Source organism: Brachyhypopomus gauderio, chromosome 2 (assembly GCF_052324685.1).
Source record: "Brachyhypopomus gauderio isolate BG-103 chromosome 2, BGAUD_0.2, whole genome shotgun sequence".
In the NCBI taxonomy this organism is placed as follows: Eukaryota; Metazoa; Chordata; class Actinopteri; order Gymnotiformes; family Hypopomidae; genus Brachyhypopomus; species Brachyhypopomus gauderio.
This window is the reverse complement of record NC_135212.1, coordinates 8,360,936-8,489,777: the sequence shown is the minus strand read 5'-3', so window position 1 is coordinate 8,489,777 and position 128,842 is coordinate 8,360,936. Positions and strand designations below refer to the sequence as shown.

The 128,842-nt window shown below is 39.9% G+C and overlaps 4 protein-coding genes across 9 annotated transcripts in view; all 4 read left to right on the top strand.

Annotated features, from left to right (window-relative positions):
* The window catches only part of reln (reelin), a 93,592-nt gene extending 64,596 nt beyond the window's left edge, over positions 1 to 28,996 (top strand). Inside the window, exons 20-65 of the mRNA XM_076985944.1 lie at positions 35 to 196; positions 375 to 611; positions 1,380 to 1,572; positions 3,878 to 3,990; positions 5,672 to 5,809; positions 5,926 to 6,112; positions 6,202 to 6,407; positions 6,507 to 6,678; positions 7,246 to 7,452; positions 7,688 to 7,923; positions 8,419 to 8,576; positions 8,676 to 8,883; positions 9,006 to 9,082; positions 9,511 to 9,669; positions 9,890 to 10,084; positions 11,332 to 11,605; positions 11,798 to 11,938; positions 12,061 to 12,238; positions 12,736 to 12,820; positions 12,917 to 13,099; positions 13,209 to 13,377; positions 13,471 to 13,573; positions 13,691 to 13,917; positions 14,000 to 14,223; positions 14,687 to 14,837; positions 15,516 to 15,774; positions 16,170 to 16,419; positions 16,603 to 16,771; positions 16,948 to 17,088; positions 17,462 to 17,639; positions 17,941 to 18,134; positions 18,220 to 18,473; positions 19,155 to 19,309; positions 19,569 to 19,783; positions 20,576 to 20,753; positions 21,008 to 21,183; positions 21,362 to 21,468; positions 21,580 to 21,822; positions 21,955 to 22,130; positions 22,227 to 22,300; positions 22,553 to 22,714; positions 22,840 to 22,997; positions 23,221 to 23,440; positions 23,601 to 23,798; positions 23,900 to 23,998; positions 27,696 to 28,996. Of these exons, the coding sequence (XP_076842059.1) occupies positions 35 to 196; positions 375 to 611; positions 1,380 to 1,572; positions 3,878 to 3,990; positions 5,672 to 5,809; positions 5,926 to 6,112; positions 6,202 to 6,407; positions 6,507 to 6,678; positions 7,246 to 7,452; positions 7,688 to 7,923; positions 8,419 to 8,576; positions 8,676 to 8,883; positions 9,006 to 9,082; positions 9,511 to 9,669; positions 9,890 to 10,084; positions 11,332 to 11,605; positions 11,798 to 11,938; positions 12,061 to 12,238; positions 12,736 to 12,820; positions 12,917 to 13,099; positions 13,209 to 13,377; positions 13,471 to 13,573; positions 13,691 to 13,917; positions 14,000 to 14,223; positions 14,687 to 14,837; positions 15,516 to 15,774; positions 16,170 to 16,419; positions 16,603 to 16,771; positions 16,948 to 17,088; positions 17,462 to 17,639; positions 17,941 to 18,134; positions 18,220 to 18,473; positions 19,155 to 19,309; positions 19,569 to 19,783; positions 20,576 to 20,753; positions 21,008 to 21,183; positions 21,362 to 21,468; positions 21,580 to 21,822; positions 21,955 to 22,130; positions 22,227 to 22,300; positions 22,553 to 22,714; positions 22,840 to 22,997; positions 23,221 to 23,440; positions 23,601 to 23,798; positions 23,900 to 23,998; positions 27,696 to 27,792 (8,086 nt within the window). The 3' untranslated portion in view covers positions 27,793 to 28,996. The remainder of the gene's footprint in view (positions 1 to 34; positions 197 to 374; positions 612 to 1,379; positions 1,573 to 3,877; positions 3,991 to 5,671; positions 5,810 to 5,925; positions 6,113 to 6,201; positions 6,408 to 6,506; positions 6,679 to 7,245; positions 7,453 to 7,687; positions 7,924 to 8,418; positions 8,577 to 8,675; positions 8,884 to 9,005; positions 9,083 to 9,510; positions 9,670 to 9,889; positions 10,085 to 11,331; positions 11,606 to 11,797; positions 11,939 to 12,060; positions 12,239 to 12,735; positions 12,821 to 12,916; positions 13,100 to 13,208; positions 13,378 to 13,470; positions 13,574 to 13,690; positions 13,918 to 13,999; positions 14,224 to 14,686; positions 14,838 to 15,515; positions 15,775 to 16,169; positions 16,420 to 16,602; positions 16,772 to 16,947; positions 17,089 to 17,461; positions 17,640 to 17,940; positions 18,135 to 18,219; positions 18,474 to 19,154; positions 19,310 to 19,568; positions 19,784 to 20,575; positions 20,754 to 21,007; positions 21,184 to 21,361; positions 21,469 to 21,579; positions 21,823 to 21,954; positions 22,131 to 22,226; positions 22,301 to 22,552; positions 22,715 to 22,839; positions 22,998 to 23,220; positions 23,441 to 23,600; positions 23,799 to 23,899; positions 23,999 to 27,695) is intronic.
* Positions 28,997 to 32,776: 3,780 nt separating this feature from the next.
* pik3c2g (phosphatidylinositol-4-phosphate 3-kinase catalytic subunit type 2 gamma) lies at positions 32,777 to 50,277 on the top strand. The gene is made up of 34 exons (XM_076985933.1): positions 32,777 to 33,008; positions 33,110 to 33,160; positions 33,513 to 33,749; positions 34,364 to 34,443; positions 34,854 to 35,011; positions 35,142 to 35,256; positions 35,563 to 35,674; positions 36,402 to 36,472; positions 36,579 to 36,642; positions 37,301 to 37,426; positions 37,505 to 37,535; positions 37,714 to 37,897; positions 38,112 to 38,234; positions 38,339 to 38,467; positions 38,760 to 38,874; positions 41,506 to 41,639; positions 41,742 to 41,930; positions 42,026 to 42,119; positions 42,573 to 42,667; positions 43,009 to 43,189; positions 43,613 to 43,720; positions 43,829 to 43,921; positions 44,011 to 44,140; positions 44,241 to 44,377; positions 44,500 to 44,669; positions 44,935 to 45,091; positions 45,504 to 45,613; positions 45,803 to 45,980; positions 46,449 to 46,567; positions 46,689 to 46,785; positions 47,209 to 47,263; positions 47,490 to 47,581; positions 48,125 to 48,250; positions 48,358 to 50,277. Exons 3-34 carry the CDS (start codon positions 33,705 to 33,707, stop codon positions 48,679 to 48,681), a joined length of 3,942 nt encoding a protein of 1,313 aa, XP_076842048.1. The 5' UTR covers positions 32,777 to 33,008; positions 33,110 to 33,160; positions 33,513 to 33,704; the 3' UTR covers positions 48,682 to 50,277.
* Positions 50,278 to 53,380: 3,103 nt separating this feature from the next.
* Positions 53,381 to 89,095, top strand: st7 (suppression of tumorigenicity 7). Of its 6 annotated transcripts, none has more exons than XM_076985904.1 (16): positions 53,381 to 53,478; positions 66,560 to 66,595; positions 71,878 to 71,960; positions 72,429 to 72,588; positions 74,550 to 74,604; positions 75,825 to 75,940; positions 76,902 to 76,977; positions 79,239 to 79,393; positions 79,579 to 79,676; positions 80,101 to 80,215; positions 80,403 to 80,475; positions 80,884 to 80,986; positions 81,075 to 81,225; positions 81,470 to 81,562; positions 85,244 to 85,386; positions 88,805 to 89,095. In XM_076985904.1, exons 2-16 carry the CDS (start codon positions 66,574 to 66,576, stop codon positions 88,898 to 88,900), a joined length of 1,539 nt encoding a protein of 512 aa, XP_076842019.1. In that variant the 5' UTR covers positions 53,381 to 53,478; positions 66,560 to 66,573; the 3' UTR covers positions 88,901 to 89,095. The 6 variants fall into 6 exon arrangements, 5 of the variants coding, with proteins under 5 accessions (XP_076842019.1, XP_076842013.1, XP_076842029.1 ...); XR_013123130.1 differs by lacking the exons at positions 53,381 to 53,478; positions 88,805 to 89,095 and adding exons at positions 54,850 to 55,155; positions 81,843 to 81,949 and having other exon boundaries at positions 85,247 to 85,372; XM_076985914.1 differs by lacking the exon at positions 53,381 to 53,478 and adding an exon at positions 54,851 to 55,080.
* Positions 89,096 to 94,201: 5,106 nt separating this feature from the next.
* On the top strand, positions 94,202 to 128,585 carry LOC143486065 (structural maintenance of chromosomes protein 6). Its single transcript, XM_076985864.1, has 27 exons — positions 94,202 to 94,541; positions 95,745 to 95,882; positions 96,150 to 96,267; positions 96,361 to 96,466; positions 96,550 to 96,686; positions 97,783 to 97,844; positions 97,959 to 98,039; positions 98,455 to 98,556; positions 99,597 to 99,716; positions 100,072 to 100,170; positions 100,319 to 100,465; positions 102,231 to 102,319; positions 102,398 to 102,562; positions 103,005 to 103,183; positions 104,075 to 104,276; positions 105,198 to 105,312; positions 105,458 to 105,618; positions 120,674 to 120,809; positions 120,918 to 120,998; positions 121,134 to 121,304; positions 121,758 to 121,895; positions 122,231 to 122,376; positions 124,992 to 125,117; positions 125,861 to 125,966; positions 126,627 to 126,779; positions 127,546 to 127,643; positions 128,024 to 128,585. The coding sequence occupies exons 2-27, from the start codon at positions 95,745 to 95,747 to the stop codon at positions 128,127 to 128,129; spliced, it is 3,282 nt and encodes a 1,093-aa protein (XP_076841979.1). The 5' UTR covers positions 94,202 to 94,541; the 3' UTR covers positions 128,130 to 128,585.
* The last annotated feature ends 257 nt before the right edge of the window (positions 128,586 to 128,842 follow it).

The window sequence follows — 128,842 nt, the reverse complement described above, 5'->3', positions numbered from 1 at the left end:
ATTATGAACATCAGGTATCCGTGTGTGTGTTCAGGTACCTGCAGTTCACTCTGAGACTGGGCAGCCGGAGCACTCTCAGTTCCTGTCCTGCCCCAGACCAGCCAGGAGAGGGCGTGCTACTGCATTACTCATCAGACAATGGCATTACCTGGACACTACTTCAGCATTACTCTTACCAGGGCTTCCACGAGCCTCGGTACGACAACCCACGCAATGCCACAACCTCCTTTTCCTACTGGATTAGTTGAAGTTTAGATGTGCAGTTCCTAAATGGAGATTGTATGCATGCCTGTTTTCCGAATTTTCTGTGTTTGGGCTCGTTTCATTAATGAGTGATGAGGCACACAGTCTAGCATGGAGTCTGGTTCTTCCAGGATCGTGTCCGTTGAGCTCCCCCCTGGGGCACGGAAGTTTGGGGTGCAGTTCCGCTGGTGGCAGCCGTACCACTCGGGCCGTGGCCAGGACGTGTGGGCCTTGGACGAGATCAGCATGACGTCTGTGCTCTTTAACACCATCAGCCTGGATTTCAGCAACGTGCTGGATGTCACTCAGAGTCTGGGCTTCTACCTGGGCCATGTGCAGCCTTACTGCCAGCATGACTGGACACTGAGGTACCTTCATGTGCTCTGATCTTCAGTTCAACGTCACATGAACGAACTGTGCTGGAACATGTACACCAGGGTCTCCAGATGTGCTCAATGCCAAAACTGTTGACATACATAGAAAAATAATGGCAACTGAAAAAATATATTACAGCTTGAATTAAAATAAATATATATTAAATATAAAAAATGAATTTCACATAAAGGCAAGATGTAGGTAAAATAGAAAAAAGACTGCAGTACTTTGCATAGTACATGCAGCTGTATTGAAAATGTAGGTTTTCTGTCTTAATTCAAAAATGTCTACTTACAGTCTTTCACAGACCTAGGTCACTGAGTAATGTGAATGCTATGTAATTGTGGTTTTCATATGATCATATTTAATATTTGTAATGTTCAGGAATTGAATTTAACTGAATCTAATAGAATTAAGTTCAAGTGTCTCATAAAAGCTTCATATTGCTTAAACAAGTGATTGTTTAAGAAGCCAGTGTTCATCGTAGCCCTTTCTATGTAAGGTAATGCGTAATTTCATTCATAGAGTAATGACTAACATTATTCACAATTTGCTGTTTATTTGGATTTGTCTGCTAACTGAAGTGCTAATTCAGCTAATTCCTGAAATTAGAATTACAAAATTTCAGTGATTCAGTTGGCAGTAGATTTTCAATAGATTTCAATAGACTGTTCATTATTGGATCGTTTTGATAACATAACTCTTCTCCTGAACTGAATTGAATAATAAATCCAAGCCTGCTGCTGTGATCATGCCTGCAGTTTCTCTGGAGAACCCAACCCTGGCTCCAGCATCCGCTATGTGGAGACTCAGTCCATGCAGATCGGGGCGTCCTACACGCTCCAGTTCTCCTTGGTAATGGGCTGTGGTCGTGATCCATCCCCTCACATCGACACACAAGTTCGGCTCGAGTTCTCCACCAATCATGGCCTCACCTGGCACCTGGTCAAAGAGGTGAGAGATGATTTTCGTTTTCCCCCAAAACAATAAGTATGAAAATATTTATGAAACTGTTGTAGCAATCACGCTAATCATTCAGATGTCTTGCCAAAGACAATTTACTGATCTTCTTCATCTTCTTCTTCTTTTTCTTCTTCATCTTCTTCTTCTTCTTTTTCTTCTTCTTTGTCATCTTCTTCTTCTGTTTCTTCTTCATCTTCTTCTTCTTCTTTTTCTTCATCTTCTTTTTATTCTTCTTCATCATCTTCTTCTTTTTCTTTTTCATCATCATCTTCTTTTTCTTCTTCACCTTCTTCTTCATCTTCTTCTTCTTCTTTTTCTTCTTCTTTTTCTTCTTCTTCATCATCTTCTTTTTCTTCTTCTTCATCTTCTTCTTCTTCTTCTTCTTCATCTTCTTCTTTTTCTTCTTCTTCATGTTCTTTTTCTTCTTCATCATCATCTTCTTTTTCTTCTTCTTCATCTTATTCTTCTTCATCTTCTTCATCATCTTCTTCTTTTTCTTCTTCTTTTTCTTCTTCATTATCTTCTTCTTCATCTTCTTTTTCATCTTCTTTTGCTTCTTCTTCATCTTCTTTTTTTCTTCTTTTGCTTCTTCTTCATCTTGTTCTTCTTCATCTTCTTCTATTTCTTCTTCTTCATCAACATCTTCTTCTTCTTCTTCTTCTTCTTCTTCTTCTTCTTCTTCTTCCAATAAACATGGTGGCCCAGAATTTTTTCCCCAGCTTCTTCACCTAGAAATACCAAATTTTCTAAGAACGTGTGTTATACCTTCATGGTATTCTTGTACCATGAGACACCACTTGCTTTATTCATAATCATTCCTCCATGTGCCCACTTTTTCTCATAGATTTTAATTCAACAACCTTTCTAAATACTCACATGTTCTGAAAAACGTCTTTTGCTGCAGAAAATATGACAAGGCATAGAAAATAGTCATCAATCTGTGACGCTGGGGTCGTGGCGAAGGATGAGACACGGAATCCTTGTAGTTTGACTGACGTCACTTTTATTTTACGAATACTTGCGCAATAGCGCACATGGAACTCACAACACAACGTGTAGATTTAGACAACGACGAGCACAGGACACTGCGCGAGCGCAAATTAAATAGACAAACCACATTAGCCCCACGTGATTACGAGACGAGTCACAGGTGAGACAGATTATCACACGACATAACCATAACCACGGAGATCCACAGACGCAGACAAAGCACGTGGACTACGTATACACACGCCCAAAAGGGAGGGGCCGGGGTCCTCAACGTGACACAATCTATCACCTTTATCCTCCTTTGCCTATCCCTTGCTTCTCATGTTATTGACATAAATTCATTTTCCCATATGCCTTACTAGCTATAAATTAGTATTCTTAGTGTTAGTATACAGTAGTTGGTACACAACAGTATTATACAGGCATAATTTAACAATATATATTTTTCTTAACTCATCGTTTATTCTCACTTCTTCTCTATTTTCACTCCTTTTCCCAATAGGATTCCACTGACTTTCAAACTCCTTCAGTTTTCAGGCTATATTGAGCAAATTTGCTAACCCATCTGTCTTTTGCTCACCCTTGTGTCCTTTGATTCATGGCTCCATCCTCCCATAAGAATCCACATATTCACTGACATCATACTACAATCTTCAGACTTGCTATAAACATTCATTTAGTAAAACATTAAGCTAAAATTATTAGACATGATATATATGAACGTGTGTGTGTGTGTGTGTCTATATATATATATATATATATATATATATATATATATATATATATATATATATATATATAATCATATAGAAACTTTGAAACATCCTCTTTTGTATAGCTCTTATTATTTATTAATTTAACTAATATATTAATATACTAATATATATATATACCGAAATGTTGTTGATTTCTTTGAATCTTTTCAAAATGTTTTTCTCTACTTTAGCCAACAATGAAAGTGCTTCATAATAATAATATGAATATAAATATTGATTGTTCTCTTGGTCTCTGGCAGAGGCAAATAATGAGTCTTCTTAGAACACAAAGATTAATCAAACAAAAGATGATTATTTGGCCATTGAAACAAGGTTATGTGGTATGACGCATGTAAACATACTTTAAAATATTTCAAGGTAATATAAACCATTAATATTTTTCCAGGAAGAATTAGCACAGCTTTCTTTAGCACTTTTATGATTTCTCAGTGTCCTTGATATATTAAATGTTTAATTGGTTTAAACAAAGACAGATTGAACAGCACTATGGTAATGGGCATACGTAGAGATTCAGTGTGTGTTGTCCACAGGCCTGTCTTCCTGGCATGCCGAGCTGCTCTGAGTTCACTGCTCCTAGTGTTTATCATCCGTCTGAGTTTCCTATCTGGAGACGGATCACCCTTCCTCTGCCCCAAAAAACATGGTGAGTGTAGGTACACAACACACACACACACACACACACACACACACACACACACACACACACACACACACACACACACACACACACCAATACAGTGAAGGTAAAAGTGATCTTGCCATTTTAAGATGTAGACTGTCCAGATTTAACTCATGCAATGGTTTCCTTTTGGAACCCTGTTGGTAGAAAACACCTTTTGGGGCAGCAACCATTGATTACAATGTAGGCATTTGTGATTTGCAAGGTTTACATGCTGTTTTAATTTGAAAGTTGTAGCTGATGGGGTAAAAATCTATTTCATGAGACATTCCATCGATTTCACATTTTTCTGCTGGTATAGTTGGCTAGTGCCTGTCATGTACGTTGTTCAAAGCCAGCAGATGTTGGTTTGAAAACGTGCACAATTTCACCCAAAACACACAAGCACACTCACTCATATTTCTCCATGCATGTGAATGTTTACTCAATACACTTGCATGTACAGTGTGTAAACATTCATATGCCCACTCCTAGACAGAACTGTGTGATCACAAATGTATGAGCACACACAGATGGCAAATACCAACCGTTTGCTCTCTGAACATCCTACACCATGGCAGCAGAGATCTGATATCTGTTTGCCTGTTTCTGCCCTTGTGAGGTTCAGTAAAGATATCCAGGTCTTATTCACTCTGCAGTAAGAGGTTGTAAGGTCAGGGCTAAATCAAGATTAAAGATTCCTCCTCACACATCTCTGATTAAGGTCATCATGCCATCATGTCTTGGGTCAGTGGATTAGGAAATTGACCTCCCTTGACACCCCCATAAACAGTTTGGCCTGTTCTGTGCCTCTGCCGTTTATCACCTTTACACATGCAGTGGCATGTACCAAAGCATCTGTGGAGAGGGATGGTTATTGCAATTCATCATCCCCCATGCTGTCTACCTTAGAACATACATTCATAAATCATTATGCCTAAATCACAAGTCACAATTGATGCTGATTGGATTTCTATATAGCCAAATAATGGGTTTTTTCTATCCATGCTAGAAATGCTTTCTTTTTGTCCTTACGAATCAGTAACAGTGAAATAAAGATCTCAAAATTGTATTAAAAAGTATATGACTTTCAATTTTCACCATGTGGCCAGGAGACTATTTCATAACATTTATTATGTGCAAGGTGGGATATGATTGATATGGTGATCTTTGAAGTTCAAACTGTCTGCAATAAATATGGAGTGCAGTGTGCTTAAAACTCAACTTTGATCTTTTTGAACTGAATTAAAGTCTGCGCACAAGAATGTGTTGGCTCAGACCTGTTTTTTGTAATAAAACCGATGTTATCCACTGACACAATAATTCCTGTGTATAGCATTACATACTATTTACAAGTGATGTCATCTTAGTACGCCACTTTGGCCCAACTGATTCTCAACAGCTGTGACACCAACTGACTCTGTTGTACCTCCTCATTAAAATGAGACGGAAGTACAGCTAACATATTATTTTTCAGAGTGTGTTCATCCATAGTCCAAATTCCTGAAGCTTTAACATTACTGTTATGAAAAGTGCTGTTTAGTATTGCTGTCTTTCCCCTTTTATTGCCTAGAGGTTTAGTGCAGTTTGTTACTCTGGTGATATTAGCTGGCCTCTGGAACCATGAGGCTGAACACTGTGGCTGATTGATCTTGCCTGTCTTCAGGTCCAGTGCCACGCGGTTCCGCTGGATCCAGAACTACTACAGTGAGCAGGATGAGTGGGCACTAGATGACATCTATATTGGGCAGCAGTGTCCTCAGATGTGTCATGGACATGGTTCGTGTGACCATGGTCACTGCAGGTGAGTCTTTGCAGCGTACCTGTATTGGTATTTTTTTAATTGGCATATAACTGTCTGCTATTTTTTTATTTTTTTTGTACATAACTGACCAATTCTCCCTGTGCCTCTCTCTCCAGGTGTGATGAAGGCTTTTCTGGGACAGAATGCCAACCTTCTTCACCACTGTCCTCTAGTGTGCTCTCAGACTTCGAGTCCCAGGAAGCCATAATTACCACATGGCGTGAGGTTATTGGTGGAGAGGTCGTAGCCCCTGACCAGGGATGTGGCGTGGTCTCATCTGGAGCTTCTCTGTATTTTAGCAAGGTGTGACGCGAATGCTTCCACTCACACTGTTTTAATGCAAGATGCAATCTCTGTCATTCGAAGTATTTTTATACAACTTTTCTGCTCAGGCTGGACTGAGACAGCTGGTGAGCTGGGACTTAGACACAGAATGGGCGGAGTTTGTGCAGTTCTATCTACGTGTGGGCGGAGACTGGGCGGAGTGTAACAAGGCGGACAGCCGTGAAGAGGGAGTTCTTCTGCAGTATAGTAATGATGGTGGTATCAGCTGGGGCCTAATCGCAGAGATGTACTTCACTGACTTTACCAAGCCTCGGTGAGCAAAGAGTTCCTATCAGTTATCAGTCGTCATGCCAGTTTCCAGTGACATTAGAATGTTTTTGTATTAAATGTTGTATCATCTCTATGGCCACAGGTTTGTTCATTATGAGCTGCCTATGGCTGCTAAGACCCCGTGTACCCGGTTCCGCTGGTGGCAACCACTTCATTCGGGTGACGGTTATGACCAATGGGCTATTGATGATGTAATCATTCTTTCTGAGAGGGAGAAGCATGTCATTCCAATGGCCAATCCAACTCTTCCTCAGGTAAGTGATACGCATAAAGTAGATTTTATAGTGTTTATTTGTACAGAATGTGTGGAAGTGTGATTTAGAGGTGTATATTGAACATTGTTCAATAACATTCAAGTTGGTTTTACTGATTTTAGTACATAGATCATGTCATCATGACTCACACAGTGTATGTATGCTGTAAAGTAAGAAATTTATATTTACCTACTGATATTGTCTTCAAGTAATTCTGTAATTTTTTAACTTCAACATTATAAAATAACATTTTAAATAATACTTAATTTTTTTGCAAATACTTGACAGAAAAGTCAAATTAACCTGTTTATTTTGTTTATATTGTGTAACAGGCAGTTAAAGATTTTATTTGTTTGTTTGTTTTCCAGGTTTTATTACCTCTAGTCTTTTTTGTTAGTACTGTGTCCAGTGTTATAAAATCTTAGAAGTGAGCATGATAAAAACAGAAATAAATAAATTTTTTAGTAATAATAAAAGTTCCCAATATGTTGAGATAACACCCGGACACAGTATGATTCAAAATCCCTAACTGGCTGATCTATTCCTCTTTCTGCATCATTTCCGTAGAACTTCTATGAGAAACCAGCATTTGATTATCCACTGAACCAAATGAGTGTGTGGTTGATGTTGGGAAATGAAGGAATGGATAAGGATGGGAATGGGAGTTTCTGTGCCCCCACACCCTCAGCCATGGTGTTTGGGAGGTCGGATGGGGACAGGTGGGCTGTGACCAGAGACCTCGCCCTCCGACCTGGCTACACGTTGCAGTTCAAGGTACTGAACATATAAGTTAAACTAACCCAAATAATATGCCATCTCTGTCATCTTTGTGCAGGTTGTACAAGTAATGTTGAGCCCTTGTGAAATTCTTTTTACACCAATGATCGGTTTTATTATTCTTGCAAATGTTATGTATGGCAGAATGTAAATGACTACAAGTATAAATATTTATTTTCTCAATCACAGTCTCTGACACAAGCAAACACACCATCTCTCTGCGTTTGTGTAGTTGAACATTGGGTGTGAGGCGGAATTCAGTGCCTCTGCGCCTGTACTGCTCCAGTATTCCCATGATGCCGGGCGCACCTGGTCTCTCGTGCGAGAGGGATGTTTCCCAAGCTCCTCTGGGGCAGCAGGCTGTGAAGGCAGTGGTCGTGAGCTTAGAGAGCCTACCGTCTACAACACAGGAGACTATGAACGCTGGAACAGGGTTACTGTTGTAATTCCACGCAAAGTAGCTGCAAGGTACCTTACAATGACAATGATTCAGACACTTTCGCCACCATGCATTCAAATATGGAACATGTGCTTTTTATGCATGTATTTTGCATGTCAGAGTATATATTCTCATTCACATGTAGATAAGTAATGATTAGAGATGAAAAAATATTGATTTCAGAAACTTTTTTATTTAATAATAGAAGGCTGTAATAATTAACAGTTTGGAGCCAAAGTAATAGAAATGTGTGGGCTTCTGTATCACTGGAAAACACTAGAATGGTTTTTAAAAATTGGTTTATACTGAAGTGCACGGTGGAGTATAACATCACAGGGTCACAGGGTCTGGAAAGAGCTGAGGCTCAACCCAAGTTGACAAAAATGTACAGAAAATGAAATACGTAAATGCTGTGATGCATGATCTAACTGTACATTCTTAGACACACAATTGATTAAATGACCAAATATCCTTGGACGAAAAGAGAGTTTATTTGTAACAGTATCACTTTCTTTTCCTTTCAGTAAGACACGGTTTCGATGGTTCCAAGAAAGCAGTGTTCATCGGGACGCCCCTGCGTTTGCCCTAGATGGGGTCTACATCTCGGAGCCCTGCCCCAACCACTGTGGGGGTCATGGGGACTGCATCTCTGGGGTTTGCTTCTGTGACATGGGCTACACAGGTAACAGCTCACAGCAGTGCACCATTATGGTTCTCGCTTCAGTGTGACTTGGAAGGGTGTCGATCAAATCTTCTCGGGGTGTTGTGTTTTGTTGGTCAGTGGAGCGGGACAGCTGCGTGCCCTCTACCCCCAGTCCCACCGAACTGGCTGAGAGCTTCGAGGGGAAGTTGAGTCCTCTGTGGCAGGGCATTAGTGGAGGGCAGATAGGGGGCGGCTGTGGCACCATCAGCGAGGGGAAGGCGCTCTATTTCAGCAGCCACGGCCGCCGAGAGGCTCGCACTGTGCCCCTGGACACCACCAACACCCGGTTAGTACAACAATAACCTTCCCCCAGAGTCTTACGTAAACGGCTTGTCAGCTCCGAGGTGAAATTAATCTGGTGATTGGACCCGTGTCCGTTATAATCACTTGTTCTTGGACTCTTTTTAGACTGGTTCAGTTCTACATTCGAATTGGTGGGAAGAACATGGGACCAACTTGCAGCAGACCTCGCTCTCGCAATGAAGGTATCTCTCCCTTCTCCTCCAGGCATTTACAACATACGTTTATTCATTATACTTGTTGCTGATTGGTTGGCGAGAGTTCCATTATTTTACTACATATGAATCTTCAGATGTGACTCCTTCAATATGTAACCATACCAGTAGCCAACATCTTTGCAGCTGTGATGGACATAAATAAAAAGTTTGCTAAATAAAACCTTTGCTCTACTGATATCGTTCGGTTCTGAGTAAGCAAAAACTAAACTTTTAGTTTTTAAAACATTAGTCATGCTTTGGGTGAGATAAGGTCTGCCTCCACCTCATAATTGATTTTCTGATATAAAAATGCTTTATTGGCCATCGTCTCGTAAATGACATCTGACCTTCACTGACCTGAAGTGAAGATTATTCTTCTGGCCTCTCGTTTAATGGTCCTCTGTACTGTATTTCAGGGGTAGTTGTCCAGTGCTCCGTGAATAACGGTGTCGAATGGCTCTTCCTGCGAGAGCTGGACTTCGGTTCATTTCTGGAACCACAGGTGGTGACAATCGAACTTCCTCCTCATGCCAAGACACCCTACACTGTGTTCCGCTGGTGGCAACCCCAGCAGGGTGAGGAAGTCAGCTGTTGCTCACGCTGATGCCATACTTCAGTGGCTCACTGTGCTCTAATGCTGGCACAGAAGATGAGAGTGTGCTCCTCTACTGCTTCTCAAAATTCTAGCTGTTAAAAATACACAGAGTAATAGAATACAGTCAGAACCACGTAGGTGCCTCTCGAGTCCACATTGACTTTGGTCCTGTTTGGTTTGGTTGCTGTCTCCCGTCACAGGTAAACACTCAGCTCAGTGGGGCCTTGACGATGTTCTGATCGGGATGAATGATAGTTCCAGAATGGGCTTTCTTGACAAGTTTGATGGGACATCACCCTTGAGACACAACTGGTTCAGAGTAGTGGGCGGAGAGGTGACAGTAGATTGTCTGTCGCTTGACACAGCGCTGACCTTCCAATCTGACTCAGGAGATAGTGAGTCTAATCACACCGCACTTGCTTACACCACACCACAGCACTGTTTCACACAGTGTTTCATTTTAAGGCTATTAGCAGAATTTTATGATTTTATATTTTATAATTTTTGTGATATTTATACATTTGTGGTATTGTGGCATCCCTGCATCACAGTGGCTCATACCACACCACAGTCTCACACCACTACATCCAGCCTTTTGATTTTTGTAAAAATTGGTCACATCAGTTCAATATTTAATGTGTGCATGCTGCAAAAAAGATCATTTCCAGTACAGTCTGTCAAATTGTTCCTAGTGCAAACGGAAATGTTTGAAACCTGAGCCTAATATGCTGTAATATTTGGATTTAGGTTGTGTAGTTGTGTGTGTGGTGTCATTTAAAACAAATGTATCAGTGTAACAATGTCAAACAATGAATGACAGAAATATGATTGATATTACTATATGCTGCACTTTGCTTCATATTACCATATGCTGCATCCATTGTTTATCTGAAAATACCCATTTTCAAGTCTGCTTGAACCAATAAGTAGGTTTGGGCAGGCTCATAAATGGGTGTTTTCTGGTAAACACCATTCTGTAGTTATGCGTTTCTCTAGGGTGCATGGCAGAATTGCTCTGGAACAAAATTAGCATACACCAGGTTATCTGGGCCAAAAGGAGAGGATGACTTTTATTAAATAAAGTGTTATTTTAATTAATAGGTTCATATATTGAGAATTTAATGATGTCTTTGCTTCCCTGGATGCAGGTTTTGAATTATTGATGCTTGCAAATTTAATTCAAACTCCTAGTTGTTACTTGTTTGTATATCAAGCTGTGTGGTGGTTTATTTTGAACAAATCTTATATTATTCACAGCTTCATCAGTCATAAATATACATTCTGTCTTTCCAGAGCATGTGGCAAGAATATTGTAATACTGAGAAAAAAAATCAAATCAACCCTTTTTTCTATACTTTTCATTGCTTGTAAACAAATCATAAAATACTCGCTATTCAACATGTAATGTGTCAGTGTACGAGCCTATATTTTCTCCTGAATTACCACTATCCAGGTATATTACCCACAATGCATTAGAATGCAATTGAGCATTTCATATGTCTAAAAGTACAGCAAAGGAAGATAAGGAGCATGTGTGTGTGTGTGTGTGTGTGTGTGTGTGTGCGTGCGCATGTGTGTGTGTGTGTGTGTGTGTGTGTGTGTGTGTGTGTGTGTGTGTGTGTGTGTATGTGTGTGCTGACAGAGCGGCCTCGCTATGCTGAGAGCTGGGACTTCGAGGTGTCGGGCTCCTCCTTTCTGCAGTTTGATCTGAGCATGGGTTGCAGCAAGACAGTGTCTCCAGCCCACGGAGTCCACCTGGAGTTCTCCACCGACTGCGGCCGGCATTGGACACTGCTGACGCCCGAGTGTGTGCCGCCTGCCATCGGCTGTGCCGGTTACACTCAGAGCTCTGTCTATAGCACCCCACAGTATTCCCACTGGAGGAGGGTCACGGTGTATCTGCCCAGCACCGCTAAGTACGCAGGCACACTTATATTGATGTGTTGAAAATGTGTAGCTCTGAATCTGTTTTCTAACCTCGTGGTAGCGGGAACCTTGAATCCCGCCATTAACTGTTCCATCTGTGTTGTTGGCAGTGAAGAATATTCCAATCTAATATGTAAATTGTAAGACTGCAGCTGTGTGCTTATAATGGATCTGTTGTATAGTTCTCCTAGAACAAGGTTCCGCTGGATCCAGCCTCACTTCACTCCTGGATCCGACTACTGGGCTCTGGATAATGTCCTGCTGGCACCTGGATGTCCCTGGATGTGTTCTGGACATGGCCTTTGTGACAATGGACATTGTGTGTGAGTGACTCTGACTGATGCTCTAATCACATCACTCATATCTCCTGGGAACACGCTCATTTTCTTAAATGTGAAATGTCTCTGCCTCTCTCCATCGCCCTTGTCCTCTATCTGATGTCCAGGTGTGACAGAGGATATGGTGGGGCCCACTGTGTCCCTTTGGTCCCTCTGTCCTCTGTTCTGAGGGAGGACTTCAACGAGAACCTAGAGCCGGAAATCTGGCCCGAGGTGTACGGGGCAGAAAGGGGCACACTGAGTGGGGAACCTCTGAAGTCAGGCACCGCCCTCATCTTTAAGGGGGTGAGCAGTTTAAATATCTCATATGGCTTGGTAGTGGCTAAATAATGGTAAGCCAAAATCCAGAAATTCATCACCCAAAGAGAAGGCATTATCGGCTGATTAAGACATCATCAGCCAAAACTCAAAAATGTTCCATTTCTCCAGCAGTTAATGCAGTAAGCACTGCAGAAGATAAAAGATGAAAGTTTTATGTATTCATTTTATTTTATTATCTGATCTCATCTTCAAATTGTGCATAATATTAGATTTTTGTAAATATAATTTACATCAAAGTTGTCAAATATTTGGATGTAATCACATTAGAAGTATATAGTCACATTCTGTAAAAAAAGATGTATATAAAACAAACTTATGGTACTTCAGTTTAGGTTTTTTTCACAATACAGCTGACATACATGTGCATGTATTTTACAAAATGCCATATCAGTGAAATTATAAATATGCCCTGGTAGGCGTCCTTGGATGTTGCTCAGTTAACTTCTTTGCTCTGTCTTCAGGAGGGACTACGAATGCTCGTTTCACAGGACCTGGACTGCACCAGCACTCTGTACATCCAGTTCTCGTTTAAGTTCATCACCAAAGGTAAACGCGTACAGGCATATTTGTCAGTCAGGCTCTCATCGGAGTCTGCTGCCTGGTCCTGGATATAATGGCACATGCATGCTGTTGTGTGTGCAGGAGTCCCGGAGCGTTCCCACTCCGTCCTGCTGCAGTATTCGGTGAACGGAGGGATCAGCTGGCTGCTACTGGACGAGTTCTACTTCCCCACCTCAACGGACACTCTGTTCCTACATCTCCCGCTGCCTCCTAGTGCTCAGACTAACGCCACGCGCTTCAGACTGTGGCAGCCCTACAACAACGGTGAGAGGGCAGCAGACGTAGGAAGGCGCCGACGTAAATGTATTCGTTTTTTGCCTGTGCGAATCCTCTTCCTCTGAGCTAAAATTCCATGGTTTATTTCCTTTCACAGGCAAGAAGGAGGAGGTATGGGTCATTGATGATCTTATCATTGATGGCAGCTCTTTGAACAACCCCCCTGTTCTATCAGAGACTTTTGAGGGTGGGCCTCAGGAGTTCAACTGGCTGTTCTACCCAGGGGGCAATATTGGCCTCTACTGCCCCTATCAGAAGGCAGGACTGTGAGTATCACCACAGTGTTGAGCATTTACAGGTCTGTGCATCAGCTGTTTCCCCTCTGGACAGCTGGGAGTTACCATATTTACTGTGTACAGGGAGGATGACTCAGCTATGGTGTTTGTGTCCAATGAGCTAGGAGAACACTCGATCACCACGAGAGATATCGATGTAAATGAAAACACCATTATCCAGTTTGAGGTATGATTTTGACAGGTTTATAACCTCGATACGTTTCATACTTTGTTTGTCTTGATGAACACTTTTACCAAGTTAGGCAGCGCGTTTAGGAGGGCGTCACGTTTCGCTCTGCTGCAGATAAATGTGGGCTGTACAGGCGAGAGCTCCTCCTCGAGCCCTGTGCGTCTGGAGTTCTCCCGGGACTTCGGAGCGACGTGGCACCTCCTGGTCCCTCTGTGTGCGGGCGGCCCGACGCCCAGCTCCCTCTGCTCCACCGAGCTCCACCCTGCCAGTGTCTACTACCCTGGCACCACTCAGGGATGGAGGAGGGAGGTCATCCATTTTGGCAAGCTGCGTTTATGTGGGTGAGTAAGCACAACTAGGGGCGAGACCAGTGCTTTTCTTTCTGGCAGCGACGGAGTCCGACAGCATATCGTTACTTTGCAGGTCGGTGCGGTTCCGCTGGTACCAAGGCTTCTTTTCAGCTGGCATGGCACCACCCACCTGGGCCCTGGATAATGTTTACATTGGCCCCCAGTGCCAAGACATGTGTAGCGGGCATGGCGCGTGTGTGAGGGGCACCCACTGCGAGTGTGACCCTGGCTACTCCGGCCTGGACTGCTCTGTCCCTAATGCACCAAACCCAGACTTCTTGAAAGAAGACTTTGAAGGTACAAAAGAGTGCAAATGTTTCCACAAATACAGGATTCTTTGGCTTCTTTGGTTTGGCAGAGTGGTATCGACCCAGAATGGCATGCATTAGTGTTCCTTCTTTAAAATAAGCCTGTGAGCTTCACAAAAGAACATGTCCATATTCCTATCTTACGTTTATTGGTTTTTTGCCTGAAGTGGTTTTATCATGTTCATAAGAATGGTCATGACCAGGATAAATGCAGCATGTTTACACATGGACACATGTTCATGAAAACTATGAATTGTCATATGCCAATATGAAATGCACTACAAAGTTTAAGACTTGAGCAACAACTATGTATGTTGTTAAGACCTGCTCAAATCAAGGCATGGAAAAATGTTCTACTGAAAAGTTGAAATGTTCTACAGAAATTGTGAAATTAAGTTCATGTGATAATCAGGAAAAAAAATGTATGCATGAATATATTTTGTTTATCAAAGGAGGCGCTATGGACTCAGAGCATTTCAAGGTGCTGAGTGGTGGAAAGCCCTCCCGTAAGTGTGGCATCATGACCAGTGGAAACCACTTGTTCTTTAGTGAGGACGGATTACGAATGTTGGAGACCACAGACATGGATCTGTCTAATGCCAGGTAACCCATACTGCCACTACAACACACAAGTGTCATTACACCAGTCACTGTCACTACACATATGTGATTACGCCAGTCACTACTACACACGTGTATGTTGGATGAGTTCGAGTTGAGAGTCATTAGGGACAAGTTTCAAGTCAAGTCAAGTTCAACTCGAGTCTCTCACTCAAGTGCCCAACTCTGCTTTGTCACTGCTTTACATCTATGTATTTACATCTATGTCATCTATGTAGAAACATGAAGCCAGTCACACACATGTGATTAAGCCAGTCACACACAATGTGTGAACAATATACAGCAAGCATGATGAACACACAGAAAATAAGAAGCAAGAATGGAGCATAGTCTGTTATTCTTCAGTAGCAGTCTAGGACAACCTCTGTTCCTCAGTGCTGCCCTTGACGATAAGGGCTGAATTAATGTGCCTATATGTCTATTAATATTTACTGTCTTCATAAATCATTAGGCCACTGTAAACCAATTAAGCAAAGAGAATGAATGGGCATTCTTAGAGTCAATGTAAGTGAAGAGTAATTAAAGTCAGCTTATCAGTCAAATACGTACGCACCGTCTCATTAACCTTAATGCCGCCGTAATTCCCAGCACCATAAGAACTCTCTAATTAAGCCCTCCATTGTTGGCAATATTAGGTCACGGCACCTCTGTCTCCTGCAGGTTCGTCCAGTTCTTCCTGCGGCTGGGCTGTGGGAAGGCTGCCCCAGACCCGCGTTCCCAGCCCGTGCTGCTGCAGTTCTCCGTGGATGGAGGTCTGTCCTGGAACCTGCTCCAGGAGTTCCTCTACAGTAACAGCAGTAACCAGGCTCACCTGGTCGCCCTGGAGATCCCGCTGCGCGCCCGCACTGTGCAAACACGCCTTCGCTGGTGGCAGCCGTCTGAAAATGGACACTTCCATAGCCCGTGGGTCATTGATAAGGTACGGCTGTTCTTGTGTCAGACAAAGTTAGAGCACCCTGTGTTTGTGTGTGTGTGTGTGTGTGTGTGTGTGTGTGTGTGTGTGTGTGTGTGTGTGTGTGTGTGTGTGTGTGTGTGTGTGTGTGTGTGTGTGTGTGTGTGTTCAGGGCTGATTTTGGTCATTCAGCTCTGAATCACTTCTTTCTTTGTCTCATAATATTCTTCAACAAACAATGTTTACCAGAAAAAAGAGCATATCATTGTGCTGGCAGGACAGATGTTTTACTGTTTGTGTGTGTGTGTGTGTGTGTGTGTGTGCGCGTGTGTGTGTGTGTGTGTGTGTGTGTGTGTGTGTGTGTGTGTGTGTGTGTGTGTGTGTGTGTGTGTGTGTGTGTGCGTGTGTGTGTGTGTGTGTAGGTGGTGGTGGGGGGCAGTGCCAGTGGCTGGGGCCCTCTGGAGGACGACTTCTCCTCCGCTGACACACGCTCCTGGCTGCTCCACCCCGGGGGCACACGCATGCCCGTGTGCGGCTCCGACGGCGAGGCCTTCGCCTTCATCGAGAAGTCCAACACTCGCTACGGTGTCACCACTGACATCAGCGTGGGCCAAGACGCCTTCATCCAGTTCGACTTCTCCGCCTCTTGCTCCGTCACCGCCTCTTGTTACGGTAAGAAAATGCACCTGTAGACAATACGGGCGGGTTGAATGTCCACATCCTGATATTCTCTTCCTCTCGTGCCCACAAGCATTTGCTAATTCTCAAAGCCAGCTGGAAGGTAAATATATATGTGTGTGTGTGTGTGTGTGTGTGTGTGTGTGTGTGTGTGTGTGTGTGTGTGTGTGTGTACAGCTGTGGAGTTGGAGTATTCTCTCAACCTCGGAATGACTTGGCAGTCACTTGTGAGGGACTGTTTGCCCACCAGTCCGGACTGCTCCGCCTACACTCTTCAAAGGTTGTTAGTGTCAGACACCTACAACAAATGGGGCAGGGTTACGTTACCCATTCCGCCCTACGCCAGGTAAACATCTTCAATGCCACACCTCTGATATTAGCATTAACATGATCAGAAACCCTTAAGGGCCCAGCCATACACACGTCTCGCGGTTCAATGCCTCACAATGCAGACAGCTGCACACAATGCACACACCAATTAGCAGCGTAATGGCTAAAACGGTTACTGGCCTGGCTGTACAGGTCTCCAGCAACACGATTCCGCTGGTTCCAGCAGGCCCCCTTCGATAAGCAGCAGACCTGGGCCCTGGATAACCTTTACATCGGAGACGGCTGTCCTGAAATGTGCTCCGGCCATGGCCGCTGCAAGCAGAACTCTTGTGTGTGAGTGAATTTCCCAGTCAATAATGTTTTTACATTATTTACATTACAGGTCCTTACATTAAAATTCCAGGTCATCCTGATCATAGATGGGATTTTTTTGAAGTGGTTAATGACTTATTTCTTATTATTCTATTTTCTATTACCAGTATTATTGTTTTTCCATTTTTATAATACTTTTAATTACTGTACATAGTGTCCGCTGACACTTCTCTGTCTTCACTATGGCAAGACATTGTTTTTTTATGTTGCTGTCAGCTGTATATTTCATCTTCGCTTTGTTAATGTCAAAATGACTGGATTAAAATAACCATACCGGTTAAGATGTCATCCAGCTATGGTGCTTTTCTTTGATGTTTCTCTCCCTGGTGCTCAGGTGTGACCCAGACTGGGGTGGGGAGTACTGTGAGGAGGCCGTGGTGTCCCTCCCGTCTCAGCTGAAGGACAGTTTCAGTAGAGCTCCCTCCCTCAACCACTGGCACCTGCTCACCGGTGGGAAACTCAGTAGCGTGTGTGGGGCTGTGGCGTCAGGTTCAGCTCTGCACTTCAGTGGGGTGAGTCCAAACCCGCCTTCATACTCCACCTTGGACTGTTGTTAGTTTTCTGGTTTGATGGTCACTGGGCTGTTGGTTGTTGGTTTTACAGGTTTGTGTAATATTATTCAACTGCAGTCTCACTTCTCTGGGGTAGTTCTGTTAATTGGGTAAAGATGACTCCCCTGTCAAGTCCATTTTTATCCCTTTTGTTTTGGACCTGTAGAACAATAACAAGCACTGTGAAGCACCTATTATAGACATAGACATAGTGAATTAGGGAAATGTATTCAGAGAATGTAAGTGTTTTCTATGTGGACAGAGCTGCACCCGTCAGCTGGTTACGGTGGATCTGAACTTGACCAACGCAGAGTTTATCCAGTTCTACTTCATGTATGGGTGCATGGTGGCCCCTACAAACCGGAACCAGGGTGTCCTGCTGGAGTTCAGCTTGAACGGTGGCATCAGCTGGAGTTTGCTGACGGAGATATTCTATGACCAGTACAGCAAGCCAGGGTAGGCGTGTTCAGTCCAGCCCAATTGATGACATAAAACAACTTTCCCGTCAGTGTGGTGAAAACCTCCTCGCTCTCGCATGCAGGTTTGTGAATGTTCTGCTGCCCCCTGCTGCTCAAGCGACGGGAGTGCGGGTGCGCTGGTGGCAGCCGCAGCACAGTGGAGCAGATCACGGCGACTGGGCGCTGGACAACGTTCTCATCTCCGGCTCGGACACGCGCGCTCAGATCTCGGACACGTTTGGTGGCGTGGCGCTGCCCAATCACGAGAGAGCACCGGCAGACGGAGCACCGAGTGGCCGCGTTAGCGCGGTTAGCCCAGACGAGGAGAGTGGTGCAGGTACCAACACTGCAGGCACATGCACTCCCACATCAGTCACTATTAAAATGATCAGATTCACCTGCAGGAGCCTGAGCTCAGCATCACTAGGCAGTGATTAGACTATTAATCAAGGTGACTAAATTATAGCAACACAAATGGTATCTTAAGTGTGGCCATCTCAATCATAGATGACTGTAAATGCAGAATGTGTGAAAGAAAAGGTCAGGATGGCATATTCTGCAAAAATCCAACTTATGATTTGATTTATCAGTTAATAACATTTTAAAACTAAAAACTGTGATCTCTTTTATGATTTAACAGTGGATTTACAGCCTTTGTTTATGTAAGTAAAGGTTTCATTAAACAGTGCAAGTTGTTAAAAAGATTCAAAAAAACTTTTTACTTTTTGGTAGTAGCTGTAAATTTAGCTAGTTATGCAGTTAGGTTGTTTTTAAAGCTAAAAAAAAAAATCAGAATTGGTATAAGCACATTTAGGTAAAGCACTTCCAACAGTTAACTATGGTATGAAAATGTGCCAAAGTGTACATGTAGAGTTTTGACTGGACTCTATGATATATTGTATATCTTCTGTAAAATCTCAGGTGACTATTAATGACCTTGTTTCTTCCCCACAGTGAGTGATCTTTGGCTGTTTTCTGCCCCACAGTGAGTGTTCATTGGCTGTTTTCTGCCCCACAGTGAGTGATCATTGGCTGTTTTCTGAGGACTGTGCTGTGCAGAGGTTTTGCCACTCCCCAGATGGGGTCATGGTGTGTGGCAATGTGGATGGCCGAGAGGTGTACGCTGTTACACATGACATCGTCCCTGATAAAGGCTGGGTCATGCAGTTTAAGGTCAGTGAACCTCTTTTTCACCTTCTTCATCATCAATTTCATCGTCAAAACATGAACAGCAGTTCAACATTGTTACTATTACATCACACTCCACTAATGCAAAAGTTAAAGGCTTAGAATAGAGTTTCTATATAATCTTATACAGTAATGTTCAAAAATCTTGAAGGAATATTTGAGAAAGTTCATGAGTGTCTTTCAGAATTCTGTGGAAGGTCTACGTTTGTTTAGATCATACAGTGCAATTTGTTTATGCTTGCAGATTGCTGTTGGCTGCAGTCTGCCAGATAGACCTGCTGACAGGCAGGTCCATGTCCAGTACTCGGTGGACTTCGGTGTGTCCTGGAAGTACCTGGTGCCTCAGTGCCTGCCTGCTAACCCTGGATGTGGGGGACAGGTGTCCCAACCCTCTGTCTTCTTCCCTGCGGAAGGCTGGAAGAGGGCCGTGTATCCTCTGCCCGACAGCCTAGCAGACACGTAAGTGCATTCAGTCACACCGCCAGTCTTTACGCAGCAGCACACAGCATAACTAGGGCGTTTGTCTGTCGTTTGCAAACGGGTATCCGCAGGATGAATGACTAAATAATGTAGCATGGATGAGGTTCCTGCTATTATCTATTTTTGGCTTAGTTGAAGCATTTATGTTGCAGTGATATTGCCATTATTGTGTTATTATAAGGTATGATACGCCCACTAGAAACGCCTGCCTTGTATCTATGGTAATAGATGCAATTACTAAAGGAAATCAGTTTACAGTTACAGACATTACCAATGTACACTTACAGCATTTCACAGACACATTATTCAGAGCAACTTACATATTTATCAATATGACAGTCTGTGTGCTTCCTGTGGATTGAACCCATGACCTTTGACCTTGATCATACCTTGCTCTGTCTGCTCAACTGTTATTAATTAAAAAGTTTGTGTGGCAACACTAGACATAGTGAACACACTTCAGTGTCACTGCTGGGTTGTGGGTGGTCTGCCATCCAAAAATATCCAGCTGACAGCAGTCCAGTGGACATCAGTTTAACACATGATGATGTGCTAGAAGAACCCAATTATATCTGATCTGAAAACCTACAGTTTAGGTGTTTTTAATCAAGCAGAGTGTATGTCACATTTTCGTAGAGGTTTAGATAACACTGAAACACTGCCTGTAATAGGGGGTATTCCTATGTACTCCTTGGTCTATAGGAAGCAGGTTAAGATGTATAGAGAACGTTTACAGTGAATGATTGAGTGTGTTTGCGAATGTCTCCACAGAGCAGTTCGATTCCGGTTCTATCAGCAACATTCGGACATGCAGTGGGCGGTGGAGAATTTCTACATCGGGCCCGCATGCAAAAACCACTGTGGAGGCCATGGCGACTGTCTTGACCAGCGGTGCCTCTGTGACCCAGGGTTTTCTGGACCCAACTGTTACGCCAGCTCACCTCTGAAGGTAAAATCACACAAGCTACAACCTACACACACCATGTAACACACATGCACACAGTGTATTCAACCCAGAGACTGCACAACACACAATACAGCATACAGACATCACATATGCACACTCTGCAGCAGAGACACACATGCCTTCCATTAAACACAAGCAACACAACACCCCATACAAGTTACACACCACACAACACACATGAACCCATTCCCACTATACATGAACAAACCCTTTGTTCTGGTCTGATTGTCCCTCAGGCATCCTTGAAGGAGCGTTTCGACTGGCAGGGGGTCCACGGGCCACAGTGGCAGGTGTTGGAGGGGGGTCGCCCCTGTACGGACTGTGGGGTGCTGGTGGAGGGAACCGCCCTGTACTTCAGTGGCGCTGATGCCAGGCAGGCCGTAACATCAGACCTGGACCTGCGTGGTGCCAAGTCAGTGCCTCAGAAAGACCAGACTGCACTCTTTCACTATTTCACGTTTTTCTTTTCCTTTTTTTTCTTTTTTTGGTCATTGTCAGCCAAATTCAGAAATGTAAGTGTGATGTAAATGACCCAAATACATATATGTCACTCCATGTCATTTCTTTGTCTTTGGAATTGTTTATCCCAGGTTTGTGGAGTACTGGGCCAGGATTGGAAGTGAAGACAATATGACTCTGTGCCATCGTCCAACTTGCAGAAAAGAAGGCGTCTTGCTGGATTATTCCACTGACGGAGGTTTGTTTCATTTCCCAGCATGACGCTAGGACCCTTGAAGGTGTGTTGCGTTCATTTTCCACAAAGACAAAGTGCATCCTCTCTCTCTCCCCCTTTCTTTCTCTCTCTCAGGGGTGTCATGGACATTGCTTCATGAGATGGACTATCTGAAGTACGTGTCGGTGAGGCGGGACTACATCGTGCTGCCGGACGGAGCACTGACCAACGCTACGCGCCTACGCTGGTGGCAACCATTCACCGTGTCTTCAGGCCTGGCGAGCCCCAGGCTGGAGCGTGCTCAATGGGCCTTAGATAACATCCTGGTGGGGGGGTCTGACATCAACCCCAGCACCCTTCTGGACACTTTTGATGATGGTATTGGGCTTTAGAATATATACTGTGCTGTGTCAAAGGATATTCTGTTATTGTGTCTTTTAGAAATATTCAGTTTAATAGCAATGTTTCTTTACTTTATCAAACACTCGTGATCTTTCTGTGTTACTACAGAGGGTATATCTCACGAAGAGAGCTGGAGTTTCTATCCAAACGCAGTGCGAACAGCCGGTTTCTGTGGAAATCCCTCTTTCCACCTTTACTGGCCCAACAAAAACCAGGATGGAACCCATAACATCCTGGCTACCAGAGAGCTTATTGTCCAACCAGGATACATCTTACAGTTCAAGGTAACTGTTGGCCAATGTATTCAGCTGCGAATACGTTAATTATGAATATGTATTTATCTATTTGTGCATTTGTTGTATTACTTCTATTTACTGTAGATTGTGGTTGGCTGTGAAGCTGACATCTGTGAAGATCATCACTCAGTGCTTCTGCAATACAGGAAGGATGCCAGGTGAGAGAGAGAGAGAGAGAGAGAGAGAGAGGGAGAGAAAGAGACAGAGAGCAAGAGAGAGAGAGAGAGAGAGAGAAGGAAAGTCGGGGAGAAAGAGAGAGAGAGAGAGAGATTACGGACCACAAACTTTCCAGAGATTTTGTACAGAAGGTGATGAAGCCAGTTTATTTTAGAAAAAGTAAAGCAAAGAAAAGCAAGACGCTCATCTCTAAGCATTTAATACAGTTCATCTTTGCTCTCTTTTCCCTGTAGGTCAGACTCATGGCAGTTGGTTCAGTCCGCATGCCTCCCCTCCTCTGTGAGTAATGTGGGCTGTTCCCCATTCCAGTTCCATGAGTCCAGCATCTACAGCCCAGTGAACAGCTCAGTATGGACCAGAGTTACTGTACAGTTGCCTGACCATGTCTCCTCAGGGTATGCAGTAACAGCATGTTTGAAATGTTTAGCTGTATTGAAGGCTCTGTTGTTATTCACTTGTGCCGAAGGTTTACCCTATATTTCTCTATTGGGGTTTAAAGTACGCTCCTCTTGTTCTGCAGTGCCACACAGTTCCGCTGGATTCAGAAAGAGGGCGCTGGTGAGCGACATGGCTGGGGAATCGATCATGTCTACATTGGTGAAGCATGTCCAGGACTGTGCAGTGGGCACGGCTACTGCACCAATGGGGCAGTCTGCATATGCGACGAAGGGCACCATGGTTCGTCCCTGTGATATTGCGCCATTATTTGATCATGCATGCACTGCTAAACAAGAAGAAGCAGATCTATAATCTTTATATTTACTGATACATCATCTATATCTGTAGCCTTGATTTTAGGTAATTATAGTTCAATTTTTTAATACTACCTAAATGTACTTTAACACAACATCTCTCTTTTTCTCTCTATCCCCCCATCCCCCCGTCTCCTTCTCGCTATCAGGTGATGACTGCTCCCTGTCCAACAGCGACCTCCCCAGCTCTATTAAGGACAACTTTGAGTCCGGCTCTGTGTCGGAGGAGAGCTGGAGCGTGATACAGGGTGGAGGAGTGGGCAGTGGGTGTGGCCAGCTCTCCCCACATGCCCATGGGGACTCTCTTTATTTCAATGGCTGCAAGATGAGACAGGCCATCACCAAGCCTCTGGACCTGACCCGGGCCAGGTACAGCACTCCGTATGGAAGGGATCCGATTCTGTAGTTATCACATGTGGTGATGGTGTTTCGAACACAGCTTTCTAGTTTCTTCTAAAAGGGGTCTCTCTCTCTCTCTCTCTCCCTCTTTCTCTTTCTCTACTTCTCTGTCTCTGTCTTTCTCTCGCAGCAAGATCATGTTTGTGCTACAGGTAGGCAGCGTCTCTCAGACGGACAGCTGTAATTCTGCTCTGGATCAGCCGGACACTGTGGATCGGGCTGTACTTCTCCAGTACAGTGTCAACAATGGAGTCAGCTGGCATGTCATTGCTCAACACCAGCCCAAAGACTTCCTCAAGGCCCAAAGGGTCTCCTACAACATTCCACTGTAAGTCAGGTGGCATCCGTCGGAGCAAAAACATTTAAGGCAGCACACGTAACCAAATCCCTTTTATGATCCCAGCTTTGTAACATTTGCTTCCGTTGCAGTGAAGCTCGTGTTAAAGGGGTGCAGTTGCGATGGTGGCAACCACGCCACGGTGGTTCAGGACATGACCAGTGGGCCCTGGACCATGTAGAAGTTGTTCTGTGAGTATGCCCACACCGTCAGCAGAACCGTCCAAGCCGGCCTGCAGCCCCTGGCTCTGATCAGATCCTGGGTGGCATGCGTTTGCTTACGTACATAAATATTTTCACAATTTTTGCACAATGTTTTTCAAAAGCAGTCTCGTTCAAATGACAGGGTTTGAGTGAATTATCATAATTTTACAGGAAATCCAGCAAGATCAAGTCAGCCACTGTAAACAGTTTTATCGTGTTAAAATTTTAGAGCAGCAATAGAAATAGTTCTAGTATTGTATTTGATGGCAACTCCATGTGGGATGTAAAGTATAGAAGTAAACAAGATGCAGTTAACAATGTTGTATAGGCCAGTAACACAAACTTCACTAATAAATCATGGATTAAGAGCTACTCCTGCACTGCATACACACGCCCACACACACACACATGGCCACACACACACCTGCCATGCATACACACACACACACACACACCCACACACACGTACCTTGTGCTGCACGCACACATCCACAGATGCATACACATACATTCACACACATTGTGAACATGTACTGCCCTCACGTCTGACAAACTGGACTGTAAATCCTCTGCATCTCTCTCTTCATCACACACTCCGTCTCACCCCCCCACACAGCCCTGTGTCTCCACATCGCCACCCTCGTTTGCCCTCACCATCCTCACACTCTCATCTGTGAGCTGAGCTGCCTGCACTGAATATCCATTTCTCCTGCTCTGTAACACATTTTACTCATTTACTAATGAGCCACCACCTTGCTAATGCTCCAACATGCTCTCACCATCTATCAAAAACTCTCTTTATTCAATACGCCTCTGGATGTTCTGTCTCTCGTCTTCTGTCCTGTTATTAAAAATCTGATATTTCTCAATTTTTCTCAATCTCTCAAAGATTGAGAATTCTCAATCTGATAAATTCTCAATGTTTTGTCTGCCTTCTGTCTCACCGTGCCCCATCTCTCTCTCTCTCTCTCTCTCTCTCTCTCTCTCTCTCTCTCTCTCTCTCTCTCTCTCTCTCTCTCTCTCTCTCTCTCACTCTCTCTGTCTCTCTCACGCCTTCTTCCCCCCTCCTTTTTCACTGGCTTGTTCTCTCTCTCTCTCTCTCTCTCTCTCTCTCTCTCTCTCTCTCTCTCTCTCTCACTCACTCTCTATCTCTCTCACCGTTCGGTTCTGGGTCTGGCTTTTCCCAGGCCAGGGTTCTTACCCCCCCAGATCTTTCTGCATGCCCGCAGCAGCCCCCTTAAGCTCCTCCCCCCTCGCGCTCTAATCTCTGCTCTCTTCTATATTGTGCTCCCCCTGGCGTGGCTGTAGTGTCAGGTAAGTGCTCCACACCTTCCTCCCTAAACCCGCCCCTCCCCTCCCCCACTCTGCCCATCACTACCATTACCTGCACACACCCTGCTGGGCTTCATCGCCGTGTTTGACTTATGACAGTACAATTACATAACTTCAAAATGTGGTTGAGTGAGTTATTTTTATTCTATCAGAGTGACTTTACAAAGTTACATCAACAAATTGATCTATATAGCTAAGAAACACCTGCATTAGATTTCTTGAAAGGACGAAAAATACACAAACATACACATTAAACTTAATAAAGCATTTTATGTGTTTACATGCATAGATTAAATACACATACAGACACATTCACACATAAATACACAGACTAACACACATCCGATATCCATCCCATATTACAGTGCAGGTGTACATAGTGTTATACAGTGGTACCTCGAGATACGAGTTTAATCCGTTCCAGACCCGTGCTCGTATCTCGAACTGCTCGGTTCTGGAAGCAGTTTAACAATGTAAAGTATTGTAATTGGTTCCGGTCCTTAAAAAAGTCACAAAACTAGCGTAAATGTGGGAAAAAAAGACATGTTCTTTATTAATAAGCCGAACAGACGAGCGAGTGCGGCCACACGAGTGCCTTTCTCATGCAGGTGAATAATCTCCTGCTTAGTTTCTATAGTTATCATTCTCTTCTCACTGGACTTTCCACTACTAGAGCCTTTATTTGGAGCCATAATGCAAAAAAAAAAACGTTTGTAGTATTGAAATACTGTACTGTATACACCGTACGTACTGTTACTCGTTGCAAAGCACACGTGCGAATGGCTGTGATGACCGGGTACAGGAGTCGACCTTACCAACACCTCAAGAATAAAAAAACGCTATTGGCTTTGTTTGTGGGGGAGTTAGAGAAAGAAAAGCGTTTGAGTGTGTCTTTGAGCTGATTAATTATTTCTTTTTTTCCATATAGTACTGTACTGCCACCTAGTGGTTCATGCTCGTATCTCGAGCGTGCACTCGGGTGTCGAACAGAAATTTTGCTCGTCTCGGTGCTCGTATCTTGGATCGCTCGTATATAGAGCAGCTCGTATCTCGAGGTACCACTGTATATGTTAACCATTATCACAAAATGTTAAATTGGTTTATTTTGCGTTTTGTACATGTGCAATACAGTTATATATGTGAAATCATGAATGTTTTTCTGTGTTTGTGAATGTCATTTATATTTAAACCCTTTGGATAAAATATATTCCTTTGGATAATGATCTGTCAGAGAAAGATTTAAATTAAACAATTAGCCTAATAATCAGGGTCATTTTCTGACCTGAACCTCAAACAGACTTGTACAGACATAAAACTACATTAATTTGCGTGCACATGTATATAGATATTAGCTTTGATGGCAAATGTTGCTGGTTTTATATTCATCTATCACTACTAACCCTGAATTATATCATCTCATTTTAAAATAGACAGATTTTTCATAATTCTCAAATTGTTTTGTGATTGGTGACGTTAAAGTTAAACCTGTGTCTGTGTACATCCTTAGAAATCAAGTACTGCCAACACACCTCGAGTAGACCAACCCCTCCATCCAGTCATCATTTGCATGGTGCGAGTCCTCCCTGTTAGTACAGCATTTCACACGATTCCTGACGGGTGTGTGGACATGGCTATACGGCCGTGGCCACATTGGTTGGGGTGTCCGAAAAGTGTATTCACTTGCTTCATAGTGAATAGAATGACAGAAACCACTCCGCGAGCCCCCTCCCCTCCCCTCCCCCCTCGACCTCCACATCCTTCTCCCCGCTTTGCAGAGGCCTCTGCCTGCCCTGGCTGTATTCCTGGCTCACTGGCACTGCCTGCTGGATGGAAGAAGCTATGACAGGCTAAGAAAGCACAACAGTCTTGTCGACTTTTATGTTGTTTTTTGGACACTGTCTGTCCTTTTTCTTCACAACCTTCCCTTTCTGTCTTTCTCCTTTATGCCTTTTCTTGTGCTCTTCCCACAAGTACCCTGAAAGAACAATGTCTAGCAAAAAAAAAGTCTCATGTTAAGCCTGGTTAATTGGAATGTGTCACTTGATCAGGCTGACACAGTAAATACAATGGTTTATGAAATTAACACGAGTTCATATTCAATATGTAATAAGTCGAATTAGCTATCTTTCATGGTGTTTGTGGTTATGGGTGATCTGTAACCTGCTTGCATGGTTTTTGAAGTTAGTAGCTTTTTTAGTTTTGGTGTTTGCTTTTTTTAAAAATTGAGCCCTAGTTTAAAGGCAGTTCTCATAGTAACTGCATGGACAAGAAAATGTTTACACTTATCGTTAACCACTGTTTCTTCTTTTTTTCCCCACAATCCCTTCCCCTACTGTACTGTCTTTCTCTCTAGCACCCGTAAACAAAACTACATGATGAACTTTGCCAGACAGACTGGGTTACGCCACTACTACAGTAGGAAGAGGAGGGCATTGCGGCACCACGCCTGACCTAGAAAGGACAACCTGGCAGTCACATATTAACCTATTGAAACCACATCCTCTTCTTGATGACCACCAGTGGATTCCTGTCATCCCACTGCCCTCTGACTGACACACTCCTTTCAAACAAGACCTTCCCAGGGAAGGAAAAGCGCATCAAAAGGCAGCCATTTTGTTTACTTTCCATGAACTTTCAGGTTCGTTATTGGTTTGTAAGTTTGTTGTTTTTTTTTGTTGTTGTTGTTCATTGTTATAAATTCTCCTGGTCCACTTATGATCATTCCTTTGGCTCTCCCCCTCACCCTTCTTACCACACTGTGAAGTTCTACCAGATCACTGATGATGCTGATGAAAATTATGAAAAATGATGATGATGATGACGATGATTTGTGGTGATGATGAAACTAAGGCAGCCACAGAATGCAACTGAGTCAATAAAGACAGGAAGAGACATAGGAAAAGCCTCAACCTGTAACAGTTACCGGGTAGGAGGCCAATAACGGTGTGATTGGTATACCAGTGATTACGATGCTAATAGAGTTCTGTGTTCTTGCTGTTCTGTGTCTGTGGTTCTTTTTGTGATGATGAGTTGATTGTGCTGTTCTGTTCATTCATTCGTTAGTTTTATACTAATCCCTATCTTTTGAGGTTGGACCATTTTTAATTTTTTGAGGGGTGGATGAGGCCTAAGTGCGGGTCACATACAGAGATGGACAGAAAAAGGGAGGACAAAGTGAAATAAGAAAAATAGCAAGAAAAAAGTCTACAGTGACTAATGATTTTACCCCTTTTTTATCATTTTTATATGTTGGTTCCCCCCAAAAAACAAATATTTATGGTAAATTGTTCTCCACATAACCTATTTAAAATGCACTGTGTGTGAACTCTGTATGCTATTTTCTAGTGTTAAGTTATTAGGCAGTTGGGCAAAGATCTCAGACTGCAATGAAAACTCCCCCACCTACTTCGTCCCTTTGTGATGTCCCCTGTCCCCCCTCCCTCATACTTGGAGGGAGGCGAGTGTTTGTTTTTGTAAGTCTGTGTAATATATACCCTCTCCACCCTCTCAGTGTAGCTCCAATATAAAAGTCTCCTGTGTATGTGTGTATGTATGTATATACACACACACACACACACAAACATATATATGGTATATTCACCATGGCGAGACCCAGCAGCCTTATAAAAGGGAAATAAAGAACTGTCCAAACCTTCAAAATGTGTTTATTTTGCTCATATTTTCACTTTCACCATTTTCAGTTTCAATTCAATAAAAAACACAACAGAGTTGCCTAGGAGCTTACAACATTTTAGAGAAGTGCCCATGACAACATGGCCGCCAAGGAATGGCACAGCTGTATATCCACAACATTATGAACTTCTTGTCCTTCGCGTAGTGGTATTCTTAAATTGACCAACCACTAAAAAGAGTTAGAGTAATACCAGTTACTGCAAGCAGCCCATGGTTACAGGCACAGTGCTGGCTGGAATTACAGAAGTCGTAGGTGCAGCAAGTATAACTTAATGAGATGTTGCTTCCTTGAATGACTTGAGTGCCTTTCCTGAGACATTTGTCCTCAGACGCGCAGCCCTTAGCAAAGGCGCTGCTGAAGCGTCCATATCTGCCAGTTCCTACGAAGCACTGCTCTCCTGGTACACATTCCGTTAAAGCGTGCGTGCAGGGTTTGTTTCCCAGTTGCAGCGGACAGTAGAAGCACTGCAGGTTTGCACAGTGCAGTCCAGGCAGCAGAAGCAGAGACATGCAGATCGCATGCAGTGCGAGTTTTAGGAAAGATCTGCTGAAGAACCAAGCATTGCCTGGCTGGTTCATGTTGATCTCTTATATCAGCTTACCACCTGCAGTGAGAGATTAGTGATACAGTTTTAAACAGAAGGCACTGTAAAATGTAACAATTAAGAGCAAAAGGTCATTTGCACCTTAGCACGTTGCACGCAACTGGACAAAAAGACAGAAGACAACCAGAAAGAAATCTGTAGTGTCCAGGTTGTATTTGATAGGAAGACACAAACAGGTGTAGGGATTTACCCTAATTACCTCAGTTTAGTGTTTATATGAACAGGCATTGGTGTCCATTTAGGGTTTCCTAAACAAAGAATCACAAAAGACTGAGACCATTGGTGAGTGCACTTTAGTCCATGGAAACTCTTGTTTTATAATTGCAACAGTAGTTTTTCTGAGAGGCTAGTTGCAGAGAGAACAACGATTCACAATAAATGAAACACTATTCAAACAACCAGCTATGCTTTATTTTACGGGTTCATCAATTTCCAGGTTGAGATTCCAGCTGAGCGCAACACTGCGAGCACCCAATCATAAAAGAAACATTATAATACACCTTATAATGTACAGCATAAAACTGTTGCTCATCCTTTAAAAAAGGGGGGGGGGGGTGGTGGAATGGACTCACTGACTAAATTAACATATCAGAATTAGAGTTGTCACCATTTTCATAGCGTGCTATTTCTCTGGACACTCATCATGAGGGCTTATCGGAGGGAAAGTGTCCCTGCTTGGGCTGGCACTCCCTCCCAGAAACATTTTGATGGGATCAGGTGTTTGGGGCCTGTTGCAGCGGTCGTGGCAACAGCAGGTATATGTGACATTGAAACCAACACCTTTATGCATGAGCATTTGGTAAGAGCCACAGAGGTCTTGAGCCACACAGCCGTGAGCAGAGAGCATGTGCACGTGCCCGTAATGGCCCCAGCTGGAGGAGCAACGCTCCCCCGGAAGACACTGAGTGGTTATGTTGAGACAAGGCTTGTCCCGGTCTTGTAGAGGACAGTAGTAACACAGGAAGCCATTGGTGGCAATGTTAACAGGGAACAGCAGCAACATGTATAGGAGAGATGACTTCAGGAAAGGTGCCAGTAGTAGCTGAAAGCTGAAATTCACACAGAGTGGGTGCTTTGGGTTATATAAACTGCTTTTGCAAGTCTGCAATTGCAATAATATAAAAGTCTTAATTATGTAAATTACGTTAATAGGCTACTTACCTCACAACTCTTTTTTTATGTCTCTGCATAACTACAGTTACTGCCATGGATCGCCTCAGTACTGCTTAGAATACGCACGAGTCGATTGATACAGACACCTGACTGACTAATTAAACTCATTTTTAATTGACGTTAACTGACGCCTTTTTAGGAGATTGGAGCGTCTTAATTGATAGAGAATTGATTGATTCTGCTCGCGATTCGTTTGAGGAAAACCCCATGCGGAATCGCCTTGTTATAAATAGATCACGTACGACGAAGTGTGGTTTTAAACCGCTTTAATAATTATAAAAAAACGCCCGAATTTCAGGGACACCAGTAGGGTGCAGAGTTGGCCTGTGTGTGTAGATTTCATGTATCCTGTCCCCAGAGAGATGTGTGTGAGAAAAATGCCACCAGCTTATCTTGGTACTCATTCCTGCTTAACATAACACCACCACTCCGACTCCTCCTGTGTCTGAGGTGTTTACCTCTATGAAAGGCTTCTAGAAGACAGGACACTAAAGGATGGGTGGATGATGAACACCCTGCCTTCACTGACCATATCTGGTGGTTCTGTTTGCATGCAGGAGGTCAGTGAGGTGCTGGGCCATGGAACTTAACAGATGAACCACCTCCCCAGGAAGTGTTGTAGTTCACAAGGCCATTGATCCTTGACCTTCTGTATGCAGACCTCACTGATCTGTACCCAAAATAATTCTGTTGGAGGTGGAACATGTTTGATTCCTGATGATGCCCCAACCGTTTGTGGCTGGGAGCCTGAGAGAGAAAATAGGCTGTGCTCTCAGGGAGGGAGTGGTGAACACGTGCTCTCGACACCGGCCAATCATAGAGAGCTGTGAGCTCATTCAGCCCATCCAGAATCCAGAAGCAGAGAGCCTCTACTTTACAGTGGGAGGTGGTTGCCATGGTGCTGAACTAACTCATACTCCACCACCGAGTGGGAGCCCTGCTTGTACAGTGTATTTTGTGTGGGGATAAGAACATTTTAGAACTGTGCTATTAGTGGACACATGTGAATACTGACATGAGTGGCATTGCAAGTGAACCGATTTCTAACATTTAAATATTGTCTACAATTATACAAAAATGTAGCCACTTGCATGTTACCACAGTATCACACCTTGACCAGTTCTGAGACAGACCGCTCTTGGCGGAGGCCAACGCTGACACAACCTTTGCAGGCTTCCCAAGGAACCGATAATGCTGTAAATGATTCACAACCACCCCACCTACTTGTTCCACATATAGTTTCTGGCCTAAATGCGTGCACGCAGACCCACACACCGGTGTATGTTACAGATGAAGCCACTGTGAAGTATGCGTTTAAATACTTAAAATCTAAATTTTTAAAGAAATAGCAATGAAATCGCACTTCCAGTTTCATTGATTATTATTTTATTTATTTATTTTTTCCAAAACAGGCGTACATCCGCCCAGCAAGACAATACTTCGCAAAGACTACAAAGGCGAGAGGAACATATATACGCAAAACGAGACAAATTACAGGTGTGGACAATTACAAAGCCAGTGACGATGTGCTTGGTAGGTGACGCTGATCGGTGGAAGCAGACTCCGTGTTCGCCACCTGCCGGGAACGGGGGATGATGGGAAATGTAGTCTGTGGTAACTGACCTGGTATGTGACACAACACCCGGTGACCGCCTTGGGTTTAAAGGAGTAATAAATAATTTCCCATTTGTTCTTCTTCACTTTTTGAAACAGCAATTATGCTGACAAGCAGTGACTTGGACGTTTCAGTGATTCGGTACTAAATAAATCTGAAAACATGTTTCAAAAATAATGTTTGCTTCTTTTTGACTTCTTGCTGCTTTTATTATTTGAATATTATTATTTTTTTTATCTCTCTATACTTTTGGCAGCGGTACAGTTCGAACTAACATGTTTGTATAGTCTTGAGGCGGTCAGTGCTGTAAGTTATCAAGGCATTCAAATTCCCCACCATCACTTCCTGGACGGAGGTTTAAAATAAAGGCGAGTTTAAAAGTGAAGTCGGCTTGACGCTGTCACGCATATGTAGATTTTCTATTTTCGTAATAGTTTTAATCTATAGCTGAAATTAATATAACGCTTGTTTTTTGTATTTTTTACCGGATGTTGTGTACAGGGAAGTCGTTTATTTTCAAATTTGTTATCTACACTTTAGACAATCTCCTTTAGGACAGGTCTACTGGTAAAAGCTACTGGTAAGTTTTCCACCTTGATATCTTGTTTCACGGTTTTCTCTTTGTCACATAACAGCGAGCACAGATTTTATTTTGCGCAATAATTCTGCTCCTTTGGACAGGTGTTGGAGCAAGAAGTGTATAACCGTCCAGTTGTGCGTTCGGCAGTGTCAGTGAGTTTGTTTGTTTTGATTAAGGGAATTGGACAGTGCTGACTAGAAATGTAATGTAGGCTAGTGTTGCCAGTGCGTCAATATATTATGGTGTCGTATACTTTACTATTTTGTCATTAATAAACTTAAAATCAGTGACTGTACGGAAAACGAGAGACCATGTCAATATTTGAATCTCAGCTGTGGATTACAGTCATTACTGCAAAGATTAGAGTACACCATGTAACTTTCGAGGGATCCTTTCAACAAGACTTTGATAATCTATCTCAGGTAGATGAGTACCCAATGGATTTAATTAAAGAGCAGTCATTGTGTGGTTTCCAATTTTCTGCTTTTTTTCTGAATTATACAGATCCCGGTCAACATTTTCACCCTGCTGTTACATTAATTGATTAATTGAGAGAAATGCATATGCAGAAATTAGTAATGGAATTGCTTGTGGATCAGCTGTAGTAGACAGAAAGAAGGATCCCAAATCTGATTTGGCGAGGGGATTGCTTACCAAGATTCATCGAAGAAGGTTTCACTCTTTTGCAACCTCTCAATGACTGAGAACCTGGCAGACCATTCTAATACAGCCACAATCTATGTGAGTAGATGTACTTCACTTCAGAACTGATCAATGGCACAGCTAGCAGTCAATAGAGTCTGGTTAGTGCAAGTGCAGAATCTAACAAACAAAATAACAGATATTGTTGTAATATTTGATTCATATTTATAACTGCAACGCTAAATATTAATATGTATATGTCCTAACCATTGACAAATCTTATTGTCAAAATATTTTATTATTTGAACAAACTAGGCATATAGCTTTATTTCAGCACTAAGGACTGTAAGACAAACGGATTAATCAGACAAGAAAATCAAGTACATTTCACATACCTCTATCTGTCTTCTATTAATACTTTCAGTATTAACTTGACAGTGATTACTGTAATTTAAGGCTGTAATAGCTCCTCTTGACAAGCAGATATAATATTGCTAAACAACTTAATGTGTATCTTCCCAAAATACTTAGATGAAAGAACAATGCAGATCTCATTTATTTCCCATCTTATTTCTCATTTACATAAAGATAAGCAGAGAAACAAACAATTTAGTGGATCTGCACGCCTGTAATTTAAGTCATTTGTTGCAGGGTTTTGTTATAATCAATGCTATATAAAAACAATTTTACAAAAATGTATGTGTGTCTTTCAGGACACTTGCAGCATCAGATTAATTGATAGCCCACAAGGAAGCAATGACAGGACTGCATCCCTCTGCATCTCAACTGAAAAGTACAACATTCTTCACCCTTACTACAGTAACATTCTTGTAGTCGTGCACTATAGAACTCATGATTGTGACTATGAGCGAAATTGTCTTTTTAGCAATATTTTTCCTAAACACATTTATGCAAGATAACAAAACAAATACTGTGGAATTTAAATTTGATTGCTCATCACAGTTTTGTAAATCACTAAATGATTTGTACAGTTTTGGTAGTTGTACAGTTTTTGGCTTCACTGTGTTCTTGTTTTGACTTAGTCATTAGACTATACTAAATTATCTTTATCATTACAATGTTTATTTCTCCAGGTGTATAGCATATTTCAATTGATTTCTAGACCAAGAAAAGCTTTCTGAATTGTTTGTAGTTTAAGTAAAGTAAATAATATTTTATTGTTTTGCCCACTCTTTGTGGCAGACTTTTATCCAGACACCCTCACTGCATTTGGGACTGGAACTCTGGCAATGTGTGGGGTCGGCTCTTTGTCCTGCCCATCTCTGTCATTGAAAAATCTGAGATGATCTTTAACATATCAGTGCCTTGGCTTCCACAACCCCTTCCACACAAAACTATGTGTAAGATAGAGGTTTTATATATTAAATAGCCATTCATATTAATTGAAAATTATACTGTAAAACATCTGGTTTTGAGCCATTTATACCAGCATGCAACCAAGTTTTTCGCCTGTGCAATTCTTCCGTATAGTGAACAGAACAGTTCGGAGCTTGATGGAAGAGATCTTTCAAATACTGGATGTGCCACCTTCTACATGTGAACAATATCTAGTGAAACTTTGCGACTCTGAAGAATACCTCAGAAAGTACGAGAAATAATTCTGAGATTTCAAGATTTCAAATTAAAAAATTTTTTTTATGTAAACTAAACTTTATAGAGGAACTCCCCGCTCTTTAATGTGTTGTATGATCCCATTGTTAGTGTGGTTTTATTTGTGTAATTAGTTAATTATTAATTTTTTTTTTATGTTTTATGCTATCTTGCACTGCTATCCTTTATTCTGTTATAGCATTTTTGATTAGAATTGTCATCGGTATGTCAATGACAATGACCGCAATCTTGAGGACAGCACTGAAAACGTGGCTTCTGTCCATTACTTGTGTTCATCCAGTGAAGACATCTTGGGGTTTTATGAGAGCATTCGTTTATACCAGAAATTTGGTCTGGAAGTGCCTGTGAGGGTGATACAGAGGAACAGTATGGAGAACCTTCTGGCACGAGACGTAAGTTCAACGTGGCACGTTTCTTAACGCGTTTTGTATAATTTGTCTTAGTAGAACATTTACTGAGTGTTGACATAACTTCCAAAGTCGCAAAAGTTCCAAAGGTGCTGCTTATTCTTGAACATAGGCGTTGTTAGAAAACTGTCACTGTATTCTTTAGACTTTGTTTGGTTTCCTAGACCTGTTATGTACAGCCCACAAATGTTATATCAGTGTACATTGTGATTATACACTCCCATTAGGGTCAAATCCTACAAGATAAAATATCTTATTGTGTGTGGGCAAAACCAAGATTTGCATAGCTTTTTAGATCAGTGCATTGTCCTGTAGATTCATTGTGCCAATGCATACAGCAAATCAACATGTTAGCAGCAAAATTTCCTTCTATTAAATATATTCAAAACATACAGTTTTATTTGGCACAAAAGAAAATTTTCAAGGTTGTCATATCAAAACCATGTCAGAACATTTTGGTTTTAATAGCCATGTCAAAGCGAAACACAATCAGCTATATTTTAAAAATACCCAGATCTAGACGTTTTAGTGTCCAAACAAGACCTAGATGAACTTCATGTGTTTGTCCTTCTCTTTAAAGTACATGTATAAAACAGGTGCTGTAAGGGCATTGTTAAAATGTGATAGATACTGATACATGGTAGCAGATTCAAATGAATGAACGTTTTAGGTTGCATGCAAACAAGCTGACTCAAAGCTTTTGTCACTATAGGCTGAAGATGTTAAGCGCTCTTTCCAACTGAATCAGCTCAGTGACCCCAACTTTGTGTTCCCTGCATCCAAGTATGTTCATATACTTAATGATAAATAGTATTCAGATGTTAGAACTTATCTTTTCTAAAAAATATTCTTAAAATCATTAAGCATTAAGTATTCATGCTTCCCCCAGGTTGAATCTCCAGGAGAACCTGAATAGCTACAGTAAGGAGATCAACAAATTGCTCAAGATCAAGGTGCCAGTATTATTGCTGTTGTCTTATTGGAGCATAACTTGAAGACTTGAATTTACACTGGGTTTTGGAAGATTTGGTAGATTTTAGATGTGCCAGTACATTATGTAAACATTGTATTTTCTTTTATAAGGAAGAGAAGACTTTTCTTCTTATAAGAAGACATTTATTCTTATACAATTTGTCAAGCATGTTTTATTGACCTGTTCATGTAATTGATGAAATGTTATGTGGTTTTGCACACCATAGTAAATATGTGTTATTCGATACTAGAGAGTCAAGGGCAGTCGATTTTTAAAAGGTTTTCTTTGCCAGATGGAAAATCTGCATTTCATAAATTACCATAGCAATTTAAAAACTACAGTGCAAACCTTAATGTAATGGTGCCTGTCTGTCCAATTTCATTTTGCTAGAAGATCGTTTAGGATGTTGTCTCAGTCAGATGTAACAGGACAGCAAGTTACATGGTCTGACTATGATGAGTAAAGGACAGGAAGTGGGATTTCAGTTATACCAGTCAACCAACCTAAATTTATCACAATTCCACTGTCAGTCAGTGAAATTGTCCCCCTTTCATTTTTAGTACAAAGTTACTTGGAAATTATTTACTTGCATGTCGTAGCAAAACATCAAATGCAACTGACGTTTTCTTTTTTAATAGAGTGCAAGTAATGTAGAAGAGATTATTGAGGAGGTACGTTCCATTTGCAATCTCCTGTGTGGCGTCTCAACATTGCAGCTGGAGGATGCCATAGGACAACTCAGGACAATCTGCTCATCATTGCTGGTACTGTGCTGTGATGTGTGTTTTTTCTCCCTTATGTGTTTAACAGGCAATTTAATTTGCATTTGTTTTCTTATTCAGAATCCTGATGAGATTCATGAATGTGAGACAGGTATGTCCTTTTAGTTTTTTAAATGATTTGAGCATTTCTGTGTGAATAATTGATTAATTTCTAGTACTATAACTGATAATGTGATGTTTTAAATGCTTAATTCACTGGACCCTTTATTAAAGTATAATTTCATGAGGACCTCTGTAACCTCTAAACAGAGTTTTAAATTGTGTTCCAGCCGTAGTCATACTCCACCATGCCTTGGAGAAGCTTTTGCACATCTTCTTTGAAAACTTCAACTCGGACGTAATAGTACAAGACATGTCCCCGTGCCTGCCGGCAGCTAATGTCAACCTCAATGATAACTTACTTCAAATAAACCTGGCCACGCTCTACAAACTGCAGCCCAGCTGGTTAAACAGGTACTACTGTGTGTTGTCACGGAACTGGAAGACAGGCAAAGAGAATGCTGAAATTCTGGACTGAGGGTTTCTATTTTGGTTGCAAGATGTCACTCAGAACTGCTTCCGTAGAAACCTGTTCCTACATATTACTGCTAAACACAGCAACTTAACTTAAGTAAACACTAAGAATACATAATTGACTAACAGGTGTTGTGTAATGTGTATACCCCAGCTATGACTTCTTCAGTGTGTCCTGCACTGTGAAATACTGCAGAACGAAGCTAACGGACACTGTGGTGTCTGAAAACATCAGTACTGCTTTACTACTGAACAACACAATCCATTGCAACCGACTGTAAGTATTCCTGATGCTTAATGTTTCCCATAATACCATTTCAGGTTCTGTGTGTGCATGCCTGCATTCAATCATTTGATCATCTGTGTATGTTCATGCCTTAGGGTGGTGTTTCCAGTGCCAATTAGTCAGTTACCAAATGAGTCCATGTTAACTTTCCGCCTCCAAGGCTCAAAGAATGGAAAAAACCCAGAACTCTTGTGTTGGGCAGTCCTGCCTCTCTTTAGTAAGAAGTAAGTCCTTCTCAGAACTCGGTCAGCTGTTGTACATATTTCCTGTATTCCTCATAGGGAAGAATTCAACTTCATTAAACTCAATTTCTTTTCTTTTACTTGGTGCACTTCTTTTACCTGCAGTATCTTGGTGATACTTTTTGCAGGTGGTTTGTTGAAGTATGTGATTTATCCTCTAAAGACAAAAACATAGAAATGCTATCCTACATCTTGTATTACTTACTTGATATAATGTATCGCAAGCACGCAAGCAAATGATGAGGTAAAGTTATGTCTACTATTGTTTTGGCAGGACCCTGGTGAAGGGCACCGTCCTCCTCAGTATGTCCATGCTGGTGGAACTCAGTGATCCTCCATGCCCTGCAATGTCTGAGAATCACAGGCATGCATCAGGTGTCATTTTGCAGGTGAGGCTTTTAAAACAAGGTAACAGATTAAAGGGGACTTATTATAGCCCTTTTATACAGACTCCCTGGGGTCTTAATAAAATATCAGGAAAATTACAGGATCATACACCACAGCTCCCTTCTCATCTAGTCAGAACAGCCCTATTGTAATGTTTGACTTGGGCAGGCGAGACGCAAATGCAGGAGAAAATGGATTTAATTCAAGGGAGCACAACAACCACAAATACACAGAGGAAAAGGGAGACAATTACTAAACAACTCAAAAGTAACAAGCACTGACAGAAAATCGACAATGAACTAAATACGTAGAGCAATACACTAATCAAAACAAGTAAGGACAGGGATCAGGAATAGAAAACTGGGCAAGAATCAAAACAGACATAGGCATACGTATAATGTGACTATAAAACTAGGTGGTCGATGGGAACTATGAGCAGATTAACGTAGCAACCATGAAAACATGAAACACGAGAATGAACAGGGAAATCTAGACAAGGGGAGAAACCAAACAGAATTCAAGAGAAACACAGACACCAACCAGAACACACAATGAAGCGGTGACAAGAAACAGACCGCAAAACGAGGAAACAGAACAAACCGGGAATGAGAGAGAGAGAGAGAGAGAGAGAGAGAGAGCACTGAACAGAACGAGACCCAGACATACAATGACCGACAATCAGGAGACTAAAAACAGGGTTTAAATAAGGGACTAGACAAGAGAAATAAACCAGACACAGGTGTTGACAATGATGAGGGGTGTGGGAACAGACTGACAGAGGCATGGCAGGGGAACACAGGGGAAAAACCAAACATGAACACGTGGAGAAATGAAGCAAAGACATGACACATAGGAGGGGGCGGAGCTTCACTGAGTGAACACTGAAAGAAACATGGATGCCAGAAAAAGCATAGTGGTGCAGTCAGAAATGTTAGTACCAACGTTTCTCTGAGGTCAGGCTTATTCTACCATCTACACACATTCCTGCGCCCTTACCCACACACACTACAAAACATGCCCGTTTGCCCAATGTAAAGCACATTTGGCCTAGCACAACAAGCTAACTCCTGAATATCTGTCCAGCTAATTTACTGAGTGGAACACTACTGTAACGTTTACATCATGTTATTCCTCTGTTGCTATGATGTTAGTTTATCATAGACATGAAGTATCTTGTTAACATCACCATGGATCCTGTAGCCAATAACTCCAATAACTTGCATGAAAATTACCATAGCTTTTACCATTGCCGTTACCTCACCATTTACTATCATTAGCTAGTGGCCGAAGACACATGTATCCTTATATTTTTTCCCTTTCTGCACTTGTGCTACAGTTAGTATTGAGCCCTCTTTAAGTAAAAGTTTCATTCCCAGTCCTGCACTGACACAGGTTGGTAAAAAAGTGGTTAGTACAAATGTAGTTACGGGTAGCCCACAAGAAACAGGCTGGTTTGTTTTATTTCACATTGTGTGGGTTATTAGGTACTTCAGATACCCAAATGTCCACTGAAAAAGTGAATTTTCTATAACTTGTCCCCTTTAACATTTAAGAACATTTTGAGAACATTGTTACTGATACTCTGTTTATTATTCAGTCTTCATATTTTTATGCCTTGTTTATTGGTTGTATTGTATTCTATGAAAATGGGGAGAATGGGGGCTACATTATTGTGACCACCTTGGGCAGACCTACACACACACTCAACCACTTGGTCTCAATCACCTCACATCTAATCATCTCTGTCCCATGTTCCTTATCACATTCACTATTTAAAGCCCACAGGTACCCGTCGCCTTTGTTGTACATTCGACCGAGCAAGATCGAGACAGTGGCTCTGTTCGATAGAGCCTACTACATACTACTATGTATGCAGTATGTAGTAGGCTATTTCGAACAGAGCCAGTGTCTGCTATGTTCAGGACCAAGTGGCTCAACTCTGTGCCCACCTTGCGCATTCCCGAGCCATTATTAAGAGACGCTATTTGCCGCATCGTCGGCTTAAGCTTTTGTTGTGTGTTTCCTCAAGATGGAAAATTAAACCCATCTTATCAAGCCTCACAACTGTCACAGCTATGGTTAGCTTGGACAGAGGTGGCTCAGTATTTTCTGTTCTGACTAGTTCCTTCTGTACTTTCATTTTTTGAGTGCATTAAAATGCAGGCTCTCATTTCACTGCTGGGTGGGGCATGAATGTATATTCAATAATACCACATGCATTGTACCGAGTGAATTCATTGAAAGGAAATGTAGGATTATACATATAACCACTGTTTCCTGAAATAGAGGAATGAGGTACATGATGTGCAGTCTTGCCTCAATGTTGAGCTTTAGTGAAGAGTGATTTTTGCAGCTGCGGAGAGACGCTTGGAGCTGGGTCCCTCAATGATAGACAAGCACCATCTGTCTTACAGGTGTGAGTAAAGGTGTCTTCAGTCAGACACGTGACCAATATCCCATACTCCATGTGTTGTACCTCATTCCTGTTTTTCAGGAAACACTAGTTATATGGATAACCCTGCATTTTTCAGTAGTCAAGAGTATTTCATATAGATGTCTACCAGTGAATTTTAATTGTTATGTTTTATATAATCAACATGAACATTAACTCGATACATTTATTTGCTCTCAAGGTTGAATTTCCAGAGACAACGCGGTGGCAATATGAGAAACCAGTTGCTCTCGATGGATCTGTCCTCTTTTCAACCCCATGTGAAGAGCTGCAGAAAAGGATAGTTGAGGTTTCTCAGAAACACTGTTTAGCACTGTGAGTCCTACAAGAGAAAAAAACCCACTAACCTTCAAACTAGAAAAATGAACAGAATGGATATCAAACGCGTCTTGTGCTCTTTGTGTTCACTCCCTACAGCTTGACTGAGAATGAGAGAGCTTTTTTATGGAACAAGAGATACTACTGCAATGAGAGAAACTCCTACCTGCACTTGGTGCTGGGCTGTGCTCCACAGTGGCGACCAGAAGATTTAGCAGAGATCTACACCATCTTGGATCACTGGCACCAGAAAAGCTCAGCTGATGCCCTTTTCCTTCTTAGTGCAGAGTTAGTTCGGCGATTCTTAACAAAAGTGGATTTAAAAATACAGAATGCTAGTGTGTTGTGGAGTGTCCATAACAGACGCTTGTTATTTCCGACAGCTTTCATGACCAGACAGTGCGCAGTGTGGCTGTCCAACACTTTGAGCATGTCACAGACACTGAGTTTGAGGATTACCTGCCCCAACTTGTGCAGGTATGAGACCATAACATCTCATCAATTGCTTTTGTTACTACATATTGTAAATAGTCACATGTAAGTATTGCATGAAGATATGAGCAACCTCTGAATATTCCTCCGCTTTATTGTATTTAAGATTTTCTTTAAAGCACAACATATTTTACAGATCTTACAGGTCATGTACAGCTCCTAAAGAATTGAATGCTGATGAGATGTTAATTATCTCTTGTCTTTGCTATGACCCTTAGACATTCATTTAGACAAAAAGTGAACAATTCTCAAATTAATGTGGTTCTGAAATTGAAACACTGTAATATCAAAATAATTTAAATAAAACACTTCTATAAGTGGATTACAACACATCTATCATGTGTAGAAGACATCTATAGTGATATAAAAGGACAGTTTGAGACTGATGCTTGCCATGTGAAGGTACTGAGGACATTTGGCTGGTTTGATCTGACCTAGGCTTTGAAGATGGAATGGGAGTTAGATGGACCTTTGGCCATGCTCTTGTTGGAACGCTCTCTGTGTAGCATTCGAATTGCCCATCAACTATACTGGTGAGAAGTGCAGACGGTTCTCAGGATTCCAGATGGAACTTGAACCTGTAGAACGTATTCTAAAAGGAAGTTTTTGTACCATGGATTTGATATTACTTATTTTAGATATCTCTGCATTTTGAACCCACATATACAGTAAGCTTATCAGAGCGAGTTGGTGCCTTAATATTCATTTTGTCTTAAATGTTATTCCATCTCCATTCTTGATATTATTAAAGACTTCAAGCAATGAGCCATTACTGAGATTTAGCAAATGGCGCTTTGTGTGTGTGTGTGTGTGTGTGTGTGTGTGTGTGTGTGTGTGTGTGTGTGTGTGTGTGTGTGTGTGTGTGTGTGTCCAGGCTCCTTGTAGATGCCCAGGAAGACGCCCATTACAAGTGCTGGCTGAATAAGATTCTGGCTTCACTGAAACACTGCTGTGGCCGGGCACTAATGCAGGAGTTGGAGAAGGAGCACCAACTGGTCACTCTTCTCACAGAAGTGGCAGAGAACGTCCGCAAAGCCAACAAGGCTAAGAGAAAGGTTACTCTTATCCTCTTTCTGGATAATACTATATAATACCTTATCTGTTATGTCTCTGAGACTGACTGACGGACCCAAGCCTTTATGGGGCCCTAAACAGAATGTAATTTGGGGCCCCCAATACCGTCCACCTCAGCCTCAAATTCTTATGTAATTAATAGGCTCATCATGATATCTTGGTGCTCTTGGGGGGGCCCCTGTAATTTGAGTATGCCATGGGCCCGCTCTGTGTATATCTACAATAACCATGAATTAGCAGTTGAGTTGCAAATTCTGCTTTTATTCTGAAAGTAAAGTTTTAAGAATTGATGATAATAATTTTAATAAACCTTTTTAAAGATCGTTTAAAGCTGCAGAGAGGAAACCCAGAACATTTAGATACTGAAGTAGATGTATTATGTGCAGTATTCTGTTTGTCTCTAGTACGTACTGAAAACGGAGAAATGGAAGATAAAGGATTTTTTTAGAGACTGCATACATGTTCGTCTCCCACTGAATCCAGCCATCCTGGTGAAGGATGTGGACATAGACGTAAGGCACATTGCATGTAACCTAAATGAATACACACAGTGCTTTTCAGTAATGTCACTATGTCATCGCAGTGTCTGCATTGGAGGTAAACAGTCTTGTTTTTTTCAGGCCTGTAAGTTCTACAGTTCAAACGCTGCTCCTCTGGGAGTGTCCTTCATTACATCAGATCCAGTGGGCAAAAGGATCAGTGTTATTTGCAAGGTACGTGTTTTAAATCTTCACCCAAAACAATACAAAGAGCACTGGAGAAATGCTGTGATCCATACATTTCTGAACGGTGATTTCTGCAGACAGGTGATAACCTGCGTCAGGACATGCTGGTGCTGCAGGTTGTGCGGGTGATAGACCGCCTGTGGCAAGAGGAAGGCCTGGACATGCGTATGGTCACCTACACATGCATCTCTACTGGCAAAGACCAGGGTCAGCCCCTATTCCCGTCCCGCTTGTGGCTAGTAGTTTGAAGCCTGTATTAAATGCTTTGCCTCTGTATTTTGACATGTTGCCTTTTTGAATGCGTCAGGACTTGTGGAAGTCGTTCCTGACGCTGTGACTCTGGGGAAAATTCAGCAGGAGTGGGGCCTTGGTGGAGCTCTGAGGGAGGACACACTAGAGAAATGGTTTAACATGAGAAATAAGACTAAGGAGGATTATGAGCAGGTATTAAAAATAAACTCCGCTCTCTACTCTCTCCATTCTGCTCATCTCTGTTTTCAGTATAGTAATATAAGGAATGTTTGAATTTGCTAAAGAGCAAGTTTTCTTTTCCGCTTCCATTTTAGGCTGTAATGAATTTCCTGCACTCCTGTGCAGGATGGTGTGTGGCCACATTTATTCTGGGCATCTGTGACCGCCACAATGACAATATCATGCTAAAACATACAGGCCATATGTTCCACATTGACTTTGGAAAGATCATGGGCAATGCTCAAAAGTTTGGCAATATCAAGAGGTAACAATTTTCACACACCCTGTGTAGTGATAACGGCAGAGGTGGACATTCCAGGTTCAGAAAATAAAAGTCCTCACAAAGATTTTGCTCAGGCTTCCTGGATTGTGTTGATTCCACTAATTTTACCTGGCACTAATTAGAAAATCTAGCAAGCCTCAGTAAAATCCTGGGAAGGAGTTTTACTTCCTGAACCTAGAATATCCACCTCTGGATAATGGTAATGATACCTCTCTGATTGTCTATCTCCCTCTCCCCCGAATCCTAGGGACCGAACTCCATTCATCTTTACATCAGAGATGCAGCATTTCATCACAGGTGGGGGACAGAACCCACAGCGGTTTCATCGTTTTGTGGAGTTGTGCTGTGAGGCGTACAACAGCCTGCGAAGACGCACCACACTGGTGCTTAGTTTGCTGCAAATGGTGAGAAAGGCACAACGTCAAATAATATTACATAATGTTACTTTACAAACACATACTGTATATGTAGTAGTAGTGAGCAATAGTGGTAAGTTAAGGTGAATAGTTAATAGATTCAGAAAGTAAAACTCCTTCCCAGGATTTTACTCAAGCTTGCTGGATTTTCTAATTAGTGCAAGCCGGGTAAAATTAGTGGAACCATCCTGAAATGTCCACCTCTAGTGAATAGACATGGATTATATTTTGATATTTTGCCTCTTAGTTGAGGTGTAGGAAAAATGTTACTCCCAAAAGAAACATTGGAGCATAATACATATTATGTGCAGAACCTAATACCTGTGGCACACTGTGTCTCCACACACTGACTTTGTTCTGCTATAGCCCACATACACTAGCTTTCCCCTGTTACATGCAGATGCTTGGGGCTGGAATGCCAGAGATGAAGGATACACAGGACCTGCAGTATGTACACAACAACCTTCGACCTCAAGACACTGAACTGGAGGCCACCTCATATTTCACTAAGTAAGGAAATGTAACGCGTAAAACACAAGTGCTAACGGAACATGTTTTTTTTTTTTTTGCTGTTTCAAGTTGTTTCTATCATCTTGAATACTTGAAAGTTAGTTCTTATTTCATTATTTCTTTGCATGTGTCGCATGTTCCCTTCTGACTTGCTTGATTAACTTGACAAATTTTGAACTTCTGCTGCAGGAAAATTAAGGAGAGCATGGAAAGCTTCCCCGTCAAAATCAACTTCCTCATTCACAACATGGGGCAGATTTCATCAGACAAGCAACCGGGGCTGCCGACTCCAGTCAAAAAACCTTCCTCCAACAACAACATTCAGGAGGCGGTGATCCAGAATTACACAGTAAAGGGCAGGCATGTGGTGAGCATGCTTTTGGTTTGGTTTTTGGTTTTTTTTTTGTCGAGAAAATAATGGAGTAGGTTCTTTTAGAATTTGGAGCAGAGATTATGACTATATGTGAATGCTGGGAAGTTCTCTGGAAAACTTTCAGACTTTTGAGGCAGTGTCAAGATAGTCACCCAAAACACAATAATAAATTACATTGGGGATTAAAAGTAGAGGAGATTGAACAGATAAAATACACATGCTCAGAAATGCCCAAATACAAAAGAAAAGAAATCTGTGTAAATATTGAACCCTGAATTACCTATTTGGAAACGTATAAACTCCATTCATATTAGTGTGATGTAGCTAAATAAACCGTCATTGGTCTGCTCCTTTTGTGCATGGAGTCTCAAAGTGGAAGATGGTTATAATCTAGTAGAACTTAAGATAAAAATAAAAAATAATCCAGACCTCATTCAATTGCCTTTTTTCCATTTACCTCAGGCTTATGAACTGATGGTGACCATTGAGGATGGCTACCTTTTCAGTGAGAAAAGTTATGGACAATTTGAAATGATCCACAAGCAGCTTCAGAAGCACTTCATTGAGTCAACACTCCCCAAGTAATTTTTTATTTAAAAACTTAATAACTAAGTAAATTTTTTAGATTTAAAACATGCTTCTTTGTATTCTATTACATGTTTGGGTATAAATGATTTTTAGTTGATCTTGTTTTGTTTTCAGGTTCCCTAGAAGGTTTAGTGTGTCTTTCACCCCAAGCCAAAGGATGTCACTCTTGAATTCATATCTGAAAGAATTGTTTGAAGGGCCTTGTAAAGGAGTAGGTTTTATGTTTCATCATAATTACTTGTTAAAGTCATGTTAAACAACATAAAGTTGTACATGTTGTGTTGAAATATGCTTCATTATTTTGCTAAACATTTTGCTGTGCTATTCAACCTCTTGCTTTGATAATAGCCAACCTCTCATCACTAAATGGACAGCCAAATACTACCAAAAATATTTTTGGAATGTGCTGCTACACTAATGTAGATGAAAGTGAAATATAAATGTTGATGTGCTTTTGGTTTCCATGGGGGTTTGGGGGCTGGGGGCAGGCTCGTAGAAAGTGTTAATACAAACGCATCATTTATTTGAAAAAGTATGGGGGAGGGGCAGAGTGGGTACAGCTGATTGGGAGTCAATATCTTGAGTCTATCTCAACAGAAGCCTGAATACATTATGTCATATGTGATATTTGCAGAATGAATACGTTTGCAGACTTTTCCTGGATGGGCCAGTTACTCCAGTAAAAAATGGTATACCTGTTTACATTTTCAAAGACTCTTAAATATTAACAGCCTCTTTATATTTCTAGATTTAATTACATTTAAAATCATTCTCATTGTTTTAATGTAACAAATTTTTATGACATCTGCAGTGGGAAAACAGCATGTGCTCAAAAATACTGTGAATATTATTTTCTTGACATTCCATCTATAAAATAATATGATAATCATCCATAAGGTTTTGTTTACTTTTCAGATTCCGACATGCAACTCAAACCACAGATTCAGCTCTATATATCTTATAAAGACTTGAAATTGTCAGTGATGATCAAACATCTAAAGAATATTGTGAGTCTTTTTTTCATTGACAAAGAAACTTTTATTGGTTGGTGCTGTATTCATCCATCTGCTTTATTTATTGACCATCACTGATGAACTTAACAAACAAAGGAACCAGTGTTTACTAACATTGGGTGGTAAAAAGAAATTAAAGGGCTTTAACCTGTAACATGAAAGTCTCTTGTACGCAGCAAATTCACTACTTAAACTCATGGGACAGGACAGAGAGGATGCTCATTTAATCACAAAAATATTTTTTTCTTCTTCTTTCAGATTTATAGTCAGAAATGTAACCAAAAATGATTAATTTTACTTTATTATGTCTTTAATGAACTGGCCTGATTTTGCCTTTTAGCTTGCTTAGGATCCTACTGTCTATAGGATTTTCTTTGTTTTCATAAAAAAAACTAAATTTCAAAAACAGTTAATGTGGTGATGTGATTCATAGGAATTTACACATGCTGAATATGGTACACATTTAATAGTTCTAGTTATTTTTTTGCCTGTGATTGTATTGACATGTGGCCTGTCTTTTCTCTTTTGTCTGATTAGAGGTTATCTAATGGCTCGTGCCCAGATGCCTACGTAGTTACACGTCTCAGACCAGATCCATATGACCACTCCAAGAAGAAGACCAAAGTAGTCAATAACAATGACAATCCTACATTCAACGAGCTGGTAAGATAGATACCAATGCATGTCATTTCAATGTTCAAAATCTAAATAAACTTGCAATAAAGTGCAATACTTTGTTTAAATTCTATTTTCTGTATTTTGCTCTGAAGATTGAGTACAAAAATGTCTTGAGTCTTCATGGCATGGTCCTGGAGGTGATGGTGAAGAGTAAGAAGGCTTTTGTAGCTGCTGCTAACATTGTACTGACAGAGGGCGTGTTGGAGTGCAGTGGTTTCGGCTTGGACACTGTCCTATCTGAACCAAAGATGAGTTTTCCCCTAGATCATGATATCCACATATCCTGTTTTAATATCTACATATCTACTTTTTATGGTCATAAACAAATTGCATTGAATATGATGCAATTACAAAATTCTACCCTGCCTTCGCCCGGAGATGCAGGGATTGGCTTTAATGGATGGATTGATGGATAGATACAAAATTCTGTATAAGGTTATATCTTGAGTTATTTACATAAGATTGTATTTTTGTTGATAATCTGCTTAGTGTTTGTTTTAAAATATTTATATATAAATATATTTATTTTAAATGGTTTATTGTATGCCCTTATGCAAAAGAACATCCCTCAAAACAGCTCTTTTCATTTTCAGCTATAATTGGGACAAGGATGTAATTGAGGTAGTATTGATTTGTCATAATGATGTCACTAAACTCTAAACACTGAAACTAAATTGTGTGGATAGTTTTCAGTGCTTGTTTAAAAACAGCACAAGACATATTCAAATGCCAAACACTGCTGACTAGAGCAAAAGCAATAAGAACCTCCACTTGTGTAGAATGAATCAGTGAATCCCTGAGCCATGCCACCTGAAATTGTATAGATCTGGTCACAACAGGCTATACTTCTACTGAGAAAACCATGTTGCATATGTTTGTCAACTTTCCCTGACGAACCATGTGGAACCATTTCATCATGTGGAAATGTCCTAACTCGGTACTGTTAGCCCTAAAGTGGAGAAGAATCTGTTGTCTCAACTATTCTCAAAATGTCTACATCGGCATTAATTACCAGCTTATTTGGTATTGGGAGTTTGTAGATCAAATTAAACATGAACATGTTTACTTCATTGAGCTGAAACTGACAGTATAAGGGTACTTGTACACAGCTGCCTTACAATATGTCTCTAATTATATTTACATTGTTTCTTTGACTTTGAAAATGTGAACAATTATACAGTAGAAATGGCTGTGGAATATGACTTTTGTGATCAGATTCTACATGGTTTTGCTGTATATACTGGAGTAAATACTGACTGGATATTTGTTAGAGTTTCACAAATTCATCCTTTAAGCCACTGAGCACATTTATGCCTAGCTGTAATTAAATGGAACCTCCTTAACTGGAATAAGATCTTGGGAATTAGATCTTGTCTTCTGTTAACAAATGGTTGGCAATATGAGGAACACAATGCATTTTTAACACTTAAATCTTAAGATGGCCTGTCTACAAATTTAAATACATCTTAAGCAGTTTGTATTGTAATTATACTAATTATAATGTTTCCATTAGATTGACCTCAAATTCTGATGATGATGCACTGTAGAAAATATGCAACATGCATAGTAAATCAAAACTTGTTAGGATCAATTTGGGTTAATTGCACTTTGCTCCTGTCTATTGTATAACTGTACTGTACAGTGATTCTGGTTTTGTTGTGATCTCAGGAGGATAACTCTCCAATTGTGTTACACTGCACTAGAGTAGTTTCATAATGAAAAATTGCAGAGATGTTTTGTTATCTTTCTTATAAGATAAATTGCTAAGCTGTTATCTGGATACAGATTATGTGATATTTATTCTATTCTTATGGGAAAAAATAACCAGAATTGTTTTTGTTTGTTTACTCACCTGTACTCGTGATCCGTCTAACAGTGTGATATGCTATACGTCTTTTAACAAAGTGACTTCCTATGTAATTTGAATTTACCTTCAATTTGAAGTTACTTGTACCTTGTCTGCTCCAAATAGGTCAAACTCTTAATATAATAATAAAAAGACAAGAATTCCAGGATTGACTCTTTTTTGAATGTCCAAGGCTTGAAGCCCAACATGCAGTTTTAGGTCTGATCCTGCAATACATCTTTTATCAGAATTCAATGCAAATGCTACTCCAAGCATTTTATACAGACATTGACATAACTTCTGATTTTGACATTTTACTGTACATTTTACTTAATATACTTGTAATAAAATAATTAATGTTATATTTCAAATAGAAAATTAAACTGACACATGCTATATGGGTCATTCTCCATTTGGAGTGAGAAACCATGTCACAAAGGTTGGAGGACAAAAAAAAGGCAAAATATTAGGGACAATTCCAAGAGTCAGTATATACATTTTCACAGTTAACCTAAGATTAAAAACATATTTTCCTTATGATTTCTTTGATTTTCCTTTTTAAAATAATATTTCAAAGGCGCTTTACTATGGAGTCAAATTAGGGACTCCATACTATGGAGTCAAATTAGGGTCTTTAATGGTGACGAAAAAAAATAATATCACAAATATAAGATTAGCATTTTGCATTTTACGTTCCTAATTTGTTTCTGCAATACTTTCCCTCTTTTGCGTTTCTTTCTTTTCTTTGCGTTTCACATTTTATGTTGCTGCTTTTTTTTGCAATACTTTCTCCCTTTTGCGTTTCTTTCTTTTGTTTGCGCGTCACTGCTTTTCTTTGCGTCTCGCATTTTACGTTCATAATTATAGGGCTTGAAAAGCCCTATTGTTATTCCTTTTTTCGTTTTCTCCAAATTTCTGCAATTAATGCGGCCCGAACTGCTTAACGTACAGACTCCGTTCGAACTGCGTTTCGAAGGTCTCGGCTCTGTGTGGTGTGCTATCCGTTTTTGGAGTCGATTAGAGTTATAGATTTTAATAGAATTGAGTTTAAAAATGAAAAATGGCCCTATATTAAAATGAATGGTGGAATGTTCAGAATTTCAAATCTACACTGCCAGTTAGAGTGTGAGCTGGCATGAAAAATGATCAAAACTTTCTTGGATAAACTGCTGTAAAATCCTTACACTTTGACCTAGAAGCTCCATTTAAACTTTAAATGGGAGAGAAACTTGTCCTTTCTGGTATGCCGAGATATCTAATCATTTGATGAATTAGTTTTAGAGTTATGAGCATTTGTTTGGGACTAGACACAGAAAACTGCCCCATTGGCCCTCATATAAATGTATGAGAATCAGAATCAGCTTTGTTGAGATTTTTGTGTGTTTTTAACTTGTCATAAATCAGTCATATTTGGGTCAAACCACACAAAAATACATCACAATCATCAGCAAGGGGTCCTCTCTCACACAATCTCTTCGGTGAAGCGATAAGTTAAATGGGTCCCGAACTACGACCGTTTGTTCGGAGGGTGCAAATCACATTAAACAAGGCTTCTCCACTCAGAGTGGCAGAGACAGAGTGTCAGTTATTTTTGAATGTCTCTCCCCCTCCCCCACACATGCACGCGCACACACCTGCATCTCTCTCATACCCACTACACACACACATACATACATGCAGATGGGGCAGATGGAGCAGAGGGGCAGATAGGGCAGAGGGGCAGATGGAGCAGAGGGGCAGATGGGGCAGATAGGGCAGAGGGGCAGATGGAGCAGATGGAACAGAGGGGCAGATGAGGGAGATGGGCAAATGGGGCAGATAGAGCAGAGGGGCAGATGAGGGAGATGGGCAAATGGGGCAGATAGAGCAGAGGGGCAGATGGAGCAGATAAAGCAGAAGGGCAGAGGAGCAGATGGGGCAGATAGAGCAGAGGGGCAGATGAGGGAGATGGGCAAATGGGGCAGATAGAGCAGAGGGGCAAATGGGGCAGATAGAGGAGATGGAGCAGATAGAGCAGAAGGGCAGAGGAGCAGATGGGGCAGATAGAGCAGAGGGGCAGATGAGGGAGATGGGCAAATGGTGCAGATAGAGCAGAGGGGCAGATGAGGGAGAGGGGCAAATGGGGCAGATAGAGCAGAGGGGCAGATGGAGCAGAGGGGTAGATGGAGCAGAGGGGCAGATGAGGGAGAGGAGCAAATGGGGCAGATGGAGCAGAGGGGCTGATGGGGCAGATGGAGTAGAGGGGGCAGATGGAGCAGAGGGTCAAATGGGGCAGATGGAGCAGAGGGGCAGATGAGGGAGAGGGGCAAATGGGGCAGATAGAGCAGAGGGGCAAATGGAGCAGAGGGGCAGATGGAGCAGAGGGGACACACCTTTTCAAGCCCTATAGTATTTCCTTCAGGAAATGCAAGTCTAGTTTTTTTTTGCGCTTCTCTCTTTTCTTTGCTCCGGTTTTACCCTCTGTGTGGGGGCCGGGAAAGAGGCGTGGCCAAGAGCGAAAGGCGTGCTGTGAACGTTCAGCGTCAGTTCAGCTTCCTTCCACTCGCTGAACTGAACTGCTGCTGCAGCGCATCTGGTGTTAAAGGAAGAGAGAGGTCGGGTGTGTGCGAGGTGGTGGCGCATTTCAGGGCATTGTTTTTATTCGCTCAGGTTTTCAAAAGATCATTTCAAACCGGCCTCAGTAAAATGTTAATAATAATAATAATAATATATATTTTTTAAACGAAGTTTTAAAAGGGCACTTTCGTTGATAAAGGGCAGAGTTGGTGGTGCTTTAGCACCTGATGTCTATGTCTGCACGCATATACCTGTGGTCCAGCTGGGCGTCCGTCTGCCATGATACCAGTAACCAAATTGCCGCTGTGTGACGGTTCAACTGATGACGCTGAACGTTCACAGCACGCCTTTTGCTCTTGGCCACGCCTCTTTCCCGCCCCCCACACAGAGGGTAAAACCGGAGCAAAGAAAAGAGAGAAGCGTAAAAAAAAAAATTATGAACGTAAAATGCGAGACGCAAAGAAAAGCAGTGACGCGCAAACAAAAGAAAGAAACGCAAAAGGGAGAAAGTATTGCAAAAAAAAAATCAGCAACATAAAATGTGAAACGCAAAGAAAAGAAAGAAACGCTAAAGAGGGTATTGCAGAAACAAATTAGGAACGTAAAATGCAAAATGCTAATCTTATATTTGCGATATTATTATTTTTTTCGTCACCATTAAAGACCCTAATTTGACTCCATACTACTCCTGAAGGGGGAGTCTTTTAAAAAGTGTTTCTCTTGTTAAACATGTGTAAGCATGTTTTGCCTAAAGGGCTGACATAGAACAAGTGTTTTCACTCACACTGACCGACATCCTCAAGTGAAACAGGTGAGGCATGTGCGAAGAGTGCATCTTGCTACAAAGCTATAGGACATCTGAAACAGAGACAAGTAACGTTCGGTTTGGTCAAGTTGTGGCCTTTTATGTGGGAGTGTGTCTTTACTTGGAACATTATTGTAAAGGGAAGTGGTACGAATACGTGCTGTAGCCTGAATGTGTTTAACAAACTCCGCTGTCTTGGCTAAAAGACGTTTTGGCTCATTGAGGCCTATTGCTGACGGTTCAGCCACGGTTCACCTCGAATTAGCCAAACAACTTTATATGTGTCAACTTTATAAGTGCTAAAAATATTATTGTACTAACTTAACTGAAGAGGTGCCTTTGTAAATAATTTACAAATACCGGCTGTCTTTGCCCAAGCCTACGCCCTGCAAAGGAAAAACGCGCTACAAATATGCTAAACAAATTCATCAAAATGGTAGTGGCTACTTTTCAGAAAGGCACAACAAATTCAACCGCAACACAACCGAAGTGTTTTTGGACGAATTATTTTACGCAGGGACTAAAAGCGCAGAAAAAAGGGTCATGCTTGTTCAGTTAACTGGGTGTTTCATCCCTTTTCACTACAGCCTTTCTGTTAACACAACTAGATTAATATGGGGAAGTGTACATTTTAGCCATTGCTGCATGGTGAATATGATATGGAGAAGTGTAAGTTTATCTAAGGCTCTGTGGTGGATTTAGATTGGATAAAAACAGAGAAGTGCAAGTTTAACCATCGGTGAATGGGGAATACCAAATTTATTGCTAGGTTGAAGCCAAAGGAGAAATGTGCTGCTGCATTGTTTAAGAGTAAAATTAGGCAGAATGGGACATGAAGCACTGAAGTAACTTACACATTTTCAATCATGTTACAGAGCATAATGTTACAAGTCTTGTGCAAGCACTCCCATTAGTATAGAGCCCTTACCACAAAAGGGATTGAACCCCAGTTCTCCACTGTTGCAGCCTTGTTACCTAGAACACTACACCAACCACACTGATGAACCTAGTATGCAAATTACTTCCAGAAATAAAGACATTTTATTAACATGACCTTAGAAAAATATTGTTTTAAACAAATAGCATGTGTAGAGGAATTACATTTCACAGTATAAATGTTACCGTAAAGCTGTGACCTTTATCTCATACTTTTAAGCACCATAAAAGTAATTGTGTTCATATCAAGTGAAATTTTTATAAGCGGTCTCTTCACAAACGTGTAATTAATATTCATTCAACAGTAGTCTATTCCAAATACTTAATCTGGAGGATCACTTGTGGTTCAGTGATTTTAGGGTGGCGGCCAGAAGAGATTGTAACCACTCTGGGAAGTGAATACAAGATAAAGATGCATAAACTTCTAAAAAAAGTACCACGTCCAAGTGAGGTTCTTAGTTTAGGTTGCGCTTCCTGTATAAGGACGTATCAAAGCAATTAAACACATTAATACCAAAAACTCGTGTCCTAACACGACACCACACCCTAGGCGTGTCGTCTGCGTCGGACCCGGGCGTGTTCGGGGAACTCGGGAGGCAGCAGTACCACGTCCGCCGATGGGTCCGGCCTAGTCGTGGGGCAACTCCAGTCATGTGTCGTTCACTTACTTCGGTAAACTGTTCTTTATGCTGTTTCTGGCGTACGTTTTGCGAATACCATTTAGATACACTGACAACCCGAGAGCAGGTAAGATTCAATATTGGCAGCACGAGTTTAAACATTTCTTAAAGCTGTAAATAGTTATGTGGCTGTTTTTGTGAGCTTGCTAACTAGCTAGCTAACTAGCTCAGAACAGGTAACGTTAAACTGAGGTGACCATAGAGGAGCTAACCTCACTTAAACATGACCCGTGGCGGCATATAGTCACTGGCACTTTTATACATTATAAATCAGTAGTCTGCATCACCCTTACATCTTTTTAACCATCAGTAAATACTAAGCTACATAACTAGTTGGTATTAGCAAGGTCACTTGCAACTAGCCATTCAACCGTGAACAAAAACGTGTCCGTGCTTGTTTGAAAGGTGCCAAGTTTCGCACCACCAGGTTCACCAAAAGTATTTTACCGAGGAGACAAGTTAACTGGCTGGCTAATTTTGGGGAAAAGAATAACGGTTTTACATTTGGCTAATCACGCGTTGTAAGAGTTTAAACCATTAATACAGACTTTTCTTTGTAAATAGTATTTGGTGTCTGCCTCGTTTTAAGAGTTGTGCTAGCTAGTGTTACAGAAGCTGTTAGCTAGCTAACTGTCTAATGTTATAACGCTGTGCTTTGGTGAGGAAAATGTAACTAGTTAGCCGTATGAAAAGTTCGTGAGCAACCTTTAGTTGGTTATGTTGGTTTCACTAAATGTGAAAGAAACGGAAGTGGGATATTGTGCTATAAAGCAAGAAGTTTAAACTTTAAATGCCTGTGTGGAGGGACTGGAAGAAAATGACTGTCCGTATGAGAAGCAGCCTAATCATGTTACTGTAACCAATAGCCTGAAGCTATTGCCAAGTTTGGTGACATTAACTTTAAATCTGGACATATAGAGATGGTAGAGATGTTCTAAGGCATTGGCTACATTTTAGAATTATTCCATTATTATAATGGTCCATATAATTATAAACAGCAATGCAGGATAAATATTTAATTGAAACGTTTGATTTAATAGAATGATGGAATAAATTGGCAACTTTTACCAGACTGTATTGTCACTTGGGATAATCAAAACTTGTTTGGTTTTGCATTTCATTACTTTCCTGTTAAGGCAATAAGAGGCAGGTCTGCAGTATACTGCCTGCTTCAGTTTCAGCATGTCATGTCGTGCACTGAGGACCACATAACATCAGGCAAAGTTATAAAATACCTAAACACTGCTTCTTAACCACCTTTTTTGAAATTTCAGTTGTTGTGCATTATTTAAGATGTCACACACAAATTTTCCATTGCAGCAGTTCAAACTTAAGGCTACATAATCACTTATCAATGCCATTTAGGTGAACGAATGAATGAATGTTTCAATTTATATAGCGCCTTATCTAGATACCCAAGGCGCTTTACAATTGTTAACACAGCCACGTTACAGACAACCAATCACACACCGGTGAGAAGCGGCAGCCAATTGCGCACAACGCATTCTCCACAACCCCCGGGGGGACTGAATGGGGTGCAGGAAGGGGAGAGAGGACAGACAGGTGAAATCATGACTCACTGAGCTTACATTTGGCAGAAACATAACCAACCACTGTGACTAAAACCAAATCCAGCAGTTACTCTTGGATCTACCATGGTTAGTTTCCAAACAGAACGGGAATTGACAAAATCTGACCAGATATTTGCATAAGAATGCAATAAAATCATATACATTGTTATTGCCTTTATAACATATAAGATATAGGCAATGTTGGTTACTCCGCAAAGAGTGCCCAGCTTATTAGTGTGTCCTTGACATTGTTTATTACAATGTAAAATTGAGCATCATATTCACAAGATAAACCAAATCTTTCCAAGTATGTTCAGGTATTTGGTAGATTCAAGTCTATTCCAGTTCATGTTCATATGATTTGAAAACCTTCTGGTAATCACTTTTAAAATCATAGCTGGTTTCCTAGTACTGTTAATCAACTTTAATGTATACAGAAAAATGATTCTTGGTGATAGTAAACCTCTCATACAGCTGCTGAAAAGAGGAGAAAAGCCCATCAGAATTTAGGTCATTCAGCTTTTTAATACCAACTCTGCACCAAGTTAGAAAGGATTTATCAATTATGGATGGAGGGGGAAGGATTAGAAAAAAATTGGAGATTGAAAAGAGAAAGCATGCCAGCCCCAATGTTTTCTTATCCTTGTTCAAATTCTGAGCCTGGATCTTACAAGTAGATTACTGGTAGAAGCAATGGAAACAGGTTAGATTGAGGCACAAACCAAGGTTGTTCAAGGTAAAGGTGAGCATGAGGCAGACTCTATTAAAAGCCTACATCCACATAAAGCCAGTATATAATAGTACAGATATTAGAAGCTCAATAATAACATCCAGTAAAGCTGGAGACACACAGTGTATGTCCCATACAGGCAAAATCCAAACAAAATTCACAATGAAGAAGCCAAGAATAAGACGGTAAAGCCATGCGCACACACACACACACAATAAACTGTTGGAGAGGCAAACTTGGCAGCTTTACAAGAGTGAGTGGCCAATCACAGACTAAGGACAGTGGCATTGGGTGTGCATGGCAAAAGAGAGTTGTTGGTGTTTAGCCAGCAGGGAGTGATGTTGGCTAATATATGTCTCACTATAAACAACTTGTTTTGGTGCATTTTGGTTGGTACACAATGGATCGACTATCCACAACAGTGGTGCTGAACATCAAGCCAGCAATACGGGGGTTCAGCACTACGGATAGCACCATGACATTGGCTGGTATCATTCCTGTAGTGCGTGTTTACTCACTACAGGAGTGTCAAGGGTTATCATCTTTCATTATTCCATTATAGGTTCAGACAGTACAAGATCCCAGCCCTACATAAAGGACATAAACCTCCAACACTGTAGTAGAAAGCTAAGCTGCTAGTTGAATTTCTTTGCTCCTAAAAGAGGTTTTATCAATGGTGGTCAGACAGACAAGTTCTAGATCAGGAAGCAACCTTCTTTTTACAAGGCATTTTCTACTCCTCTTTTCAAGTGTCATGCTATGAAACTCTCGAATGGTGCTAAATAAGCAGTTAACCATTTATGTGAATATTTAGTAGTGAGAATCCAGGCATGCATAAATATCTGGATAAAAATCCAGACCAATACTAGTACCTGTCCTCTTCACAAAAATAGTTTTGGCTACTTTCAACTAAAATACTAGTCTTAGTAACAAGTTAACCTGATTGCCACATTAAGAAAGCATTGTAGTATGTTACTATAATGATTCCAAAATGATGCTGCTTTAAATTTACTTTTAAAATGCTTTACATCAATTATAATAAACTACAACTCTGTAGTAGCACTACAACTCTGTATTACTCTGCTGTAATTTTGCTGATTCTAACAGGTGCTCCGTTGAGTTGATGTGAAGCTCTTTGTCAATACCCTCATATAGAGTTTGCACACACAATGTTGCTGTTCAAACTATGGCTGATGCATAGTTTCTGTTTTTTAACCATTAATATATGATGCTGGTTTAATGTCTCTTGTCAGTGTCCTTAACAACCAACAGTTCAGAGTGGATGCTTGTCGTATGTTGTTTTTTCCAGTTTACCATGAAAAGTCAGAGACATTTAACTTTTTTTCTTTTATATGAGGACACCTTGATCTCGGGCTCAGGCAGCCCACCTATGGGCCACCTCATACATATAGCATACTAAGCATTTCTTTTTTTCTTTTTTTGCATCTTTGTTTTGTTATGCAGGGTGTCCCATCCATACTAAATGAGATGAGTGTTAAGCCTATCCTCTTCTCCCATTTCTTATGAACTTTGACCAAAACAAACTTTTGAAAGTCATATTAATTATGTCCTGTAGAACCGTTTCTTGAGCTTAGCAATGTTACTTGTTTATCTAGAATGATTCCTTACCCATAATGCTTTTAGACAGTGACAGATCAGTGGTAGTAAGTGGTTCTGCTATTAAAATCATAGTCTGATTGCTCAGCATTTTAATTCTAAATCTTCATTTATGAACAGTCAGAGGGGACAGGTTGATGGCGAGGTCAAATGATGACAGCAATGGAAGGATGCTAGATGAATGTAGTTTGTCGGATGGAAGGTTGAAGTCACCAAGGAGAATGAGCGGGTTTGCTTCAAATGGTGAATTGACTGAGGAGGGTATCAAGTTCATCAATGAAGTTCTCGAGGGAACCTGGAGGGCGATCCCAGCACTAGATGGGCGCTTGATTGAATGGATAGATTGAAGGTGGCCATGAATGTTGCATTAAAAGTGAACTAAACATTGAATTCCTTCTGTAAAAACCTTTGATTCTAATGTGTTGACAAAATGAAACAAGAATTTTGAACCTGACTTTATGCATTGTTCAGATTTCTGTTCTTGAAATATATGCAAATTTGCATATATTTCATTAGATAATGTCTAATTTGCATATGTAAACATAACATTTCAGAAAACTTGTAATACAAAAAGTTATTCTCTTAATGTCAGTAATCAATGAGGCAAGTTTCATTTTACCCTATTCACCTGTAGTGTCCTGTGAAACACACAATACATATATACATATAAAAACAGACGTTGGTCTTAGTTTGAAGACCAGAATTGTTTTGATATAATTATGCATTTTTTTAATCCTCACTGTCAAATTATGGAGAGCTAGCTTGCTAGTTATCACTACCAATGTGCTAACTTAGCTAGGTTATCTTTGCTAACATTAACTGTGCTAATCACTCAACACGTTTGCTATTCGGCCCTGGGCATCAAGGATTTGTATGTATATACCGTATTTTCTGGACTATAAGCCGCTACTTTTTTTCCCCACGATTTGAACCATGCGGCTTATACTGAGGTGCGGCTTTTCTGTAGATTTTTATTCACCCGACAGGGGGTGGAGCACAAAGTGAATCAGGTGGTAAGTCAAAGTTGTAAATCAAAGAAGAAAGTGCTCAATTTCATTTAGCACATGCAAGCAGCGGGCATGACTGAGAATTTTTTTCAAACCAACATGTGTGTGTCAAATTCCGAGTCCCCTCGTTTGCACATGCATAAAGACTCTACAGATGATATTCGGGAGTTTCAGTGACTATAACTTCATCAAGCACTCTATTTTTAACTAGTTATTTTAACTTTAATGCTACATAGCATCCTACCTGATAGGAGGTGGGTAAAGATTCCATTAACAGGGTGAGTCCCTCTGGATGCAGGAGGCTTTTTTCTGGCACCTGTAGTTGTAGATGTCACTGGTGGGTACCCTACTGCCAGTGATCCTTTTGCTGTCTTTACCACCCACTGCAGTGCCAGTCTACTGCAGAGGAGTAGCTGTACCTCGCAGTGATGCGGAAAGTTACGATACTCTCCACTACACACCTGTAGGAGGAAAGGAGGGCAGAAATGCCAAGTCCAGCATGCTTCAGCATCCTCAGACAGCAGGAGTTGTACCTTGCTGGTCACTTGTTCAGAAAGATGGTGAACTGTGCTTTTTCAGGTTGCAAAAATAAGAAAATACAGTATGGTGCGTTCCCCCCCTTCATAACTTGAAGTTGAAGTGAATTGTTTTGCAGCTAAACACAAATACCTAAGTCAAATATCTGTACTCCGCAAATGCATACAAAAGCTGCTTCTGCAGTTAGCCGTGTTGAAAAGTCATAGCATACAGTCTACTAACAACAAAGCTCGTTTACTTGCACACATTAATTTCAGTTGAGAATGCAGTTATGGGAGGAAACATGGAAAGAATCTGTGAGTAATAGTTTATACTAAAAATACATTTTGGGCCAAATCTTTAACAAAACGATCACTAAGCTATTTCTTGGGCTTCAAACAACTAATTTATAACCATTATATCTTGTTTTATAACTTGGATGGACTGTAGCTTTTCACACCATTAAATGCTTCAGTCGCCTGGATCATGGTACTACGATTGTGATTAGCTCTGTCTCTGAATATTTTACTAGAATGGTACATTTTACACCAAAAAGTATTGACTGGCAGAAACACTTGAATGAAACACTAGCCCATCAACCTTTCATCACATTTTACTGGCTATACAGGCCTTTATTATGCTAAACACTGACAAAAATCACTACGTTCCCACATGGGTGTGGAGTCACTAATGTCACCATTAGAGCTGCCACAAACGATTATTTTTATAGCCGACTGGTCACGGATAAATTATGATTAGTCAACTAATCGGATTCTACGTTAATTGAATACAAAACATATAGCTTATCGCACTAGAATGCAGCTGCTTTTATATAACCATCATTAGATTTCAGCTATATGCTAACTAAAAATAAAAACAATTAAGATCATGGTTCATTATACCTTTAATGAAATATGCAGCTTGTTGCAACAAACTATTATTTAACTGTTTAACATAAGTGTAAACAACTGTGTAAAATAAGGATAAGGCACTGGCTTAAACAACACAAAAATAAATACATTAAAGAATTTATTTATTTATTTGAAAGGTTTTTCTTTCTTTCAACTCAACTCAAACTTTATTTATAGAGCACATTTCAAACAACCGAGGTTGACCAAAGTGCTGTACAAGTAGGACCGATAATGTCAGTTCCAAACAATTATAATCAATAAACAGAAGCAGTGCAATGACATAGAAAATATAATAAATAAAACTACAAATAAATAAAACATATTAGAATAAATAAAATATAAAACAAATCAGAGTTATCAGCAAAAAAGTCTATTTAACTATAATTAAAAGCCATGGAGAATAAATGTGTTTTTAAAGAAGATTTAAAAATCTCAAGAGAACCTGCAGATCGAATATGCCCGGGCAGGTTATTCCAGAGTCTAGGGGCTGCTGCTGCAAAGGCTCGGTCACCTTTGGTTTTGAGTTTTGTTAGAGGGGGGACCAATAGGTGCTGATTTGATGATCTCAGTGATCTGGCGGGAGAGTATATATGAAGGAGCTTTCGTTTGTCTCTGGCATCAAACTTGGCTGTATTTAAATCAAAATAGGTAGGTACTTGAAACTAAGGAATTATTGACAAAAATAAAGTTTTGGTCTCACTGACTCAAATATAACAAAAGTGCATTTTGTGCTCAGTGCTCACAACTGCAATCAACTTCCTACACTCTGACTATACAATCCCAAACAAGGCTCTTGTTCATAGCCAGGAAAGTTAGCATTTCCACATGTCTTGGAGAAAGGCTTGCTCCCTTTTGAGAGCAGATGTTCCCTGCTGCAGAGAAAATCTGCTCTGATGGTGTGGAGGTTGCAGGGATGCACAGAAAAGATGTAGATAGCTTTGACAGCGTGGGGAAACAACCTGTCAAAAAGTGAGATCTGCCTGGTGGGTAGTTTTCATGGTAGTCCAGGTTAAACTGTTTAATCACGTTTTTAAACCCTTCCTCGTCTACAATGGACAATGGTCTCATATCTGTCACCAACAAGTTCAGTATGGACTCAGTCAGGACATTTGCTTGCTGAGTTGTGCATTAGAGGTGTGCCAAAAAATCGATTCATATATCAAAAATCGATTCTCATTTACTACGATTCAGAATCGATTTTAAATGTCCCAAAATCGATTCTAAGTCGTGGTGAAGTCTCGCGTTACGTAATTACAAAATTACGCGAGACATTACAGCATGTTCTGGGACACACTCATGTGCGGAAAAGTTTCAAAACACATGGAGGAAAGAGATATTCAACCTGTCTGGTCTTCATTTAAGGCAAAAATATGGGTTCATTTTGGTTTTTACCGAATGCCAGGGAAGACCGAACTGGACACAATGTAGCTCGTGTGCAAGGCTTGTGTAACGCGGTGAGCACAGGAGCGTTAATATAGAGAAGGGTGAGAAATAATATAGAGAAGGATGGACCCAAGTGCCGGCTCGCAAGATCAAGACGTTTGACACTCGTCAAATGTATTAGCGAGACGGAAACGCGCACAGCGACCCAGAACGAACAAACAAAACAACACGGAAGACTCAACGCGCAAGAGAATAGAAAGCAAAACCGTGAGGGCACGGAGTAAATAGAAACAAAAAACCAATGCGGAAAATACAATGCGTGAAAAATAACACTCAACCGTAGTGAGACGGGAGGAAGAAACAAAACAACAACAGTAACTAAAAAACAGTGCGGATAAATGCAATGCGAAAACGAAACCAAGGACACCAGCAGAAGTAACTGGCAAAAAATGCTGCAGCAAAATAAAACCGTTCCCAAAAATAAAGGCAAAACGGATAGAAAGACATACAGGATTGGGAAAACTTGAGATGGGTCAGAAAGCGACGCATGAGATACTCGAATAAGTAAAGAGAAAGCATAACAGAGAGAGGTGGCGAGACACCATTAAACGATAAGCAATCACAGAGAAAGCAGAGACTGGCTGAGAACGTACGGTTACGTCGGTTTAGTCTGGGACTGACTCTGGTGCCCCTAGCGACGGCGGGGGAACTGCATCCGAGCTAGCCCTGACAGCTTGCAAAATGAAGCTCAAGAATTTTGGTAACAACAAAAACCATTTTATTTTACCAAAGCACTTAATTTTTGTTAATTAAATGTGAAAGACACTTAATTTTCTGTATTTGTCGTTCTGTCTTGCAAAGCAGACTGTAGTAGATCATGCAGATTTTATAGACTGAAGCAGACATTTTTATAAATCAAATCGTTTTTTGAATCGAAAATCGTTTTGAATCGAAAATCGATTTTTGAATTGAATTGTGGCCCCCAAAATCCGAATCGAATCGTGAGATAGTAAACAATTCCCACCCCTATTGTGCATGTAGCTGGCTTTGTAACAAAGCTGTCCATTGAACGCCCTTTTTTAGCACTGAAACGTAATGTTAGAATTATCATTCATATTCAAAGACATCACTGTTATAACGTTACAGAAAACACATTAATGCATGATAAGGCTAATGAAATAAATCGCCATTGCTAATGTTAACTTTTACAGCTATCAAGATGAGTAAGTACTAAGTTTATATTCTGTTTACACTAATTTTAGCAGCTAACTAAAATTATGACATTGTCACAATCGGCCACAACATGCTTCCTTTTCAGGTGCTTGTGCATCGCGGTTGTGCTGCCGTGGAAGGGAAGTTCTGCCTTGCAGATATTGCAGTGCGCACGTTTCTCTTTCATTTTCTTAAAGTGATCCCATACTTTTGAGTTCCATGGGTAGCCATGATACCAGAGCCTGTCTGTATAACATCCTGGGATGTCGTCCACTGCCTATCCCGGTTTTCACTACTGCACATGTGCGTCAAGGACAGAAAGGCAGACGCAGCAGTGCAAACTGCCGCAGTAGTTTGGAGAGAAAACCAAAGTAAAAAAAAAAACCCCAAAAAATGACGCATCGACTATCGACCTAATCATGATTAGTCAACTAATCATGGTAGCCCTAGTCACCATCCCACACCATTGTTTCTGCAGCTCTAAGCATGGATAGCTAAGCACTACAAAAGAAGAAAGTTTTGCTTTTGCAAAACATTTAAAATATATATGATGAATAAAATGGGGTTTAAATAAAATGGGTTTTGCCACTTTGAAATAGATATTTTTTCATATGAATTTAAAATTTTTTAATTTTTATTTTGGCATAAAAAATATGGAGCTGTGCTATGGAGAGAACATTTAGTTTGACTGATGAGCATCAGCAGGCCCTGGGGAATAATTGAATTTGGTTTCAATTTGTGTTAACGGTCACTGAGAATGATGAAAGAAATCAGGTAGTGCTGAGAAACTATCTTTCTCAAAGCAGGTAAACCAATCCCGACAACCCATGAGAGCCTACATACAGGCAAAGCGTCCCAGAAAACCCAAGCAATAATGGCAGATTATCAGATGTCAACAGTACTCCCTTGCTTAAACACACCTTCATTAGTTGAGCTGAGCTGTATTGATGGCTCAATGTAGCGCAAGGTATGCTGGTTGTTCGCATCCTTTGAAAATGTGACGTGATCTTAAGCTTCTTAACCTTATGGCTAAACAGGTATGTGATTTTGTGTTTGCCTTCAGAATTTTTAGGCATAATAATTTAGATTTTGTAGAGGCTACAAGGTTGTACAGTGTAGGATCATACAGAGGTCTATAAGCAGGACCCTTTGTTGTATCCCCTGTTGTATCTGCTTATCCCCCCACATGGTTGTAGCTGGAATTACGTGCCTGGAGTGCACTGTTGGGACTGAGACAGTCCCCTCCTCCACTCCTCCCTGGTGCAAAATCTCAGAAAACCCCTGTGTAATTAACATGCCTGTGTCATGACCCTGAGACATTTCTGAAATGGGGGAGGAAAATGGGAAAGGCTTTGGTACGAGAGTGAGAGTAGGTTGAGCATCATACATAGGTTGAGCATTTATAAACCACAAATTAAAGTATAATAAAAGTGTTGTTGGTATAAATGATTAACTTAATTTTCCCTTACTTTTAAGGGATTAGATAAAAGATTTTTCCATCTAGATAAAAATGTAAAGGAAAAATATTTAGATAAAAGTGTTATATTAATAGAAAGATAGATAGAAAATATTTTCTTTTCTTTTATTTTATTTTGTATTTTTAATGTTTTATTACCTTATTAGCTGTGCAAAATATTTATTTTCTGTATGTTAATCAAAACAGTTATTAGATTCTCATGTAATTAGTATAGGTAAAATACTACCTACTGTGTGGCTTTTATTTGAGCACTGAAATTTTCTCTGTAGTATCTCTTGAAAAAGGAATTCACAAATTTTATTTAAAAATTCCGTTTGCCGATATTTTGTTACTAAAAGGGACATATGACTTTGTGTCTGCATGCTACGTCTGTGATGAGAAATAATTTTTCATTGGTTGGATACCTCTCCAGCGCCCCCCACCACCACCACCACCACCACCACCATCATCATCAGTAGCAGTCAGTTTGTCACAGGGTCCTGACGTCACCGCTGTTTGTATAGCTATTGTCTTACCGGCAAGCAGCCTCAGCCTGACCGATTGCAGTATCTGCTGTCTGCTTCAACTACAGCAGTCCCTTCTGTTCCACCTGAGTGAAGAAGCTTGCCGGAGTAGAGAACTAAAAAGAGGATAAAGAAAAGAGGGCTGAAATAAAGCAACAGCGAAGACGGAGAGAGCTGCTGTACTGTACTAGCCTTGGATCTAAGCATACTGTACTAGCCTTGGATCTAAACATACTGTACTAGCCTTGGATATAAACACACAAGGCTCTGGCTGCTAAGTGTGTTTTATGTGTTTGGACCTTGCCGAACTGTCAGCGTGGTGCTGTGGTGGTTTAAGGGTTTAATGTCGCTAAGGACAAGCAGAAGGGTTGTTAGCAGCTGCAGGAGTGTAGCATCTGGCCTCCTTTAGCCAGGGCTGGCTGGCAGCATTGTGTGCATTGATGACCCCTGCTGTGTAGCTGCCTGTTCATCATCCCCTCCCCTCTCTTTCTCTCCCTCTCTCATTCTCTCCCCCTCCCTTTCTGTCTCTCTTTCTCCATCGCAGCACCCGGCCCAGCCATGTTTGGCACGGAGTCCTCGCGTAAGTACCACCATCCTCCAGCCTCTTCTGCATCTAGCTCCTTGTGTCCGTCTCTGTTCACGTTCAGTGGCCTGGTTTATTTCCCCACCCCCATTTTCCTTTATTTTTTCTGTTTTGGTGTTGTTTATTTTTTTCATGGCTCCTTTTGATATGTTTCAAGGCTAGGTGCTGGAGTCAACCATTTTGTCTAGATGGGCAATAATTTGTTATGCAGAATGCATTTCTTTTTTTTTTTATTCCCCTCTGCACTTTGTCTTCTTGCTGCCGTATATGCTCTTTCTGTAGAGCCATGTTTTTTTTTTTCCTGAACTGTTTCATTCAGAGCTATTTGTTCTCACTGGTACGACTGAGAAGTATAGAGTGTATACCATTGGCTAAATACTGTCGTAATATAGAAATCTTTTTTGCATGTGTAACATTTATGTGTTATGCACTGAAATAATGCCAGTGGCTGTTAATTGACGCTTTTTTTTTCTTGAGCCAAGGAATACTTACCAGCGCCTGATTACTTATTACGGACTGTGCTTGCTGTAAATATTTCTGCACATTGTCCATATTTGAATCAATAATTTATAAGTTAATAAATTAAGAATGAATAAATTAAGAATTTATATTCTTATATTCAAGAATAGACATTTGTGTGTGTGTGTGTGTGTGTGTGTGTGTGTGTGTGTGTGTATATAAATAAAAGAAAGAGAAATTTATGGTCAAGCTGGACATTATCACTGAATTAGGTACATTAGGTTTCTTTGTCTTGGCTGCAGAGGTGGACTTTCTAAGTTCAGAAAATAAAACTCCTTTCTGGGATTTTATTCAAGCTTGCTGGATTTTCTAGTTAATGCCAGGTAAAATGAGTGGAATCAACACAATCCTGGACCCTGAGCAAAGTCTTGGTGAGGACTTTTACTTTCTGAACCAGGAACATCCACCCCTGCTTGGCTGTGTGGCAGGAGCAGAATTTAACAGTTAACATTTTTGGGGGCTTTGTTTCTACTTGTTTTATCATAGTGTGTCCACACTTTCATGAGAATTAGGGATGTCTCATCCAAGATCGCTTCTGTAAGCAGTAAGCTCTGTAGCTAAAAAGGCTCTTGATGACAAACTGTTCTTTTACCAGTCCTTTCTTTTATCTGACTGCAGAGATGTTGCTTTAATGTGTAACTGCAAACTGCTAAATCTAAATCAACATAATTTTGGCATATAATTTACTGTCTCGAGATCCTTTCCCCTCTGGTGGCAGCATCTTTATCACACCTTACAGAACCTGTCCTGGTCAATTTTCTGAACAGTTGTAATATATTAGAATTCACTTGTTTTCTTGTTTGTCCTCAAATAACAAAATATTCACACACATCTCACAAAAATAGAAGGTTGTCGCAATAATGCTGCATGCTTTTATAAAGAATTCATGAAATGTAATTAAATATATGATTAGTCACAATCATAACTGAAAAAGAAAAAAATAATTTGACAGCCCCAATTGAAACGTATGCATTTTATTATTTTATTAATGTAATACTCTGAATTCTAAAACTTAAAAATCAAACTGTATAAGTAAATAACTTCAACTTAATATCTTGATTCTTCTTGGAGCTTATTTCGTGGTATATGAGAATGTACAAGTACACTTTCATTTCACCCCAGCACTAAACTCTTCAGTTTCTGTCCTACAAGGACAATCATTTTAGATTTCATTGTGTTTTCCTAACAACTTTTGCAGTTAATATATTGCACTGGATGTGAATACATTATCACACAGCCACTTTCACATTTTTGTTAGCAATTGATTACATCATAGCTTGAGCTTAATCATCAATGTTTGTTTGGTGGATGTATACATGTGTAACCTTACAGATATATAGGTGTGTGTTTGTGTGTGTGTATGTGTATACACATACATACTAGGGATGCACCGAAAATTCGGCCACCGAAAATTTTCGGCCGAAATGGCTTAAATTTGCATTTTCGGTTTTCGGCCGAAATACTTTCATCACCGAAACAACACGGCCGAAACAATGTGCTGTGATGACGCAAGCAAAAATCGCCACCTGCACGCGCTTATTTGGATAAAGCTAGCAAAAAAGTTTTCCAGTGATGGCGTCAAGGCAAAGGACATTACACCAAAAATTATGGAACTCGTTGCCTTAGACGATCAGCCGTTCTCTGTCGTAGGGATTTCGTAGGCTAATAGAGCACATTGAGCCCCGTTATGTTTTGCCGAGCAGACGACATTTCTCAGAAGTGTGTTTACCTGAGCTGTTTAATGTTGTTGCAACTCACGTCACGTTTTTCAGTGTCTTTCAGGCCAGTCAGTTATAATTAAATTTAACTCGTATAAAATACATATATTTATCCTCTCAGATAAAAACGGTCTGCAAGCGAGATTAATTTAATTAGTGGTCGGCCGTTGTCAGCGTTATCGCCGTTAACGGCCCACCACTAATTTTATTTTATAATATGCATTACTATAATGTCAGTGCTAAATAAATATTTTCAAATCAAATTTTGTAGTTGATTTATTCTTTGAATAGCAATGCCTTGATTTTAGTGAGGTTAGCCATAAATCCAATGTTACTAATAATTGGCATAATGTATTTCAGTGTTTCGGTTTTCGGCTTTCGGCCTTGGTTTCCTCATTTTCGGTTTTCGGTTTCGGCTAAGAATTTTCATTTCGGTGCATCCCTAATACATACACTTTATTGCCAAAAGTATTCGCTTGACTTGCATATGAGCTTCCTTGACTCACATATGAGCTTAAGTGACATCCGATTCCTAATCATAGGGTTCAATATGACATTGGTCCACCCTTTGCAGCTAGAACAGCTTCAACTCTTCTGGGAAGGCTGTCCACAAGGTTTAGGAGTGTTTTTGAGGATTTTTTTTTTCACATTCTGATGTTGGATGAAAAGGTCTGGCTCTCAGTCTCTGCACTAATTCATTCCAATGGTGTACTGTTGGGTTGAGGTCAGAATTCTGTGCAGGCCAGTCAAGTTCATCCACACCAGACTCTGCCATCCATGTCTTTATGGACTTTTTTGCTTTGTGCCCTGGTGCACAGTCATGTTGGGCCAGTTCCAAACTGAATGCATCAGCATACCAAGACATTTTGGACAGTTCCATGATCCCAACTTTATGAGAACAGAGTTCCTTTCACTGGAACTAAGGGGCCAATCCCAGCTCCTGAAAAACAACCCCACACCATTATCCCCCCTCCACCAAACTTTACACTTGGCACAATGCAGTCAGACAAGTACCGTTCTCCTGGCAACTGCCAAACCCAGACTCGTCCATCAGATTGCCAGATAGAGAAACGTGATTCGTCACTCCAGAGAATGTGCCTCCACTGCTCTAGAGTCCAGTGGTGGCGTGCTTTACACCACTGCATTTGGTGATGTATGGCATTGGATGCATCTGCTTGAACATGGAAACCCATTCCAAGAAGCTCTCAGCTCACTGTTCTTGAGCTAATCTGAAGGCCACATGAAGTTGGATGTCTGTAGTCATTGACTCTGCAGAAAGTTGGTGACCTCCACACTATGCGCTTCAGCTTCCACTGACCCGCTCCGTCAGTTTACGTGCCCTACCACTTTGTGGCAGAGTTGCTGTCATTCCCAAAAACTTCCATATTCTTATAATACAGTTGAGTGTGGAATATTTAGGAGCGAGGAAAGGTGGCATCCTATTACAATTTCATGCTGATTCACTGAGCTCCTGAGTGACCCATTCTTTCACAATTTTTTGTAAATACAGTCTGCATGCCTTGATGCTTACTTTTCTACACCTGTGGGTATGCAAGTGATTGGAACACCTGATTTCCATCATTTAGATGGGTGAGCGAATACTTTTTGGCTATATAGTGTACACACAGTTTAGCAATGGCAGATAACCAGAGAAGAGAGGCAATTAAAAAAAAAATCTTCTCCCAAACATTACTTCCTTAGTACAAGAGAATATTTTAGTTTGTATCATTAGGAAGCATATTCTGACTTTTAAATCTTAAATTAGTATTTAATAATGTTATCCTAAAGCAGAATATTGGCGTAACTTGCTTTCTTACACCACCAAACGAATATCTAGGATTTAAAACTCAAATTGTTCATTGTGATTATTTTGAGAGGCAAATGACATGCTGTTATTTTGGTTTAGAAAGCTAAATATGTACATACCACATGGTTATTTCAATATGATAATAGCAGCTTTTATAACACCATCTCTTTATTTTGTGATTGTAGAACAAGCACTAGTCTGAAAGCTTTACTAGGTTAGCCACAGTGTTTAAGGAGCATGGACATTGCAATTATTCAATTAAATCTAGTCGTTATAGGTGCATCAACTCTGATGTGGAGGGGGGGGGGGGGCTTTTCAAGTGGAATTAAGACATTTTGAAGTGAAATTAATTATTTTTAAAAGTAGTGGGTGAAAGTATTTTAGCATTGGATAGAGAGGCTGAGTCTCTGACATGCCACTTTTACTGTTGTTCACTTCAGTGTTACAGGAGCTAGGTTCACCTCATAAAGAGAAGAGCCAGTGCTTTTAAACCCAGGATGTCTGATGTTTGATGGAGATAGACATGGCTCGAGAGCTCATGGGAACATTTATTTTTAAGGACTCTGAGTGGTCATTCTCAGTTATTTTTGTTTGTGCTGAAAGCGTGCATGAATAAAGTTGTGCTGTCGAACCCATTCTAGTGTCTGTGTATGTGTTCTTTTCCCCTCAGTGTATTTGTGTGTGTGTGTGTGTGTGTGTGTGTGTGTGTGTGTTCTTTTGCCTCCACTCTGGGACCCTGTCGGGGAGATGCAGCTTGCAACCCTCACTGTTGTCACAGAGTGTTAGGATAGACACAACTACTCTCACATGGCACACAATGATCGTCAGTGGATAGACAGCTAAGGAGATAATTAGTCACAGTCACACAATGTTTTTAGCAGCTATATGACATTGAAATGGTACAGTTCAACATTGCTCTAAAGATTTTTAACTAGAATTTCTTGGAAAAGAAAACCAGGGGAGAATTTTCAAGAGAATTTCATAATGCATCATTGCATGTGGGGTTGATATTGCCAGAAATAATGACCATGTGATACCACAGAAGTAATATGGAAAAGAATAATCTTACATTAGAATTTTTTATTACTCAATTAAATAATTTTGGGTACCCTTATTATGTTACCTTTTATGTATATATTTTTTTTTATTTCATTGTTTATCTTGTGTCCAAGCTGAATATAATTACATATGAATACTACATTTTAACCATTAATGTGTGTTCTGTATGTTCACAGTAAGCATGTTCCTGAATACATTGACCCCAAAATTTTACGTTGCTTTGACCGGTACCTCTTCATTGATTTCAGGACTTATATTGGTAAGTTGCTTTCATGTATACAGTATTTTTGTAGTTGCTAATAATGCAGTTACTAAGATCTTTTTTGTCTCAGAACCATCCAAATTCCCCAAGTATGTCCAGAAATGGTTACTTTTTATCTACAGAAAGTCTGCATGTATGTAAAAATGCTCCAGTCTTCAGTAGAATTTCTGTGTATAGAAAGTCTGAAAATGACTTTGATGATAATCATTTGCTTGGATTACATCTTAACATTCTAACAATGTATAGAAATGTATAGAAAGTGAGGAAACAAATAATTAGGTGAACATATAACTCTTGAAAGAATGCATTGAAGACTGACCTTTCTCCAGAGGATTCAGAACTACTTTTGATCCATCAGTCAATTTCTGAATGTGGACATGGATCTGAAATAGGTTTATGACAGCTAACAGCCTGTAGATTGCTGTACTGTGGCATTTACATTTCTGCCATTCCTTCCTCCTACAGATATTTGAGTGGTGGTATTTCAGAAAATATGGCACTTCTTTTATTGAACAAGTGTCCGTGAGTCACCTGAGACCTCTTCTGGGAGGAGTAGATAACAGCTCTCCAAACAACTCTAATACGAGTAATGGAGATGCAGACACCAACCGACAAAGTGTGTCCGGTAAGTAAACAGATACTTAATTGCGGTGTGTGATCAAAACAGCTAGCAGATTAATTGGAGTTGATCAAATGGTTGTGGAACAGTTGCATGTAGATTTAATTTGGGGAGGGATAAAAGGGAAAGTCCTTGGTGATACACCTAAACAGCTCATCTGAAGGCTTTGGTAATGCCAAATTACAAATGATGGTTATAACAAACCATCTGTTCCTTCAGATGTAAGATCTTTTCATAATTGCTTTGTGAAGACTTTGCATCAGACATGTTATCATTATTAGTCATTGTGATTTTGGTGTCAGGTTGAATTCTTTTTTTAGATTTTAGGTACAAGACCAAATACATTTTCCTTTCTGGGATAATAGGCAATCTTTACTTTTTCATATGGTCTTTATGCTTTTTACTGTTCTTTCCATTCTCCTTAAAATGATGGTAAACCATGATTAGGCCCCTATTAGGATCAAATTCATGTGAAAATAAAGAAAAGAAAAAAGCCAAAAAAAAAAGAAGACAACAAAAAGGTAAAAGTACATGATGCCATAATGTATGTAGCAGTTGCTTCATATAAAGTAAATTGGCTCTAATGCACTGAATACTTTACACTGTAGGTTGCACACACTTACACCAACAATAATCTGGCTAACCTATTTTATAAGGCAGTAGTTTGCAATTAGGTGTCTATAATAATTATGAACTCTGCAAAGTATTTTTAATGTTCTTCCTGTACTATACATCTTGCTACATAGTGAACTTATACTCTTACTGTTAATTATGTCTAAAAACCCATTTGTAACCAGTATTGGGAAGGCTACTTTTAAGATGTATTTCACTACAGGTTACAGATTATTGTAATGCCCTTAAATGCCCATAATTTGTATTTATGACATTTTTTTGTTACTCAACTTCAGTAGCATATTGTAAATACATTGAATTAAAAATGTTACTCACTTATAGTTACCTAAATTCATTACAAATTTATTTTAAGGGCATTACAATACATTATAAATTACTAAATATGTTTGAAATCGATTTCACTACAGATTACAAAGTAATTTATAAAGTCTCCTTCCCAACACTAACAATTCCGATTACCTGTATGTATATCGTCGCTGTCAGATGGAGAACACCTATCTCTTAAAAAAAAAAAAAAAAAAACTAGACTAGTTGTCTGAAGACAACTAGATTTCAGCATAAAATTTTAAAAGTAGTATTTACTGTATGACATTTATAGTAGCACAACATAATGTTACTTTTGATTGTGAATCTATTAACATTAACTATTAGCGATTAATGCTAGCCATCTGGTCGCTTAGATATTCACCTTCAAAATACCCATTAGAGAAAGTTGCAAAATGGTTTAAATAAAGCCAAAAGTGTACATTTACCTCCCGTGTTTGAATGAACACATTGCGGCTGTTTTGCCAAGTTTTGCCATGTTCTTATAGATTATCACAGGAGCAGATATGCACGTTTAATTAACACATCTAGTAGCTTTATGAAAATGCTAAACAGATTTTTTTCACTTTTATGATGTATACCATGTTAGATGTTCCAAACTTTGTAAAAATGATATATGGCTGAATGACATATGGCCCCATCATACAGTGACGATATAAGCAAAATAACTGCATTGTAACAAGCTTCAGACTGTAATTAGGGGTACCAAAGATGAGTATCCCAAGAACATGATGCAGTCATGAGGACTGTCATATTAAATCTTAATTGTTATTTTTTTTATTATTAATACCTGTACTGTTAATATTGTGCTATTAATACATGTATTGTTGATGTCATTCTAAACATCTGAATGAAAGGCAGATACAACAGAAATATTGCTGGACTGAACTATAGGGAACATGTGGAAAAAGCACAGTATTCAACACAGTACTCCAGTGTTAGTCTTGAGAATTATTATTATTATTTTTTTTTTGTTAATTGTTCTCATGGCTCTATCTTCTCCTTTCTAGAATGTAAAGTGTGGAGAAATCCACTAAATTTGTTTCGAGGAGCAGAATATAACAGGTGAGTGGTTTCTTTTACAGGTGGTAGATCTAGGAAACGCGAGCCTTTCTTTCCAGTGCTTACTTTCTTTTTTTGCTTACTAAAGCACTTGTACACGTGGACACACTGACTGCACAGCCTGTTATTTGGAGAGTGTCTAGTGCAAAGGGATTTTACTCAGCACTTTTGGAATAGCTTGGAAAGAGCAGAGGAAGAGTGTAGCCACCCTTTTTTTTGTTTGTTTGTTTGTTTTAGTTTTTAAGGACCAGAAGAAAAATGTTTCCAAATATAATACACAATGAACTGAAACAAAGCAGAACAATAAATGTTAAATAAATTGCAGTGAGCACATGGTCAGTAGACTCTCAGCAGATAGATAAATTCCACGTTGTTTCTGGTTTAATTTGGGCACAGTACATTTCTATACATTTTAACTCCTGGGCAGCTGTGGCTAGGTTACTCCAGTTTTTTATGTGGTGACTTAAGTAGGTATATCAAGATGCTCTTTGAAATAATTGCCCCTATCTGTGTGGCCTCTTACTGGATGCTGCTTGTCTGCATCACAGCATTTATACCCTTCATGTTGGTTGCTGGTCTGTTTTATTTTGATTAATTGACATTTTTCATTACACTATTCTGTCGCTCTAGAGACCTATAATGCATGAAACTGGTTGGCTTATATGCTGAGTTGCAGCTGTTCAAAGGTTCAGGCTGTTTGCATTAATTAAATTGCATAAATTATTTTTTTCTTTTGCATCCACTGTAGCTACAGAATGGTTCTAATAAAAAAAAAATCTCAATCTGTTAATAACTTTTAAGCCTTAAAATATATATAATGAGGCAAAAGAGAAGGAAGGAATTTTTATTTCTGAGTTTTCTCATTTTAAAATGTTTTGTATTTTTGTGTCCAGTCACTCCATTTCATATTATTTGGTAAGCCAAACTAAGCAAAAATGGGTTTGTCAACCCATTCTAAAGAAAGTTTTGTAAAGTGATTGTGCATAAGTTTGTTTGTGACATAAGGCTGAGCATACTTGCTGCTTATGTAGTATAATGATAAGGATAAAAAAATAACACGCTTCTCAACATTCCTAACTGACTGGTCATTCCTTTTTTGAAGCCTAATTCTAAATGACATAAACACAGGTTACAATTCTTGTCAATTGTGTCCCTTCACACATTATCTTTCATTCCTTATTCCTTTAAAGGGTAAGTGTGACTAACTGTTGCTGTTGTTACAGATACACGTGGGTTACTGGCAGGGAGCCTCTCACATACTATGACATGAATCTTTCAGCACAGGATCATCAGACCTTCTTTACCTGTGACTCAGACCACATCCGCCCTGCTGATGCTAGTAAGAAACAAAAAATATACCTGCAAAAATTATTATAAGCTGTTAGAACATTATTCTCCCTTGCAGGTCTGAAGCATCTAATAGCAGGCCTGCTATTGTGTTAAGGTTCCATGGTCTCTTTCCAGATGTGAGCTAATTCTTCTATAGATGTTAAATATAACATTTATGAAGAATATCAATATTGAATATGTGGAATTTGTGTGAGCTTTTTTATGATCAGATGTGTGTACTATGTAAGTGTACTAATCTTTACTGACTAAGCACCACTGTCACAACAACCGCTAAAGCCGATGAATATGATCCTACTGGCTTGCAAAACGTTTTAAAATTTTAAATCAAGTCTAGGGGAACGATATTATTTACCCAATTTTCATTTTATCCTAATGATGGTGCTTAGTTTCAAAATTTTCATACACAGCTTTGCACTTGCGTTATGAAGCCGATGTTCTATCTGACACTTCTGCGCAACTTACATGTCGGTACACTCTTGCCTTAAGTCATGTCATGCTAAAAGTGTGTACAGGCAGTTTTCTGGTTTAATCATTTTCACATATTTAGAAATGTTCCATGGATAAAGACATGCTTCCGTGTTACTTCAAAGTTACTTTAGCCCACAAAAATGGGGGAACTGAATACAAAAACGGATTTATTCAAAAACAAAAAATCTCATTTGCCTCAAATTGCCAGGAATTGATGTTAATAAATATTAATAAAGCCTCTACTTTCTCCTTTGTTCTGATGTTCTTTTATCTGAGACTGTAGAAATGACTCACTATCACAATGTGCTTGTTAGAAAAATGTGCATAAAGCTTAATCAGTAGTGTGGATTAGTGCGGCGTTTACTGCTGCCCATTTGCAGTGCTGTCCGTGTATTGTTTCATGTATTTGGATGTAAAAGGCTGATGCTGAAGAAATATGAGCATGTTGAAAATGGTTATCCCCTTTCTGTGTTTATTATCAGTAATGCAGAAGGCCTGGAGAGAGAGAAACCCACAGGCGAGAATATCTGCTGCACATGAAGCTTTGGAGCTCGAAGAGTGAGAGTTTTAACTGTTTTATATTTAACTGTTTTACTATTCTACACACCAGCTACTACTACCTCGTATTATACACACCAGCTACTACCACCTCTTATTCTACACACCAGCTACGACCAGTAGGGGTGGGTATCATCACTGATTTCCCAGTTCGATTCGATTCCAATTCACAAGCTCCCGATTCAATTCGATTTTCTATTCGATTCGATCCGATTCAATATCGATTCTTGTAGGGAAATTTCAGTTACAATAAAAAGTGTAGTTTGAATGTGAAATGTTGTAATGATACAAGGATCACTCAAACTTTATTAAAATGTATTAAGATATTAGTGTATATACTGTGATATTAGTGTTTTTATATCAATTAATGCACACACTTCCACATAGCTCATTTACCAGAAAAGGCATTGAAAGCGGGTTTGAACAGCCCTTTAAAATGCAAATTAAGTTATTTTTTTAACATGTAAAAAAAAAAAAAAACATTTATGAACATAGTTCTGAATATTGTAAACATTAAGGTCCAAAAACTAAGATTTATTTATGACTGCTTTCTGACATCTTGGAGATTGTCAAATTTTTCTGCAAGGAAATGAGTTGGAGTCAACATGTTGGAGTGAGACAGCTCCTTTGTGCAGTAAGAATATTGCCAGCTGTTGAGAACTTCACAGCTTTATACTTAACGCCACGGACGTAGTTTTGGGGGGGGACGGGGGGGACATGTCCCCCCCACTTTTTCAAAAGCCGGTTTTGGTCCCCCTCAGTTTTTACAGTTAAAACCAAATATTTAAGTAGCGACGAAGTCATGTCCCCCCCACTTTTTAACGGTTAAAAAAACAATATCCAAATAGCGACAAATCTAGCACTAGGATCATGCAGCTCCGAGCTCCCCCCCCCCCCCCCCCCCCCCCCGCTCAACAGTTCGCCACCCCAGGTTGTGTCCCCCCCACTTATGAAATCAAAACTACGTCCATGCTTAACGCGTCACGGCCGGCGTGAGGGTCCGTGCGCCGAAAACGACGTAATCGCGGTGGCTCCGCCCGTGTGCTGTCGCTTCGCGAGGTCGTGCACCTCTTGAATTTTGAAACTCCGCGCACGACAGCGCAATGAACAAAGTCGTGTTTGCCGGGTTCATACACCTTCACAAGGTAGAATTAAAGCACGTCACGCGATATAAAATGCGAGACGTTAAAACGATACGCATATGCAGGGAAAATTTGCCAATTCTAAAGATCGATCTCAGGTTTAATAAATCGATATCAAATCATTCAAATGAAGATCAATTTGAATTGAAAAATCGATTTTTTTTAAACACACCCCTAACTACCACCTCCTATTCTACACACCAGCTACTACCACCTCCTATTCTACACACCAGCTACTACCACCTCCTATTCCACACACCAGCTACTACTCCTATTCTACACACCAGCTACTCATGCCTCCTATTCTACACACCAGCTACTACCGCCTTCTATTCCACACACCACTTCCATTGCTTTGCTTTTATACCACTGTGTGTTTAGCAATGTCTTTTGTTTATTATTTCATACATTTGTTTAGTATTATTAACCTGGGTTTGCCACATTTAGAGCTTGTGAACCACTGCCCCTATTATGAAATAAAAATTGAAATTGTAAACTAGTTGATTCCCACTTTATACTTTTTCTGGTGGCAAGACTAATATATAAATGGTCTGAGACGTTCATTGAGCCTAGTCTTGGACCAAATTGCAGCGCCAACAGTAAGTCACAATCTCAAAATTCTTCTAGGCTTAGGCTTATGTTCTTGGAAGCTGGCCCACAAAATGTTCTTTTTAATACCAATGATGAACAATTTAAATTATTGTGGACTGGTATAATCTAGTGGCATTTTACCATAAGTCACTTACAAGCTAACTGAAGATAAATTAGATTTTGTGCTGTAGTGAACATGAAAGAATAATTTATTCAATGTATGCTGTTCTTCAAGAGTATGGTATATGGTTAAATGAACTGTGTTGTGAGAGCAATTAGACACTATAATTGTTTTTGTTTGCCTGTCATGATTTGTCTGATTCTTTCAGAGTTTTTTAAATTAGCAATTAATCAACAATGGATTCTATTTTTGTAGTTCTGTAAGCCTTGGTACTAAATAACAGCTTCATTTTTAATGCTTTTGTTTTTTAGTTTCTACAGTTTTTTTTTAAGCTTTGCGCTCTGTGACTGTCATGCTCGACTGCTAAGATTTTTCAATACTTTTTTGTGTTTTGACTGTCTTAATAGCTGTGCAACAGCATACATCCTGTTGGCTGAAGAGGAGGCTACCACCATTGTGGAAGCAGAAAAGCTCTTCAAACAGGCACTGAAGGTGGGAGAAGGTTGCTACCGCCGCAGTCAGCAGCTCCAGCACCACGGATCGCAGTATGAGGCCCAGCACAGTAAGTGTACACTGCCCCCGCCTTAATGCTAAAATACGCATGTGCATTATTTACCATCATCTTACTGAATTTACACTGTTTCATGGTTCTGGCATATAAAACTGGATGTAAGCTGCACAACATTATAGAAATTGTGTTTGTTTCAATTTACTTTGTAAATAACAGACTACCTTTCATTTTTTTAGGAAGGGACACAAATGTGTTGGTTTACATTAAGAGGAGGCTTGCTATGTGTTCCCGAAAGCTTGGAAGAACTAAAGAGGCAGTGAAAATGATGAGAGATGTGAGTTATTCATATACACTTTCATAACTCCTACACCTTTTATTTTAGACAATGTATTCATATGAAGTCACAACCCATGGAGACTTCTAAAATCATTGGTTATCAACTGCATGCCAGGAATACCAGCAGAATAAAGCTTTTCAAGGTTTCCCTGCTCCATCTCACAACCTTATTTCATTCAGATGATAATGTGCTTGATAATTACCTTAGCCCTTGTCTTAAAACAAGATTATAGCCATAGTAGCTGGAGTGGTAGTGTAGTAGAGACACAGTAAATTATTTCATTGGTTCATGTTACATAATGTAAGATATTTAAATAGAAGATGTCTCCAAATGGCTGTTCTGTACAGCTATTTTCTCATCATCTTTTTTTCACCTGACCTCTATACTTCAGTATTGCATATAACAGCTGTATTTTTTCCAGTTAATGAAGGAGTTCCCTCTCCTCAGTATGTTCAATATTCATGAGAACCTACTGGAGTCACTCCTCGAACTGCAAAACTACGCCGATGTACAGGCAGTTCTTGCCAAATATGACGGTATGTTGCAACCTGCCCTGCTTGCCGTGTTTATCTAGTGAAATGGCTTTTAACCACTTAGATGCACTTTGGATGAATCTGTAACATTTTGATGCAAGCACTGTATCAATATTGCACGTAATGTTCAAATCTTCACCTAAATTGTTACTGTATGTTGTTTACTCTTAATATTTTGTTCTTTCCACAGACATTAGCTTACCAAAATCTGCAACAATATGCTACACAGCTGCCCTTCTTAAAGCTAGAGCAGTGTCTGACAAGTGAGTCAGGATTGTTCTGCTTTAATGTTCACCAGTGTTGAATCTGTGACATTACGTACCCTTTGCTGCCTTTTGCTGTTAAATTAACTCTGTTTTTATTTTAGCAGCCATTAAACATATCAATTAGAAAATAGGTACTACTTCCCAATGCATATATGGTTATGCTTTTGGTTAAACCAAGCACCACTGGGGTACCCGACAACCTTGTCGTCTCAATACCCATGCCTCTGTTTTGTCCAACCACATGTCAAGCTGAATACATAATGCTCATATCATCTTTGCCTTGCATTATTTATTATCTGAAATGTAAGTGTGTGTAGTTTCCATGTTACTGACATTTATAATAATGGCACTGTTTTTTATTTTTTATTTTTATTTATTAATTTTTTTTTTTGCTTACTTTTGCAGGTTCTCTCCAGAGGCAGCCTCTCGACGAGGTTTAAGTACAGCAGAGATGAATGCAGTGGAAGCCATACACAGAGCAGTAGAGTTCAACCCACACGTACCTAAAGTAGGTCCCGAGCTACTAGAATGACAATGAGTTCAGTTCGTCTACATGCTGCTGCTGTTTGATAAGTGATGGAATTTGCTTTACGCAGTACCTCTTAGAGATGAAAAGTTTGATACTGCCACCGGAGCACATTCTCAAGAGGGGCGACAGTGAGGCCATAGCTTACGCCTTCTTCCACCTGCAGCACTGGAAGAGAGTGGAGGGTGCGCTCAACTTACTGCACTGTACTTGGGAAGGCAGTGAGTATCTGTGTTCGCTATTTGTAGGCACTGTTGTATTTTTGCCAGTGTATTTTTTTTTTTAGTAAAAATACGTTTGTAGACATGTATGTTTGTAGTACCTTCAATCCCAAACCAAGTCAAAAGAGGGGCATTGAGATTAAGTAGCAACTTTTTGTGTGTAAATGTGAAGGAAAAATAAATCTGTTTAAATTCATGGTGGAATAGTAATGATAATATATATTCAACATACTTTGGTTTCCAGCTTTTAGAATGATTCCTTACCCTTTGGAAAAAGGACATCTGTTTTATCCATACCCAATCTGCACAGAGACCGCAGACAGGGAGCTCCTACCAAGTAAGAGATTCTCCTGTCTCTAAGCAGTAATTAATTGATTTTGATAACTAAAGTCTGATTAACTAAAGATTTTCATATGCAAAATCATCCGGTTTTGCCTTTATAAATATGCAGTTTAGGGCTTTTCTACCTTAGAGTGCTAATTACAGGGCTGTGTTGAAGGATAATTTACCATCTGCAAAAGTGTTTACCAAGCCTGAAAATATTTTTGAGTATGATGATTGTATGTTTAAACTAATACAACTGAAGAACAGTCACTAAACTTTTGCACAATTTGCAGCTGCTGTCGTTGTGATGAGTAGATGAGGAATACATACACCTTGAGAAGTTCTTCATTTAAACCATGTCAATAGTCAAAAATACTGAAGATTCTCTATATGACCAAAAGTATGTGTACACCTGACCAGCACACCTTTTTTCGTAAGAGTTTTAATATGGGCTTCCGTTGCAACTATTATAGCCACTGCTCTTTTTAAAAAGGCTTTCAACAATAGTTTGGAGTGTGTTTGATAGAATTTGTGAACATTCAATCAAAAAGGATTTTATGAGCTCAAATACTAATAATGTTGAATGAGAAGGCCTGCTTCACAATTGATTTACCAGTTGTTCAGTGGAATTGAAGGTAGCATTATGTGCACGCCACTGGAGTTTCGACACACCAAATTCATCAAACATTTGTGGCTATGTCGAACTGTGTTTTCATGGACCTCACTTTGTGCACAGGTGTATAGTGCTGTAAAAAGGAAAGACTTCTCCCAAGCTGCCGCCATAAACTTGTACACACAAATTACTTTTAACACTGTAGTATAAACAACATCCTCTATTCGACCTGAGGGGCCTTGCCCATACCCTGAAACACAGACCCAGATCATTGCCCCTCCTACACAAAACTTTACTGCTGGCACTACTTGTAGTAATTATTGTTCTCCTCACAAAACCCAGATGCATCTCAAAACTCTCAGACTGCCAGACACTGAATGTTGATTCATCACTCCATCACTTTATGCCCACTGTCCTTGCTGTGTATGCAAAAATATACATACAATGTCAAAAAAATCATACAAGGTGAATTTGAATGTGGCTTATTTCATGTACAGAACATGAAGAGAAATAAATTTCAACAAAATTATATTTAATAAAAAAGCAAGTAACTGGAATTACTTTGGAACAATTCCAAATTTAACAGCAACAACAGTGAAACCACGTAGCTCTTAAACATACTTTTTTGCCTGTTCTAATATGTCTAACTGTATTTTAAATTTCAGATCATGTTTCTGGTAGCTTGAGATCCAAACTAACTCCACATGGTTGTCACGAATATTTAACACATGCAAACACCTGATTTAGATGTTGTTTATGCATGCAGTGTCATTCATTTACTTTTTTGGCCGCCTGTGCAAATTAACATTCTTTAATTTGTGGTCTTGGCATTAAAAGAATTGATTTACTAAATATCCACACAGTATATGTTCTGGTTATTAAAATATTTTGACTTATTTTTTATATACAAATATACACACAATACAGCACATGTAGTATGGGTAGCTGTGTGTTTGTAAAGAAGACATCATGATTCTTTCCTGCCAGGGAACTGATGCATAATGAAGGTCGACCCTGACCAAGTTACATCAGACATCTCAGTTCTATTATTCACTGTGCTTATACAATGAAGTTTGATGCCTCTTGGCTCCCCCTTAAGACAATAGTAATTGTGTACTGTATGGCATGTATAGTACATTAACTTTTATTTGCCACTTAATGAACACTAAATATTTTTCAGTTCTGATCCAGAAGAAAGGATGATGAAGTGCATTTCTTTCTGGTAGCAATCTGATTTCATGTCTTAAGTAGCCAGAAAATGGTGACCCTTCAGCACTTGTGAGGAAGAATTAGCAAGCTGAAAGATCTGTCAGTAGTTTTAATTAGTTGGTGTGGTGTGCATGCTGACCTCTGTGTGTTGGTTGTATTGTGCCTGCATTCTGTCATAGAAGTATCTGCTGCACCACATTAAGATACAGATCTCTTAAGAATTGTGGATTGTGACAGAGTAGGCAATCTTCTGTCCTCAGTGATTCGGACAGTTTGACAATATCCAGTAGCATACCCAAGGGCACCATCATTGTTGGCCCTGTTAAATCTAGGAGATGTACACCTTGGCAAGAGTGCAGTTTGCCTGCCAGTCGGAACAGCCCAAGAATTGCAGTCACCCTGCAGTCTCAGATAAAATTGTCTGGTAGCAGAGCAGAATACCAAGCCCATGGTATTTTTAAATTTTATTTATTTGACTTTTTATTTTATTTTATGAATTTGAGCTGTTTCAGATGTACTAAGAAACCCATGTGCAGATACTACACACACACAATTCAGAGACTTCTCCTGCAGCTCTGATATTATAGCCAATTAACCCTCAAACCGTTTTTTAATAGAACATTAAAATATCAAGGAAAACATTTATACAAATCAATATTTTTTTCTGAAACTTTAGCTCTTTTTGCCCTGCTGGGCCAATGGTTCAGAGTACCATTTCCACATGAGCACATGCATTGCATCAACAGAATTATTCAGGGGAATGATTTAATGACATAGGGATTTGCTGACTGTTTCTACAGTCATTTCTATTTTCTTTTGTCATCAGTCATCACATCTGAATGTCCTGTGCTATTTTACACATGCACGTGCACACACACAAAACTTCTGTTTTTACCTTGGTGCGTCTGTAAAGCATCCTTTGAGTTTGTGAAAGGCACTATAAACATGTTCATTATTCTTTTTAATTCTAAATTATTGCTCTATGACCAACAAAGCCAGCTTCTGTTGAAACTTGATTTTCTTTGTTAAATTGATAAGAAATGAATGTCTCAGTGATTTCCTCTTTAAACATTAGCACATCTATTTCAACTTGGCACCTTTTAAGAAGTTTAACCTTGCATGATGAGGTTGCAGTTTACTTGCAATAAAATCAGGTATGTTGCAAGATGTAAATGCAGCCATCTTATGAATTAGATCAAGTCTTCTGCATTCATCATTTCAGAGCATGTGCTTGTGAGTGCTTACATTTGTCATCTGCCATGATTATTTGAATGACTCTCACTTGGCTTAGCTTCCTGACTCATTGGTGTTACTCTTTGCTTAGATCTGAGAGGTTTTTGCTATAATGAAGTCAGCTGCCATTTTGCTAACTGATTTGCTGAGGGGTTTTTTCCCCTCTCTCAGCAGTTCTTTGTAATTCTTTGCTTTGCCAACTCTAATGACAACTGGGCTCAGTGAATGTTTTGCAATAGGTTTTCTCTTTCAAAATATGGTCATGGGGTAGCATTTTCTCAATACCTTGTTGCTCATACAAAACTTATAGTGACATTTTATTTAATCAGTCCTTAAAATGCATTTAGAGTTTTAATTATTTGAACTTGAAAATTGTTCCATAATGTGTAACTGTTCCCACAAAGTGTCGAAGTTGTAAGTGCTCTGCTGTTTATAATCTGAATCTAGCATGTGCAGCTCATGAACCAGGTCAGTTTAACTAGTGATGCTTTTGGCAAGAATCCATTAAGTAGCATTATGTATTGCATTTTGAATATAGATTTTTATTAGCATTCATCCACGTTTATGTGGGTGATTTTCCAGTGTATATCTGATTGTTGTGTTTGGCTAACTCTACCTACCGTCTCTTATGTGTGTAAGCAGTGTTTCATGAGGTGTCTGTGTACCCGAAGAAGGAGCTTCCTTTCTTCATTCTGTTTACGGCGGGCCTCTGTTCTTTCACCGCCATGCTAGCACTCCTCACACACCAATTTCCAGAGCTCATGGGAGTCTTCGCTAAGGCAGTGAGTCCAATTTATGTATTTATTTATTTTTGGCGACAGTTGGCTAGCTCTAATTTAACTGAGGAAAGTTTGAAACAGGGAAAATTGTAATGTTATAAGAAACATCTGATGATGGATAGTGTGAGAGGGACTGAGTGTAATAGGTATACAAACATTTAAAAAATGTGTGTAACATTTGTTCTTTTGACAACTGGCCAGTAATTCTGTTTGGTGTGGACAAAGTATGGCTTGCGTATAATTCAGAACAAATGTTTATTGCAGTTTTTACACAGTTAGTGATGTTCTCACTAAAATCTTTAACTCCACTGTTTCCTGAAAAGGTTTGAAGGTATTGAGCGACCGCTAGTGTCCTCTAAAGCTAAACATTTAGATTCAACAACACAAGAAACATTACACAGATGGGTCGCTCAAATAAAAAAAATTTCTACAGTCTGACAGAAAAGAGCTACATGAAATGTAACTTCCAGTTGGATGTAACCCAGATATGTATGTGATTTCAAATGGTCATTCATTACTCCTTGATGTCTGAATTTGTGACAAGAATATAATCTGCATGGACAAAAAATTGCACCATATCTGGTCCATCTTTCTCATCCATGGTAACAGCTGAAACAACCATGACACATGCTCTCTCTGTGCCTGCTGAATACGCTCAGATCCATTCTTGAATGTTGCCCTTATGTAAAACATATCAATGTCTCCGTACAATTTGCTAGCAAGTTATCTTTTAAGCAGCTCTATTCTAGTTAGCATATGCATACTTCTGTTACTGTGACATTCAAAATGAGCCATTATTATTGTGTGTGCATCCATGGGGGTGCATGCGTGCTCGACTGAGGAAACCTGGAATATTGTGTCAAAAAGAAAATAATGCCTTGTGGAAGATTAGCTCAGCGTGTTAATGACAAGTGTGCAGTGCTTTTTTTATAGGAGTTATCATTTTGCAGCTGTTGCATCCCAGTTGGTGTATAGTTGGGTAACAGACATGGAGGCACATAAATATCTGGCGTGGAGAAGATCTACTCTTTTATTATAATCAAGTCAGGACTTTTACTGCCACAATATACAAGCCGATATAAATAACAGGATAAGATCATATATAAAATAAATTGGCAGGAAATAAGTAGATGGACCCGGGCTAAGGAAAAGAATCTTGAATGGACAAAATCAAAGAACACAACCAAACCACAGCTATACTGTAAAGGCTTAAACTATACCTACAAAAGAAAAGAACATCTATACTGTGCTAGACTAGCTTTGGCCCATCCCTAGGTCTTTAAAGTCAGAGCAGCCCATGTGATTAAATAGCAGATTTTAAGAAATGCTAGTAGTTTAAAGCATTACCCAGCATGCATTGCCTGGGTGGTATGGTGTTTCATGAAATGTAAGCTGTAACGGACATACTGGTCCTAGTCAAGCCCTCCCAGTCTAGATGGTCTAGAACCGCTACTGGGTGTTGCAGGTTATTTGTGAACTTTTAAACAATGCTTTGTTTTTTGTGTTGAAGAGCCCAAGAGTTGTGAACACTAGATTGTTATTGCTTTTTTGGGGGTTTTGAGGTTTTTCCCCCTCCAGATGCCAAAGGTTAAATCCAAGATACAATACATGAGGAATCATTTATGCAAGTGCTCTTAATCTTGACATATTCTGATCTAAAGTAAAATCATTACTAGGGGTGTCACGATTCTCTAAATCCTCGATTCGATTGTATTTCCGATTTTAGGGTCACGATTCGATTCTCGATTTACAGCAGAGAGCCCTATGCCAGTTTTAGATTAGTCTATGGCAGTGGTCTGCATTGCACTCCACTGTTGGCACGCCGAGGCATAATCACTGGCACGCGCCATGCTGGACCAGCGTCAGCAAAAAAAAATTAATAATAATAAATCTCAGACAGAGAGCACGTCTGATTTCCAATCGAAATCATTCCTCAACGCTCTGCACTCAGCTCCCACCACAGACCCATGTTTAAATTTGTTTAAATAATCGTAACGGCCGCACGGCGCTGCTTGTGACGTAATCCCTGAGGCACGTCAAGACTGGATTATTTATTATGGATTATACTTTCGCGAGTGACTGTAGCGTGCGACTCCGCACACCTCGCGCGAACGGCGGAGGCGTTTATATTCTTTGCAGTGTTCTCCAAAACGATATATGGTAGTATAAAGAAACACCCCTCAAAAACAGGGGAAGGAACATTTACCTGACGAAAATTAATGTTGCTTTTTGTTCCAGGTTTGAAAAGTGCTGGAATTTAGGCTAAAGTACTTGAAAATGCTTGAAAGTGTAACTACTTCATTTCACAACAAATAGCTCTCTGACTGAACAGTTCTCTTGTATTACGTTAACAAATACGAGCCTCTTGTAATTCCAGGACGAAACATGAGAGAATGTGAAGATGTTAAGATTGGGCATTTTGAAAATAAACAACCATTAAATAATGTGAATAAAAAGCGAATTATTTCGAATCATTACGAGTATATGTATAAATATTTAACTTAATTAGGTGCTTTAATTCCACCTTCTAAAGGTCTATGAGCCCAGAAAACATGACTTGGTTCATTGTGCTGAAGCACGGCACGCGCGAAGTTATAAAATTCGAGAGATGCACGACCTTGCGAATCGCCAGCGGGCACGGGCGGAGCCACTGCGATTACGTAATTTTCGGCGCGCGGACCCTCGCGACGTGTCTAGTTTAAACCAGGCTTTACTTTGCGTAGTGTGGGTGCTTGCGTAGCTTAGAGGGAGGGATCGTCGATCCTCTTTTTGACTTCGAGGCTCGAGATCGTGACATAATTTCGATCGATTTCGATTTAATACCGAAATCGTGACACCCCTAATCGTTACCAGCAATAGTTAAATTATTATTAAAATTTAATTACATTTTTGTTTAAAAACAAAGGTCAGTCAGTGATAGCCTACAACTGTGTGGGCTCTTGGTTAGTTCATTTTAACTTTCATTTTGTACACGTGTCCATCAACGTTCAAAGACCATTTAGTTGCATGAGATACCAAAATGACCTAAAGTATCATCAGTTCTGTAGTTGTTGTGTGTATGCTCATATCAGGATTTTGATTTTGAGACAGGTGAGATTTGGTCTAAAACTGTGACAACCACTGATCCATCCAATAGACGCACTTTAACCAATTGTTCCAGCGTTTCAGGGGACGAGCTTCACGGTCCTATTTATATAGGACACCATATGCTATTCTGATATATACAAGCATCCTAAATGGTCAGGTACATAGGTCAAATGAATTAAAACCCATTTTAGCTTTCAAGCACTATTGAAATAAATTATTGTTAGGCACATTATTATTTGGTTAAAATATTATGCAGTTGTTGTAACTTGTTTTATTTACAAGAACCTCCAGTTTTACATATTTGCTAACCCTTTTCTTTTTCTCATCACTGCAGTTTCTCAGCACCCTGTTCGCACCTCTCAACTTTATCATGGACAAAGTGGAAAGTATTCTGCCTTCTGGACTTTGGCACCAGCTGACACGGATCTGATCACATGGATATGAACTAAACACCCTGGTGCCAAGCTCATAAGAACTGCTGTAACGGTAGACGAGCAGGAGGATTCGGAGAACGTTTGATGACCTTTGTTCAACTCCCATTTTTCATTTTTATTTCTGATTTTGTTTTGAAAAGGGGGGAAAAGCTCTGTTGAAATAAAAATAAAAAATAAAGACTTCACATCAATATTTTGTTATTCTGTGACTGGCTATAATTGAATTATACTACAAATAGCATTCACTCATGAACAATAAATCAACCTGTACCAATTTTTTTAAATACACTTAATCCGCGGTAACAGTGGTGTTTTGCTAAGTGTAAGTAACATTCATCTTTGTTGAGTTTCTGTCCATAAGTCCATCTAGCATTTTCACTTCAGATAAAAGTACACACAGCACAAGTAAGCAGCTAATGAGGAAAAAAATCCCTTTTACTATTGTTTTTTTTTAAAAACAGGAAAGATGAATTACATTCTTCAGTTAATCAGTCATACTTCAGTCCTGGGCTGCTTGTTGGGGAAATTATTTGGCTAAGATGAAAGTCTGTTCAGATATCCACCTTTTACAAGTGTTGTGATTATACTTGAAAGCACCGAACACATTTAAAAATAGCAACTGAGAGATAAACGTCTTCGTGCTAATTTCTGTGAGTTAATAACGCTATTGTATACCAGCTAAATCATTATTTGCCACTCTGTTGTGGTCCGGTGTGCATTTCTGTTGCATGAACTGTCTAAAGTTCAGGTAGTGATGTGGGCCTAATGACCCTTGAGATGATATGCTAATCAGGCCCACAGCCGCCTCATTAGCTGATTAATCGTGTCCATTTCCCCCCTCCACCACTAGGTGGCTGGCTTCACTGTAGTCGGTGATGGTACTCCTCCAACTCCACACTTCAGTTGTTTAATACTAATAACAATAGTAATTATTACAGGCACAAAAGGCTGCATTTGGACATAACAGCAGTAGTATGTGTGAGATCTGAGCAGAAATTAAGGAACGTGCTGCAGCCCTCTGATATGATTGGTTCATCACATATTTCCTTGTCTAATTCCAGAGTTAAAATGTCAAATGGTGCTGAATGGTTTTTTTTATATATATATCATTCTTATTAGCGGTGAAAATGTACTTCACATGCTGGGTGATGACTGAGTGATCACATGATGTGCAGTAATGTCCGTTGATGTCTGCTTGTTATTTTAGTGACGAGTCAGAATTCGATAGGCTTAATGTAGCAGATTTTAATAACTGTCCTTATATCTCCACCATGAAAACTGACCCTTGATCCTTTTGATTCAGCAGTGATTAGGTAGTTTGTGTTCTCATTGCCGTTTGAGAAACATTAAGATGATTTTAAGGGAATCAAAAATGCATTTTATAGACTAATTTGCTATATAGACAATCACAGAAAAGGAATAGGTAAAAGATCTGTGTTATGTGTGGATAGTTTCTATGTGTAGTTTGATGTGGGGAGTGATGTGCCAGGGTCCATGAGGTTTCCCCACTTCTCTGGAGTCAGTGTCTCTTGTGCAAAACCTTAATAGGCACAAACACATCACAGAGGCTCCATCCAGCTACATCCGTTCCAACCACAGGCTTTTGGGGTGGCAGTATGACAAAGCAACCCCTCAGCTACCAAGGGCTTCATGTGCATCTGCCCGGATGGCAGAACTCTCTTCATGGAGAGGCTTTTCATGCAGCGAGTGAGGTGGTCAAACGGACTTTCCAAGGGCTGCCATCTGTGCGCTCGTCGGGTCGGTCCAGCACTGGGTGAGTGGCTGCACATTCTGTGACACGAACAAGGATGGGGAAAGAGACAAAAGAGTAAGGAGGGTCTAGATTCTCCATAAAGTCAAAACAAAGGTGCACAGTGGCGAGCTGACCTAACTAGAAATAATAAAATAATAAACTGGAAGCGCACGGATGCTGAAGAGAAGGCTAATAACTTGTTGTATTGTGTGTAACACTGGAGGGCAGTACCAGTGGGCTTGAATAGGAAGAACAAGGCACAGGTGCTTGTGATTAGTACTCAGGTGATTTGGACTGCTGCAGGTGTGTGTGTGCGCCACTGGGCACATCACTCTGCTTCCATGAACACACTAAACACAAAGCCTGATGTACACCTTCAATTAACAGATAATTCAAATAAAAATGTTATAATTTGTAGCTCAGCTTATTACCTTGGGCAGTTTACTTATTACATTATTAAAAATGTAAAAATTACATTGTGTTGCATAATGTTATTCCATTACATTAGTAATTACATTTACATAGTAGTTATATTGGAACTACAACTTATTTTAACCTATTATTACAGAGTAGTTACATTGTTATTACCTTATAATTACAATGTGTAATTGCAGTTATTACATGTACCGGTAATTAAATTACATGTTTGTCATTTTTTACATGTTATAATGTATTTATATTACATTGTTATTGTATTATAACTGATGTTTTGTTATTAGTGTTATTTTATAGTTATGAACATGCAGTGGTAAGTTATTAGCTGCTATTTCCTGACATTATGTTTGTGTTGCTGCGGGGTATTGTTTGTAAAACTTATTTGTAAATGTAATACAAGCGAACTATTCAGTCAGACAGCTATTTGTTGTAAAATACCATTACAATTTTTACAAGCATTTTTAAGTAGGCTACGTTAGCCAAAATTCCAGCACTTTTCAAACCTGGAACACAAAGCAACATTAAAATTGGTCATGTAAATGTTCAATCCCCTGTTTTTGAGGGGTGTTTCTTTACACTACCACACATCGTTACGGACAACACTGCACAGAATGACGTGAACGCGCTAGCGCTCTCACAGGTTCGCACGCAACGTGCGGAGTCAAGCGCTACGGTCAGACGCAAAAGTGTATGGCGTTATTAAAAGCATAACTGAGCCAAGAAGAAAGCAAAAATATATATTTTCACTAAGGAAAATAAAAATAGTAATGCACAGTTACTTGGATAAGTAACTTTAATCTGATTACTGGACTGGAAATAGTAACTCATTACTGAAACAAGTGGTAAGATTAGAGTAACGCCTTACTGACATCACTGCTCAGGATAAAAAAAAGTTTAGTCATGCTAATGTGACGCTGACTGGAGCCTTCATGAGGAGAGCTTTTTCTTCTGTATGGAGGACCAGGAGCCTGTTTGGTTTGGCAGGTGTCCAGGAAAAACCTGTTGGCATACCTGTTCAGTCACTGCGGGAAGTAGATCTCATAGATGCTGGGTATCTTATTCTATATTGGCAGTAGGTTCTGAATGAGTGAAAAGTATATAATGTAGGTGAAATGCAAACTTGCAGATCTAGAAATGTAACTAAATGCATTTAAGATACTTTTTGTATTTGCCCTTTAATACATTTTGCCTTCAAATGTTGATGTGACAGTCGAGCGTTTTGTTATGAAACTTTATTATAGGGATGCAGGATCTCGTGTTCCTGCAAACCATGGGAGGCAACAAATGGTGACCTATTCCTGCCAGTCACAGGTAGGTAAAGTTAGGGAACTGTGTCATAAGAAGAAATGGGATGAAACTGACCATTATTTTGTTTAAATCAGTCTGTGTGGCATATTTAGTTCAGCATGTTGTGGGTTACGCCACAAGGTAAGAGTAACATCATTCACTGGGAAAGATGTAGACTTCAGACCTCTTCTTGTCTGTAGACTGGGTATGGTTGTAACATGGGGAGAGTTGTAACACCATCAGTTCCACCCATCACGGATATGATAGGAGTCATATGATCATTCCAGTATTTACCCAATTCCTCCCTGATCCCACATGGTGAATATCAAGACTAGAAACAGGCACATGCAGATTCCATAGAGAAACAGGCACATGGAGATTCCATAGAGAAAAAATTGATTTGGAAGTGAGAAAGTAAATTTCTGAATGAAAATTTCAGAATTTTGTTTAGTTTAGTACTTATACTATTGCAGATTAAACCATATGAATTATATTATTATGAATTACATTAAACTGTTTCTCAGGGAAATTGTGATGCATTTTCCCCTGTTAATTTCAAATCACCTTGCTTATACAGCTAGTTAAACAATGGCTGACAGGGGTGGGGTGGGTTGTAACACAGCTGTTACAAAGTGTTACAACCATCACCTTACATGCAACTAAGAAAACTTTCTTGATTTTCAATAATTTTAAAGAATGCATAGGCAGTAGAAAAGAAAGAAAGACTGACAGAGGTGTGCCTGCAAATGTTTTTTTTTTTTAATCATCTGATGAGGTCACAAATAAGGACAAGTCAGTCAGATCAGTTGCAAAGGCACATGGTATCTGCCATGTAACACACACACACACACACACACACACACACATTGATATTGTTTATTATTTGACCTACATGTTCTTTACGCAGGTACATTGTATTAGGGTTCATTAAGCATACATATTGTTAAATAAGTTCTAGTGCTCTAGTACACTAATTTACACACATACATACACACACACACCCACACACACACACTCCTGAGTAAAACAGAAAGTGGATATGAGTTATGGTGAGTCACAGAGAGAGAGAGAGAGAGAGAGAGATTGTTCTGGATTGTTCTTTCATTTAAATAAACCTCTTTTTGAAGCATATTGCATGGTGTGGCCTCTGTTTTTATAACTGTTACAACTCTGGTAGTGGGGTAGGTTGTAACAAAGGAACCCCATGTATTTGACATCAACTCACGAGGGCTGTGATATTTGAATTGAGGTTTGAATTGGTGCCATTTTTAGTACACAAATGGGTATACTTTGTATAAAGGTTTGAGAACTCTAGCTCAAAAATTCAGTGAGTTACAGATGCTGAAGCAAAAAGTGTTACAACCATACCCGATCTCCCCTACTTTAATTTAAAATAGTTGTTCTATTGTTTTTCTCTACTTTTGTTCGAATTGTTTAACCACGGTCTCCTTTGGTTTATGGCTATAGTGGGCCTGTTGTCGCAGGGCCCCTAAGAGGAACAGACTGGTGCCTACTCTGCCTATTTGGTAATGAATATGTTTCAGAATGTTCTATGTATATAGCTATCCATTAAATCTGAACAGGTTTGTATAGTTTATTATTTGGCCCTCCTTCCTCGTGGTCCATGTACAAGTGTTGCTGTCTGTTCACATTGCAATTTCTTGAACTGAATATAGCCTCTGTGGGTGAAAATGTACTCATCATTGAAAGCTCTGAGTGTCCACCCCTTTCCCTGTGACGGAACAGGAAATGACCCGCATCTTCTGCGCCTGCGCGCTTCACCGTCAGGCGCGGAGGGAACGTGAGGTAGTCTGCGCCTGCGCGCTTCGCCGTCAGGCACGACAAGCCGAGCGCGGAGGGACCGTGAGATAGCGCCGGTACTCTGGGGCAGGGAGGGCGGCTAGACAGGCGCACGTCGCAGCCTCGCTAAAGTCGAAGGCTCTCTCACCTTGTATTTATATGGAAAACGAGAGCATAAACTTTGACAGCGGTGACGATACATTGTCTAACGAGACCAAAATACGGTATTCTGTATTTGAGTAGCGAACACAGCCCTTTAGGAGGTAACTTTGACCACAGCTGCAGGTCGTGTCCAGGACCAGCCCGTGTGTGGTGCTGACCCACTGCTGCTTCGTGGTGTAAAGCACAACTAACAGCTTGAGGTAAGTTTATATTTTTTTAAATGCATATATATTTAATGTCACGACAGCTAGCTAGTGCTAGCTACATCACTGATTAACGCGGTCACCGGTTTAGCTAGCTACACATGAAATCAAATATCTGTATTTTCGAGTTAAACTAGGTTTTGTCCGTAGGTAATGAAACACTAGCGTCGGTATTAAGCTGTGTTGGCTACTAACTCAAACCTGCCGGTCTCCTCTCAAATGATCTTTCTTTGATTTGTCTCTTCCCAACTAACAAGAGTGTCCCAGCTAGGTTAACTAACTTAGCTAGGTAACGGTCTGTCTAAATACATTTCTTCTTTTCCGACATAAACGGACAACTCTGTTGTAGCAAGGTTACTACTTGGCCAAATGTGATGTGTAGTAAAAGCGAAGTTGCATGTTGATGGTGCATTTGCCGCCATCTATGTAGGAAGTGATGAAAGGCCCCTGTTCACATGGTCCCCTAGAGCTGTGATTTCCAACCTTGTTGTTGATCTGGGTCTCCCGCATTAACATCAACCGTAGCTTTTTACCTTTTCTCTCGGGTTTCTCTTTTATATGCGTTTATCTTGGGTTCCGTTTCTTTTTTCCCCACAAGACTTAAAATTACATTTAAAATGTTAGCTAAAACATTAAACATTAAACATAACACATTAAACATAACACAAACATTTTTTACACCTCAACAGCGTTGATCTGTACACACATCCTTACCAAAATAATAATGATTCATTATGAGTGTCATGCTTAATCAACACCTATATAACTACACATGTTGATCTTCCTTATAGTAACTGAAACATCCAGATTGTTCCATATTTGCATGCTCACCATGTCGACACTGGTTTTGACACAACCAAAGCACTAGGTGTAATAACAATAAATAACAATAACAAATAGTATTAAGAACATGTCCTTGTGGACATCAAGGTTGTTAAGGGCTTCTTTTGATCATTATTGTTACAAGGGTGCTGTAGGCATCCTCAGATGAGTACATGATACTGAGGGGCTAATAACCCTTGAAACTGCGTGTTTGGCTAATTGGGGTGCAATGCAGTCTATCTACAGTTTACAGGAAGGCAGATTTCATTAACTGATCTCGAGTGTCACAATCATTAGAATATATGGGCTCTTTTCAACTGTTTGACTTTAATGTTCAGCAGATTAAATATTCGGTTTCTGTTTTTGTACTGCTTTCAGATGTCGAAAAGAAAGAGTAATCAAGTACTGGGAGTGCCTTCAAAAAGAGTTAGGTCATCACACCCAGAATCACAAGAACAGGAGGAGGAAAGAACCTGGTCAAATTCAGACAGCAGTGATCTTCGGACATCACAAAGTGTAATGGATTTTAAAATGCACTTTTTCACATAGGGAACACAAATGTATCATTGTATCACTACTGTTATGCCAGCACACTGAAAGCTCAGGACACAGTACGCTATAATCACTGTCACACACTAATCTGTTTGGCTCAAGACTCCACATGTTTCCTGTGGGTTATGGAAGCCAAAAAGATGTTCCCTTATATTTTGTCTTGCTATCTAACTTCTGCGTAATTTCTTTCTTTGTCCTAAGTGGTTTCAGCACTCTCTTCTGTTCCCCCAGGCCTCGGGGGAGGTTGGCATTATAGAGAACATCTTTCTCAGGAACTTCATGTGCCATTCTCTACTTGGTCCCTTTGCTTTTGGCCCGAATGTCAACTTTGTGGTAGGAAACAATGGAAGTGAGTTGCACTTGTTCTGATGGAAGTCAGGGTACCCAGATGTAGTCCCAGGAGGCTATTGCTTATTAAGGCTTTTGTTTGCTTTTGTGTTAGGTGGTAAGAGTGCAATACTTACAGCTCTGATTGTGGGTCTGGGAGGCAAAGCACAGACCACTAATAGGGGCTCTTCACTCAAAGGCTTTGTCAAAGAGGGCGAGAGGTAGTTCAATCGGTAATCATTCTCTTAATTAAGATACAGATATTTTCCACACTTATCACTTTAACAAGTGTTTGTCTGATTAGCTCTGCAGAAGTCTCCATCACGCTGAGGAACAGAGGCCAGGATGCATATAAACCAGAAGTGTTTGGGCAATCCATTACAATTGACCTTCGCATTTCCAGCGAAGGACTGAGAACCTATAAGTTTAGGAGCCAAACAGGTACACTATATTTATTCTAAATGTCAAGTTTCGGCCCTCTATGGTCGAAGGTTGGAATGATTCCATCTTTTAATTCCATCACTCCTAATTTCTCCTGACCAAAAGGCTTTAAGTTAAGTCAAACGTTAATCTTCTAATGGTCTTTGGTTTAACTTGACTTGACACAATATGCGTACTGTTTGAAAACTGTCACCCATCACATTCACTTGTCTCTTATGCCATTTTGCAGGTATTTTCAGTTTTGTGCAGCAGCAGAATGATCACTGCCAATTATTAATTATAAGCCCTTTTGAGCCAGGATTAAATCTGTATAAAGCCTTTCCTGTTTCACAGATGCTACTCTGTGATTTTTATTTCCATCCAGGTTGTTCATGTCTGTCATTATCTGAGAAAATTCTAAGCCAAATTGCCTTCTGTTTTTTTGCCTAAATAAGTGGATGTCTGATAATTTTAGACCCACCCATAAACAAATGTATGTGATTTTGCATTCAGATGTGTTTGGGTGAAAAAAGGCATTTACCTGCTGCATCTTGCTGTTAAATCCACCGTTTCTTTTATATGGATGGTAAACCCAGACTTCACATGTTATCTGGGAGAACCATAGGAGTAATAATAATTGCAGATATTACGTTATGTGTACTTTATTCACAATGGTACAATATCAACTTCTGGTTTTCTATAAATAATGACTCATAATAAATAATTGCAAATTCCTTAAATCTCAAATGGTAATAATTTACTTTTTTAATAATTTGCAGTTAACCTACCATTTCAAATTACCATCTGATATAGACAGAAAATTCAATCCACTGGAAAGCTGGTCCTCCTGTGGAAATTTTGTTGCTGTCTGAATGTGAAAGTTTTGTGACTCAGGAGATCAGTTTAAAAAAAGTTTGCAGATGACCCCATATTTGAATATGGCTCTATTTGCATGTCTAATTATGAGTTACTTTAAGAATGCATTGTATGACTTATTTTTATTTTTCTCCCATTATTTTCATGGGCTTGGAGCAGGAACTTTGGCTTTGAGATGTCCTGTGCTTCTAATTAAAGAACCCATTTTTAAGCATAGTAAAGTTTGTTAATTCCTCTTTAGGTCAGTCTATCCCGTGTAAAAAGGAGGAACTTGTATCCATTCTTGATAACTTCAATATCCAGGTACTATTTAAGGGAAAAAGGTTTCATTACTGGATGAATTTTGTCAAATGCTGTTTCAGAAGATGGTGTATCTAAAGAATTCTCTCTGCTTCCATGTCTCCCTTCTTTGTTCAGGTCGACAATCCTGTTTCTGTCCTTACTCAGGAAATGAGCAAACATTTCCTCCACTCCAAAGGAGAGGGAGACAAGTACAAAGTGAGCGTCTAATGTATTTGCACTGACTGCCTTTTATGTGAAATAAAAGAGATATGGTTACTGTGATATACAAGTATATATTGAGATATGCATGTATATAATCGCTCCGTGTCAAACCTACTGCATGTTGATGATCTTTAGGGAATGACGAAACACAGCCCCCACCTCAATCACAATTATAACTTCAAAACAAAATAGTTATATTGTTTTATAGTTATAATTTTTATGTCAATAAATTTTACGATAAATTGTGCAATTTAAAATTATTTGTGCTGTTAATTTATTGCATTGTACTTATGTGGCAAGTTAAATGCAATCACTTAATCTCTGACATTACTAGGCTTCAATAAAGTATGTAATCACATTTTTACATTACATGTGTAGCTAATAAAGTTGCCTAAATGTTGTTCTGCAGTTCTTTATGAAAGCAACTCAGCTAGAGCAGATGAAAGAAGATTACAGCTACATTATGGAAACCAAGGCTGTGACCCAGAATACAGTGGAGAAACATGAAGAAGTAAGCACATTATGTTTGGAACTTTAAGCAGTGATGAGCACTTGTTTTTGAACCTGCTCACTGGTAAACATTGTGCCACATTTTGGATTTCATTACATAACACTCTTAACTATAAAAAAAATATTGGTAACACTTTATATTAAGTTTTTACTTACTAACGTGAAGTAATGCATTAGATAACATGAACAACACATGAAGTAACACATTAACAATAATTAACTAACGTTAAGTAAACATGTAACAGTTGCGGCTCCTGTTTTGGCTCTTTGTTGCTCGCACCTTTTTTGGTGCGACCTTAAAGGAATATATTACATTGTACTGATTTACCTACATAAGTAATGGGTAACTTGGAAATATCCAGAATCTATCAGCATAGGAACTGAAGTGTGTCCATACTGTTTTAGCTCTTTGGTCCCTTTTGCTCCAAACTAAAACACTAAAGCTCTAAAAAGGTGCGAGCAACAAAGAGCCAAAACAGGAGCCGCAACATGTTTACTTAACGTTAGTTAATAATTGTCATTGTGTTAATTTATGTGTTGTTCATGTTAACTAATACATTACTTCATGTTAGTAAGTAAACACTTAATGTAAAGTGTTACCAAATTATTTCAAACTAAAAAGCTTCCTTAGTGTGGGAGCTATAGCTGATACTACAGGCCTGTTAACCTTATTGTTCTCCATTTGGTCACAGTCATTGCGAGCAATAAGTCAATGTTCATCATTCAACTTTTTATTTTTATGTTGCTAGCCTACATGACTAAGTCCAAAATAATCGGATTCAGATGATTTTCAGAAAATATGATGGGAAAAGTCTGGTAGAAATATGATATTCTAGTGTCCTTACTAGTTCAAAGGTGGGGAGGACGTGGTCCCACTAAGCCCATCCTCCTACAGGATCCATCTTTTTTAATTTGTCTAAACTCATTCTATCTTCGTTTGCCTCTCCCTGTTCACCACTTTCTTTCCTTCCCCACTTAAAAAAAACTTTTCTTTCCTTTTCCATTTCACTCTCTCCCACCCTTTCTTCTCAACCTATTCAGATTCTGCATGAAATGAGATGCGGGTTCAAGGAGAAAGAGGCGCGTTATAAGAACCTGGCCTCACTGGATGAGATGCTGCAGAAGCTGGGAGAATTAAAGGGCCAGATGGCCTGGGCACTGGTGAGGATGCTCTTAGGATATGTAGTGTCCTCAGGAAAAAGTAGAGTTTTTTCCTTCATAAAATTAGTTTTTGTATTTAAAACCCTTTAATATTTTTCACCAGAAATGCATTTGTAGGGAATTTAAAGATTTTTATATTGGTTTCAAGTTATGAAGTTCACTGTTTTTAGACATGTTTATCTGTATTAGACTCTACTCTGCCCACTTGTATTCGATCATCCAGGATGCATTTTAATGGCAGTTGTGAACAGGGCCTAAGAATGCAAAATATGTTCCCACCTTGAACGCAGTTCTAAAGCAATAACAGGTGTGTGCGTGTATGTGTGCATGTGTGTGTGTGCGTGTGTGTGCTTAGGTGATTGAAATGGAACGGGAAGTAAAGATCATGCAAGAGAAGATCACCGGAGAAGAGAAATCATCTATTAAATATGACCAAAGAGTGGATGAGTGGAAGGTGATTTTGCACCTAAATGTCACCTAAACACGTCCGGTGTTTATATATGCACTGCTAGATACAAAAGAAAAAAAAAATCACTCCTAAAGTTTGTCTGCAGCTCCAATATCAGTTCTAAATATTTAATTTGCTTTTTGTTTCAATACAGGAGAAAGTAGCACAAGCGGAACAGAAGTATAAGGAGTTCCACGACCAGCTGGAGCGCGTTACTGAGCGCCTGCAGATGATGCAGCCCAAATGTGCTCAACTCAAGAATGAAGTCCAAGAACGCAGCCGAGCCTTCAGAGTAGCAGAGGTACACGAGTGCACGCGCACACTTCTGCCTTTCAGCACTACAACGTTTTTGTGTGTAATGCTTGCAAAGCTGTGTGTGGAACCCTGAGGGTGAAGCGTTGAGAGGGATTGAGGAGGTGTTACAGGGTGATGCTGAGCTCACGTTCCTAAACACGCTGGCACCTGTCGGACTTTTCAAACACTGAATGACATTACCATATACCAAGACCTACTAATGCATATAAAGGAAGCGGAGGGAACAACACACACTTTCTGTTCGGGTCTCACGATGCAATTCTTGAAGAATTGTCTAACAGAGAGCTGAATTCACAGTTCCCTCAGAGATAACAATGCATCCCAAAGCATCGCTCTAGTTCCAGAACTCAGGAGGATTATCTTGGTGAATTTGATGTGAACATATTTTTGTTTATCAGTGGTTCCACTGGGGTATTCAACTATGATCCAAAGATTTTTTTTTTGCATATTGTCAGACTAAATATGTGAAAATGTGAATCCTGAAATTCTGACAGGAGGCAGACATGTAAAATGTCTTGTTTCCTTCACCTCACAACCTTCTGCAATTGCCACAAGATGATGAATAGTTATTTAGTTGGCTTTATTTGGCTTGGTTCATTGTGAGCCTTGTCTGGAAAACTAGAACAAAAACTTCCAGGCTCCTGCCCCTCCCTCTCTGTGATCCAGCCCCGCCTCCAATACCCCACCTCCAATGCCCCTACAGGCAGAAGAGGCTGCTGAGCAAAGGTTAATGAGGGTTAATAGATATTGCTGGCCAGTGACAAAATAAAAAGAACTAGTATGAACCCATTTTAGTGCTTAGATGTTTGTGTGATGATAGAATGGGTAGTCCTCAATGGGTAGATCTAAAATAAGTAGTAAGCCAATTATGAGAACATTTAGCCCAGGCACACACACATACACACATCAGGACAAACACAAAACCAATACTACTTCCTGAGCACTTCACAAAGATTTTTTAATCAACGTTCAAAAAAAAAAAAAACTAGCCTTAGCATGACTGCATGAAAAACGCAACAGTTGAATTAGAGATGTTTTGCTGCAGGGCAAATCACCCACGTGTCGAGCAGAAATGTGGCTAACTCGGAAAGGGTTTTAAATTCTTTGGGTTCCTGTGGCTGAGACTAGCTTTCCTCCTCTCAAAAGCTTCTCAAGTGTTCATCCTTTCTGTTTAGCTTGAGTTTCTTCTTTTGCAAAGCTCTAGAAGCCACTCCTCCTGGCTCTGATTGGTTGTTCTGATTTGGGTGCAGTAGATTCTTGCAGATGGCAGGAGGACTAGATGAACCCAGAGCAGGTTTTCAGATTGTCTCATGTACTGCTATCAGGACATAGTGATAGTTTTAGCAAATATCAGTAGGAATATGATTTTCTACACTACTATTTTTTGAAGAGCGAGAACTATTACATCTTCAAATTAGCCCAGTTTGCCAAGTGGTCTGGTCACCTGGAATGTACCCAGCATGGCACGCCTCTGTCATTGCTTCCTCAGTAGAGATGCCTCGTATAGACGGATTGCAGCAGCAATGTTTTGGCCATTTATGTACTTTCTCCACATAAATACAAGAAAAGGCTATTTTTTCTGAGCTGTTGCAAAGACAGCCTACCGTTGACAGTCCTTTCTGTTGAGAAGTGATAGTCACCCTAACATAACATTTGATAAAACATAAAGTTCCCTTCCACCAAACAGTGAATGTAATTTTACACTCTTAAAATCACTTGAGATCTCTTGAATGTTTTTGCCATCTGTTTAGGCTCGACTTCATAAGCAAACGACAAATTTAAGGGACTTGGAGAGGGACAAAGAACAGCTGACCAAACGGATCAGTGAGCTGAAATACAGGTGTGTACATCGCACGCAAAGAAGGGAATTAAGGGAGTTATTCCACTTTTCCATTGAGCTGTGCATTTCCCTCCACAGTATCACTCAGTCAAGTGCAGTGTCCAGCCAGAGCCGCATGGAACAAATGAATCGCCTTCAAACTGAGTTGGATGCTCTGAATTTTAAGGACTCAACTCTTACTCAGCAGATCGAACAGTTTCAGCAGGCCTATAACAGTGCCAAGGACAAGCTCAATAAGATGAGGTCAGTAAACATAAATGTGGTATTTATTTTTTTAAAATAATTGTTTTATGTGTGATTTGAACAGGTTTGAAAGAAGCAATGATAGCATTTGACTTAGTTCTGCACCACTGATTTAGTCTGGTGTTATCCATATACTGTAAGCCTGTGCAGCTAGTTATTTTCCATCCTATGATTCTGCTTGTGAAAGTTCAGATATGTTGCATTCCATTTGTTAGCAGTGCATGTGTGCACACACACACCCATACAAATACTTTGATGCTTCTGTGATATTTCAAATCAAGCTTCCCTCCCCTTCTCATGCGTGCTCTCGCTCTCTGTCTCTGTCTCTGTCTCTGTCTCGGTCTCTCTCTCTCTCTCTCTCTCTCTCTCTCTCTCTCTCTCTCTCTCTCTCTCTCTCTCTCCTCCTTCCCTCCCTCCTTCTCCCCATCTCCACAATCTATAGACGAGAGGAGCAGGATTTGCAACGTGCATTTGACTCAAAGAAACGGGATCTGGCTGCTATGGAGGGTAGTAGAAAAGATGGACTTCGTCGTTTTGGTGAGCGAATGCCAGCATTAATAGCAGCCATTGAAGAAGCTAATCGTCAAGGACACTTCAGAGTAAAACCTGTGGGACCTCTTGGTAAGACCTTCCAACGTCTATAAATATACTGTACAGGACCATACATAAGCATTCTGAAATGTAATTCAAACTTTGCAGTATATTCCTATTATTCTAAGTAAATAAAAACAAGCATTATAGCTGTGAAAATGATTAATAAAATTATTTTGTATTTTATTTTATTCTTAATCCTAAACACATTTAGCATACAGCTGTTTTCTTCTTTCTCCGTAGTCCACACCAGAATATTTCATAATATTTTGAATGTGTTGCTATCTTATTTTTGCACATCTTGCATGAAACTTATGTCTTCTTTAATACTTATGTTTCCATTCCCATATGCATCCAACCACTGAAATATTTGTCGACAGTTTCTTGTTACAGATTGTTCAAAATAATCATTTAAGCTGTAATAGGTGCATAAGTTTCATAAGTTATTTTGTCTGTGTCATTTGTGTTATGCTACCAATTTGTATTTGGACTGCGCACTTGAATTAGGTGAGATGTGCATATTAATGCTGAAAAATGTAATCTCATACAGAGAGATCCTCTGACTACTCAAATAACATTCCTAATAATGCTACGTAAAATACTACTTTTTATTTGGTAAATACATTTTGGTTGCTTCGTGATTCCAAATATTATGTCACGGTGGTTATGCAAATCAGGTCGGCATTTGTTTTTGAGGGCATTTTCAACATTTCACTGTATATGCATTCCTTAATAATATCAAATTCTGTTGAAGAATCATGTTGAATGGATAAAATAAATATGTACTGACAAGTACTTCATTATTATTAAGTACTGTGCAGTCTGTCTGGTGTGAAAGCAGATTTAACTGGACCAAGTTATTGGTCAAAGTAGTGGTAACCTGAATGCTTTTAACAGTAATGTCCAATTGTCTGTGTTTAGGATATTGTATCCGGTTGCGAGATGCAGAACTGAGTCTTGCTGTGGAGAGCTGTCTGAAGGCACTAATGTTGGCCTTCTGCTGTGATAACTACAGGGATGAGAAAGTCCTACAGTCTCTAATGAGTCAAAACTTTGCAAAGGATCGAAGGCCTCAAATTATTGTCAGTGAATTTAGTGCCACACTCTATGACATCAGCACCAGGTATCCAAACTTTTGTCTACCTTCTGTACACCACATAAACCTGTATGGAGGTACCTCATACAGAATTTTAAGTAATAACAATTACAACATGCAGAGCCGGAGTAGCTAATCGGGAGATTCGGGAGGATTCCTGATGGGCGGCTCATGTCAATCTCTAGTTTGGGCCGATTGGGAGGGAAAAATAATTTTGGGCCGGATTTGGGCATGAAACTCTCAGGCTGAAAAAAGAGCCCTGACAACATGTAATAGTATCTTAAGTAAATATGAAAGAATGAAATGTATTTAAGACTTTGTATATTCATATATTTAAGTATTCGTTTCATACTGAGGGCCATACATTATTAATTTTGACAAATAGTTTACACCATAAGACCAGACCAAAAGACTGCAGTGTGGAGTCTCCTAGTGTCTGCATACAGACTGCATGTGTCTTGTAAATTCTATAAAGTAAAAGTGGTGGCAAAATTACTCTAGAACATGTTTTTCCTTGTTATTTATTTATTTATTTATATGTTTTTGCAGCTGAAATGTACACACAATCCAGTCCCAACTCATTTAATCAAATATCTAGGGCTCATTAGTGCGAACCTATGATTTAGTATAATTAATTCTTCTTTTGCCCTGGCTTAATTCCACAAATCATTACAACTTGTGTTTTTAGAAATGTGTCCCCCAGAGCGTTTCATTTAAAAACTGGTTTCAAACCTGCCCTTAGTCCCCCCCCCCCTTCCAGCTCTCACACTCTGTCATTAAAGCATGTGCACAAGAATGAAAAATGTCACTACTGTTGCTTTCATCTTGCTATATTTATTTCTGCACCCTGAAGCCTGTGTGCATTAGAGAGTTTAAGCCAGTTCAGGAGAGTTGAACATTTAAACCTTCTAATTTACTTCACTAACTGATCTTCTCTCTCTTTGACAGAGCTGTTAATCATCCTCAGTATCCAACAGTACTCCAGGCCCTGGATATTGACAATCCAGTTGTGGCCAACTGTCTGATTGATATGAGAGGTATAGAGACCATTTTGCTTATTAAGGTGAGTAAACAGAAGTGTCTTTGCCATGTGATATTGTTTGGCCATTGTAAGCAGCATGCAGTACATCACTGTAACTCATCGTAGAGTATTAGTATGGTCAAATTGTCTTTCATCTTGTAATTCATGTGCTCTTATTTGTCGTTAGAATAACAAAGATGCACGGAGAGTGATGCAAAGAGGATGTCCTCCTCGTAACTGTAGGGAGGCTTTTACACGCGAAGGAGACCAGGTGTACGCTAACCGCTACTACTCCTCAGAACAGCAGAGGGCACTCTACCTCAGCCATGATGTAGAAAAGGAAATCAGGTTAGCTTTTTGTGCATTTTTTTTGTGAATATGAATAACACAAATGTTAGGAATCAGAAATTGCACTCCTGGCTTTTTTTTTTACCCACAGCAAGTGTGCATGTTGAATCTGTATCTTTTAGCATTTAGAATTGTATCAATTCTGGGCATAATCTAGACTGGAAACCAAAATGAATAGGAAACAGCTGTGCTACAAACATATGTTGCGTTATAATAATAATAATAATAATCTTTATTTGTATAGTACCTTTCATACATACATGCAACTCAAATTGCTTTACAGAATAAGTACAATAAAACAAACAATAAAATAAGTTAATCAAATAATGAAATTATATAAATAACTAGATAGGCAAAGTTTGTGAACAAACTTTATGTTGGCTTGCAAAGCAGTCGAAACGCTGTTTTGAATGTTGATGGCCTAATGTTAAAGGTTGTTTTAATGTTATCATTGTTAGATTATGTTGCGGTTAAGGAGTAGTTTAGGTGTTTGGGGTAATTACTGCTGAGGGGTAATTGGCTGTGGTGTAGTTGACATTGAGGGGTTATTGACCTGTTGGGGTTATTGTTGTTGATGGCTATTAAGATTACTGTGTAGTATCTGTTAAAAGCTTGTTTAGATGTTGTATCTGTTGTTGAGGGGAAATTACCTGTGGTGGGGCAATTACTGTTGAGGGGCTATTGCCATTGTGGTAGTTAATGCGGATGTATTTGATATTGTTGAAGGCTATTCGTTTAATGGTGTTGTTGCGGATAACAGGTAATATAGCTGTTTGGGGCAATTACTGCTGAGGGGTAATTGGCTTTGGGGTAATTGATATAGAGGGGTTATTGACCTGTTGGGGTTATTGTTGTTGATGGGTATTAAGATTACTGTGTAGCTCCTGTTAAAAGCTTGTTTAGATGTGGAATGTTTTGTTGAGGGGGTATTTACCTGTGGTGGGGCAATTACTGTTGAGGGGCTATTGCCATTGGAGTAGTGAATGCAGATGTATTTGTTATTGTTGAAGGCTATTAGTTTAATGGTGTTGTTGCGGTTAATAGGTAATATAGCTGTTTGGGGCAATTACTGCTGAGGGGTAATTGGCTGTGGGGTAGTTGATATTGAGGGGTTATTGACCTGTTGGGGTTATTGTTGTTGATGGGTATTAAGATTACTGTGTAGTTCCTGTTAAAAGCTTGTTTAGATGTGGAATGTTTTGTTGAGGGGGTATTTACCTGTGGTGGGGCAATTACTGTTGAGGGGTAATTGGCTGTGGGGTAGTTGACATTGAGGGGTTATTGACCTGTTGGGGTTATTGTTGTTGATAGCTTTAAAGATTTCTGTGTAGTTCCTGTTAAAAGCTTGTTTAGATGTTGTATTTGTTGTTGAGGGGCAATTACCTGTGGTGGGGCAATTACTGTTGAGGGGCTATTGCCATTGGGGTAGTTAATGCAGATGTATTTGATATTGTTGAAGGCTATTCGTTTAATGGTGTTGTTGCAGTTAATAGGTAATATAGCTGTTTGGGGCAATTACTGCTGAGGGGTAATTGGCTGTGGGGTAGTTGATATTGAGGGGTTATTGACCTGTTGGGGTTATTGTTGTTGATGGCTATTAAGATTACTGTGTAATTTATGTTAAAAGCTTGTTTAGATGTGATTTTTTTGTTGAGGGGGTTCTTACCTGTGGTGGGGCAATTACTGTTGAGGGGTAATTGGTTGTGGGTTAGTTAAAATTGAGTGGTTGTTCAGTTATACAGTTAATACTGCTGCAGGGACTGAGGGAGAGAAGAGGTTCCGTGCGTGTGTGCTCCATCTGCTCTATCTGCCCCATCTGCCCCTCTGATCCATCTGCCCTTCTGCCCCATCTGCTTTATCTGCCCCATCTGCCCGTCTGCTCCATCTGCCCTGCTGCTCTACCTGCCCTGCTGCTCTACCTGCCCCATCTGCCCCTCTGCTCCATCTTCCCCATCTGTTCCTCTGCTCCATCTGTGTGTGTGTGGTGTATATGTGTTTGACTGTGTGGAGTGGGTATGAGAGAGATGCATGTGTGTGTGTGTGCGTGTGTGGGGGGAGGGGGAGACACATTCAACATAACTGACACCACTCTGAGTGGAGGAGCCTCGTTTAATGTGATTTGCACCCTCCAAACAAACGGTCGTAGTTCTGGCCCTATTTAACTTATCGCTTAACGGAAGATATTGTATGATGTATTATTTTGGTGTAATTTGTGTGTTGTTTGACCCAATATTGTCTGATTTATGACAAGTTAAAAACAGGCAAATTGTGAAAAATCCCTTAACTGAAACACGGTCTCTGCCACTGTAGACGCCTTGTTTAATGTGATTTGCACCCTCCGAACAAACGGTCGTACTTCGGACTCTATTTAACGTATCGCTTAACCGAAGATATTGTATGAGAGAGGACCCTTGGCTGATCATTTTGGTCTAATTTATGTGTTGTTTGACCCAATATTGTCTGATTTATGACAAGTTAAAAACAGGCAAATTGTGAAAAATCCCTTAACTGAAACACGGTCTCTGCCACTGTAGACGCCTTGTTTAATGTGATTTGCACCCTCCGAACAAACGGTCGTACTTCGGACTCTATTTAACGTATCGCTTAACCAAAGATATTGTATGAGAGAGGACCCTTGGCTGATCATTTTGGTCTAATTTATGTGTTGTTTGACCCAATATTGTCTGATTTATGACAAGTTAAAAACAGGCAAATTGTGAAAAATCCCTTAACTGAAACACGGTCTCTGCCACTGTAGACGCCTTGTTTAATGTGATTTGCACCCTCCGAACAAACGGTCGTACTTCGGGCTCTATTTAACGTATCGCTTAACCGAAGATATTGTATGAGAGAGGACCCTTGGCTGATCATTTTGGTCTAATTTATGTGATGTTTGACCTAATATTGTCTGATTTATGACAAGTTAAACACAGAGGCAAATTGTGAAAAAGACAGTTCTGATTTTGAGAAATTAACATGGGAGTTAATGGGGCAGTTTTCTGTGTCTAGTGCCAAACAAATGCTCATAACTCTAAAAGTAATTGATAAAATGATTAGATATTTTGGCGTGCCAGAAAGGACAAATATCTCTCTCATTTAAAATTTAAATGGAGCTTCTAGATGAAAGTGGAAGGAATTTACAGCTGTTTATCCAGGAGATTTTTCATGACAACACACTAACTGGGGACATTTCTGAACATTCCGCCATTCATTCTCTATGGGAAAAAGTCAACTTTGAGGACTTGTCCTGAGGACACCGTATGTCCGACATGTCCCAAAAGCACAAGCACACTTCTTCCATATGGGATCTGTGAACCTGCCAATTTTCAAGGTTCTAGCTCAAAAACTGCGACCTGTGAAAGTTACCGAAAAGTGGAATAGAATAATAACTAGATAGGCAAAGTTTGTGAACAAACTTTATGTTGGCTTGCAAAGCAGTCGAAACGCAGTTTTGGATGTTGATGGCCTAATGTTAAAGGTTGTTTTAATGTTATCATTGTTAGATTATGTTGCGGTTAAGGAGTAGTTTAGGTGTTTGGGGTAATTACTGCTGAGGGGTAATTGGCTGTGGGGTAGTTGACATTGAGGGGTTATTGACCTGTTGGGGTTATTGTTGTTGATGGCTATTAAGATTACTGTGTAGCTCCTGTTAAAAGCTTGTTTAGATGTGTAATGTTTTGTTGAGGGGGTATTTACCTGTTGTGGGGCAATAACTGTTGAGGGGTAATTGGGTGTGGGGTAGTTGACATTGAGGGGTTATTGACCTGTTGGGGTTATTGTTGTTGATAGCTTTAAAGATTTCTGTGTAGTTCCTGTTAAAAGCTTGTTTAGATGTTGTATTTGTTGTTGAGGGGCAATTACCTGTGGTGGGGCAATTACTGTTGAGGGGCTATTGCCATTGGGGTAGTTAATGCAGATGTATTTGATATTGTTGAAGGCTATTCATTTAATGGTGTTGTTGCGGTTAATAGGTAATATAGCTTTTTGGGGCAATTACTGCTGAGGGGTAATTGGCTGTGGGGTAGTTGATATTGAGGGGTTATTGACCTGTTGGGGTTATTGTTGTTGATGGGTATAAAGATTACTGTGTAGTTCCTGTTAAAAGCTTGTTTAGATGTGGAATGTTTTGTTGAGGGGGTATTTACCTGTGGTGGGGCAATTACTGTTGAGGGGTAATTGGTTGTGGGTTAGTTGACATTGGGTTGTTGTTCAGTTATACAGTTAATACTGCTGCAGGGACTGAGGGAGAGAAGAGGTTCCGTGCGTGTGTGCTCCATCTGCTCTATCTGCCCCATCTGCCCCTCTGATCCATCTGCCCTTCTGCCCCATCTGCTTTATCTGCCCCATCTGCCCGTCTGCTCCATCTGCCCCGCTGCTCTACCTGCCCTGCTGCTCTACCTGCCCCATCTGCCCCTCTGCTCCATCTTCCCCATCTGTTCCTCTGCTCCATCTGTGTGTGTGTGTGTGGAGTGGGTATGAGAGAGATGCATGTGTGTGTGCGTGTGTGGGGGGAGGGGGAGACACATTCAACATAACTGACACCACTCTGAGTGGAGGAGCCTCGTTTAATGTGATTTGCACCCTCCAAACAAACGGTCGTAGTTCTGGCCCTATTTAACTTATTTAGCTTAACCGAAGATATTGTATGAGAGAGGACCCCTGGCTGATCATTTTGGTGTAATTTGTGTGTTGTTTGACCCAATATTGTCTGATTTATGACAAGTTAAAAACAGGCAAATTGTGAAAAATCCCTTAACTGAAACACGGTCTCTGCCACTGTAGACGCCTTGTTTAATGTGATTTGCACCCTCCGAACAAACGGTCGTACTTCGGGCTCTATTTAACGTATCGCTTAACCGAAGATATTGTATGAGAGAGGACCCTTGGCTGATCATTTTGGTGTAATTTATGTGTTGTTTGACCCAATATTGTCTGATTTATGACAAGTTAAACACAGAGGCAAATTGTGAAAAATCCCTTAACTGAAACACGGTCTCTGCCACTCTAGAAGCCTCGTTTAATGTGATTTGCACCCTCCGAACAAACGGTCGTACTTCGGGCTGTATTTAACGTATCGCTTTACCGAAGATATTGTATGAGAGAGGACCCTTCGCTGATCATTTTGGTGTAATTTATGTGATGTTTGACCTAATATTGTCTGATTTATGACAAGTTAAACACAGAGGCAAATTGTGAAAAAGACAGTTCTGATTTTGAGAAATTAACATGGGAGTTAATGGGGCAGTTTTCTGTGTCTAGTGCCAAACAAATGCTCATAACTCTAAAAGTAATTGATAAAATGATTAGATATTTTGGCGTGCCAGAAAGGACAAATATCTCTCTCATTTAAAATTTAAATGGAGCTTCTAGATGAAAGTGGAAGGAATTTACAGCTGTTTATCCAGGAGATTTTTCATGACAGCACACTAACTGGGGACATTTCTGAACATTCCGCCATTCATTCTCTATGGGAAAAAGTCAACTTTGAGGACTTGTCCTGAGGACACCGTATGTCCGACATGTCCCAAAAGCACAAGCACACTTCTTCCATATGGGATCTGTGATCCTGCCAATTTTCAAGGTTCTAGCTCAAAAACTGCGACCTGTGAAAGTTACCGAAAAGTGGAATAGAATAATAATAATAAGAAAAAGAAGAATAGGGAGAACAGTATGTTGGCTGCTTCGCAAGCCAACATAATAATAAGAAAAAGAAGAATAGGGAGAACAGTATGTTGGCTGCTTCGCAAGCCAACATAATTATTAAAATAATAGAAGAAAACAACAATAAATTTATGTAATATAATAAACTATTAAAATAATTCTAACAAAATTCATAAAATGTAATTAAATAAAATAATGTGATAAAATAATTAATCCATCAAAGTTCCTTAACTAAATGCATATCTAACTGTCACGTTGAGGACCCCGGCCCCTCCTTTTTGGGCGTGTGTATACGTTGTCCACGTGCTTTGTCTGCGTCAGGGGAACTCCGTGGTGAGGGCTATGTCGTGTGAATAATGTGTCTCACCTGTGAATCGTCTCGTAATCACGTGGGGCTAATGTGGTCTGTCTATTTAATGTGCACTCGCGCAGTGTCCTGTGCTCGTCGTTGTCTAAGTCTGCACGTTGTGTTGCATGTGTAAATGTTTATTGTGCGCTATTGCGCAATATACGTATAAAAATATACGTGACGTCTGTCGCAACAAGGACTCTGTGTCTCGTCCGTCTGCCGCCGCCCAGCGTCACACTAACAGGAAGGTTTGGGGGCTCTTCTTGAAGCTGTACAGGGATGAAATGCCACATACCACATACATTGTAAATCTGAAAAAATCTTCAGTATTTTTTTTATACTTTATAAAAGTGTACTTTACTTCCTTTATACTGTGGACATGATATGTGCTATTCTATGTTATAAACGTAATAACAATCCAATTTATGGCCTTCATACAGCATTAGACACTGGTGAATCCATTTTATTATGTGGATTGTAGGTTTAACTAGATAGGCAAAGTTTGTGAACAAACTTTATGTTGGCTTGCAAAGCAGCTGAAACGTTGTTTTGAATGTTGTTGACCTCCTAATGTTAAAGGTTGTTTTAATGTTGATATCCTGCTAAATGATGTTGAAGGCTGTTTAAATGTTGACAACCTGCTAAATGATGTTAAAGGTTGTTTCAATGTTATCACTGTTAAATGATATTCAGTGTAGTGCTAGGGATCAGCTTTTGGGTAATTTCACCAAGTCTGATCACCAAGTCTTGAAAATTAAGAGATTGATGAAATCAGTGCATTCCTATAGGAGGATGGAGGGATGAATGAAATGATAGAAGGGGAGGACAAATGACATCAATATGATAATCAGTGTAGCACTAGGCATTAGCTACTAAATTGACTGGTGTGGTTGATGCTGATGTATTTGGCTAAAGGGGTAGTTGCAGTTGAGGGGTAGTTTAGCTGTTAGGGCAATTACTATTGAGGGGTAATTGGCTGTGGGGTAGTTGACATTGAGGGGTTATTGACCTGTTGGGGTTATTGTTGTTGATAGCTTTAAAGATTTCTGTGTAGTTCCTGTTAAAAGCTTGTTTAGATGTTGTATTTGTTGTTGAGGGGCAATTACCTGTGATGGGGCAATTACTGTTGAGGGGCTATTGCCATTGGGGTAGTTAATGCAGATGTATTTGTTATTGTTGAAGACTAATAGTTTAATGGTGTTGTTGCGGTTAATAGGTAATATAGCTGTTTGGGGCAATTACTGCTGAGGGGTAATTGGCTGTGGGGTAGTTGATATTGAGGGGTTATTGACCTGTTGGGGTTATTGTTGTTGATGGGTATTAAGATTACTGTGTAGTTCCTGTTAAAAGCTTGTTTAGATGTGGAATGTTTTGTTAAGGGGGTATTTACCTGTGGTGGGGCAATTACTATTGAGGGGTAATTGGCTGTGGGGTAGTTGACATTGAGGGGTTATTGACCTGTTGGGGTTATTGTTGTTGATAGTTTTAAAGATTTTCCCCATTTCATTTCCCCCATCTGTTCCTCTGCTCCATCTGTGTGTGTGTGTGTGGTGTATATGTGTTTGACTGTGTGGAGTGGGTATGAGAGAGATGCATATGTGTGTGTGTGTGCGTGTGTGGGGGGAGGGGGAGACACATTCAACATAACTGACACCACTCTGAGTGGAGGAGCCTCGTTTAATGTGATTTGCACCCTCCAAACAAACGGTCGTACTTCGGGCTCTATTTAACGTATCGCTTAACCGAAGACATTGTATGAGAGAGGACCCCTGGCTGATCATTTTGGTGTAATTTGTGTGTTGTTTGACCCAATATTGTCTGATTTATGACAAGTTAAAAACAGGCAAATTGTGAAAAATCCCTTAACTGAAACACGGTCTCTGCCACTGTAGACGCCTTGTTTAATGTGATTTGCACCCTCCGAACAAACGGTCGTACTTCGGGCTCTATTTAACGTATCGCTTAACCGAAGATATTGTATGAGAGAGGACCCTTGGCTGATCATTTTGGTGTAATTTATGTGTTGTTTGACCCAATATTGTCTGATTTATGACAAGTTAAACACAGAGGCAAATTGTGAAAAATCCCTTAACTGGAACACGGTCTCTGCCACTCTAGAAGCCTCGTTTAATGTGATTTGCACCCTCCGAACAAACGGTCGTACTTCGGGCTGTATTTAACGTATCGCTTAACCGAAGATATTGTATGAGAGAGGACCCTTGGCTGATCATTTTGGTGTAATTTATGTGATGTTTGACCTAATATTGTCTGATTTATGACAAGTTAAACACAGAGGCAAATTGTGAAAAAGACAGTTCTGATTTTGAGAAATTAACATGGGAGTTAATGGGGCAGTTTTCTGTGTCTAGTGCCAAACAAATGCTCATAACTCTAAAAGTAATTGATAAAATGATTAGATATTTTGGCGTGCCAGAAAGGACAAATATCTCTCTCATTTAAAATTTAAATGGAGCTTCTAGATGAAAGTGGAAGGAATTTACAGCTGTTTATCCAGGAGATTTTTCATGACAGCACACTAACTGGGGACATTTCTGAACATTCCGCCATTCATTCTCTATGGGAAAAAGTCAACTTTGAGGACTTGTCCTGAGGACACCGTATGTCTGACATGTCCCAAAAGCACAAGCACACTTCTTCCATATGGGATCTGTGAACCTGCCAATTTTCAAGGTTCTAGCTCAAAAACTGCGACCTGTGAAAGTTACCGAAAAGTGGAATAGAATAATAATAATAACTAGATAGGCAAAGTTTGTGAACAAACTTTATGTTGGCTTGCAAAGCAGCTGAAACGTTGTTTTGAATGTTGTTGACCTCCTAATGTTAAAGGTTGTTTTAATGTTGATATCCTGCTGAATGATGTTGAAGGCTGTTTAAATGTTGACAACCTGCTAAATGTTAAAGGTTGTTTCAGTGTTATCACTGTTAAATGATATTCAGTGTAGTGCTAGGGATCAGCTCCTGAGTCATTTTACCAAGTTTGATCACTATATCTTGAAAATTAAGGGAGTCATGAAATCAATGCATTCCTATGGGAGGATGGAGGGATGAATGAAATGACAGAAGGGGAGGATAGACAAATGACATCAATATGATATTCAGTGCAGTGCTAGGGATCAGCTATTGAGTCAGTTCACCAAGTCTGATCATTAAGTCTTGAAAATTAACAGTTATGAAATCAATGGGTCCATATGGGAGTATTGAGGGATGAATGAAATGATAGAACAGGAGGATAGACAAATGGCATCAATATGATATTTAGTGTAGTGTTAGGGATCAGCTCCTAAGTCATTTTAACAGGTTTGATCAATATATCTTGCAAATTAAGGGATTGATGAAATCAATGCATACTTATGGGAAGATGGAGGGATGAATGAAATGATAGAAGGGGAGGATAGACAAATGGCATCAATATGATAATCAGTGTAGCGCTAGGCATCAGCTACTAAATTGACTGGTGTGGTTGATGCTGATGTATTTGGCTAAAGCGGTAGTTGCGGTTAAGAGGTAATTTAGCTGTTTGGGGCAATTACTGTTGAGGGGTAATTGGCTGTGGGGTAGTTGACATTGAGGGGTTATTGACCTGTTGGGGTTATTGTTGTTGATAGCTTTAAAGATTTCTGTGTAGTTCCTGGTAAAAGCTTGTTTAGATGTTGTATTTGTTGTTGAGGGGCAATTACCTGTGGTGGGGCAATTACTGTTGAGGGGCTATTGCCATTGGGGTAGTGAATGCAGATGTATTTGATATTGTTGAAGGCTATTCGTTTAATGGTGTTGTTGCGGTTAATAGGTAATATAGCTGTTTGGGGCAATTACTGCTGAGGGGTAATTGGCTGTGGGGTAGTTGATATTGAGGGGTTATTGACCTGTTGGGGTTATTGTTGTTGATGGGTATTAAGATTACTGTGTAATTTATGTTAAAAGCTTGTTTAGATGTGATTTTTTTGTTGAGGGGGTACTTACCTGTGGTGGGGCAATTACTGTTGAGGGGTAATTGGTTGTGGGTTAGTTAAAATTGAGTGGTTGTTCAGTTATACAGTTAATACTGCTGCAGGGACTGAGGGAGAGAAGAGGTTCCGTGCGTGTGTGCTCCATCTGCTCTATCTGCCCCATCTGCCCCTCTGATCCATCTGCCCTTCTGCCCCATCTGCTTTATCTGCCCGTCTGCTCCATCTGCCCCGCTGCTCTACCTGCCCCGCTGCTCTACCTGCCCTGCTGCTCTACCTGCCCCATCTGTCCCTCTGCTCCATCTTCCCCATCTGTTCCTCTGCTCCATCTGTGTGTGTCTGTGTGGAGTGGGTATGAGAGAGATGCATGTGTGTGTGTGTGTGTACGTGTGTGGGGGGAGGGGAGACACATTCAACATAACTGACACCACTCTGAGTGGAGGAGCCTCGTTTAATGTGATTTGCACCCTCCAAACAAACGGTCGTAGTTCGGGCCCTATTTAACTTATCGCTTAACCGAAGACATTGTATGAGAGAGGACCCCTGGCTGATTATTTTGGTGTAATTTGTGTGTTGTTTGACCCAATATTGTCTGATTTATGACAAGTTAAAAACAGGCAAATTGTGAAAAATCCCTTAACTGAAACACGGTCTCTGCCACTGTAGACGCCTTGTTTAATGTGATTTGCACCCTCCGAACAAACGGTCGTACTTCGGGCTCTATTTAACGTATCGCTTAACCGAAGATATTGTATGAGAGAGGACCCCTGGCTGATTATTTTGGTGTAATTTGTGTGTTGTTTGACCCAATATTGTCTGATTTATGACAAGTTAAAAACAGGCAAATTGTGAAAAATCCCTTAACTGAAACACGGTCTCTGCCACTGTAGACGCCTTGTTTAATGTGATTTGCACCCTCCGAACAAACGGTCGTACTTCGGGCTCTATTTAACGTATCGCTTAACAGAAGATATTGTATGAGAGAGGACCCTTGGCTGATCATTTTGGTGTAATTTATGTGTTGTTTGACCCAATATTTTCTGATTTATGACAAGTTAAACACAGAGGCAAATTGTGAAAAAGACAGTTCTGATTTTGAGAAATTAACATGGGAGTTAATGGGGCAGTTTTCGGTGTCTAGTGCCAAACAAATGCTCATAACTCTAAAAGTAATTGATAAAATGATTAGATATTTTGGCGTGCCAGAAAGGACAAATATCTCTCTCATTTAAAATTTAAATGGAGCTTCTAGATGAAAGTGGAAGGAATTTACAGCTGTTTATCCAGGAGATTTTTCATGACAGCACACTAACTGGGGACATTTCTGAACATTCCGCCATTCATTCTCTATGGGAAAAAGTCAACTTTGAGGACTTGTCCTGAGGACACCGTATGTCCGACATGTCCCAAAAGCACAAGCACACTTCTTCCATATGGGATCTGTGATCTGTGAGTGGGTATGAGAGAGATGCATGTGTGTGTGTGTGTGTACGTGTGTGGGGGGAGGGGAGACACATTCAACATAACTGACACCACTCTGAGTGGAGGAGCCTCGTTTAATGTGATTTGCACCCTCCAAACAAACGGTCGTAGTTCGGGCCCTATTTAACTTATCGCTTAACCGAAGACATTGTATGAGAGAGGACCCCTGGCTGATTATTTTGGTGTAATTTGTGTGTTGTTTGACCCAATATTGTCTGATTTATGACAAGTTAAAAACAGGCAAATTGTGAAAAATCCCTTAACTGAAACACGGTCTCTGCCACTGTAGACGCCTTGTTTAATGTGATTTGCACCCTCCGAACAAACGGTCGTACTTCGGGCTCTATTTAACGTATCGCTTAACCGAAGATATTGTATGAGAGAGGACCCCTGGCTGATTATTTTGGTGTAATTTGTGTGTTGTTTGACCCAATATTGTCTGATTTATGACAAGTTAAAAACAGGCAAATTGTGAAAAATCCCTTAACTGAAACACGGTCTCTGCCACTGTAGACGCCTTGTTTAATGTGATTTGCACCCTCCGAACAAACGGTCGTACTTCGGGCTCTATTTAACGTATCGCTTAACAGAAGATATTGTATGAGAGAGGACCCTTGGCTGATCATTTTGGTGTAATTTATGTGTTGTTTGACCCAATATTTTCTGATTTATGACAAGTTAAACACAGAGGCAAATTGTGAAAAAGACAGTTCTGATTTTGAGAAATTAACATGGGAGTTAATGGGGCAGTTTTCGGTGTCTAGTGCCAAACAAATGCTCATAACTCTAAAAGTAATTGATAAAATGATTAGATATTTTGGCGTGCCAGAAAGGACAAATATCTCTCTCATTTAAAATTTAAATGGAGCTTCTAGATGAAAGTGGAAGGAATTTACAGCTGTTTATCCAGGAGATTTTTCATGACAGCACACTAACTGGGGACATTTCTGAACATTCCGCCATTCATTCTCTATGGGAAAAAGTCAACTTTGAGGACTTGTCCTGAGGACACCGTATGTCCGACATGTCCCAAAAGCACAAGCACACTTCTTCCATATGGGATCTGTGATCCTGCCAATTTTCAAGGTTCTAGCTCAAAAACTGCGACCTGTGAAAGTTACCGAAAAGTCGAATAGAATAATAATAAGAAAAAGAAGAATAGGGAGAACAGTATGTTGGCTGCTTCGCAAGCCAACATAACTAGATAGGCAAAGTTTGTGAACAAACTTTATGTTGGCTTGCAAAGCAGTCGAAACGCTGTTTTGAATGTTGATGGCCTAATGTTAAAGGTTGTTTTAATGTCATCATTGTTAGATTATGTTGCGGTTAAGGAGTAGTTTAGGTGTTTGGGGTAATTACTGCTGAGGGGTAATTGGCTGTGGGGTAGTTGACATTGAGGGGTTATTGACCTGTTGGGGTTATTGTTGTTGATGGCTATTAAGATTACTGTGTAGCTCCTGTTAAAAGCTTGTTTAGATGTGGAATGTTTTGTTGAGGGGGTATTTACCTGTGGTGGGGCAATAACTGTTGAGGGGTAATTGGGTGTGGGGTAGTTGACATTGAGGGGTTATTGACCTGTTGGAGTTATTGTTGTTGATAGCTTTAAAGATTTCTGTGTAGTTCCTGTTAAAAGCTTGTTTAGATGTTGTATTTGTTGTTGAGGGGCAATTACCTGTGGTGGGGCAATTACTGTTGAGGGGCTATTGCCATTGGGGTAGTTAATGCAGATGTATTTGATATTGTTGAAGGCTATTCGTTTAATGGTGTTGTTGCGGTGAATAGGTAATATAGCTGTTTGGGGCAATTACTGCTGAGGGGTAATTGGCTGTGGGGTAGTTGATATTGAGGGGTTATTGACCTGTTGGGGTTATTGTTGTTGATGGGTATAAAGATTACTGTGTAGTTCCTGTTAAAAGCTTGTTTAGATGTGGAATGTTTTGTTGAGGGGGTATTTACCTGTGGTGGGGCAATTACTGTTGAGGGGTAATTGGTTGTGGGTTAGTTAAAATTGAGTGGTTGTTCAGTTATACAGTTAATACTGCTACAGGGACTGAGGGAGAGAAGAGGTTCCGTGCGTGTGTGCTCCATCTGCTCTATCTGCCCCTCTGATCCATCTGCCCTTCTGCCCCATCTGCTTTATCTGCCCCATCTGCCCGTCTGCTCCATCTGCCCCGCTGCTCTACCTGCCCTGCTGCTCTACCTGCCCCATCTGCCCCTCTGCTCCATCTTCCCCATCTGTTCCTCTGCTCCATCTGTGTGTGTCTGTGTGGAGTGGGTATGAGAGAAATGCGTGTGTGTGCGTACGTGTGTGAGGGGGAGGGGGAGACACATTCAACATAACTGACACCACTCTGAGTGGAGGAGCCTCGTTTAATGTGATTTGCACCCTCCGAACAAACGGTCGTAGTTCGGGCTCTATTTAACGTATCGCTTAACCGAAGATATTGTATGAGAGAGGACCCCTGGCTGATCATTTTGGTGTAATTTGTGTGTTGTTTGACCCAATATTTTCTGATTTATGACAAGTTAAAAACAGGCAAATTGTGAAAAATCCCTTAACTGAAACACGGTCTCTGCCACTGTAGACGCCTTGTTTAATGTGATTTGCACCCTCCGAACAAACGGTCGTAGTTCGGGCTCTATTTAACGTATCGCTTAACCGAAGATATTGTATGAGAGAGGACCCCTGGCTGATCATTTTCGTGTAATTTGTGTGTTGTTTGACCCAATATTTTCTGATTTATGACAAGTTAAAAACAGGCTAATTGTGAAAAATCCCTTAACTGAAACACGGTCTCTGCCACTGTAGACGCCTTGTTTAATGTGATTTGCACCCTCCGAACAAACGGTCGTAGTTCGGGCTCTATTTAACGTATCGCTTAACCGAAGATATTGTATGAGAGAGGACCCCTGGCTGATCATTTTGGTGTAATTTATGTGTTGTTTGACCCAATATTGTCTGATTTATGACAAGTTAAACACAGAGGCAAATTGTGAAAAAGACAGTTCTGATTTTGAGAAATTAACATGGGAGTTAATGGGGCAGTTTTCTGTGTCTAGTGCCAAACAAATGCTCATAACTCTAAAAGTAATTAATAAAATGATTAGATATTTTGGCCTGCCAGAAAGGACAAATTTCTCTCTCATTTAAAATTTAAATGGAGCTTCTAGATGAAAGTGGAAGGAATTTACAGCTGTTTATCCAGGAGATTTTTCATGAGAGCACACTAACTGGGGATATTTCTGAACATTCCGCCATTCATTCTCTATGGGAAAAAGTCAACTTTGAGGACTTGTCCTGAGGACACCGTATGTCCGACATGTCCCAAAAGCACAAGCACACTTCTTCCATATGAGATCTGTGAACCTGCCAATTTTCAAGGTTCTAGCTCAAAAACTGCGACCTGTGAAAGTTACCGAAAACTCGAATAGAATAATAATAATAAGAAGAAGAAGAATAAGAAGAATAGGGAGAACAGTATGTTGGCTGCTTCGCAAGCCAACATAAATAAAAAAAATAAGAAGAATAGGGAGAACAGTATGTTGGCTGCTTCGCAAGCCAACATAAATACTATTAGACTAATTTCTCTCTCTCTAGGCTTTTACAAGGAGCCTTACAGAGCCAGGACAGAAATCTCCAGGATTTTAAAAAGAGTATCGGCCAAGTTGAGGACCAAATGCGCCAGAATGAAGTTCTGTTGAAGAGATCACTTGCAGATCAAAAAACAGTGAAGGTGACACATTTTGAACTTTACAGCTGTGCAGTATTTCTTTGTTGGATGTAGCACATGTTTGAGGGTTTTTTGTTTTTGTGTTTTTTTTTTCCGGTCATGAATGTGTAGGATCAATGCAGGAAGGTTCATTTGGAGATGAATGATTTGCAAAATGTTGAAGAACCGCAATCTGAGGATCTGAAGCCTCTGGTATTGTTGCACACACATTTTCACAAAATATACTAAATTATGGATGAAAATTCCTACACAATTGAATGCGCAGCAGATTATAAATCTGAAGAAAGTCCTCTAGATATGGAGACCTCTTTGTTACTCTCCTTTCAGGAGGAGGAACTGGAGGAGGTGCGTGACAGACTAACTGTGTGCCATGAGCAGTACGAGACGGAGAAACAACAGATGCTCACTCTCAAAAGTGCACTTGAGGAAGCGGAGCTACTGAATCGCCAACACAGGGACGCCATTAACAGCGTGGCTGAGGAGGCCGACCCTATTAAGGTAAGCTATGTCGAAAAATCTTGGGCTGCTTCACGAGTCGGTTCCTTATCGCACGAGTCAGCCCCTTGCTCCATAGTTCTGTAATGTACGTTTGCATTGCCAACTTGCACTTTCTTTACATTGCATCAGAATTTATCTGTCTGATATCAAGTCTTTATTTGTTCATCTACGTGATTGTTATTTGAATTAAATGATTGTGGTTTCAAATGGATCATGCGACATTAAACGAAGCAGAAAAGATGCCGAAAGACTTGCTGTTTGGTGCACCTGTATTAAATATATAGATATCATCTCAATAGTCGATCAGTTTAGTGGCGTAAAACTATAATTAATTAACTAAAGATTTTGAATTTTGACTTTGAAGATGTTGATTTTTTTTTTCTTTCTGACTAACATAGATAACATGAGACCTGGGTTTTTTTCTTCCCTTCCCCTGCCCATACCCCCAAATAGGAAGAGTTGAGTAAGAGTGACCAGATGGTAGAGAAGAGTAAACATCATAAGAAACATTATGAGGAGAAACAGAAAGAGCATCTGAGTCACATACAAGATCTGAAGAAGATCTTGGATGATAAGGAACAGGAAATAAAGGTATTGTGACATCTTACATTTGGCTTAGAATTCTCCAAACTGAAATCTATATTATATAGGTTTTTAACAGGCTATAACATAGAAAGCCTTTTAAAATTTAAACTGGTATTACATAAATATTTTAAATGTGATAAACCAGTTCCAAATTTTGAGTAATGAATAATGTTTATAAAGGCTTTAAACTAGTAAGATTATTTGCATTTGAAGGAAATTGTTGTCCCTGGGATGCCAACAACAGATTGTTTTCACCGAACTCTGCTTATAATAAAATATCTTAAAAGTTTAGATTTGTTGAATATTCTGCATTACAAGTCTGCTCTGCTTTGGTCTGACAGAACTCCATAACTAAAGCCACAGAAATCTGCCCAGAGCGTTTAGATGTGAGAAGAACAGCTAAAAGTCTCGACAGCGAAATCAGCCGATTAAAAGTCCAAATCAGCACACAGCAAGACCAGCATGGAGACAGAGACACGATTATCAGGTGTGTGTGTGTGTGTGTGTGTGTGTGTGTGTGTGTGTGTGTGTGTGTGTGTGTGTGTGTGCGCGCGCATACACATGCATTGTGTTTTAACATTAAGTCTCTCTGAACTTGGGCATTAAACATGAAATCCCATAGTGCACTTCAGGCTAAACTCTTTAGTCAGCTGAGTCATCATATTTTCTCTCACTATTTTTCTTAAAGTTGGGACACACACATTTCATGCCACATCTTGCTCAGTAAAGCCATCTTGGGCTTGGTCACAAAAAACCTTAGTCATGGCAGATGATTCAGATCGTTGCTGTACATTTGACAATTTCAGAAACAATGAGGCCTATGTTGGTGTTATATTAACATATAGAGACATTTTACAATGACGTTTGTACAACATCCTCAACATTTTGTTTGTGCCGGTGCCATTTCATTTTGATTCAGTCTGTAAATAAAACATGTCCATTAAATAAAGCAACAATATACAGTGACATAAAATGAAACCCATTGCTAAACTAGAGGCATTACATAAAAATTTATTTTATTTTGCTCCTGAGTGTCATTTAACATGCCTTTACTCTTTTCTGTGTATACTAATGAGATGAGACTGCAGGAGAATAATCTTAGGTTGATCAAATATGCAGATGATATGGCTCTAGTTGGACCTTTTTATAAGGATAATGATAATTCTGATTATTCTGCTCAGGTCTTAAAGTTAGAACAGTGGTGTAAATCTAGCTCCTTGTCAATTAATGTTGGGAAAACAAAGAAGCTTATTTTACATCACACAAACTCTCTTCCACCACTTATACTGTGTAACCAATCTGTGGAAAGGGTGAAGTGTTTCAGGTATTTGGGAATACAATTGGATCATCAGCTGAGTTTCGCAGATCATGCTGACAGTGTATGTAAGAAAGCCAGTCAGAGATTATATCTAATTAGGAAATTGAAGGAGTTTGGGGTTGAGAGTAAAATTCTCTGTAAGGTATATGTGAGTTTGATAGAGAGCGGTCTGGTGTTCAATATCTCAGTCTGGTACGGACATTTGACAGTACTAAATAAGAGTAAATTGACCAGAACGATCAAGATGGCAGAGAAAATAATTGGCCAGCAACAAAAGTCACTAGACATCCTTCATAGAAGAGCTTTGTCTAGGAAAGCGATAGCAATAATTAGGGACCCGACACATCCTCTTCATACTGCGTTTGAGGTGCTCCCTTCAGGCCGGCGCTATAGAGTGCCTCTGGTGAAAAAAAAGATCTATAAAGGAGCTTTTGTTCCTAATGCTATCAAATATATTAACAAATCACACTAATCTGTTTTAAGGTTTGTGTATGTTTTATGTATTTATGATTATTGTTATTATTTTGGTTGTGGTGTGCTGTGATGTATGGTGGTGAAACCAAAGAAAAATTTTCTGCTTTGGCAGGACAATAAAGTTTTATTCTATTCTATTCTAGGGCATGTTCTACAAATAGGCCTGTCACGATAACAATTTTCAGAACGATATATTGTCCCAGAAATTATCGCGATAAACGATATTACATTTATACTTGACGCGGCGCGAGGGTCCACGTGGCGAAAATGACGTAATAGCAGTGGCTCCGCCCGTGCGCGAGGGCGTCGCGCGCTGTAGATTCGCAAGGTTCTGCACCTCCAGAGTTGTCAGAGTTAGCCCCCCCTACCCCCGTCAACAACTTTGGGCTTTGGGCTAGTTTAGGCTTCTGAGGGGCGGGTTTTACACTGACTTTGTGCGGGATATTTTTGTAGGACCTGGCAACCCTGTGCACCTCTCAAATTTTGTAACTTTGTGCGTGCTGCGCCTCAGCGCAATGAACAAAGTCATGTTTGCAGGGAATTAAAGCACGTGTACGTAATTTTCAAGGTCCATTTCAATATTTCCCTGCACGTTAAACTTAATTAAGTTAAATCTTTATATATAAATACTCGAAATAATTCGCTTTTAAATACATTATTTAATGGTTGTTTATTTTCAAAACGCCCAATCTTAACGTCTTCACGTTAATTTCGTCCTGGAATTACAAGAGGCTCGTATTTGTTAACGTAATACAAGAGAACTGTTCAGTCAGACAGATATTTGTTGTGTAACAATTCCAGCACTTTTCAAACCTGAAACACAAAAGCAACATTAAAGTTTATCAGGTAAATGTTCATTCCCCTGTCACTATATGGTCACTATAATAAACAACCATTAAATAATGTGATAAAAAATTATTTCGAATCATTTAGAGTCCTATTAGCCTCGAATACGTTCTCCACACACACATCTCCATCTGTGTGTGTGGAGGCACTGTTATTGACGCATACGCTCTCCGTGTACTGCACTCATTTCCTAACTGGTAGGTGTCGCTCTCTGATCACAGATTCGTCTTCCCTTAAGGGGGGAGGGGCGAGAGAGCAGCACTACGTGCCTTTTTGAAATCTCACGTAGTCGCGGTTTATTCTCATGTAAACAAATGTGCGCGGAAACCCAATGGCCAATTATCGACATCAGCAAAAATGATCGTGGTAAAAAAAAATATCGTACGATAAGTCGATAATGTAATTATCGCGACAGGCCTATCTACAAGCATACATTTTTTAGCCAAAATGTTTTTTTTTCTCAGGCAATATCAGGACGCCTTGCAGATCTATAACGGTGCTGCCCGACAAGCGAAGGGTCTCAAGAGCTTCATCGCTCTGCTGAGCAATATTATGAACAAGCGTCATAACATCTACACTGAATTGAGAAGGTGAGCATCTCCGATGATGCATGTTCATAATACCGAAAGGAACCACACCCTTCGCTCCTTCATGGTCCTTTTAGACTCCTAAAACAGTTATTTCAACTTCACGATGCTTCTGTGCCCTGGGGAAAATCTTTATGTAGGCCTGTGATGTATCTTCCTCTGAATATTCATGTGTAATTTAAGGTGGTCGTTTGGCCAAAGGAGTGACACATGTACCACATTTAACAAGTCTGATTGGCCGCTACCTGGCAACGTCACCCATACATATGTGAATTGGAATGAAATGACAATGAACATCTCCTGCCTGCTTGCAACTTTAACCTTAGTCATCATGTTTCTGCATTCTTGACTGATTAGCGTAGTTGTTGGCCAGGTGAACCACATTAGGCGTATTGTTTTAGTACCTTTTTGCTAACTGCCCATTTCATGTGGTTTGTGTATGTTGCATTCTGTCTGGCATTATTTCTTCTTATATTCTTTCTTCTGATTATGTGTGTTTTTAGCTGAGGTGACAAGAGTATTTGTAACCTGGGCTTTGAGAGAATGTCACTGGCTCTGTTCTAAATGGGTGTTGTTTTATTAACGGGGACCCCATGCCTCAAATTCTTACATTGTAATGAAGGCTGTGTGTATGTACCAGATATTAAAATACAGTTAACTTCACTTCGTGTAGGACCTAGATTGGGAGGAAAATGTTGCCATGTGTTTATACAATGTCCGACCCATGTATTTTATTTCTCTTGCAGATATCTTTCAGTACGCTGCAAGTACTATTTTGACTCCATGCTGTCCCAGAGAGGCTACACAGGAAAAATGACCTTCAACCACAAGGATGAGACCCTCTCCATTTCTGTAAGAACTTGCCAAAGATTGTAGATGCCACTGAATAATAGTCTGGGCCCTAAAACTAAATAAGGAAAATCTCAAGTGATGTAGCAAAGCTTGTAACTTAATAAAGATTTTGTTTGCTAGTTTGCTACCTTGCTAGTTTGACTTCTAGCAGGTTCTGCTGTATGTTGAGCATTTTAGCTAAGGGGATTAAAGGATATTACTTTCCTGTTCTTTCAAGATCAATGGAAAATGTAAGATGTTTTTGTTCAGTTGACCTCGGGAGTTTTAAAGAAAGCTTTTGTTTCTGGAACAGAAAGTGCACAGGAAATTTGGGCTCGCCGAGTGCCTGGACCCAGTGGCAAGCAGCAGAATCAGTTGTGTAAACTGATGTCTGTTCAGAATTTGCGGGACGTGGAAGAATATTTTATTTGGAACAACAATTAATATCTATAATTTCAGAGCACATATAACATGGCCTTTATTTACTAACCCCCACCTTGCTTTAGTTTAACACAGTTTTTCTCCAGTTCTGTGAGGATTAGGGGAAAAGGTTTTCAGACACCAAAAGCGTAATGAAACATATTTGATTGTGTTAATCTAATGAGAACTTGAAAACTTTTGTGGGTCACAGAACCTTCCTTATGGTGTGCGTGTGTGTGTGTTTTTTTTTTTTTATCTCAGGTTCAGCCAGGAGAGAGTGCCAAAGCTGCACTGAGTGATATGCGTTCTTTGTCTGGAGGCGAACGATCATTTTCCACTGTGTGTTTTGTCTTGAGTCTTTGGGCCATAGCTGAAGCTCCATTCCGCTGCCTGGATGAATTTGATGTGTACATGGTAAAGCACATTGCCACTTATTTGTTTTCAGCTTACCTAAATATGTGGTGCTTTTTTACAGTGTAGATGTGTTTTGAAAGCAAGTGAATTTATTCCTTCCCAATATATTACACTCTGATATTACACACTGATTTAATGATTTAAGAGAGGCCCATGTTTTACATGTATTTTTGTTATCTGTTTAAAAAGAATATGCGTTCTAGTTTGCCTTGGTATCAGTGTTTTGATGTTTTGCTATAGCAGTTTTAATTTACTGTAGCTTATTCAGAGCTTGACTTCAGACATAGTTTGTTTAGATGCAGTGCCATGGATTTTAAAAACTGTTCATTTCACCCAACTTTCATTATTTCTTAAATTACATTCCTGAGAACATTGTAATGTAAAAGGATAATTTTATAATAGAATAGTTGGTGTCTTTCTAAACATTAGATTCCATTTATTTCAGAACATTAATGTACATCAAGAACAATAAATCTGATGAGGAATTTGTACTTTAACTCTTGTCCAGGTTAACATTGGCAGTCATCACAAATGTATATTAATTTAATTTCCAGTAAACTAGAAGGTTTTGCAGCTGCTGCCATTTACAACTTTGAACAATGTCATGAAAAATAACCAAAACGAGTGAGGATAGCACGTGCAGCTCAGGCAAATTTAACACTAGCCCTGCGAGAAATCTCAACAACTTCAAGTAATCAAGAGGTGATAATAGTGTAATCAGCAGGCAACATTTTTGGGAGCTTGTTTAATGTTCACTCTCTTTCAGGACATGGTGAACCGCAGAATTTCAATGGACATGATGTTGAAGATAGCAGCTAGCCAGCGCTACAGACAGTTCATTTTCCTCACCCCACAGAGCATGAGGTAATAACTTGTAATGACCTTTTGGTCCATGTAAGTATTTGGCAACCCAATACTGAATACCTGGGTCAGGAGCACTGGGAGTGAGGATAGAGCCTAAATGAACCCTGGGATCCCCAGTCACCATTTTGAATGTCATTTGTATTTCTCAAATTGAAAAGTTGGGAAAAGGATTTCAAAAGTTTTGAAAGTCCAAATCAGTGATTTGAAAAGTCACTGATTTCAAATACTCCTGCACCAATGGAATATGAAAATGGGCATAAAAACATTTCTAAACAGCTTTATAGTAAGGACTTTTGTCGATGCAGATACAAGTATCAGTAGTCTGTATTGTATCTGTGGTTCTGCTGGCCATTTAAGTTCCTGTTCTCATTGCTTTTCAGTTCTCTTCCACAAAATAGCCTGACCCGTATCCTGCGTTTAAATGACCCAGACCGCAGCCAGTCTACCCTGCCGTTTGGACAAATGAACCTTGAGGTGGCCAAGTGAGCCTGGATTCCAAGGTTATCAAATGAGTGCATGTCAATCTAGTTATGCCACGTGATTCTTTGGGCTTTCATTATTATTTGCTGTGTAATATCCATGTTTGATACAGTTGGTCAACAAGATGTTCCCATTGTAACCCAGCACAGTTTCTTGTTTCTTCAGATAGTAATGTAAGATGTTCTGTCAGTATGCAATATTTTTTCAATTTAAATGAACCCCAGGCAGTAGAAGAGTATGTGAACTATATTTATTTTTGTAAAGATGACATTTTTTGTGTGTAAAATTGTTTAACGCAGATGATGTTTTTTTAGTGAGGTGTTTTGTATTATTTTTTATTGTTCAGTGTAAATCAGATTTAATAGGGCAAACTGCATCAGGCCATATAATACTGAAATTTGCTCACATTTATGCGACTGTATATATAACAGCAATCTATGCTATAAAAGCCTTGCATAATTATTTGGATAGAATTGTTTATTTGTAGAACATAAGTAATTTTAAACCACATTATGTTACAAAGTAAAATATTAATGTAGCTAAGGGAAACTTATCTGACACTACACTAAAATTCCAAACAGATAAGCTGTCCAAATATATTAGTACCTTCTCTATATGTATATGAAGGATCAAAGGTTCTTCTGTACAAATATACCAATATTATTTACTCTGTTATCCCAATCTAGTAAAAGGGGAGTAGTTTCAGTCTATGCATTGGT

Bases quoted from the DNA above. Each gene is read 5' to 3' on its own strand.
- pik3c2g (XM_076985933.1), top strand. From the start codon at position 33,705: ATGACTGAGAACCTGGCAGACCATTCTAATACAGCCACAATCTAT. The intron at 36,643-37,300 runs GTGCCAGTATTA...CTTTTTTAATAG, and splicing joins ACAAATTGCTCAAGATCAAG to AGTGCAAGTAATGTAGAAGA. The intron at 37,427-37,504 runs GTACTGTGCTGT...TTTCTTATTCAG, and splicing joins CAATCTGCTCATCATTGCTG to AATCCTGATGAGATTCATGA.
- st7 (XM_076985878.1), top strand. From the start codon at position 55,095: ATGCTGTTTCTGGCGTACGTTTTGCGAATACCATTTAGATACACTGAC. The intron at 75,941-76,901 runs GTAAGAAACAAA...GTTTATTATCAG, and splicing joins CATCCGCCCTGCTGATGCTA to TAATGCAGAAGGCCTGGAGA. The intron at 80,476-80,883 runs GTGAGTCAGGAT...TTACTTTTGCAG, and splicing joins GCTAGAGCAGTGTCTGACAA to GTTCTCTCCAGAGGCAGCCT.
- LOC143486065 (XM_076985864.1), top strand. From the start codon at position 95,745: ATGTCGAAAAGAAAGAGTAATCAAGTACTGGGAGTGCCTTCAAAAAGA. The intron at 103,184-104,074 runs GTAAGACCTTCC...GTCTGTGTTTAG, and splicing joins AAAACCTGTGGGACCTCTTG to GATATTGTATCCGGTTGCGA. The intron at 121,896-122,230 runs GTATTGTGACAT...TTGGTCTGACAG, and splicing joins ATAAGGAACAGGAAATAAAG to AACTCCATAACTAAAGCCAC.